General features: G+C 33.6%; 5 protein-coding genes, 1 non-coding gene and 1 pseudogene across 11 annotated transcripts in view; 3 read left to right on the top strand and 4 right to left on the bottom strand.

Moving 5' to 3' along the window:
• Positions 1-13,160: 13,160 nt before the first annotated feature.
• LOC105198900 lies at positions 13,161-24,760 on the bottom strand (annotated as a pseudogene).
• Positions 24,761-35,830: 11,070 nt separating this feature from the next.
• LOC105198884 (serine proteinase stubble) lies at positions 35,831-61,399 on the bottom strand. Of its 2 annotated transcripts, none has more exons than XM_011165730.3 (11): positions 60,811-61,399; positions 53,869-53,977; positions 48,710-49,032; positions 46,355-47,828; positions 44,566-44,706; positions 44,087-44,233; positions 43,017-43,093; positions 42,107-42,207; positions 40,911-41,182; positions 39,738-39,892; positions 35,831-38,471 (listed from the first exon to the last, which is right to left on the bottom strand). In XM_011165730.3, the coding sequence occupies exons 2-11, from the start codon at positions 53,975-53,977 to the stop codon at positions 38,307-38,309; spliced, it is 2,964 nt and encodes a 987-aa protein (XP_011164032.1). In that variant the 5' UTR covers positions 60,811-61,399; the 3' UTR covers positions 35,831-38,306. The 2 variants fall into 2 exon arrangements, with proteins under 2 accessions (XP_011164032.1, XP_025994684.1); XM_026138899.2 differs by having other exon boundaries at positions 44,566-44,703.
• A 123-nt stretch (positions 61,400-61,522) lies between these two features.
• LOC105198883 lies at positions 61,523-68,079 on the top strand. 3 transcript variants are annotated; one of them, XM_039453320.1, is made up of 4 exons: positions 64,137-64,529; positions 66,195-66,356; positions 66,599-66,820; positions 67,433-68,079. In XM_039453320.1, exons 3-4 carry the CDS (start codon positions 66,630-66,632, stop codon positions 67,674-67,676), a joined length of 435 nt encoding a protein of 144 aa, XP_039309254.1. In that variant the 5' UTR covers positions 64,137-64,529; positions 66,195-66,356; positions 66,599-66,629; the 3' UTR covers positions 67,677-68,079. The 3 variants fall into 3 exon arrangements, with proteins under 3 accessions (XP_039309253.1, XP_039309254.1, XP_039309252.1); XM_039453319.1 differs by lacking the exon at positions 64,137-64,529 and adding an exon at positions 61,523-61,619 and having other exon boundaries at positions 66,195-66,820; XM_039453318.1 differs by having other exon boundaries at positions 66,195-66,820.
• Positions 68,080-68,337: 258 nt separating this feature from the next.
• LOC105198914 lies at positions 68,338-79,215 on the bottom strand. Of its 2 annotated transcripts, XR_005575508.1 has the most exons (3): positions 79,139-79,215; positions 74,259-75,698; positions 68,338-74,180 (listed from the first exon to the last, which is right to left on the bottom strand). It is a non-coding gene; the product is annotated as an uncharacterized LOC105198914 (transcript). The 2 variants fall into 2 exon arrangements; XR_005575507.1 differs by having other exon boundaries at positions 68,338-75,698.
• A 2,060-nt stretch (positions 79,216-81,275) lies between these two features.
• LOC113004712 (peritrophin-1-like) lies at positions 81,276-82,704 on the bottom strand. The gene is made up of 2 exons (XM_026138903.2): positions 82,614-82,704; positions 81,276-81,905 (listed from the first exon to the last, which is right to left on the bottom strand). Exons 1-2 carry the CDS (start codon positions 82,618-82,620, stop codon positions 81,433-81,435), a joined length of 480 nt encoding a protein of 159 aa, XP_025994688.1. The 5' UTR covers positions 82,621-82,704; the 3' UTR covers positions 81,276-81,432.
• Positions 82,705-90,133: 7,429 nt separating this feature from the next.
• LOC105198880 (F-box/LRR-repeat protein 20) lies at positions 90,134-119,858 on the top strand. Of its 2 annotated transcripts, XM_011165726.3 has the most exons (9): positions 90,134-90,321; positions 109,731-109,985; positions 110,358-110,425; positions 111,096-111,225; positions 111,355-111,816; positions 112,806-112,997; positions 113,077-113,178; positions 113,301-113,516; positions 113,937-119,858. In XM_011165726.3, exons 1-9 carry the CDS (start codon positions 90,292-90,294, stop codon positions 114,042-114,044), a joined length of 1,563 nt encoding a protein of 520 aa, XP_011164028.1. In that variant the 5' UTR covers positions 90,134-90,291; the 3' UTR covers positions 114,045-119,858. The 2 variants fall into 2 exon arrangements, with proteins under 2 accessions (XP_011164028.1, XP_011164029.1); XM_011165727.3 differs by lacking the exon at positions 109,731-109,985.
• Positions 119,859-124,898: 5,040 nt separating this feature from the next.
• The window catches only part of LOC105198898 (trypsin-1), a 3,676-nt gene continuing 2,572 nt past the window's right edge, over positions 124,899-126,002 (top strand). The window contains exons 1-3 of the mRNA XM_026136829.2: positions 124,899-125,052; positions 125,277-125,350; positions 125,599-125,693. Of these exons, the coding sequence (XP_025992614.1) occupies positions 125,004-125,052; positions 125,277-125,350; positions 125,599-125,693 (218 nt within the window). The 5' untranslated portion in view covers positions 124,899-125,003. The remainder of the gene's footprint in view (positions 125,053-125,276; positions 125,351-125,598; positions 125,694-126,002) is intronic.

The raw sequence follows: 126,002 nt of genomic DNA, 5'->3' as shown, positions 1-126,002 counted from the left end.
ACTATCGAATTATCGAGCGATTCTCTCCGGCTGATGTAGACGATTCTTTTCCCTACGTAACATGACGCATGCTGCAAGATCGAGCACACAAGCATTGACCGTGATCGTGACTTTCGGTAAGTGGGTTAAGGCCCGTGGCTCTGTATAAATGTATTTTATAGAACCGAAAAGAAACGTAGAAAGTAACACGACGTTACGTTTATTATCGCTGAAAATCGATGCCCCGATCACACCATATACACGTGCACCATACACGGACAACAATAGCAATGAAACGGGGTACACGCGCCACGCATTGTATTACCTTCGTCTTTATGGTAATTTACATGATAACGAGATATTGCCGATGCCAGTTTGAAGCACTAATGGTTTCGAAGTCTCTATTGTCCTGTACATTATTATACCTCCGTTAACGTGCAGCTATTATGCGCTGATTAACACCATCAAGTTATAGCGGACATTTAGTGGAGTATACGCAAATTTATTTTATAATCTAATCTGCCTCTCAAAGTCATATATGCCCACGATATCCAGTGAGTATTTCAGTAAATAAGATATCGTACGTCCAGTGGTGGACGTACGAAAAAGTCGCACTTGCGAGACATGTTATTTTCCAATTACAAGTAACAGACCATGCCATATAATAAACGCCATATAATTTTAACAAGACACCCTCGCTCTTCTAGCTGCTCGTGTGTCCAAGTTAATTCGCGCTTTACGCGCGGACTCGAATGACAAGTTTCTCGGCAGCGCGCGGATCGTCCTGAGAGAAGCCTCGAAAGCGCGCTAGTCTCTCCCGCGGCTATCAGCGAAATATCCGGAAAGACTACATACACCGCCGACATAAATCCCAATTAAACTCGCCTCATACGCGCCGGTCAGAGACACCTGTAACCGATCCGACCAGATTCAAGCTACGATATCGACTACGAGCGCGACGGGAGGTGGTATTCTCTTGGCGGTAGAGCTACGTCGCGCGCACAACACCTCGCAACGCCATAAATTTCCGGCGATCGTTACAGCGTCTAATCCCAGGGAAAGATTCGAAACATTTGGGTCGCGACGCCATGACCAGAGAGGGGAAACAATCGATGGTCATGACCCAGGACACGGCTGGAAAACTGGGTCAGGATTGCATCGTGCCCTTTCACATGACGCGAGCGTTCGTTTTTCTTCGCGCAGATGCTCGCGGTGGCTTCTCTCATAAACGGGCAAAAAATTTCGCTCTCCCCATCTCTCTCTCGTTACATGTCACTATCTTTGTAATTTACAATTCTTCTCGTCTCTTTTATATCTCCTTTTCCCCCTGTGAAAGAGTCGAAAAGAGAGAATGTATCTTCCCACATTATTCTTGTTTATCATTCACCATTTAGTAACTGCTTTTTATCGGCAATCCATACAGCACAGCATAGCAAACACATTGCTGCAATGTTTCGGCAATATTGCAGCAACGATTAAGTATCCGCATTAAAAGTATTGATACGTAATGTTGCAGCAACGTTAATACAATATTACGTATGTTACTGCAATATTGCAGCAATTTTTCGCAATGTCTTTGCAACGCTGTATGGGAATGTTTACATCTCTATTTATCAATGAAACGTTTACAATGAAAAGTAAAAGTTTTAAAACCTATTTTAAAAATTTGTATTTATTAGAAAAATGAATATTAAAGACTTCGTAGAGTGCTCTAAGAACTAGAAATTTTGAAAAAAATAGTAATTTTCATAATAGTATTTTTCAAAAATAAAAATTTAGGTATAACATAAGATGAACTTGTGATTGTTATTATTTAAAGATTACTCGCTGAGGGACACTGCCAAAGGTAGATTAGTCAATCTTCAATATCACAAAAATATCAATCTTCGAAGGAAATATCTGACATAGTGTGCCGTTCTTAAAATTCATTATTGTTTTGACAAATCACGGTTTTGTTTCTTTATTTGAAAAGAGACGTCTGGTTGCCTAGGAACGTCGAACGTCATTCCGACGCGTAGCAGGTCGTCAAATTTCTCGTCAAATTTCCGCGACGTCATCGAGAGTCCCAGCAAGGTCAGACCGTGACCCTGCGCTACGGCTACGCCAGGTCGCGCTGATCCTGAAGAAAATCCGTTGATCGATCACACGCCACACGACGTCGTAGCGCCGACGCATTTCGCGCTCCCTGGCGCTCGCTATCTCGTTGGTTCCATCGGCAGTACTACGACCAGAAGTAACCGTCCGTTCCCGCAACCTTCGCTATTTTTATACGACGGATTGGTCATCCGTGATCACGCTAGTCGCCTACACGCGACTCAAAAATCACCGTTAGACCGATCGAAAATTTACTTTTTTTTTTTTTTACCAGACTATAAAGTAATGAGATTTTAATCTGTTTTTGGTAAAGGTACGAATTTTAGAATACCTACATTTTCGTTCATCTACACATGTAATATTGTGCCTCTTATTTCTTGGGTATTTAGAATTTACAATTAGAACTAGATAATATTTTATAGATTCTTCCTTGTTTGTGATTGTATTTTTTTGTGTTAATGTGGTAATTTAATTTAATTTAATTTTTAATAATTGTTAAATGCAATAATTTTTTTCGTTTTTGCGAACAGTTAGCTTCCCAGCAAACAAAGACGTATTTCAATGACTTAAAAATTACAATTTATTTTAATTTATCTGAATTCACGCTTTAGAGTTTCGGAGTATTTCAAATGGATTAAAATACGAAATGCACTATTCATCATTTGGAATATGGATTTATGTTTCCATTATGTTATTTTAGGAATTCAAATAAATTGAAATTTGAAATGATCTATTCATTATTTGGAATTCGGATAAATTCATATCTTTGTTATATTATTGTTCGATTCAAATGGATTGAAATACGAAATGAGCTGTTCATTGTGTTGAATTAGAATGTATTTATATTATGTTTGGACTCAAATGGATTCGACAAATCTGAAGCGTAAATTCGAACATGTCAAAATGAATTTATTTCTATCCATTCAATTCATTTTTGTTTGCTAGGTTTTTATACGCGATAAGAAGCATTTATACCTACAGTAAACGCATGTAAAGATCACTATAGGTGCTACGTACGGTAATGGTTGCGTTTCTTGGAAATTTCCTGGAATTTTTTCTCAAAATATGCAGGTCATTCTGATCTCGAATCAGAATTGAACCGCGACGTACCTTTTTTTAGTTTGACGAGAAATTGAGTGCGGTGCGACGAGCAATGATAAGGTACAAACTTGTGATTACTCGGTGTCGAGGAAACATATACATTATATTTTCAAGTAAATAACATGATGATTGCGCGATTAGCGGAGTTCCTCTTAATTTGCGATTTGTTGCGAGTCCTTGAAGAAAACTCATGACATCGCACTTTACTGTTACACTTCAGCTCCCAGTTTTATTCCGCGCAGTTAATTTTTGTTTTTGCGATATAATTTAGATTATTTTTCCCTCGAGTTTCTGTCTCGCGATACCCGTGTTACTCACGAGTTATAATTAACGCTGACCTACCGTCAACAGTAAAGTGCAGATTTTTTTCTATGCGTTTTACATTTTAAAAATACGTGAAGCTTGATACTAACAAAGTTATATTCATAAAAGCAGTATTATACATACGTTATGTTGTAATGCACTCATATGTTAAAAATTACAACATTTTTACAATTAAACGATTAAAATGGACAAAGCGGTCAACATTACGAACAATAAAAGAAATTGATATATCTCCTGCGCTAAACTTTATTGTTGTCGCAAAGTAAGGAAGATTGGAGATTAAGAAATCTGCGAGGTTTTCTCGTTGACATGTTTGAGTTAGCTATCCAAACACATTTCTAATGCCGCGAATGAATATCGTCGTGCATCCCAATCATCAAGATGCTTTCGCGTCGCTATCAATCGGCGAATCGGCAACCTTGAATACAACTTTCACGTACGTCTTCACGGTAAAACCCGCTGCATGAGGGACGCGCGCGAGAGAGGCGAGATCCCCGCGAATGCAAGTCCTCGCGTCTCAGACTTACCCGCTGTCCCGATTAGGGGGAATAAAACCTCTCGACTTACGACTGTGCGGCGTTATTATTCTTCGTTGATTTGCATCGACGACGCGACGCGACTATCGGCGACGCGACTATCGGGTGAAGGTCGACGTGACGGTTTGCCGACGGGTACACGCGGCATAGAGGTACCCGCGGTTTCGTGACTGCATAAGGAAAAGGCGGAGGTAGCTGGCTTTCTCCAAAGCCACTTAACCCGATCCAGTAACATCCATCCACCGGGCCCGTCACGCCTGTGACATTTTCAGTAGTTTAGCATGTAATAATCGGCTGTAATAATCGGGGAGTATCGCGCGTTCGCCCTCGTGCGATTACTTTCCGATCACCGAGTGATAATTCGTTGATGGTTACTACAGAGAGATCAGATTGCTCGAAATATTTTTCTTTGGCATTTTTTTTGTAAGAATTGAATAACTGTATAAAAATGATGTTTTGAGGGATATTTGTACAATGTATAAAGAGTAGGAGAATATTATATTTTTTGTTACTGATAAATACTTGTATAGACATATGATATTATAGCTCAATTATACATTGTTTCTTTTATTTTGCAATGACGACTTCCAGTAGTGTGATAGTGTGATATTGCGTCATCAGGTCAATTACGACAACAAAATATATCGAATAAAAGTTAACCAAATGGCAGCTGTTATTAACAAAAAACTCAAACTGAAAATTGAGATTTTTATTACTAACAACTGCAATTTTATTATTTTTTATTAATTTTTACTTTGTAATAATTTACTTGATGGCGACAAGCCTCCTGAAGAAATTTTATCCAAGATTTATAATCGAACTATCGAGAGTCGAAATATTATTGCAAAATGATGGTTTTGAAAAAATTGAATATACTTTTATATATTTATATAAACATTTGTTAATATAACAATTTTTCCATCTTTTTATACATTATTTAAATATTCCTCAAAATTTCACTTTTGTACATTTATTCAGTTTATAAAAAATTGTGAAAGATTTCTGAGCAATCTTATCTTTTAGACAAGACCACTTCAGTGAGACTCTATGTTGCGCTAAATTGTTTTACCTCGTTAATTTTTGATAAGTTTTGATGCATAAGGGTTGAGCAGTAACTTTTTGAAAAGTTAAAATTTAAATAATAAAATTAAAAAGTTAATTTTTTACTTCAACTAGTTATTTTTAAGACATATGAACTTTAACTTATTAACTTTTTTTTTAAATTAACAATTTATCTATTTGAAAAATAGAAAAAAAATTCAAAGAAATAAATATATTTTTATATAAAAAACAATATTTCTTTATTATTTTATTATTAATTTTATTATTTCTTATATTATTTATTATTTTATATAAATTTAATTTACAAATAAAATATTAAGTTTAGTTGATAATTCATTGTAATTGTTTTATTATTTAGAGCAATCTAATAAAAGATATGACATTTTAATTTAATGTAAATAATGCTTTTCAAAATTAATTTTTAATTTAACTTAAGTTAATTTAACGTTAATTAAATTTTTAATTGAGTTAGTTTTTTGTTCATGCAACTTTTAACATGACTAAATTAATTTTATGAGCTATTCATTTAAATTTAATTTAAAGTTAAAGAAGATTTATTTACTCATCTCTGATGCAATATTAATATTAATATATGCATTAGCACATTAGCAGCAGCATAATATAAACGTAACAGGAAGTGCCTCTGATTTATTTATTACGGTATTTTCGAACAAATTTCACCGGCAAATTGTAGTAATATTGAAAAGTATAGCCTACGTTATATTAACGAGCGCTAACATTTTTCTGCACATTAGAAGACTCTAAGTATCTAATTTGTACATAATTATAACTTTAAACTATCTTTTATCGCAAATTTGAAAGATGATACGTTAACGAAACGCGTAAAAAGCTTCTTCAGCAAAATTAAAAGTAACGAAGTTACGATAAAGTAAAAATAAGTTCGAAGAGCTTTATTGCGAGAAGTTTAGTGGCACTTGGAGATGATTCTCATTTTCTAAAGTAAGTTTGTTAATGTCAATTTTATTATTATTCATATTGACCTAATTTTAGATATTTATTTTTTAATTTTTTAATACCAATATTGAGTGGTTTATTTTGATTTAAATTTATTCAGCAATTTAGATAATTGACTAGATTAGATGTATCTAGTGATATCACTTGCGCATTAGTTAATTCGGTAATTATAATAATTTGCTTATTTTTCGTGCAGAACCGATAATTATGAATACGTGCTTAGCCGGAAGTGATAAGTAGATGGAATGAAGGCAGCATTCCGGAAGCTCCGATCTAAAAGAAACCGTGAGAGAGCGTGAAGAGAAAAGTAATAAGTGTAGATCGATAGATGCGGAACACTCATCATCGCGAGTAAAAAAATTGTATATCAAAGAAAACTTAGCAATATTTAGAAATTTACATTTTCTTTGCGCTCGAGTGTAAAACGTATAACGGATATAAAAAAAAATCCAATGAAATCAATTGACGTGTCCATCAAGACTCGAGTAATATGAATCACTAGATTCCATTACAACATTGTGCCAGGAAAAAGTTGTTCACATAAATCGCTTTCGAGCGCAAACATTATTTTAACAAGCTTATTTTGCGGTGCGCCCGAGTCACAGCGTGCCAATGAAATCACGAGAAAAGAGAAGAGAGAGAGTCACATTCCGAAAGAATTGTACTGCCGCATAAATCGCTTGCAACGACTGTGCCGTGTTTACCCCATTAAATATAATTTAAAAACCGCGATTCTCTCTTCTCCTTTCTAGGCCGGTTCATACTTTGATCGGGGAATACAAAGTGTAGTTTATTTTCCCTGTGTAAACTTATGAATAATAAAATGAAAGTTGCTTTTCTTTTAGAATTACAAAGTTTTCTGGTTATTACATTTTGCTTTAGTCAAAGGTTTTAATTAAAACTGTGACAATTACACAGAATAAAATGTTTCTCGAACATTAGAATGAAGGTAATTGTTTTCTGTAATTTTTTGAGCGCTGAATATAATTTTATTTGCCAAATTATACTTCACGACATAATTTTGAGTGTGGTCAAAAGATTTAAAAAAGCTCTATTTTAGTGTATTTTGGCATATTATAATTACAATACGTGACGTATTGGAAAAGTTTTATTGCAATCAAAGTTAAATATGTTAAGACTATTATGCATTAGAAAGAACTTATTATTGTACCGATGAATATTCATGATTAATCTGTCGAAGTTATAATTGATAGAGGCCACCTTGACATAGGATCTATCAAATACTACTAAATATTCAAACAGAATATTCAAGGATTTTACCAGACCATTAAATACTAATCTGATGTGAAAAATTAATTTAATGAAATTGTATGAAAAATGTATGTGAATTATTTAAAATTTTTTAGCATTTTCCATATTGATTCTGCCATTTTAAATTTATCAACTTTGATATCAGATTAGTATTCAGATTTGAAATTTTAAAGGAAATATTTTTATTTTTGCTACTATGTTGTGTGTGTCCTTTTTTAGGGATTTTTTTTTAATTTACGAGGTTATCGTTTTTATATACATATTTTTTTTGAATAGTTATTGTTTATTAAACAACAAACATTTAAATTAATAAATGCAAATATCACATTGATTAAACAAGTAGAGAAAATATAAAAAATATTTTTGTTGACAATTTTTTTGTTTGTCATGAAAGAGATATTAATTAACACGCTCAAAAGGTTTTTTTTACCTGATATTTATAAATAAAATGCGAGCTTTTTATTTAGAGAAACGCACATGTAAAGCACAATCATAAATTTATTTCAAACTCATTACTATGATAAATATAGTGAGAGAAGTAACATAGAAAGAACCTTTTTACCTAGCCTGGAAATAATAATGGAGCCTTTCTCTCTCTTTCTCTCTTCTGTTTGAGTTGAATAAAATAACAAACTTTTCAATCTCGATTCTCATTAATGCTGTTCTTTCGCTTTGTTGTTTTATGTCTATCGTATATAGCGGTATACACAGAATGTACTAGAAATACTTCACCATTCTACAAATTCTGACAATCTTTCCTTACAGCATAATTTCATAAATTAAAATTTCATTCTATTTGAAAGAGCAAGCTTTTTTACCAATTTGCAATTACAATTTAACTTTCTAGGACATCTTTCTATGATCATTCTGCATGCTACGGAAAGACGGATGCATTTGAATAATGTCACGTACTTCCGTTTGCAATCACGAAAAGATTTTTCAGCGTATGTTTTATTCACTAAAGCATTATTCGAATACATTCTACGGCATTTTAATTCTCTTCTAAAATATAATAATAAATATATTAATAAATGTATATTATCTGAAATAATTTTCATTTAAAAAAAAAGTGATGTAAAAAGGAAAAAGCAAAGGAATCTTTTTATACTTTGTGTACCTTTATTTTTAGCTGTAAAAAATTAAATGCTTTGTTTTTTAGCTATGTGAAATTTTTCTTATTTTGTGCCGTATATTTGCCGTACGTATATTGTACATTCCCGTGAACAAATTCCATGAAAGAAGGAATTCAAATTTACTCTACTACATTTAATCTGGAATCAGTTTCATAAGTACAACTATACGGGCACTAGCGGTACACGAAGCACAATAACAGCAATAACAATCGATAATTGTCGAGTACACATCGCAATAATTAATCACGCTTACTGAATATATCCCCGACAAAGCAACGATATAGCGAATAGATGTTCCGAGATAAGTCCATCGAATTTTAACTGTATTTGAGAGATATTTCACGGCTGATCGACTGATATCTTTTCACACGAGAAGGGAAGCCGATCCTGCCCAACACGAGCTTGATCTTTAACGTACCGTTAGCATCAGGAAAATTTATGGCCGCCAAGGATGTTAACTCCGTGCAATGCATGCATTTAGCATTCTAATATCCGGCGTGAGAAATACTACGATAAAGGCGTTAATAGAATCTGCGTTATGTCGCAAGAAATTCTCGTTTCCTGTGTAGGCGTATTTATTTGTAGCTCGATCTCATTTATTTCCATTTATAACGTCCATAACGTTTTAATATGTATAAAATGTACACGTGAATTTAATGGGTTTTGATTACAATTGTATACAAATTGAAATGTATACACTGAAAAATATTATTTATTTCGAATTTAAAAAATTCGTTGTTAGCAGATTTTATAGAAAAACACGAATATATGCAATATGGGTTTTTATTTCTATAGTTCAGATCATGTTTTTTATTAATAAAGTGTAATATTTAATTTTCGAGAAATGAAGGGGCTTTAAAAGCTGTTGGCGACATTGTTTTATTGAAATTTGCTTCTTGAAAGTTTCTTTTGAAAGTCTATTGAAATGACTATTATATTTTATTTCACAATTATTTTTTTATATTTATATTAAATAAGAAATTACATATTTTTGTTTATATATAATTTAATCTTTAAAAAATTTGATCTTAAATCTTAAATTACAATAAAACATTTTTATTTCAATATTATAATAGTTCTAATTCTTGTTTTGAAGGTTTTTTTAGCCAATATTTTTTTTCTTAATTTATGAAAAGTATTATTGAATAATGAGAACATTTTTTTTCTTGAAAATTATACAAAATTTCTTTATATAAGCAAAGTATATTTGTTTAATATTATATATTCTTATTTCATTGTTTAAATTTAGTAGGTTTATTATTAAACCCCAAAATAAGTTCGAGTTTCTATAAATTCTTATTTCGAAACAGGTCTTGACACTCTTCATACTTCTTTTTTTTCAAAAATGGTCTTTCTCTATTTTTTAAAATACTTTTTTTGGAACTCAAACTTGTATTTTTCTTTTAAAACTTTTTCTGAAAGTATCATATCTGTAGAGTAGTCAGAAATTTTTATCGAAATAATAAAAGTTAAAAAAGTTGATTTTTTTTAAGTAAAAAAAATGGTTTTTCAAATATTTTCCCGATTATTTTAAATATGTTACAAGTAAAATCGTTACCAAAACCGCTGTATTTCTATGTTTCACAATGTTTAGAATATGTTCAATTTTTTGGAAAAACCTGTGAATATGACAACCGATTAAATGCGCTGGAATGATTTTGCCCCCGATGTAAGAATTTTAAGAATTAACATTTCGAAAATGAAGATATTTTCAAAACAGAGAATGTCCTTTCTTTCTGTGTACAAATTTAATTTATTCTGATTGTAAATTTTAATTTTGGATTTTTTAAATGTTTTGATTAACAAGTTTTAAGATATACGTGTTTTAACGATTCGCTAACGAAACGTATTGTTTAGACATCTGAATAGGAAAGTGAACTAAACGTATCTCTCGAATTTTCGTAATATAAATTTTAACAATGTCAAAATGTGCGCGTCAAACACTTTCTCGCAGTGTCGTATTGCAATTCCACGTAGTTAGGAGTTTATCGAGTGCCGCTCATTAAAGCGGCGAACTCAATTTTCTAAAATTCCGCCCTTCGTCTGTCCTCGTTGGGCGCTGGCACTCAGCCACCAGAGCAAGGTGGGCGGCTGGGACACGTGGGCGATGTTCGAAATCACGAACTCCCTCGGTGTGCAAATATCAAACGCCCACACCATTGTTCTCTTTGCCATGCATCACAGGGATGCACCGGTGATGACGCAAGAGAGAAGTATAATGGATGCGGTATATACGGCAGCGAGAGGAGAGAGAAAGAGAGAAAAAAAGGGGGATGGTAGACGCAACATAATCGACACAAGTAGGTACACTAGTTTTAGCGGATGCGAACGATTGCATTTTAATTCGCGTCTGATAAGTACAAAGGCGGATGCGGCGGCGAGCGGCGAGAGATGAAAGGCGGATAGGTGTGAGAACCTGCCGCACCATAATCCGATCGATACCGAATATTTACATGTGTAACGGAAACGCGTTATTCCGATTGCATTACTTTGCGCTATGAAATTTATCGATGTTTCAGTTAAGATAGAAACATCTCTCGCGCTATAATACGAACTCGAGACGATATGATGTACTTTTCGAGTAATTGCAAACATGTAAAATTGCGTTAAATCGACACATCGATCGTGTGAGGTGTTTCTGTATAATTAAGGCGTTCCGACAAACATCGTTGATAAACACGATGCAAAATATCTCTTCACAAATCTCCCATTTTGAAATACGTGCGTGATTAAATATACGCACAGGCGCACGTATGTCGTTGCGTACATGTTTATGTATAAAATAATAATAATTAATAATAATAAATAATAATAAATAATAAATATTTAATAATAAAAAAGAATAATAATAAATAATATATAAATAATAAATAACAATAATTAATATACAATTTTTTGTATAGAATAATCTATCCATTTACTTATAGATTTTTTTTATAAATTATATTAAGTAATATAATTTCGGTATATGTGTATTTTGCGGTACTGCGCATTTGTTTAGAGTGCATTTGTTTTCCTGATTTTTTCTTATCCGATTCGATAAAATTTATCTAACAATTTACCTCAAATTTAAACTTTAAATTAAAATGTATGTAACGAGTTGCTTGATGGCTCACAAAACGAGTTATTGAGATTAATGAGCACGTTTTTTACTATTTATTTCACCGTCAATTTATTTTTACTTCAAGCTATGCTCAAGTAATTACGAAGTGAAGTACTCGTAGCAGAAAGAAAGAGAAAGAGACAGAATTTATAAAGTTGGTCGCATTTCCCTTCGTTTCTTTCCAAGATCGGGATTGGGATTTTAACTATGGCCGTCTGAATAAGAATATTTCACGTCTATGTTTATACTACACATTTATATTTTAAAGTGTAGTATGAATATAGACGTGGAATATCCTTATTAAAGCGGTTATAGTTAAAATCTCAATAACTGGATATTTATGAGCTTCGAAGAATGCACTGAAATTCCCATTGGAATTTGTTGGGAATTGCTATGTAAATTCATAACGAGGGGAACTGCATGTGATTGACATCAGCATAGAATATTAAATCACAGCAACACTTGCAACTCGATTATATCGCTGGTATAGATAATGAATCTTTTGAAAAATTGATAAATTGTACATATGTACATATAGTACATACTGATTATTCGCTTTATCCAAATATTTATATTTATTTTAAAATAATTTTTAATAGAATTTTATATAATCTGAGAAATTTAGACTCGATTCTTTCCAGTTCAACGACTATGAAATATTTTGTTTATTTTGCAATCGCTCGACTATATTTATATTTGAAATATTATTGCATACGGGCAATCTCACCTAAATATCACAATTTTTGTGTAAAAATGTTTAGAGAGCTAACGAAGAGTTTGATACTCTAATTATTTATTGATAAGTAAAAGTTGGAAAATTTATTTAAAAAATTTGAATTTTTATATATTATATTTATTTGACAATATTCACGTTTTTGTTTTAAGTATTTGTTGACAATATCGTAGAATGTTTGTTGTATGATATTGACGTAGAAATTTTTGCGCACACTGTGATTCAAAAGCTTATTTTATATTTTTCTTTTTTTTGTAAATGCTTGTTTAAAAATATGTAAATTTTAAATCACAGCATCATAATTAATTGCTTTAAATAGCAGATAGGAGGGTATAAAATATTACACTATAAATATTTTTAAACGTCGAATAACAATTCTGTTCCAAGTTGAATTAAATTGCCTAGAAATTGTTTTTTTATTAAATTTCTTGAATTAAATATATTATAGTATTTTTAATTGACATTATTTTAATTTATTTGAATTCGAAATTAAAAGTTATTTTCCAAGTAACTGAGTTATAATGGATATTCAATAAATGTAGTTAAATTGCATATTTTTTTTATATTATTAAATTAATAACTTATCTAACTTTTCTTTTGTAGAGCTATTAATTAATGCAATCACATGCATTTTTATATGCATTTATTAAATCAGCTTTGAGTAAATTGAACACATTAGAAAGACATAATTAACACATGTTTGTTAGAGGAAAAAAATTTAAGAAATTAATGCTGAACAGATTTTATAAATATTAAAAAGAATAATTTACTCAAAAAAATTTTTACATTAATAAATAACGTCGTCTTCTGAAAATATTTTAAATTAATTCTAAATAAAAGAATCTGTGTTGATCAAAATTTTGGTTTTTTTTTTTTATCACAAGGCCCGGTGTGCTGATCACTGGTATTCACCGTGTTTCCGATATCGCAAATCGATATCGCCTTTTGTCTCTTTACAGTATCGTAACACATCAGATTTGTCCGGGAAATTGCGCGTAACTCGCGGCTTCACACGAATATCAAATCAGTGGCTCCACATGCCGCCCGAGTTTGCAACACGCGCACATTCTCTGCGAATCTCCGCGCTGGGATCTCTTAGATTTTTTCCACTAAATTGCACTTGGCTCACAGCTCCGGCAGATGGTGCCATCAGTCTGCTTTGTGATCGTTACAAACGTCCACAGGAGTCGGCGCGAAGCAAAAGCGCGAATTTCAAACATACTCTTTCGCCGATATGCTTAGAACTGCAAGATTTGATTGATCCACTCGCGAAATTCCAAGATGCGCGTGTAAACTCTAGGCTGATTGGGCGTAGCTCAACCGAATCCCCAGCTGATGATTCCAACAAGGATCTATCGCTTATCTCGCATTCTTTGAATTACCATCGGACCGCCGCTGTCACCCTGAAGATGGTAGAAAGTGGCATGTTACTGCTAGAAACTTTCGTTAGAAACGAGTGATGATGAATTTTGGGTAACTGTAATGTTTAAAGGACGTCTGAAAGTTATCTAATAGACGTTTCAGTTTTCTAGAGAACTTTTAAAATATTTTTACTATAATATAGCACGTGCTTATAAAATAGCAAACAATACGTTTACTCAGACGTAATTATTGAAAAATAATTTACAAAACAGTAATCCCCAACCAGAAGAATATAATTTTAAAATATTAAAATGCTTTGTTTCTGTTTTTTAAATAATTAAAAATGTTTTAGTTTTAAATTGTTTAAATTTAAAACACTAAAATGTTTAGAACTGAAATCTTTAACAACTTTAAACATTTTAGTATTTTAAACATAAATCTATCGTTAATTTAAACCAAAACATTTTTAAGTATTTAAAAAACAGATATAAAAATAAAATATTTAATATATTGGCTTTGTGTTATTGCGGGACTTCCAGAATACTTTTTTCAGTTTTTATTTATTTTGACAAATTTATTAATTTTAAATACAGTTTTTATTTTATTTTTGAAGAGTTTCTAGTACATAAATAAGTGTAAAAGATAGATAACTGTAAATTTTTATGTACACAGTTGCTATAAGCAAAATTTGTAGAAAAATTGCATTTTCCACTTACCTATTTTCGATATTAATACTAATAATAATATCAATATTAATACGGTATTTTAAGCACTCTTATTTTGAACATTGTCACATATTTTTTAAGTTCTGTCAGATTTTTTGCTATATTATTCTTTTTATTATAAATTAATTTTTGGAAAATATAAAAACATTAATATTTTTTTATTATAAATTGAGAATAAATATCTCTTATATGTTTCTTTTCTCTATATACCGATTTTCATCATTTGAAGATAAAAAGTTTTAAATTAATGAATCGCCATATTGTGTTGGCCATTTTGAATTTTAAAATTTTGTCTCCTAATTTATAATTAGTGATCTGAGAAAGCCCTGGGTACAAATAAAAAAAAAAAATTATTGATACAAAAGTTTGTTACACAAATGGTTAAACATTTGTTTTTTTTTTTAATAAATACTTATTTAATTTGCTAGTCATTTCGAAAAATTTGTGAGACGACTTATACAATGAGATTTTCTTGGTCTGTATAAAATTGCGAATAAGAAATGAGAACCCACCTTGCAAGAATCATATCCGCCCTTTCTCCAACCGGCACAAATAAATATATGTGAAATTGCCTCGCTATAACCCGCGCTTTTATACATAGCTTCACATACAGTATTATTGATAATCGGTACTACAACCTCTTGTAACACAGTTGGTAATGGTCCTTCTGCAAAGATACGTAAAAGTATTCTTTTAAACACCTGGGCGAAAAGAAACAGTAATTTATCTCTCTGACGGTTTAATACAAATATTTTATTTAACTCTTTTAGTACGAAACAGCGCAATGAAGAAACACTGTGTAATCGGAATAAAAATAGTAGTATTTCTTACTATGAGCTCATATATGTGCCCACAGGCCAAAATAAATTTCTTTCTCTGATCATATATAATGTGCACCAACAGGTCGAAATAAACTTCTTTTCTTGAGCGCACATATGCGCCGACTGTATTAAAAAAAAGTAGTCTACAATTTTAATACTGATTAATGTGTACACGAGAGAAGAGTTGGAAAATATTTCGGAAACAGTTTAAAATTATAAAAAATTGTAAAATGTGTATTCGATTAATTTGAGGGGCTAACTCTTTTGAAAGAGTTCGGGATAAAGAGTAGTTCCTCGAAATGATGGAACACGGACTTCGTGGTTTTTCTATTTTTAAATAAAAATAATTTTTTTTGCCTTCTTTTAATATTAGAAGAAGATAGAAATTAAGTTAAACCGATTTTATGTATAACATTGATATAATCGAACCTCCACAGTAAAAAATAAGATGCTAATTTAACACTTTCGTATGCCCTAGAAAGTTTACTCTGAATTTTAAGTTAAAATAACTTTTATTTTAAATAATATTATAACTTGAAATAAGAGTTATTTTAATTTTTGGGTTATTTTAACTTAAAATTTAGAGTGGACTTACTGGGACATTTTATTTTTTACTGTGTAAGTTAAATATACAAATATTTGAACTGAATGAATTTAATTTGAAGAATGTAATCAAGAGTTGAAAACTTTTTTCTCAGTACAGATACAGATCTAAAAATAATTATGGATTATAAAAATAATTATATTACACGCTACAATATAATAATTTTTTTGCAACATTACCATCATTGTTGAGCATTCCATCAATTATCTTAATGGTCTAACATGTAATTACTTTCAGAGATTCTTGCTAAATTTGTAACGAAATCATTCTTTTCGTATATCAGACATTAAATAGACGAGTTAATTATAAGTTGTATTGTTAATTAATTTTAATTAATTAGATGGTGCATTTTTTAATACCTTCAGAAAGTTGACCCTAGCCCATAACGTAGACGGTACTCCCAACGTAGGTTTCATCATCATCAGGCAAGCAGATAGACAAGATGTTCGGTTGAAAGGGCAAAAGAGGCTCGTAGAATTGCAAGAAAGCAAGATTGTATTCGAAGGTACTTTTGTCGAATTTCAGATGGGTTGCTACAATCTGTACTCGTGTCTCTTGATATTTGTACGGTTCATCTTCATTCGACAAATCATGTTCGCCAATCCTTAGCAATAGGTCTCTTGCTGGCATACTGCAAGATATTAGAATTGAAGTATTAAACATTAATTTGCCGATGAATTTCATTTAGAAACAAAATACTGTTGGTAATCTTTTATTGCAGCTCAAATAATAATATATTGATAAAAACGTGCACATACAGCAATGAAGTTTTTCAGAGATATCTTAGAAATATTTCAACTAAACGCATTTCATGAAGATGCGAAATATGTCTGCAAGATTTCTGAGATGTCTTTGGGATAATAAAATGTCCACGATTTTTCTTACACTTTGCAGAAAAATTTCTGAAAAAATCTCTTTGAAATATCGAAAACTTGTTGAATGGCTCTACTTAAAAATTTAAAAATTTACCGTATTTCAGATTTTAGAAAGATTTCTGTTACATTTTATATGATTTTTTGCAGAATCCTTTCAGAAGTAGTGCACATGAAACGTGAAAGGTTTTGAAACCTTTCTGAAAACTTTACGCAAAAATCGGTGTTATAGAGATTAAAATTTTCAGCGTTAAAAAATTATAAAAAGAATTCTAGAAAAAATATTGGAATGTGACAATGGCAATACAAATTAGTAAAATTTTGGAGAAAATTTTGGAACTCGGATTCTTCTGAAAGCTAATGTAAAGCTTCTTGTGATACTCTATTTTAGGATGGCAATCCGTGTTAGCATTGCTCTTGGTTGCGTTTCTCTAATATTCTAGATGAAAAAAATACTTATACAAGCGGATCGAGACAATCCCTTTTCATCGCGCGAAGATATCGTAAGCCCGTTCGTGTTGTCGCGCGAAGACTTCGAGCTGCAAGGCGTATTACGAATACCGCAAATGATTGAGATGATTGTGTGGGTTGGAGAGCACTTGATATTATGAGTATATCGCCGCCATGATAAACACTTACTCTTTGACACAGTGCGCCGCGGTAATAGCCCAATTCTCATTCAATAATGCCGCGCCGCATTTGTGTAGGTACGTCTGCGATTTCCAATGCTGTAACGAGATCTGCAAAAAATCCATTACGTTGAAGATATCATTTGCTATACGACGCCTATTTATAGGACGTAATAAAATGACTGTTGTTTTCGACGTGAAAGATTCATCACTACGTCGTCTTCACTATTACGTCTTCATGTATAAAGTTATTAATTGTTTCAGACGATGGATCGAATGACGGTGAATTAAGATTTTATGAGATCTTATAAAAGTCAAATTTTACTGTAATTCTTTTTAAATTAATTTTTTGAAATTATGAAATTACCTTTAAGTAATTATCAGATTAAAAAAAAATATATACAGGCTGTTCATTAATGATGTATACACCTTTTACCATAAGAGGGGTGACTTCCAACTGCACTCTATATGTATAAATTACAAGGAGTGCAGTCGGTAAGTCATAGTTAAGGCGCGCTCTTTGGTAAAAGGTGTATACAACTATTATTGAACACCCTGTATATATATGTATATATAAATATATATATATTTTTTTATTTATTTATTTATACATAATGTGTAAAGGTTTTCAAAAAAACTGGAATCGATGTGATTTTAACGTTTATGATAAACTGTGGAAGTAAAACAGTGTCGTGGCCAAGATTTATTATATCTGTATAAATAAAAATTCTTAAAAATATAACGAAATAATGCCAATACGAGCCGATACTGGATGTTTATGTTTATACATGCCTGATAATTTTATTAATACAATCTCCAACTTACTGCATGGCGAATATTTTGTCGCTTTTTAAAACACGATGCATATTACATGAAAGCAAAATTTGCAGTGTAACGCATTAAATTGGCAAACAATTTAATAAAGATTCTTTTGGCTTCCCAAGTTCAAAAAACTGTGAAAAATTTATTGTGAAAAATAACACCTCAGCCAGGATACGAATCTGGGATCACCCGACTTTTCGGCGCAGGTGTCTTAGTCAACTCGATCACTGAGGCATTATTTCATTATATTTCTGATTTCATTATATTTTGGAAGAATTAATTCCGAGCCTAATATCCTTTAAATTTATTAAAATTCTTAAAATAATTGTTTCGATGTTCACCTGCCAAGGCCACTTTCCAAAGAAACTTCGGGCACCGCCGATGATTTTCGGCTCCGGGAACAATCTCCGTCCGCACACTGTTGAGAAGAACACATTGTTGAGTTAAATCACATCACGGTCCCAATTGGACGGTCATGTTGGAGCACGGACGCGCTGCATTTGTTCGACTGGATGAACCGGTATCGTTGCGCGGATACGTCGCTCACATAATTCTTTTGTCTGCCCGTAGACGGAATTAGAATTTTTATATCGAAGATATTGTATTTGCAACACTCGCTGCGCATCACATCGATTACGGGAAATTACTGACATTAAAACTTACGACTATACCATCATTATTTAAATTAAGTTATATTATTGATCGTGTAACCTTAGATGATGGCAAGTAGGATAATGGTATACAAAATGGTCGAGTAATCATTAATCCATAAATCATAGTGTTCACCATATTGTAAATAATCGCACGCGATGTGATTATAACTATTTACATAAAACGTGAGCAGTAAAAATATATGATAGCATTAAAAATCGATTTATTTGAAGTATAACGATAAAAAATGCGTAGAAAACTGCGGAACTGTTTCAGTAACTACAAATTGCATAAATTTATATCTGAAAATTACATCAATATATTTCACATGAAAATAAAAAAGTATTATCGCATAAATTTTTTTCTGTACTCAGAATTGTCTTTTACATGTAAACAGTTACGTACAATTTCTGTATTAGAATTAATACAGACGTTTATCTTATCAAACGCGAAGTTTAAGATTACTACGAGGAGAAAATGAAAGCGTCGCTGTGTGATTAGAAGTTGGATCATCTTCAGGAATTAACTGGGGCAAAATTGAACGGAATAATGTGAATTCCGACAGTGACCCGAATCCAGTTCCGCATTTCACCCGTTATTTTGTTTTTAGTTCCGAGACTAGTTCTAGTCGAGTAACGATTCATTCCGGTCATCCAGTCTGGGAACGATCTAATTTTTTTTATTCATGCACCCGCTCATGCACGTGAATCGCTTATCGTAATATTATACTATAATTCGTTCAGTATTTAGTATCAACCTTGTTTGTAGTCCGACATATTGAGGGTCTCCGGTATCGGTACCGGCAGTTCCATGTCGATCGTAACGCCGGGGATCGTTGACAGCAGTGTAGTCATCGTTGGTTTCTTCGTAGTGTCGGGGACGACAGTGCTTTCCGTTATCGGTTTGACTGAAAATTTGAAGTAATAAGAAATTGGTTAACCAAGCAAGAAATAAAGAGAGAGAGAAAAAAAAAGTGTGTATGCGTATGTAAAATGCCTTTTTCTATGTAAAATTGATGTAAAATTAAAATTGCCGTGTTTATAAGCTTCTAAAGAAGGAAATTCTGAAATAAAGTATAGCAACGCTAAAACTGAGTGAGAAAGTTCCAGTTGATTTCTTGTTATTATGACTTGTTAGAAGATATTCCTTCCAAGTTGTTGCATGATTACGTTTACTGACTCTTGAAAGTTCTTTAATCGCAAGCGAACTCGCAAACCGCGAAGTGCTCGTAAAGGCCACAATTAATTTGCCTTACCAGGAGTCATAGGCTGTATGGTGAATTCCTCAACCGGTTCGGTCGTCGACTCTTGAGCTTGTGGTAACTTTTCGATAGTAGGTGATTGAATCATTATCCAACCATCTGGAGTCGTTATCGGCGACTAATCAGTTTTCGCTGTTAAGCGAACAACCGTAATAAATACAAAACCCAATTGTATTTTAATTAATTCGCAAAGTAAAAAGTTAAGATTTTTTTTGCCTAGGAAAAATAGATAATATAGCTTATCATAACATAACTTGTTGAAAAAATAAGATAATTTCAAAATTAGGTTTATCCAACAGAATATTTCTATGCGTATACCGAAAAAAAAACAAAATTTTTTATCAAATTTGTGGACCTACGTTTTTTAGAAGATGTTAACTATGGGCAGATATAATATGTTATTTCGAGACTGTGCAAACCGATTTGATTGTTCATTTTGGGGTGGTCGAGGAAAGGGTCAATTCCGTTTTTTTTCTTTCGCGAGGTAGCGAAACGAATCATAGTTATTAGAAGATAATTCGAAATTTTGCGCGCGCGCAACGAGATGAATAGAGATACATAAGGGACAGATGCTGTAATTGCGTCGACCGAAAGCCCGAAATGGCTGGTTTGTGAACCGTTACGACATTCTATCTCGATGATGTATCCAAGCGTCGTTATTGGACTGTATAATCAACATAGTATAGAAACGTAGATTAAATTTTGTAGGGTCCGAGAAGTGATTTTGGCTCCACCATGAGCTCGGCTCGTTCGAGTGGAATAAAGTAATTTGCTTGTTGAATAAACGCAAAACGCGGGACGGACCTTACCTACTTATGTAGCTCGGCGTAACTCACTTTTGCGTTGCATGTAACAGACATGCAATTATTTCTGTTAAAGAAGTATAACGTCTTCTTAAAGTTGGCACACGTGACTATACTTAGACGAAACAATTGGGCCGAATTGTTAATTTTATCAAAATCTTATTAAATCTGAGCTTATGCTTTGGAAAATGGATAATATTCTTTTTAAATTAAACATGATTGTATTAGAATATTTGAAAACAGAAAAATATAAATTCTAAAGAAATATTAGAAAACACAAAGAAGAAATTTAATACATATGAAGAGCAAAAATTTATTTCAGATAATTTCGTATTTAAAGAGATTTTACAATTTGTGAAATAAATCTGGATTTTTTTAAAGTCTTATGATACTTAAAAATTGTTTATTTAATTCTTTTTACATTGTAATAAATTTTTGTAGAGTATTAACGTCTCTTTATACCTGGCAGTCACGGATTTTATATATGCTCCCTTCGTTAGCATCGATCGATTCTTCGAGGTATTATCAAAAACGTGATTAGCACTCTGATTCGTTAGGTGTCTGTATGCAAACCAGTGAAATAAAAAAAAAAAAAAAAAAACGAACGTTCATTGTGTAACGCGACGCCCTTGCCGTCGGTAGGAAATCATGATGGCGAGCCACGTTGCATAGGACGCAGCATGCATCAAAACGTTGGGAATAGCGAAATCTCGTTGATGAATTGCTGAATTTTTTGCTTTCATCTCTCATTTCAGATATTATCTTTTAACATTTTCTTTTTAATGTGTGAGAACTAACGATAGTAATTAACATGTTTCGAGTTTAATGTTGCAATTAAATTAATATTGTAATTAAATGTTATAATATTAGTAAAGAAAACTATATTGTTTGTCTGCATTTAAAATTGGTTTATAATATTCTGATATAAAAAATAGGAAAAAAGAAAATTAATGATTTTATTCACCTGACAAAGTAGCCGTTGACGTTGACGAAGACGTTTTGTTAGATGCCTTCGTAGAAACTTTATCGGAGTTGGAGCTCAACGTCACTAATTCTGACGAATAGGTAGTCATCGGAATATCCTCGAGGGTGTGATTAACATTTTGACCCTTGGTAGGAGATGTTTGGGTAGAGGTGCTCTTGTTCCTAACGGTAAACGTGGATATTGAACTCGAAATACTTATGGTGACATCCATAATGCTGGATGTGTTGGCAGAAAGCTTTGTCAAGGATGTTGGTTTTTTAATTCCAATCGTTAAACCGCTAGTTGATGACAACGGTTTTGTTCTTTCCATAGTCGTAGTGCTCATGTATTCTGGTTTAGCCGTTTCCGTTATCGTGCTAGTGATTTTAGTGGGTTTCAATTTCGTCGTAGTTGATGACAATGGTTTAGACATGATCAATCTCTTATTGTTGTTTTAGCCGTTGTCAATTTAACGGCGGTTGTCGTGATTGCCGATGATTTTGTTGTCGTTTTAGAGATCGTCTTCGGTGTCGTCGTTTTTGTGATAGACACTGTGTGACCTGGATTCTTCGTCGTAATGGTGGTACTCTTACTGCTTCCACTCGTAGTTGCTGTCGTCGCAGTCGGTCTAAAGAGGCTAAAGTACTCTCCGTTATTTGATCGACACTTACACTGGAAGATTCGACGTTGCTGAACGATCCGGATGTTGAGTGAGATTTTGTCACTACTGGCAGAGTGTCAAAGCTGGAATTCGTGAGAGGCTTTGAAGGAGTTGGCGGTCTCTTTGTCAATGTAGTAGGTTTCTTTGTGGTCACTGGTCGTGCTCACGGTTCGTAGTCACGGTGATGCTAGATGATGCTAGTCTTAGTGCTAGGTTTCTTCGAGGTCGTCTGAGTCAGCGGTTTGACCGATGTCGTATTTCTTGGCGGGAATCTGATTGAAGCACTATTTTTTGCGTAGTAGTCGCAGAAACATTCTTTGTCGTAGCTGTGGTAGTTTCTTGCTGAAGAATTGGCCTGTAAGTAATCGAAGAGGATAGTTTCTGGGAGATGTGCAGGACTGTTGGTCTCTGCGCTGCTGTCGAGGAGACAATAGGTGTCTTCGTAGAAACTTTCAAAAATGCTGTCGTTAGTTTCGTTACATTTGCGGTGCTAGGGTAGATCGTAGTCGTAGGGTAGATAACAAAATGGATGATTTTGTAGGTTGTCTCATTGTACTTGATGCTATACTTGATGGTATATTTACGGTGCTGCTTTGTTTCTTCAGCAACGTGGCCTGCGTGCTAGGTCCGGCAGCGGTTTGGGACGTCGAGAGGCGAATAGTCTGCGTAGTCATTTCTATCGTCGTTGGCTTCTTTGTCTCGAGCTTTGTCGTGTCTGTCATCGTACTTGCTGAAGTATGCGTGCTCTGCATATTTAAGACTGCAGACGTCGTCTATAAAATTATAATTATTATATATTAATTATTAATCTAGACACATTGCAATTTGGTATGTTAATTTTCTAAACACAACAGTCTGAGTAATAGACTCAATTTTATATCTAATTAATTTATTAAACGAGCATACTTGATCTGAGATGCTTGGAAGGACCAAGCGTGTTCTCGGTATAAACATGGACAACCTATGAACGATATTTCTCTCGAGTATACACTCTGTTGCATATCATGCCAAAGAAAGTAACAGATCACTTAGCATAGTAAACGCGAAGCTGTCGAATACATAGCGCTATATAGCCCGAGTTTTGACAAGACTAAAAAATGTTCTTAATATCAGCGACGTTTATTGATTTGAAATTGAGACAATGAACTTTTAACATAATATTACATAAAATATTTTTCACCAGCTAATAATTGGATTCATTAACAAATCGCTATTAACATGTATCTGAATGTATCATAACTTAATGTAACATTTAAACGAACTAATACAAAAGTTTATTATAATAAACGTGTTCGTAGAATCAATAAACTCATTCATCTAATACGTATTAAAATTTAATAGAAGTGATTAAATATCATGCAATTCCCGTAAGACGACGTAACGGCAATTTAATTAGTGAATTACAATCATTAAACATTATCTGTTACAATGAAATTCTCCGAACTGCACCGATGTTATCTCTGGAAGAAAATTATTGATACTCTTCCCGCAAATAGAAGAGCAATTCAAAGTACTTACTTCCTGGTTGAAATTGAGAAACAGAGATCGAGCTGGCGATAACAACGGTATAGATCAATACATTGCCGATGATAACGGATGCCCAAGCCTGTTTTCGCCGGTCGCACATCTGAAATACAGACGAAAACCGGAAGAAATTAAATTTGCTCTTTAGAAAGGCTAAAGTTTTTTTTATTTGAGCTTTTTATTATCGCGTCTCTGCTTCGTGCTACCACTTATTACTTTCACAAAGTAGCAAGTGTAAGATTCGCCGATTTTAATGTCTTTAAAAAATTATTTTTTTTCTTACAATAATCACTTAATTATAAATTATCATTATATATACGTGGTTTACAGGGGTGTGTTCAGAATGAACGTTTGGATGCGCCCAGATGTCGTGTTACTATATCTTTGTTGTTTACCAAATGTTAAACAAGGATAGAATGATGTCTGGGTGCACCTAGACGTTCATTCTGAACGCAGTTCAGTAGTTTGAGAGTTGAGGAACTGCCGCTGCAGTTTCCTAGATCCCTATTTAGGGCTAAGGGGGCCTCTTTCACCAATCTTCGTTTAGTTAATCAACCGGATTGAAACTGATCAGTGATATTTGTAATTTCGAATGAACTAACCGCTCGGTTTGCTTTAACAAAGATTGGTGAAAGAGGCCCTAAGCCATGACGCATTACCATTTTTTCGAAAATTCCTAAAATGATGCAACACCTTTTATCAAAGGGAGACCTCAAGCAATGGAAGATCCGATTATCTAATCAAACTTAATCAGCAATGCTAAGTGCTCTAGTAATGGAAAATCTATCTAATCTATCTATCTAATCTTCTAATCAGACTTACAAAGAAATATTTCCAAGTGTGAATTTTTTATTTCAATGAAACTTTGTATACATATAGATTATATGTTTATAATAATATTTTAAATATGTATAATATTATTTTAAAACACAAAATCAACATTTCTTAATATTAGTTTAATATTTCTTGCTTACTGGGATAAATATTCCAAGAAAAATAATATTGCTTGGCATATTATATGAGCGAAATCTGAAGGAGCACTTAATGACTATTTTGTCAAAATAAACACATTGACACGAAGAATACTGAATTTTTTTTCTGGTGAATCTTCATGAATTATGCATGAAGCTGCATAAAATCGAGACAGACATTAGTTTACACGTATACGTGCTCAGCTATGTATGAATGAAATTCAGCTAAAACGAGCTAACATACCGCTATCCTGAAGAACATGCGGCTAATTTCGACAACGGATTTGCAATATGTCTCGCTCGTCGATACACAGCCGTATATACTACCGGATTGATTATTCGCGCAATAAACCATTTTTATCAAACCGAATAATATTAGTATGTACTGAATAATATTAATATGTACTGAAATGCAGTCACCGTATTCCGTTGTTCATACGTTTTCTTGGCTTAAGCTTGGCTTAAACAAGTGTAGTTTGCGTGTTTCTCTACTTTTATCTCTTTTTTATTTTATTTTGTATTAAAGATTTATTTATATTATAAAATTAACGTAGCCAATTTCTTTTTAAAATGTATTATCAAAATTTTTAGTTTTAGTTTTCATAAAATTTAATTTGTTAGAGGAAGTACAGAAGTAAATATTTGTGTATCTAAAGCAGAAAAAAAGCAAGTGATTTAATCCGTTCCATCAATATCGTTATATATTATATCGTTATATATTTGATTATTGTTATTATTTGTTTCTTTTATAAGTTTGTTGATCGATTCGTAATCGTGTTTTTATTTCTGTAAAAATTGAAATTATTAACAGTTTTTTTTTTTTTTAGCCAGAATATACTAAATGTTGCAAAATGTCATAAAAGTGTTACGAGAATGATATATTCTTCGTTCAGGAGGAATTAAATGTCGTCAACCTATTAATAGTTATTGACCAATAATCATCCGACCGCAGAAAAAGCGTTAATCGCGCCGGTGCCAACTCCGAGGATCAAGGACGAGCGACCGCAAAGGAAATCATCTGTTCGGCTAAGCCGAACCACCCACCATGACTAGCAAACCTGCGGCACCGCCAGTCGTGCGATCAAATCAATTTAATTATCCTGAATTTTCCGCGAAGGTGCGTTGCCCTCTGAGAAAAAACGACAACACCATCGACCGTTGTAATCTCAACGAAGGTCACTCGCGCAAAAAATGACTTTTCTTCATATCTCGGAACCTTGTAACAGAGTCGTAAGCATACCTTCATTGACACCGCTCGATGGACCATGACTGCTTTTGCTTTTGCTGCAACGTTGCTATAAAATTCCTTTAACTTATCAGGTAGCGCGATGATGCATCGTCTCCTTTTGATGATGTTATTGTTGAATTAGATTCTCTGCGCGCTCCACGAGATCTACTTGTTGATATTAGCCAAATCCAGATCTCGTAGCCTCGATCGTGAATTCTCGATAAAGAACTGCGACCACGTGGTCGAAACCTGTCGAATGATGTCTTCTGCACCCGTGTGAAGCTGGCACCCCAAAGTAAAAAAAAAATATATTTTTTTTAGAGTGCCGGCTTCTTTTCTAATAGTTCTATAGTGCTTGATCATTTTTAGAAATAGTTCCAGCGATTAAACCCCAAAAAAATAAATTTACAAAATGGGGTGCCAACTTCACGTTGGCACCCTATTTTCAAAAAAATTATAATTTTTTTAAAGTTCCCAGTAGTTTTTGAATAGTTCTATAGTTCCCTATACTTTTTTTCAATAGTTTTGTTTTATTTTCAAAATTATGGAATTTTGAAAATTCACAACTCGGCCCGTACAAAGTACGTAAAACTTTTGTAATTTTTACTTTACAGAAAAAAGTTATTTAACTTTTTTTGAGCACTCAGGGAGTGCTATTCAGCACACCGAAAAAAAAACCGGAACTCCAAATTTTTTATTTTTTGGTACTTTGAAATTTTTTTTTAAATTGTGTTTTTTTGAAAAAACACAATTTGTTAAATAAAAAATTGATTCAATAAAAAAATTTATTTTAATTGAAGAAGTAATAACGTTAAAGTATATGTGATAACTTTACATTACACTGAGATAGAATTTTATTATTATTTGCTACTAAAAATTTTAACTTAGATTTCAAATTTTTGTTTTTGAGTTCTATTTAGCCCTGCCTGAGTGTTTTTAAAACGTCAAATAACTTTTTTCTATCAAGTAAAAATTACAAAAGTTTTATACTTAGTAAGACCCGCCACGAAAAATTTCAAAGTACCAAAAAATCAAAAATTCGGTGTTCCGATTTTTTTCTTCGGTGTGCTGAATAGCACTCCCTGAGTGCTCAAAAAAAGTTAAATAACTTTTTTCTGTAAAGTAAAAATTACAAAAGTTTTACGTACTTTGTAGAGGCCGAGTTGTGAATTTTCAAAGTTCCATAATTTTGAAAATAAAACAGAACTATTGAAAAAAAGTATAGGGAACTATAGAACTATTCAAAAACTACTGAGAACTCTAAAAAATTTATAATTTTTTTGAAAATGGGGTGCCAACGTGAAGTTGGTACCCCATTTTTAAAACTTGTTTTTTTGGGGTTTAATCGCTGGAACTATTTCTAAAAATTATCAATCACTATAGAACTATTAGAAAAGAAGCCGGCACTCTAAAAACATATGTTTTTTTCTACTTTGAGGTGCCAGCTTCACACGGGTAATAAGCTTCTAACGTGGCATCTCTCTCTCTCTCTCGACGGGTGAAATTGTTTTTCAGAGAGTCCGCAACGATCGTTATGCATTTCTCTTCATTGTATTCCTCACTGCCTCCGTGACTTATTCGCTATTTGTACATACAGGTGTCCTCTGCTTACACGATAAAGTTATATTCGGAGACTTGAGTTATAAATCGAATTGATAAACTAAGTCAAATCAATTTAATCTTATAAGAAAATTATTTTATCAAATTTATAATTTATTTTGCATAATTATCATTAATCGAATTTATGATAACATCATATAATCTAGTTTCGTATTTTTTTTGCGCACGCAATAAATTAAATTGAATATACCATGTATAATAAAATGATTAAATTTATCAAATAAATCAAATTCATAATTGATTTTGCATAATTGTTATTAAAACCATCTTTATGGTATCTAACATATTATGTGATTTAGTTTTGTATTTTTTTTTGTACACGCAACAAATTAAATAAAAATATACAATGTATAATAAAGTTATTAAACCTAGCAAAATATAAAATTTTATACACATCAGACAAAAGTTATGTTTAAATTGATGAAATCGACGATGTCGTTATTAGCCTTTTTAAAAGTAAATAAATTATTTGTTTGCATTATTTATTTAATTTAAACAAACAGTTATTTAATTTAAAGAAAGTGTTAACAAAAATGTAGAAGATATTTTAGCTCTTTTGGTTTTAAAATATCTTTTATTTAAAAAAAAAATTGTGTTGCACAATTAAACTGTTCCTTTAATTCTAATAAAAGGAGCAATCAAAAAACTTCTTTGAGTCAGAGAAACTTTTCTTCAACCGTATAGCAGTGCACGAATTTTTTTGAGTTAAACAAATATTTTTTTACTCAAAGAAACCTTTCTCTGGATGTATGTAGAAGAATTAACTTTTGAAATATTAATTATTTTCAACGCAGTTTTAATTTTTAAATCTTATGTTTGTGTGTTACAGAATCACCGTAGCTTCGTGGCCGAATAACTCCGGTCGTTGCGCATCGGGTCGGTGAGTCGAAAAACAATTCTTATTTTCTTATTAAATATCCTGCGCAGGACAAAAAAAGAACACTGAAAAAAAAGTTTGGTAATAGTTGTTAAATGTTGGGAAATAAATTTAAATAATATATATTTGATTAATATTGTATAATAAAAAATAATTTTACTTTTCGTTTAATTGGTATTATACTCAACATTTGGTAGCTTTCACAAACTCTTTTCTTCAGTGGACTCAAACAATTTTTCGAAGGGGAAACCGAGTACCCAATCGCGCGCGATCGGTCCCTGGGAGTGCCGTGTAAAGTACACTGAAAATAAAGTTTGGTAATAAGTACCAAATGTATAGTGAAACAGTATTAATTAACTATTTGTTTAATGTAACCAAAAGTAATTTTACTTTTTTAAATATTTAGTAAAGTTATACCAGATTTGGTGATACTTACTAAACATTTAGGAAAATAAAATTATTATTTTTGGACATAATGACAAAATATTTAATTGATAATATTTCACTATACATTTGGTAGTTATTACCAGATTTTTTTCCGTGTATCATCGCGCGATCGTAACCGTATTTTCGCGAGTGAGGAGTTAGTGCAATCTTGTCGATGCTTTGAGAAGAAGAGGATGAGCCCTGCGAGGCAACCTTCAAGAGGTGAGTTCAAATATACACAACATATACACAATGAAAAAGAAGTCAGGTAATAACTGCCAAATGTATAGTGAAATAGTATTAATTAAATGTTTTGTCAATATAATCAAAAATAATTTTATTTTTCTAAATGTTTCGTAAGTATTACCAAATCTGGTATAAGTTTATTAAATATTTAGAAAAGAAAAATTATTTTTGGTTACAATGACCAAATATTTATTTGATAATATTTCACATTTGATAGTCATTGCCAGTCTTTTTTTCATTGCAGGATTTATAACATATCTAGCTTATCTAACCGATGGATATCGTATGTTACAGATGTTCTTCGAGGTAGAAGGCGACGAGAAGAGGACATCACCCATCGTCGCCGACTTATAATAAAATAAACGAACCGCAGTCGGTTCGTCGCGTCGCGCGTTTTTTTCCGGGAGTGCCGTTTAAGTATTGGACTAATGAATTTTTAATAACTCCCATTTGATAGAATCCTAATTCGAGGGCCGGGAATCGCACCCCCGCTGCTTGGCAGTGAATATTCTTACTGGGGCGTTGCGTATGGTGGGCGTGCGCGCCGCACCGCGACGTTCCATGCCGAAGTGCCCGTGCACGAGGTAATTCCGAGTCGCTTGTACGACATGTTCGTCTGCATGTTGCGCGGTTGTCTGGATGTGTGAGTTTACACGCTCTGTCTCCGGTGATCGGTTCGGTCCTAAGCGGTTAGAGTTCGGATCAGTTTCCTTGGGTTCGCGCGTTTCTCTTGTTCTCGTCCACCATCCTAAGGCTTTCTTAGATCTTTGATGCCCTTTTTGGATTCTTTGGATCTGGGGTTCGAGCTGGGTGAATCACGTTTAATCTGACTTGGTCAGAACCTGGCCTTGTAGGTTAAGCTTGTGACGAGAGGCTGGCTCTCATTTCCTGATTCGTCTAAATGCTAAACGTCGGCAATGAGTACCTTCTTTTCTCGTCCTGCCCGAGTGTCTTGTCGACGCCGCTTGGATATAAGATCCAGTGGGACTGATTAAGATGATCCGTTGGCTGGGCCTATGAACGAGTCAATTTTAGACGTGATTTTTGTGAGACAACAGACGTAGGAATTCAATAGCATTGATTTCGTTTTCTCCCGCGAGGGGCTTACCCTTGTTCGGGGGCGGGTACGCGTGCGTTCTACGTGCCGACTCGGGGTGCTGAATCCACGGGAATCCTTCTGAATGGGAACTCATATCATGGGTTTTATAAACCCGAAGTGCCGCAGTATCGCGCGAAAAACTTTATAAATAATAAGTCCACGCGCGCAAATTTAGTATTATTCGCGAGTGTTCCGCGTGTGCAACGAGAGGAAGAGGACAACCTAAATGACACTGAGAGGAGGAGGAGGCCTGGGAGAGGCATCAGGCCCCAGCGGAGCAACCTTGGGGTAAATATAATTTTTTATTTATATAAATTTAATAATCTTTTTCCCTTTTATTTGATCTTATGGCAATAAATTTAAAAAAAAGTTACTTAAAAAAAAATTTATATAAAATTTTATACACACTCAGAGAAAAGTTTAAATTGGTGAAATCGTTTCTTTCACTTGATTTTATTAAGTTGAAGTGAAATTACCTTTGAAGAAAATAAAAATTTATTTGATTTCAAGAAATGACGTTATCAATCTTTGTTAAAGTAAATATATTATTTGTCTAAATTGTTTATTTAATTTAATTTAATTTAAATAACTAATTGTTTAATTCAAAGAATGTACTGATAGAAATGTAAAAAATAATTTGTTTTTGGCGCACAACACTTAGCACGGCTCTTAAGCTCGTCCTTCCTTTATTGAATTGTTATTCATGGGAACTTTGCATTTGTTTTTAATTTTCAAAAATAATTTATTTCTGGTTTTAAAAATGTGTTTCTTTTATTTAAAAAAAAATTTGTGTTACACAACCAAACAATTGTTTTAATTCTACTAAAAGGAACAATCAAAAAATTTCTTCGAGTTAAAGAAATTTTTCTTTAACTGTACAGCAATGCATAAATTTCTTTGAATCAAACAAATATTTTTTGACTCAAAGAATTGGGTGTACCTTCCTCCGAGTGTATAAGAATTAACTTTTGAAATATTAATTATGAGCGCAGTTTTAATTTTTAAATCTTGTTTGTGTGTTACAGTAATCACCGCAGCTTCGTGGCTGAATAACTCCGCTCGTTGCGTATCGGGTCGGTGAGTGAGAAATCAATTTTCTTATTATACTTTGATACTTTATAAATGTCCTGCGCAGGATCAAATTAAAATGTACAACTGAAAGAAATAGTTTTGATAACAATTTTGATAAAATTTTAATAAAAAATTCCTGGAAAATATTCTGGAATTTGCAGGGAATATATTTATAAATTTTGAGTTAACACTCTGACTATATTTCTCTAAGTATCCGCGAAAGCCGCCCTTCGCAATAAATTAAAAAAAGTTACTTAAAGATTTATAATTGATTTTGCATAATTGTCATTAATTGAATTTATATTATATCATGTAATCTAGCATTGCAATTTTTTTGTAAACGCAACAAATTAAATTAAATATACAATATATAAACTTTGAAAATTCATAACTCGGCCCCTACAAAGTACGTAAAACTTTTGTAATTTTTACTTTACAGAAAAAAGTTATTTAACTTTTTTTGAGCACTTAGGGAGTGCTATTCAGCACACTCAAGAAAAAAACCGGAACTCCGAATTTTTTATTTTTTGGTACTTTGAAATTTTTCGTGGCGGATCTTACTAAGTATAAAACTTTTGTAATTTTTACTTGATAGAAAAAAAGTTATTTAACGTTTTAAAAACACTCAGGCAGGGCTAAATAGAACTAAAAAAAAATTTGAAATCTAAGTTAAAATTTTTAGTAGCAAATAATAATAAAATTCTATCTCAGTGTAATGTTAAGTTATCACATATACTTTAACGTTATTACTTCTTCAATTAAAATAAATTTTTTTATTGAATCAATTTTTTATTTAACAAATTGTGTTTTTAAAAAAAAAACACAATTTCAAAAAAAAATTTTAAAGTACCAAAAAATAAAAAATTTGGAGTTCCGGTTTTTTTTTGGGTGTGCTGAATAGCACTCCTTGAGTGCTCAAAAAAAGTTAAATAACTTTTTTCTGTCAAATGAAAATTACAAAAGTTTTACGTACTCAGTAGGGTCCGTCACGAAAAATTTTAAAGTACCAAAAAATAAAAAATTCCGAGTTACGGTTTTTTTTTCGGTGTGCTGAATAGCACTCCCTGAGTGCTCAAAAAAAGTTAAATAACTTTTTTCTGTAAAGTAAAAATTACAAAAGTTTTACGTACTTTGTAGGGGCCGAGTTGTGAATTTTCAAAGTTCCATAATTTTGAAAATAAAACGGAACTATTGAAAAAAAATATAGGGAACTATAGAACTATTCAAAAACTACTGGGAACTCTAAAAAAATTATAATTTTTTTGAAAATGGGGTGCCAACGTGAAGTTGGCATTTTTAAAATTTGTTTTTTTCGGGGTTTAATCGCTGGAACTATTTCTAAAAATTATCAATCACTATAGAACTATTAGAAAAGAAGCCGGCACTCTAAAAAAAATATGTTTTTTTTTTACTTTGGGATGCCAGCTTCACACGGGTGTCTTCTGCGCCCGGCGCCTCCTCGTCTTATCTGTGTGATTTTGCATCCTTCGTAAGCTTTAGAGAACCTCCTTTGACCAACCTCGGGGTCAAATCATCTATTCGGCAGACATGAGGTATCATACGTCGCAACGGTCAAATTCGCGACAGAGTTTCGAGAATGGGAAACGGAGGATACCTCTCGGAGTACACTTGGAGTAATAGCCGTCGCGCCGGTTCGATTTACTCGCCACGGCTGGCACTTATGGAACTGATTTTGCTCGGTTCGCGACTTCTGGATCAACCAATTCCCCGATCCAGGTGCTCGTTTGCTGGGTTCACCCCTCCTGCACAAAGAATTAGCAGGCCACGACGATACGCATCGGCCGAGCGCGCGTGCATTCTCGTGAAAAAGAGAAAGAGGAAGAAAGAGAAAAGTTAAGACCTTCCCCCACAGGTAGGAGATGAAGCCGTAGGTACAAACGACGGCAAACTGAACTGCGGGATAGCCACGGATGGTAAGCCGGCGCTTTTAGTGCCGATGGGGACTCTAGCGTTCGGACATCTCTCGAGGTGAGGTAGTGGCAATGACCGTTCTCTCTCGCGTTTTTCTTCGTCTCCCTCGCACGCGCAGAACGTCCTGATCTGCTCCTCTTTCTGCTCGACTCTTCTTCATTCTACCTGTTGCAGTTCCTTCTTCTGCCAGCATTACCCCCACCACATTACCCCCACCACATCGCGCCACTACCTTCACTACTTGAACATCATCATTGTAGTTAGCTTCTTCATCTGCTCATATGTTGTTTCCTCACCCTTGGCTGCTTCTCCTGTCTTCTCTTATCAATCTCGTTGTGATTGTTACCTGCTGTTTGCAGGTAGACGGCGAATGATCACTCATATTTTGTCGATGGTCTCCTTTATTTTTTTTCTATTTCCCTTTATTTTGTCTTCTTAATTACGCTTTTTGGATTTGTGATGTTTATTAGCATATAGTGATGTTTTTCTACACTCAGAAAAGTGTTTTGTTGTCGCAACAAAATTCGTTTGTCAATATACGACTAATTTTATTTTATTGAGAATACTAAACAATTTTATTAACTGGAATTTTGCTGTAACCAAATATTTGGTTTGGCCAACATAATTTATTTCTGTAATATATGTATATATAATCATAGATAAATTTCATGAATAGAAATAAAGCTTCAAAATTTGTTTATCTAAAATAAATTGCCTGAATAATTTTATTTTGGAACATTATTGCGTTACTTCGTGCTATGACATTTATCGATGTCTTTAATTAAGATAGAAACATCTCCCGTGCGATAATACGAACGCGAGACGACGTGATATACTTTTCGAGTAATCGTAAACATGTAAAATTGCATTAAATCGACAAAACGATCGATTAAAATGTTTCTGTATAATTAAGGCGCTCCGATCATTAAAAAGCACGTTGCAAAATATTTTTTTCACAAATCCCATTTTGAAACAGAAAGAAAGAAAGAGAATGAGACAGAATTTATAAAGTTGGTCGCATTTCCCTTCGTTTCTTCCCATGATCGGGATTAGGATTTTAACTACGGCTGCCTCAGTAAGAATATTTTACGTCTATGTTCATACTACACACTTATATTTGAGAGTGTAATATGTTTTTCAGTTTTTAATTATTTTGACCAATTTCTTAACTTTAAGTACAGTTTTTATTTTATTTTTGGAAAGTTGCTAGTACGTAAATAAGTGTAAAAAATGGATAACTAAATTTTTATTTGCTTAATTGTTATAAACAAAATTTATAAAAAAATTGCATTTTTCATTAAACTATTTTCAATATTACTACTAACAATAATATTAAATTATTATCAATATTAATGTGGCAATTTAGGCACTCTTATTCTAAACATTCTAAAATATTTTTAAAATTTTTTCAGATTTCTTGCCATGTTCTTTTTATTATAACTTAATTTTTGAAAAATATGAAAAAATTAATATTTTTTACTATGAATCCAAATAAATAACTCTTATATCTCTCTTACATCTTTTATGTTTTATATTTCTCTTTTCTCCATGTACTGATATTCATCATTTGAAAATAAAAGAGTTTTGAAATTTACAATTAAAATTGTTAACAAAACCGCTGTATTTCTGTTTTACAATGTTTAAAATATGTTCAATTTTGGGGAAAACCTGTGAATATAGCAACCGATTAAATGCGCTGAAATCATTTTGTGTAACCATTAAGAATTAACATTTCGAAAATGAAGATATTCTCAAAACAAGAGTGTTTTTTTTCTGTGTACAAATTTAATTCACCCTGATGGTAAATTCTAATTTTGAAATTCTTAAATCTTTTGATTAAAAAATTTTAAAATATACGTGTTTTATAACGATCCGCTAACGAAAGGTATTGTTTATACATCTGAATAGGAAAGTGAACTAAACGTATCTCTCGAATTTTCGTAATATACATTATAACAATGTCAAACTTTGCGCGTCAAACACTTTCCCGCGGCGTCGTATTGCGTTTCCACGTAGTTAGGAGTTTATCGAGTGCCACTTATTAAAGCAGCGAACTCAATTTTGTAAAATACTACCCTTCGTCTGTTCTCGTTGGGCGCTGGCACTCAGTCATCAGAGGAAAGTGGGTGGCTGGGATGTGGGCGATGTTCGAAATCACGAACTCCCTCGGTGTGCAAATATCAAAGGATCACATCACTGTTCGCTTTGTCATACATCGCAGGGATGCACCAACAATGACGTAAAAGAGAAGTATAATGGATGCGGTGTACACGGCAGCGAAGGAAGAGAAAAAGAGAGACAAAAAGGGGGATGGTAGGCGCAACATAATCGACACAAGTCGGCACACTGGTTTTGTGGATGCGAACAATCGCTTTTTAATGCTCGTCTGATAAGTACAAAGGCGGACGTGGCGGCGAGAGATGAAAAAGGCGGATAGATGTGAGAATCTGCCGCGCCACAATCCGATCGATACCGAATATTTACATGTATAACGGAAACGCGTTATTCCGATTGCATTACTTTGCGCTGTGACATTTATCGACGCCTTCAATTAAGGTAGAAACATCTCCCGCGCGATAATGCGAACGACATGATGTACTTTTCGGGTAATCGCGAACATAAAAATATTGCATTAAATCGACATGTCGATTGTGTGAGGTGTTTCTGTATAATTAAGGCGTTCCGACAAACATCATTAAAAAGCACGATGCAAAATATTTCTTCACAAATCCCATTCTGAAATACGTGCGCGGTTAAATACACGCATATGCGCACGTATGTCGCTGTGTACATATTTATATATAAAATAGTCTATGCATTTATAGATATAGATTTTTTTTATAAATTAAATTAAATAATATTGGTACATGTGTATCTCGTGGTAGTAGTGCATTTGTTTTCCCGATTTTTCTGGTTTGATTGGATTAAAATTTAACAATTTACGTCAAGTATAATCTTTAAATCAAAATGTATATAACAAATCGCTTGATGGCTCACAAAACGAGCAATTAAGATTAATGAGCACGTTTTTTACCATTTATCTCAGCGCACCGTCAATTCATTTTCACTTGAGACTATTCTCAAGTAACTACGAAGTGAAGTGCTCGTCACAGAAAGGAAGAGAAAGAGACAGAATTTATGAAGTTGGTCGCATTTCCCTTCATTTCTTCCCAAGATCAATCGGGATAACAGAATATTCATGAGCTTCGAAGAATGCACTGAAATTCCTATTGGAATTCGTTGGGAATTGCTATGTAAATTCATAACGAGGAAACTGCATGTGATTGACATCAGCGTAGAAAATTAAATCACAATAACAGTTGCAACTCGATTATATCGCAGATATTGATAATGAATCTTTTGAACAATTGATAAATGATACGTACATATAGTGCATACTGATTATTCGCTTTATCTAAATATTTATATTTATTTTAAAATAATTTTGAATAGAATTTTACATAATCTGAGAAATTTGGACTCGATTTTTTTCTAGTTCAACGACTTTGAAATATTCTGTTTATTCTGCGCACGCCCAACTATTTATATTTGAAATTTAAATATTATTGCATACGGGCGAACTCACCTAAATATCACAACTTTTGTGTAAAAATGTTTAGAAAGCTAACGAAGAGTTTGATACTCTAATTATTTATCGATAAGTAAAAGTTGGAAAATTCATTTAAAAAATTACAATTTTTATAAATTATATTTATTTGACAGTGTTTTTTTTCAAGTATTTGTTGACAATATTGTAGAAGACAATATTGTAGTTTGTTGTTCGATATTGACACAGAAAATTTTTGCGCACACTGTGATTCAAAAGCTTATTCTATATATATATTTTTTTATTTCTCTTGTAAATGTTTGTTTAAAAATATGTAAATTCTGAATCATAGTAGTATCACGATTAATTGCTTTAAATAAGAAGGTATACAGAATATTACATTATAAATATTTTTAAATGTCGAATAACAATTTCGTTCCAAGTTGAATTAAATTGTCTATAAATTATTTTTTTATTAAATATCTTGAATTAAATATATTACAGTATTTTTAATTTACATTATTAAATTTATTTGAATTCGAAGTTAAATGTTATTTTCCAAATAACTAAGTTATAATGGATATTCAATAAATGTATTTAAATTGCATATTTTTTGTATTATTAAACTAATAACTTTTCTTTGTAGAGCTATTAATTAATGCAATCATATGCACTTTTATATGTATTCATTATATCGGCTTTGAGCAAATTGAACACATTAGAAAGTAATAATTAACACATGTTTGGTAGAAGAAGAAAACTTAAGAAATTAGTACTGAACAGCTTTCATAGATATTTAAAAGAATAATTTACTTTTAAAAGTAACGCCGTGTCCTGAAAATATTTTTAATGGATTCTAGGTAAAAGAATCTATGTTTATCGAAAATTTCGATTTTTTTTTTGTTTTTTTTGTTGTTTAAGGTCCGGTGTGCTTATCACTGGTATTCACCGTGTTTCCGATATCAGAAATCGATACCGCTTTTTGTCCTTTTACTACATTGTAACACATCGGATTTGCCCGGGAAATTGCGCGTACGTCGCGGCTTCACACACGAATATCAAATCAGTGGCTCCACATGTCTTCCGAGTTCGCAACACGCGCACAGATCTCTGTGAATCCCCGCTGGGATTTCTTAAGATTCTTTTCCACTAAATTGCACTTGGCTCACAGCTCCGGCAGATGGTGCCGTCCGTCCGCTTGGCGATTGTTACAAACGTCCATAGGAGTCGGCGCGATGCAAAAGCGCGAATTTCAAACATTCCCTTTCGCCAATATGCTCAGAACTGTAAGATCTGATTGATCCAATCGCGAAATTCCGAGATGCGCGTGTAAACTCCAGGCTGATTGGGCGCAGCACAACCGATTCCCCAGCTAATGATCCCAGCAAGGACCCATCGCTTATCTCGCGCTCTTTGAATTACCATCGGGCCGCCGCTGTCACCCTGAAATTGATAGAAAGTGGTATGTTAGAATGTATTAATGCTACAAATAACAACTCGATAGAAACGAGAAATAATGAATTGTAAGTAATTGTAATATTCAAAGGCATTTGTTATCTAAAATACGTTTCAGACGACTTTTAAAATATTTTTGCTATAATATAACATAAGATTATAAAATAGCAAATAACACATTTATTCATTTGTAATTACTTTATTGAAAAATAATTTACATAACAGTAATCCCCAACAAGAAGTATTTGATTTTAAAATATTAAAATGTTTTATTTCTGTTTCCGTTTTTTAAATAATTAAAAATGTTTTAGTTTTAAATGCTGTTTAAATTTAGAACACTAAAATATTTAGAACTAAAGTCTTTAACAGCTTTAAACATTTTAGTATTTTAAATTTAAATCCATTGTTAATTTAAAACTAAAAAATTTTCAAGTATTTATAAAACAAAGATAAAAATAAAATGTTCAATATATTAACTTTTTGTGATATGGTGAGATTTCCGGAATCTTTTTTTTCAGTTTTTAAGTATTTTGACGAATTTTTTAACTTTAAGTACAGTTTTCGTTTTATTTTCGTAGAGTTTCCAGTACATAAATAAGTGTAAAAAATAGGTAACTGTAAATTTTTATTTGCATAATTACTATAAACAAAATTTATGGAAAAATTGCATTTTCCATTAAATTAATTTTTAATATTAATATTAATAACAATATTAAACTATTATCAATATTAATACGGCATTTAGACATTCTTATTTTAAATACTCTAAAATATTTTTTTAATTTTATTCAGATTTTTTGCTATGTTGTTTTTTTTATTATAAAATAATTTTTGAAAAATATGAAAAAACTAATATTTTTTATTATAAATCCAAATAAATAACTTTTATATCTCTCTTATATTTCTTATCTCTTATATCTCTTTTCTCTTCATGTACTGATTGTCATCATTTGAAAATAAAAAAGTTTTGAATTAATGAATCGTTGGCAATTTTGTTGGCTATTATGTTGGCAATTTTAAATTTTGAAATTTTGCCTCTTGATTTATAATAAGTGATCTGAGAAACCTCACGGTACAAAATTAAATAAAAAATTTTTTTAATACTAAAAATTTATGATACAAAGGGTTAAACAGTTCTTTTTTGAGTGAATACTTTAATTTAATCACTAGTCATCTCGAAAAATTTAAGAGAGGACATAAACAATGATTTTCTTGATCTGTATAAAATTGCAAATAAGAGAAATGAAAACTCACCTCACAAGAATCGAATCCGCCGTTTCTCCAACCGGCACAAATAAATATATGTGGAATATGCTCGTTGTAACCTGCGTTTCTATACATTGCTTCACATACGGTATTATTGATAACTGGTACTGCAACCTCTTGTAACACAGTTGGTAGTGGTCCCTCTGCAAAAATACATAAAAGTATTCTTTTAAACATCTGGGCGACAAGAGACAGTAGTTTATCTCTGACGGTTTAATAAAAATATTTTATTTAACTCTTTCAGTACGAAACAGCGCAATGAAGAAACATTGTGTAATTGGAATAAAAGTAGTAGTATTTCTTACTATGAGCTCATATATGCACCCACAAGCCAAAATAAATTTCTTTCTCTGATCATATATAATGTGCACCAACAGGCCGAAATAAACTTCTTTTCTTGAGCGCACATATACGCCAACAGTATTAAAAAAAAATAGTCTACAATTTTAATACTGATTAATGTGAGAGAAGAGTTGAAGAAAAAGAGAGAAGAGTTGAAGAAAAATTTAGCTACATTGGGAAAAAAAATTGTTAACTTGAGACTAAATTTTTTAATATACATGGTGTTTATAAAATCTGTTCTTATACTTTGAAAACTGTTTAAAATTATGACACATTGCGAAATATGTATTTGATTAATTTGAGGGGCTAACTTTTTTAAAGGAGTTGGGAGGAAAGAGTAATCCCTCGAAAATCGAATACGGATTTCGAGGTTTTTCATAATTTTTATTTTTTATCTTTCTTCAATTTTTAATGTTAGAAAAAGACAGAACTTAAGTTTAACCGATTTTAACATTGATGTAAACGAGCCTAGTTAAATATATAAATATTTGAGTTGAAAGAATTTAATTAATTTACAAAATGTAATCCAGTTGAACTTTTTTCTGTGCAGATATAGATTTAAAAATAATTATGGATAATAAAAATAAATTAAATTAGCTGCTAAAATGTGAAAATTTTTTTACAACATTACCATCTTCATAAATTACTTTAATGGTATAACGTATAATTACTTTCAGAAGTATCTAGTTAAAATTTTAGCGAAACTGTTCTTTCCGTATATCAAACATTGAATAAATGAGTCGTGAGAACATTGAATAAAATACAAAGTCGTATTGTTGATTAATTTTAATTAATTATGATGTTGCATTTTTTTAATACCGTCGTAAAGTCGACCCCAGCCAGTAACGTAGGCAGTACGACCAACGTAGGTTTCATCATCATCGGGCAGGCAGATAGGCAAGACGTTCGGTTGGAAGGGCACAAGGGGCTCGTAGAATCGCAAAAGAGCAAGATCGTATTCGAATGTACGCGCATCGAATTGCTGATGGCTTGCCACAATCTGTACTCGTCTCTCCTGATATCCGTACGGTTCGTCTTCATTCGACAAATCATGTTCGCCAATCCTTAGCAATAGGTCGCTTGGTGGCACGCTGGAAAATACATGAATTAAAGTATTATTTTGCCGAGAAATTCCATCCGGAAACAAAACGCTGTTGGTAATCTTTTATTGCAGCTTAAATAATAATATATTGAGAAAAATATACACATACAGTAGTGAAGTTTTTCAGAGATATCTCAAAAATATTTCAACTAAAAACATTTTAAAGATGCGAAATATATCTGCAAGATTTTTGAGATGTTTTTGGGATGACAAAATGTCCATGATACTTGCACTTAAAATTTTGCAGATAAAGTACTGGAAGATTACTAAAAAAGAATCTCTTTGAAATATTACTGAATGTTTGAAATCTTTTTGAAGTACTATTAATCGGATTAAAAAATCACAATAAATTTTTATAAAACATAATTACATTTTTATAATACGTTTTTATTTATTGTTTGCAATTTGATTGTAAATGTGATTTTTTCTGAAATATTTAATAAAAAGAATGCATGATATATATATATTGTTTGCGTCATTTTCTCATACTCTGACTACATATACGAAATGTGAAAGATTTTGAAATATTTCTGAAAACTTAGCGCAACAATCGATGCTACAGGGATTAAAAATTTTAGCGTTAAAAGATTAAAAAGAATTCTAGAAAAGAGGTTAGAGTGTGATGATGAAAATGGTAAAATTCAGGGGAAAATCTCGAAGCTCTACTTTAGGATGACAATCCACATGTTAGCCTTGGTCGCGCTTCTCGAATATGTTAGATGAGAAAATATTTATTCAAGCGGAGACAATCTCTTTTCATCGGGCGAGGATATCATAAGCGCGTGCGTGTTGTCGCGAGAAGGCTTCACTCTGCAAGGCACTCTGTTTAAAGAACACCACGAATGATTGAGATGATTGTGTGAGTGAGAGAGAACTTGATTATGATTATATCGAAGCCATGGTAAACACTTACTTTTCGACACAGTGCGCCGCGGTAATAGCCCAGTTCTCGTTCAATAATGCGGCGCCGCATTTGTGTAGATATGTCTGCGATTTCCATTGACGTAATGAGATCTGCAAGGAAATCCGCCACGTTGAGGAAATCAGTCGCCATGCGACGCGATCGATCTACGCATTATCTCTAGTACGTAATAAAATGTTTTCGACGTGAAAGATTTATCATTGTGATTACGTCTTTCTGCATATATACGAGTATAATTATCAATTGTTTCAGACGATGGATCAAATGACGGTGATTTAAGATTTATGAAGAGGTTTCAAAAAAGCCAGATTTTATTGTAATTCTTTTTAAATTAATTTCTTAAAATTACGCGATTGATTACCTTCAAGTAATTATCAAATTTATTTAAATATAATGTATGAAGTTTTCCGAAAAACTGGGTAATATATTAACGTTTACAACAAAGTATGTAGATAAAACAGTAGCAAAACGTCAGAATTTACTATATGTGTAATTAGAAATTCTTAGAAATATAACGAAGAATTGCCAATACGAGCTGACAATGGTTATGTATATATAACAATTTTATTACCAAAATCTCCAACTCACTGCACGCCGAATATTTTGTCAGTCTTTAATACACAATCAATTACAAATCTGCAATATAACACATTAAATTGACAAACAAAAGATCCTCTCACTTTTTTCCAAGCCCAGAAGAAACTATTAAAAAAATTTATTGTGAAAAGTAACCTCAGCCAGAGAACAAACTTGGGATATTCTGACTTTTTGGGGCAGGTGTCTTAACCAACTAGATCACCGAGGCATCGTATTGACATTGTTTCGTCATACTTTTGATTTAATTCTTCCGAGCATAAATTCTTTAAATTTATTGAAATTGAATAATTGTTTCGATGCTCACCTGCCAAGGCCACTTTCCAAAGGAACTCCGATCACCGCCGACGATTTTCGGCTCCGGGAACAATCTCCGTCCGCACACTGCAAGAATAAACATTGTCGAGTTAAGTCGCATCAATCCCAATTGGTCGGTCATGTTGGAGAACGGACGCGCTGCGTTTGTTCGACTGGATGAACCGGTACCGTTGCGCGGATGCGTCGCTCACATAATTCTTTTGTTTGCCCGTAGGCGGAATTAGAATTTTTGTATCGAAGATATTGTCTGCGTACTTGCGACACTCGCCGCGCATCGCATTGATTACGGGAAATTACTGACGTTAAAACTTACGACTATACTATCATTATTTAAATTAAGTTGTATTGTTGATCATGCAACCTTAGACGATGGCAAGTTGGATAATGATATACAAAATGGTCGAGTAATCATTAATCCATAAATCATAGTGTTAACCATATTGTAAATAATCGCACGCGATGTGATTATAACTATTTACATAAAACGTGAGCAGTAAAAAATATGCGATAGTATTAAAAATCGACTTATTTGAAGTATAATGATAAAAATTACGTAGAAAATTGCGGAACTGTCTCAATAACTACAAATTGCATAAATTTATATCTGAAAAGTATGATATTAATATACATATTTTGTAAGAAAATAAAAAATAGTAAATTATTTTCTGTGCTCAGAATTGCCTTTTACATGTGAAACAGTTACGTACAATTTCTGCATTAGAATTAATAGACACGTATGCCTTATCAAACGAGAAGTTTAATATTACCACGAGAAGAAGATGAAAGCGTCGCTATGCCATTAGAAGTTGGATCATCTTCAGGAATTAACTGGGACAAAATCGAACGGAATAACGTGAATTCCGACAGTGACCCGAATCCAGTTCCGCATTTCACCCGTCATTTTGTTTTTAGTCCCGAGACTAGTTCTAGTCGAGTAACGATTCGTTCCGGTCATCCAGTCTGGGAACGATCTAATTTTTTTTATTCATGCACCCGCTCGTGCATGTGAAGCGCTCGTCGTAATATTACACCGTAATCTGTTCAGCATTTAGTATCAACCTTGTTTGTAGTCCGACATATTGAGGGTCTCCATCGGTACCGGAAGTTCCATGTCGATCGTAACGCCGGGGATCGTTGACAGCAGTGTAGTCATCGTTGGTTTCTTCGTAGTGTCGGGGACGACAGTGCTTTCCGTTATCGGTTTAACTGAAAATTTGAAGTAATAGGAGATTGGTTAACCAAGCAAGAAATAAAGAGAGAGAGAAAAAAAAGAGTGTGTGTGTGTGTATGCAAAATGCAATTTTCTATATAAAATTGATGTAAAATTAAGATTGCCTGCTGAAGTAGAGTATTGCAATGCTAAAACTGACTGAGAAAGTTCCAGTTGATTTCTTGTTATTATGACTTGTTAGAAGATATTCCTTCCAAGTTGTCGCTCGTTTGCATGATTACGTTTGCCGACTCTTGAAAGTTCTTGGATCGCGAGCAAACTCGCAAACCGCGGAGTACTCGTAAAGGCCACAATTAATTTGCCTTACCAGAAGTCAAAGACTGTATGGTGAATTCCTCAACCGGTTCGGTCGTCGACTCTTGAGTCTGCGGTAATTTTTCGGTAGTAGGTGACTGAATCATTATCCAACCATCTGGAGTCGTTATCGGCGACCAATCAGTTCCCGCTGCTAAGCGAACAATCGTAATGAATATAAAATCCAATTGTATTTTAATTAATCGCATATTTGTATATTAAAGAGTTAAGATTCTTTTCAGACTCTTTTTTCTTGGGAAAATAGATAACTTATCGCAACAGATATAACTTGCTGAGAAAATAAATTAATTTTAAAATTAAGTAAACGTTTATCCAACAGAATATTCCTATGCGTATACCGAAAAAAAGCAAACAAATTTTTTCATCAAGTTCGTGAACCTGCGTTTCTCAGAAGATGTTAGCTTCGAGCAGATATACTACGTTAATTCGAGGCTGCGCGAACCGGTTTGATTCTCCAATTTGGGGTGGTCGAGAAAAGAGTGAGTTCCATTTTTTTCTCTCGCGAGGTAGCGAAGCGAATCATAGTTATTAGAAGATAATTTGAAGTTTTGCCTCCGTAACAAGACGGATAGAGAAACGTAAGGGACGGACGCTGTAATTGTGTCGGCGGAAAGCCCGGGATAGCCGGTTTGTAAACCGTTACGACATTCTATCCCGATGATGTATTCAATCGCCGCGCTTTTGGACGGCATGATTCACATATAATAGAAACGTGGATTAAATTTTTAGGGTTCGACGAACGAACTTGGTTTCACTATGAGCACTGCTCGTTTGGGTAGAATAAAGTAATTCGCTTGTCGAATAAACCCAAATGCGGAACGGATTACCTACTTATGTAGTTCGATGTAACTCACTTTTGCGCTGCATGTAATTGGCATGCAATTATTTTACTTAAAGAGGTATAATGTCTTTTTGAACTTGGCATGCGTGACCATATTTAATCGAAACAATTGTGCCGAATTGTTAATCTTATCAAAGTCTTATTAAACTGAGCTTATGCTTTGAAAAATGGATACTATTCTTTTTAAATTAAATGTAATTATATTAATATATTTGAAAACGGAAAAATATAAACTCTAAAGAAATATTACGAAAGGTAAAAAAGAATTACTTATGAAGAAAAGTTTATTTCAGATAATTTCGTATTTAAAGTGAGATTTTACAATTTATGAAATAATCTGGATTTCTTTAAAGTTTCATAGTACCTAAAAACTGTTTATTTAGTTTTTATCACACTGTAATAAATTTTTGCGAGGTATTAACGTCTCTCTATTCTTGGCAGTCGCGGAGTTTATATATGCTCCCTTCGTTAGCATCGATCGATCCTTCGAGGAATTATCGAAAACGTGATTAGCACCCTGATTCGTTCTGTGTCTGTATGCAAACCAGTGAAATGGAAAAAAAAACGAATGTTCATTGTGTAACGCGACGCCCTTGTCGTCAGTAGGAAATCATGATAGCGAGCCACGTTGCATAGAACGCAGTATGCATCAAAACACTGGGAATAGCGAAATCCCGTTGACGAATTGTTGAATTTGTTGCTTTCGTCTCTCATTTCAGATTGATATTATCTTTCAAGATTTTCTTTTTAATGTGTGAGAACTAACGATACTAATTAACATGTTTCGAGTTTAAATGTTGCAATTAAATTAATATTGTAATTACATGTTATAATATTAGTAAAGAAAACTATATTGATCGTCCAGATTGACCATTTAAAATTGGTTTATAATATTCTGATATAAAAGATAGGAAAAAAGAAGTTTGATAATTTTATTTACCTGACGAAGTACTCGTTGACGTTGACGTAGACGTTTCGTTGGATGCCTTCGTAGAAACTTCATCGGAGTTGGAGCTCCACGTCACTAATCCTGGCGAATAGGTAGTCAACGGGATCTCCTCGAGGGTGTGATTAACATTTTGACCCTTGGTAGGAGATACTTGGGTCGAGGTGCTCTCGTTCCTAACGGTAAACGTGGATATCGAACTCGAAATGCTTGTGGTGACCTCCACGATGCTGGATGTGTTTGCGGGAAGCTTGGTCAAGGGTGTTGGTTTCGTTGTGCTGGGTCTTGGTTTCGTAATGCCAACTGTTGAACCGATAGTTGATGACAACGGTCTTGTTTTTTCCGTAGTCGTCGTAGTGCTCGTGTATCCTGGTTTGGTCGTTTTCGTTGTCGTGCTAGTGACCTTAGTGGGTTTCAATTTTGTCGTAGTCGATGATAATGGTTTAGGCGTGGTTAATCTGCTTATTGTTGTTTTAGCCGTTGTGGGTTTAACAGTGGTTGTCGTGATCGTCGATGATTTCGTTGTCGTCTTGGAGGTCGTCTTCGGTGTCGTCGTTTTTGTGATAGACACTTTCTGATCTGGGCTCTTCGTCGTAACGGTGGTCCTCTGACTGCTTGCGTTTGTAATTGCTGTCGTTGCAGTCGTTGGTCTAATCCCAGTGGAGGCTAAAGTACTTTCCGTTACTTTGTCGACACTTACACTGGAAGATCCGATGCTGCTGAACGATCCGGATGTTGAGTGAGGAGGCTTTGTCGTCACTGGCAGAGTAGTGCCAAAGCTGGAATTCGTGAGAGGCTTTGAAGGAGATGACGGTCTCTTTGTCAATGTAGTAGGTTTCTTTGTGGTCACCACTGGTCGTTTCGTAGTCACGATGGTGCTAGATGATGCTGGTCTTTTAGTGCTAGGTTTCTTCGAGGTCGTCTGAGTCAGCGGTTTGACCGATGTCGTATTTCTTGGCGGGAATCTAGTCGAAGGCACTATTTTCTGCGTAGTAGTCGCGAGAACGTTCTTTGTCGGAACTGTGGTAGTTTCGGACTGAAGAATCGGCCTGTGAGTAATCGAAGAGGATGGTTTCTGGGAGGTGTGCACCGTTGGTCTCTGCGCTGTTGTCGAGGAAACAACAGGTGTCTTCGTAGTCTCTTTCAAAAATGCTGTCGTCAGTTTTGATACATTCGCCGTGCTAGGTTTTAGGGTGGATATCAAAGTGGATGGTTTTGTAGGTTGTCTCGTTGTACTTGATGATATAGTTGATGGAATATTTACAGTGCTGCTAGGTTTCTTCAGCAACGTGGCCTGCGTGCTAGGTCCGGCAGCGTTTTGCACGGTTTGGAACGTCGAGAGGCGAGTAGTTTGCGTAGTCATTTCTATCGTCGTAATCGTTGGCTTTTTTGTCACGAGCTTCGTCGTGTCTCTCATCGTACTTGCTGAAGTCTGCGTGCTCTGCGTATTTAAGACTGCAGATGTCGTCTAAAAAATTATAATTATTTTAATTATTAATGTAGACGCATTGCAATTCTGTACGTTAAATCTTTTAAAAGCGACAGTCTCATTAATACAATTGATTTTATATCTAATTAATTTATTAAGTAAAAAAATACTTTGTTTTTAGCAGTTTTCAATAAAAGAAATAAAAATTGGATGCCTCGTATGTATTGTGTAGCAAATATTTTAGGTAAAGAGAAAATACATTTTAAAAAAGATTATTACTTATATAAGTTTTGAATAAAAGATTAAAGTTTTTTGAACTGGGAATTGGCTTAATATGTCAATAGAGTATTCATAATAATTTTAAAAATTGCTGTGTTTGTATAAGTTAAATTTTACACTACCAAATATTAAGCACTGTACAACTTTCTTTCTTTAATCCATATATCAATTTTGAGATCACGCGAGCTGCTGTGTGTTTATCTTGATGATCTCACTTACAGAGAAAGTTATTATAACATAACTGAATGAGCTGAGAAAATATCACGTCTCATTCTTTCTCGCGCATCGTAATCCAAACTACTTTACTCTTCTCTCTTCACTCTTACCATTACTCACTGTCGTCTAAAAACACTTATTCCTTTTCTTAAAACTAAAATTTACGATATAACATAAAATTACAATCAATCATATATCTATTTTAACTCAAAGAGAACGCGAATCATTTATTATCAGTTCTCATCTGTCTTATCGTACATTGTAAGTTCGCTGCGGATGATTTGACAGAGTAGTTATTTGCAAAAGACTTCGATTCCATCGAACCGTCTCTAGGAACTTCGAGCTGTCATACCGCTCATTTCTACTGACACATGGCGAACTTGGTAATCCGGCTCGCGCTGCTTTATTAACGATCGTCTACTTGCCGTGATTTGCGAAGCCTCGACTGGTTTCTTTTCATCGGCCGGCTTAGTCCTCGTGAAGTACTCCGGTATGCTGCTGCTCCCGATGGGCCTGTGGGTCGTGATGAACGGCCTTGGTGGCGGCGGGCCGTCGTCGATGCTGTTGTCCTGCGGGAAGATGTCCGGCTCGTCGTCAATCTTGCAACAACTACCGAAGTAAAAGCGATCGATGCAGGTGCCAAGATGCGTGCCATTAGCCTTCGCGCAGGTAAACGCGAACATGCACACACCGGTCTCACCGCTCCTGCGCGACACGCAGGGCAAGTGTCTGATGTTTCTTCCCGTGTCTGCAAAAACGAAGGAACGGCCATCATTACATTTATCTATGACAAGTTGATTTCCGACCGATTCTTTTAAATGTTTTCTTTCTCAACACATTGCTTTAAAAAAATTGTTTATAACATTGTTTGACAAACGAAATCGGCATTTACAATGATTCTTGACTTTCGTGCTCGGAATCATATGAATATCTTCTTACGCGGCACTCTCATCTAATTCCTCGTATAACAGATAATTCGCCGGAACTTGCCGTCGCGAATTACTTTACGCCGATATGTGATTCTCTCAGGCGATAGACAGGAGGATTCTTCCGTTCGAGAGATTATCTCACACATTAATACGAAAGTAAAGACTCCTTTACCGCGGGGAGAAAAACTCTCGTGAAATAAAACGTTACGAAATGATGCCTCAAGGAATTCCCGCTTCCCCCTCGCCCCATAATCGTCAACGGCGGTTAGATAAATGCTTCCGTGTTCTCTGGTCTCCTCCGAAGTGAGGATATATCAACCTTCACCCGGTGTCTATAACTGTTCATTCACTATATACGTTCCACATTCCCGCCCGTAACACTTCGCTCTGGTATCGTCAACGTATCTGCTTATAATTCTCTCTTAATGATCTTGCCGAGCGTTCAACTGCGATCCCCGCCACGAATGATGCAGCGAGCCGCGGGACGTATAATTGCGAAACTGAATCGCGAAAAGGAAATACATTGAAAAGATGACGGACAGCTTTGGTGAGACAGGCGTCAATATTATCAGGCGGATGTGTCAAGTGATAACTGTGATATCTAATTATTAATACAGAAGTTACTAGCTTGTTGATAATATTTATTGAGCTCGTTGCAAGTTCACTATCATCTGTGTTGAATGTATTGGATTATAAAACAGTTGTTGCTTCTGGTAAAAAGATCGAAGATCATATTGATAGGATAACAGGAATCTTTTCTGGGTCTTTATCGCATATTGTGTGTCGACAGAACGGAAAGTGGATACACAAACAGATGTCATGTTAAACTTAAAAAGTCGGGAATATCAGAGGCGTATAACGGAATGAACAGAAGTCTGCTTTGACAATGATTCATACGGTCGTGCGATACAGTTAGCCACGAAAGAGCAGCGCACGTTAGAGGAAGGTAAAGAAGCGTGCTCTCCGTTTCTAAATAACACGTGAACTTTCGTAAACGGATAATATTGTGTCACGAGACCGTAGAGAATATACATAAGAGACAACTACAACGCGCATTGCGTCAATGACATCATTTAATTTAATTAATTTCTCATAAAGTAAGAGATAATAGTGTCAAGTTCATCAGCGCGAGCAAGGGTCAAAGAAAGAAAATGTCACAGCGCGCAACTCGCGTGCGGCGAACGCCCTCTTTGACCGTTAAAAATTCTGACGGGGTCATGGATCTCGTTGGCAACGGTCTCCGGCTTGAATTCTTTCGCAATTGCGATTTTATATCAACGATCGATTGTAAAACCCTAATGCGTATACGGCGCATGCCGTATTATATCGGAGAACGAATTGATGTCAGGCGAGGCGAAGCATCTCGGTACCGTTAAGTTTCAATGTATGAGCTAGTTGCCCGACCCAAAAGTGGGTCACAGTCATAGCCTAATGTAACAGCCCGTTTCCCTCTAAGACACCTTACAATCTCCCTCTCTCGCTTCGTCTCCAATTTTTTTCTCTCTTTCTCTCTCTCTCTTTCTCTTCTTCTCTTTCTCTCTTTTTCTCTCTGAGGTCTTTGGCACAACGAAAATACATTCCGTGTGCATTCCAGGGTGCTCCGGCTTGGTATGATTAAACGAGCATACTTGACCCGAGATGCTTGGATGGACCAAGCGTGTTCTCGGTATAAACATGGAAAACCTGTGAACGGTATTCTCCTGGTATACACTCTGTGTATACCGTGCCAAAGAAAGTGACAGATCACTTAGCATGGTGAACGCGAGGCTGTACGTAGTCGAATACATAGCGCTATACGTATAGCCTGAGTTTAGACAAGACTCTGGAAGAAAGAGATAAAGTGATAACAAAAACAAAATTCATGATGTCTATCACGGGATTTAGTCCCATTGAGACATGTATTTTATTTTAATAGGCAAAATGCTTAATGCGCAAATTAATCAGTGGTAACAAGGTTGACATTTACGTACAACCAAATGGATCGTAGTTTCCATACGCCAAACTGGCACGAATACATCGTTAAAGCGTGATGGTTTTTCCGCGACTGTTTACTTTCTTTTTCCAGCTCGTCGGGTCGATGGACGTTTCGTGGCTAGTGAAAATCAACCGTAAAATTGTTTGCGGTCCCAGCGTTCGCGCTACCGGGTCAGTCGGTCAGATTCGCTCGCCCAAAAAGTCCCGCACAGCCCGGTCATCCTTCCTTAGAAAATGTGTGCTGACGGAAGTGACGAGTTAGTTAGTCATCGGCATGAAAGAAAGTTGGCGACGCCTTTATGTAGCTGGCAGAATTTCAAGCGGTGTCACGCCATATGGGAGTGCGTAAGCGTGTGTGCGTGCATGCGTGCGTGCGTGCACGCCCACGCAATCGTGCGCGAAGAATTTCACTCGCGGCATAGCTCATTGTAGGAAAGTGCTTTATCTGATCATGTCAAACGTCGCTCGGATGCGGAAGTCTCGTGTGTGATCGCTGGAAGAATACAGTTTTCGAAAGCGATCCATACCTTATTAACATACAGCGATTGCGCTATCGCTGCTATAGAAATGACATCGCAAAATTAGGTTTATATAAGAAGAGTAAGTTAATGTATTTTTTTAACTTAATTAAGTTAAAGTTAATGAATTATAAAATTAATTTAATTACGTTAAGAGTTACGTGAATAAAAAACTTAAGAAAGTGTTACGTTAAAATTAAATTAACTTTTAGTTTAATTAAACTACAAGTTAATTTTGTAAAGAATTTTACATATTTAGTTCGAAATTTTTTAAATTACTTAAAATAATTATAACATGGATTATTAAACAAATTTAATATTTTATTTGTAAATTACGTTTATATAAAATAATAAAAAAATGAATATATTTTTTAAATAACTTTTTCCTTTACGTTCATAAATTTTTAATTTAGAAAAAATTTAATAAATTGAAGTTGTTTTAAAAATAATTAAGTTCGGTTAAAAGTTATTAAAAGTTATAACTTTTTAACTAGTTACTACCTTAATAAGAGAAGTTCGAATAAAATTCGTGTTACATGCATGTGTGTGTGTTTTAAGAAAACAATAAAGTGCAAAAGATAATGATCGGTCATTTTGCGAATCCCTGCTGTTTGATGGCAACGATCACGCGAAAATCGACGGAATCGGGGGTTGACGGGCATGGAAAAATCACTGTAAGTCACGCGGCTCGATGACCGTGGTTGACCCACTTCTACAGAAAACTGACCAGTCCGCCCACGTTCCGTTCGAACACGAATTCAAGGTAGGTTCAATGCCGCTGCACGGCGGAGACAGGCCAAGCGCTTACGCACACGCGTAGACCTCGCTGTGCCGGTTACTGGTATTTGTGTACCGATCCGTTACTCAGCTGACACACGAGGAAAATGCAACGAGCGTGAAAGAGCCAGCGGGACGAGCAGAGATATGTCACCGGTTTGCAGAAATCGACTTAAAATTTCCGTCTCAACTAGATCGTTGTTTTAATTTAAAATTGGGCACGTTGCAATGCTGATTTTAGAAAAATTGCGAGAAATATTGATGGAAAATAATTTACCTAGATTATCAAAAATTTCCAAGCACAAGTGTAAGAAATATTATTTTTATATTAAAATCGATAAATATCGCTGTTTTCAATGTGAGAGATTTTCATTTAAAAAAGTGACGTAAGTAAAGACACATTAACGTCACGTAAATTTGTATCTTAAAATACCATCGGTGTCTTAAAATACCGACGGCATGCAATGAGAAAATGTTGTTCGTAATATCAACGGACGTTCATTGACTTGAAATTGATACAATGAACTTTTAACCTAGTATTACATAAAATATTTTTTACTGGCTAATAATTAATTGGATTCATTAATATAACAGGTCACTATTTATTAATATATTGTACTTGAATGTATCGTAACTTAATGCAACATTTAAATGAACTAATGGAAAAGTTTATTCTTTTAATAAATATGCTGATAGAATTAATAACTCATTCATCTGATGTGTATTGAAATTTTGTAGAAATGATTAAATACATTTAACGTATCAACACATTATTTCATTAGTTAATAAAATGTGTACATTAGCTCAATAATCGAATTCGTTGTATGTATTAAAAAAAGATATTTTAATAACAAAAATTTGCCATTGCAACGAATAAAAAGTATAACTAAAAGTATGCACATATTCATTGTCACAATTTTAATTCTAATAATAGTTTAATTATTCAAATTATAAAACCCAAATTACGACAATAAAATTTATTGTTGAACTAATTTTAATGAATTTTTCATTGATATAATGAAACTTTGATTGCATCTTTATACAGTTTTGATTAAGAACAGTAACTTTAAGCAGGATCTCAATATTTTCGTTTGCAATCAACGGCCATAAGAAACATAATTTTGAATGAACGCGGCGAACTTTAGTCGGTTAATTCGGCTACGTTCGCGATTATATCTAATTAAAGCTACTCATAATCGGAGGTCGATACGCCGGAGCGGAGGTACCACGTAATTTCCGTAAGACGTAACGGCAATTTAATCAGTGAATTACGATCATTAAACATCGTGTATTACAGAGAAACTCTCCGAACTGCACCGATGCTATCTCTGAAAGAAAACTATTGATACTCTTCCCGCGAATAATAGAGCGATCCAAAGTACTTACTTCCTGGTTGAAATTGAGGAACATAGATCGGGCTGGCGATAACAACGGTATGGATCAACACATTGCCGATGATAACGGCGGTCCAGGCCTGTTTCCGCCGGTCGCACATCTGAAACACAGACGAAAACCGGAAGAAATTAGATTCGCTCTTTAGAAAGGCTAATGTTTCTCTTGTTTAAGCTCCTTACTGTCGCTACTAGCGTCTTTGTTTCGTGCTACCGGTTGTTACTTTCACGAAGTAGCAAGAAAAATGAGGTTCCGCAAAAAGTTCTTAATTACAAAATTTTTTCTCGTATTTAAAATTTACGACGATTTTACAACGTAAATATTATTAGGCATCGAAATCCAGTCTCAGTCTGTACTTGACACTCATCTATCATATATCTGCGTTGTTCATATGAACGGTCTAGTTTAACCTAGTATTGTTTAAAATTCAACGTTTTAGTCTATACTTTATCTTATGAATGTAATTAAGATAGTTTTATCGCGCAAGTTTTAGCTAAAAGTTAGTCTCTCCATGTAATAAATCAACGATAACAAGAGTAGCAGTAAACGATTTTATTACCGAGTGTATTTATGTAAATTATTATTGTAAAAAAAAAAATGAAAAAAACATTCTAAGCATACTGAAAATATTATACGAGACAAAGCATCGTTTATATCGCTCGTGGTTATAAAAATTTCGCGTGGACTGTACAACGTCGCATTGCTATTGGCAATAATCTTGAATATTACACATAATAATACGTAAATATATTTATGAACTTTTCAAAGAATATTTTGAAATGATTAATAAACATCGGGAATAAACGAGCTCGATATTCTAATGGAATATTTGGAAAGCAAAAAGTGTTAAAAGACGTGTGAAAGTACTCGCAACTCGCCCTCGCATACGTCTCGTGCTACTGAAAGTTCCAATCTTTATAAAACTTATAATTAATATTTGCTTAATTACTTCCCGTTTTCTTTGTTTTAGGTGATTCGTATTATATTTATCTATAGTCTTTGTGCAAATTTGTAAATACCGTTTTCGCGTTATAATTGAAAACGCATACCGTCTCTACATGCCTACCTAGATAACACAAAATCTAAAATCGAGTCATAAGATGTCTAGAAGATGTCTTTAAGATTATTTTTGGAAATGTGTCTTAAAGACATTTTTTTTAGATTTCTTAAGAACGTCTTATAATCCGATTTTAGACTTGTATTGTTTGGATAGCATAGAGAATATATATTTAAAGTATTAACTTAAATGCAATTATCTTTTGAATATGCCTGGTTATCTCTTCTAAATATTATGCGTATGTATAGATAATATCATTATTTTTAAACAGTAAAAGTTTCAGACATATCTTGAGAAAGTCATTTCGCGATAAAACTATTAAAAATTTGTCTGCAATTTAGACAATGCCGATCATAACATTCGCGACGCGACGATAAATCTGGAAATATTTTTATGCTGAATGGGGTTGGGGCGAAAAATTGACTTTCAGTCTAAACGCAATTACACGATGTAATTGCATTTGATTACAGTGAGACGTCTGTGTACTCATAATTACGTCTTTAACATCCATTCTTAGCGGCGCGACTCTCAAACGACTCGCTTTTATTCGCTGGATGCTGTCCGAGCCACTTTCGACCGGCGTGTCACTTACATCTGTTATAATTACGGCGATAATTTCGGCGCGAATTAATACCCTCGATGTCAGAGTGATATTAAGACTCTTGATAAATTGTCGTTTCGTTACACCGAGGAGTGCAGCTCGTTTATCTTTCACAGAAAGCAGAACAAACAAACAGAAACACGTTCAAATGCAGGTGCATATCGCAGGCACCAAGCCAAGTGTAAAATGCTTCCATGATGCAGAACTAAACACGAACGTTATGTAATTAATTGTGATTAATTGATGATTAAATACGATTTCCTTTGTAACGGCACATTCACATTCTGTTACTATCACCGGAGTTGTAAAAACTGTTAACGAATAAATGATAAGGCGGAACCAATTGCGCATCGTGCGTGAAATTATATCTGGATTTAATTAGTTCAGGATTTGTGTTCTTGTTTATTCATTATAAACATGTTTGAAATGTGAGCGGGTATTTATGTATCCACCAAATGCTTTTTCGAAAGCTGATCGACGAATAAATTGCACACAGAAAATTATTTCATGGAGCACGTATAATCATCGCATTGTTCGATCGTGGAAAATCCTGACAGAAAAAGATATTCAGAAGAAATATACAATCGATTTTCAACTGAACGATGAAGTTTAATTTCGAGTGCATGTGGCAGTGTCGTCTTTTACACAATTTGGGTTTGACGAGAGATGCTGGCTCGGTCAACGACCGGGTTGTGAAAAACATTCGCTTCGCGAATACATTCAGCGAGTGTGTCGGCAAGAATGAGGAAGAGATTGAAAAAGAAGTCCTTCCAATTCGTCGGGAAAAGTATTCTTCAGCTGATCCGTTTCTAGATCACGACATCGAGATTTCGTTTTCGATCTCTAAATCTCGATTCCTAAGATTTCGTATCTTTCTCTTCTTGGCTTTCAAGGTATTAATCATTCAGTCATCGGCGATGTGGTTAGGTATTCGATAAGCATAGCCGTGCAATCGGCAAGAACCGGGTTACAGTTATTCGGAGGCAGGAATTTGGATGTAACGTTATACTTCGCCGAGCGCGAATCACGTAACAGTGAGCGGCGATCATCTGTCGATGAAGAAGTCAATCTCTGTGTATGCTCCTTACTTTGGAATCGATTTGACCGCGTCATTTACAGCCGATCATTAAAACAAGTAATTATAAATTTAGCAATCGTAACTTGTTAAAAATGTCACTGTTTTTCATATGTAATTTGATTAAGTTATATATTTTTCAATTTTTAAGAAAGCTTCTATATTGTTTTTTGGGAAAGAATTTTGACACGTATTTTTATACTTATAATATTTTATTTATTACAATTCAATACTGTATATAACTTAATAATATAAATAATTGTATAGTATAATATATTATTTATTTATTTATATTTAAATGTTGATAGAAGCTAAAATTCTTTTAGAAGGAATTTTGACACGTATTTTTATTTTTATTACATATTCATATAATTTAATACTGTATGTAGCCTAATAATATAATTTTATAGAATGTGATATTCTTATTGTGACGAGAAGTTACAAAATAGTTTTATTATAGAAAACGATTGCATGACGGACATATCGGGCATTTTAATGAGTGTATATCCAACTAGAAATCGCAAAAGGGAGTTAACAAATTTCTTGCCAGTTTTTTCCGCGATATCTGGATAGTAATTGGAAGGGAAATCAGACCGTACTTCTAATCTAGTGGTTCTTAGGGCGTACCTAATTTTACTCCGAAAACAATCTGCTAAACCGCCCAGGATATCGAGTAAAGACATTCCAGATCAGTTCCCGTCCAACCATTGACCAGATTTCCAGTCTAGAGACAATCATGGAAAACTATCTCGAAGATAAGGAAAACTATTTAGAGCCTTGTGGAAAGTCTGGCCAATATTACTAGTTAGTGAATGCCATGACGATTTTTGGATAGATACTGTTCAGACATCGAACACGCCAGATTTCTAGTTGGGTAGAATCACTAGCCTATCGCCAGCAGATTATGGAATAAATGTGATGATTTCTTCCAGTGTACAACTCACTGCGTCTTAAGGAAATGATAAAAACCGTTACAGTTATTTAACGGCAGGAATTCGGCTGAATAAAATAGCAAGCGAGTCAAAATGTGAGCTGCGTTGGCTTATCGATGGTCAGGTTACCGGTCCTGTCATTCGATTTCTAAAACGATCGGCAACGGTTATATCTTGTGAACAGCGCATTTCTAATTAGTAGAAATGCATTCTTTCTTAGCTCAAAGTCCGACTACACGACACCCGTGCTAATTGACTACAACGAAGCATACTTAATCCGGCAAAATGCTAGGCGAGTTTCAATTGATTCGTCGAATATGCTTGATTGTTAAATGCGTGGACTCTCTCCTGCTATGTTAAATAACTTGAATACTATTACGCCTCGTGGAAAGCCACAATATGTATGTAATCAGATTTTACATAATGAGGGGTTATTTTCCATATCGCGAAACGGTTAAATTAATTGAGCCTGTTTTAGAAAATAGACTATATTAATTTAATCCTTTCGCGGTACGCAACAGCGCAATGAAGAAACACTATATGTTGCTGAAATAAAAATAGCAGTGCCTTTTACTCTGAGTGCATATGCGTCCAGACTAAGTTGAACTTCTTTCTCTGAGCGCACCTTTGCACTAACAGTACTCAAAAGGTTAATGACTTTTGTGACTTTACACCTTAGTAGCAACATTAATAATATAATGTAAAATAATATTGTCATTTATCCCTTTGGTCTCTATTCTTACATTTTTACTTTTACAGCCTTTGAAACACACCTTGTCGCATATGAGTATTCTTTACTGCCATTAGCGCATTAATTACACTTTTCGCTATTTATGGAATTGATGCTCTCTTTCGCGCGAGGAAAAAAAATTGCATATTCGTCGACGGAGTTTCTTAATTGGCAGACGAAAGCGACGGAGAACGCACGTGCGTATCGTGCGTGGCGTATACGCGCGCAGAAAAAGCTTTTGTCGTAACGTAGCACTCGCTCACGCGGTAACGGTACCTGCCACTTTCATTTGTACTCACGTATCTAATGCGAGGCGCATGTGGGTTGGCGCCGAGATATACTATGTGCAAATAAAACCGTACAGCCTCAGACACAATGAACAGCACTGGCAACAGGAACAGGGAATAGCACGGGCAATAGATTTCAACATATGGAAAATTGTATGTTAATGCATAATAAAAAATATGGGAATGTGGAACAGCCAAAGTAGGAATAAATTTCCGACGCGTTGGATTTCTACTCTCTACTTGTCTGCGTCTGACCAATCACAGTGATTCGATTTTATACGAGTTTATATGAGATTATATTTTCTTATTCTCTTTTCTTGTGTTTTTCATTGTGCTTAAGCTTAAGCTTAAGTCTCAATTCTATGCGCTGCGAGCTGATCCGCATTAAGTGATTTCTTCTCAACGTATAATGTATTTACGAGCGTATCGGATGTGGTAGTACACGCAAAACCAGAAAGTTCAAACGACGGCGACGCCGTCGTATCCTTTACCCATCACCCGTAAAAATTGTTCCAGAACATCACGAATTCATTTGACTGTGCTTACAAGCCTACTTCCGAATGTTAATCGAGATTCAACATGGCAGCAATTAAAAATATTTTTATTTTATATTTACTCTAATCTTTCTAAATTGCTTTTATATTGGGGTTTAAAAAACGAATTTATATTGATAGAGACATTCCGATATGTTATATATATCCAGTAAACGTAAAATCATCTCATCATTAATGCTTGTCTAAAAGACGTCTTTAAGATATGTTTTAGATGCAAGACGTTTAAAAGATATTTTTAAAATATCATTTAGCCACGCATGTTGTCTGGGATATTATCGCAGTGATATTGAATGAAATGTAACGTTTTCAAATATGTTGTATTTAACGTCATAATAAAACATCAATATGAATAAACTTTAATCATGTCTTGAAGATGATATTTTTCAAACGTTTTAACAATATTTCGAAAATATTAATATTTTAAATGTGTATAATATTAATTTAAAACATAAAATCAATGCTTCTAAATATTATTTTAATATTTCTTGCTTACTGGGATAAATGTTCTGAGAAAAATAATAATGCACGTTATGAGAGCGATAATTCATATCATTCTGAAGGAGCATTTAATGACTATTTTGTCAAAATAAACGAATTGACTCGAGGAATACCGGAATTTTCTCAGGTGAACCTTCATGAATTATGCATGAAGCTGCGTAAAATCGAGGCAGACATTAGTTTACACGTATACGTGCTCAGCCACGTACGAATGAAATTCAGCTGAAACGAGCTAATATACCGCTATCCTGAAGAACATGCGGCTAACTTCGACAACGGATTTGCAATATGTCCCGCTCGTCGATACATGCCGCAGCCGTATACACATGTAAACCACCGATTGATTATTCGTGCAATAAACCGTGTTCATCAGGCGGATAATATTGGTATGTACTGAAGTGAAGCCACAGTTGTTCATACGTTTTCTTGGCTCAAGCTTGGCTTAACCAAGTGTGGTTTGCGCATCTCTCTACTTCCGTCTTTCTTTTATTTTATTTTGTATTAAAAAAGATTTACTTATAAAATCAACATAGCCGATTTATCTTTAAAATGTATTATCGAAAATTTTAGTTTTCATAAAGTTCAACTTGTTACAGTAAGTATAGGAGTAAATATTTGTGTATCTAAACAGAAAAGCACATAGTTTAATATGTTCCGTAAATATCGTTTATATTATATTTGATTATTGTAATCAATTGTTTCGTTTATAAGTTCGTTGATCAGTTTGGATCGTGTTTTCATTTTTAAAAAAATTGAGGATATTAACAGCTTTCTTAGCCAGAATATATTAAATGTTGCGAAATGTCATAAAAGTGTCATGAGAATGATATATTCTTCGTTCGGGAGGAATTAAACGTTGTTGACCTATCAATAGTTATTGACCAATAATCATTCGACCGCAGAAAAAAACATTAATCGCGTCGGTGCCAACTTCGAGGATCAAGGACAAGCGACCGCAGAGGAAATCACCTGTTCGGCCAAGTTCAGTATCCACCGTGACTAGCAATCCTGCGGCAGCGCAGGAACCGCCAGTCGTGCGATCAAATCAATTTAATTATCCTGAATTATCCGCGAAGGTGCGTTGCCCTCTGAGAAAAAACGACAACACCGTCGACCGTTGTAATCTCAACGAAGGTCACTCGCGCAAGAAAATATGACTCTTCTTCATATCTCGGGACCTTGAGACAGAGCCGTAAGCATACCTTGACTGACACCGCTCGATGGACCACGGCTGCTGTTGCCCTTCTGTTTTTGCTGCAACTTTGCTACAAAATTCCTTCAAGTTGTCAGATAGCACGGCGATACATCATCTTCCCTTGATGATGTTATCGTTGAATTAGATTCTCTGCGCTGTCCACGAGATCCACCTGTTGATGTTAGTCAAATCCAGATCTCGTAGCCTCGATCGTGAATTCCCGATGAACAGCTGCGGCCACGTGGTCGAAGCCTGTCGAGTGGTGTCTCCTGCGCCCGGCGCCTCCTCGTCTCATCTGTGTGACCTTGCAACCTCCGCAAGCTTTGGAGAACGCCCTTCGACCGACCTCGGGGCACCCACTCGGTAGACACGAGGTATCATACGTCGCGACGGTCAAATTCGCGATAGAGTTTCGAGAATGGGAAACGGAGGATACCTCTCGGAGTATACTCGGAGTGGCAGCCGCCGGTTCGACCTGCTCGACACGGCTGGCACCTATCGAACTGGTTTTGCTCGGTTCACGACTTCTGGATCAACCGATCCCCCGATCCAGGTGCTCGCTTGCGGGGCTCACTCCCCCTGCACGAAGAATCGGCAGGCCACGACGACACGCATCGGCCGAGCGCGCGCGCGTCCTCGTGAGAAAGAGAAAGAGGAAGAAAGAGAGAAGTTAAGACCTCCCCCCACAGGTAGGAGGTAAAGCCGTAGGTACAAACGACGGCAAACTAAACTGCGGGACAGCCACGGATGGTAGACCGTGTCGGGGCCGGCGCTTTTCGTGCCGACGGGGACTCTAGCGTTCGGGCATCTCTCGAGGTGAGGTGGTGGCAATGACCGTTCTCTCCCGCGTTCTTCTTCGTCTCCCTCGCGCGCGCGGAACGTCCCGACCTGATCCTCCTTCTCCTCGACCCCTCTTCCTTCTACCTGTTGCAGTTCCCTCTTCTACCGCCAGTATTACCACCACCACACCACACCATCACCATCAAGACTTGAACATCATCTCTGTAGTTAGCTTCCTCTCCTGCTCGTGTGTTGTTCCCTCACCCTTGGCTGCTTCTCTCGTCTTCCCCACTACGACCTCGTTGTCGCTGTTCGCAGGTCGACGGCGAATGATCGCTTGTACTTCGTCGATGGTGTCTACTTTATGTCAGTTTATGTTTATTCTCTATTTTTTTTTTTTACTTTTCCTTCTTGATTACATTCTTTGGATTTGTGATGTTTATTAGCAGATAGTGACGTTTTCCTATGATTGCGTTTTGATCAAGAATCATAGTTGATAAAGACGAAGGCAAGGCTGGTGATCTTTTCATTAATTGCTATTTTAGTAATGCGGTAATTGAAAAAACAATATGATTGTGAAAATAAATCTGACTTGAGGCTACCTAGACTTGAAACTATATTTCAAAATCTAGACATAGGAATTTTAATACAATAATTTTTATGTTTTAATAATTGGAAGAAATTGTATTTACAATTTGTCGAGATTTGACTGAAATCATTCAAATTCATGTAAATAACAAGGTCTAGGATAAAGTTTTGAAGTACACTCTTTGTTAGCTATTTCAGATGACGTCCTTCCAGTGACAAAAGGTCTATCTCCTTTGATCCAAAGAAATATAAATCTAATTTAGGGTAGATAAAGAAAAATTTTTCTGAGTTTCTCGGAATATAAAGATATTATCAAACATCTTAATAAAGTTGATAAATATACGGCGACAGTGCTCTTTAAAATAAAACTTATCTTAGAGGTAGAACAGAATGCATATTGGCCTATAAGTTCAAATTTGAAAGAGCACTTAATTTTAAGCAGAACATAGATAAGAACAGATATTCATAATCTCAAATAGATTCTGTATGTCACGCTAATTAAAGATATGACTCAGAATAGATAAAATGCAAGGATGAGCTTTCAGAACGAGATCGTGCGGAAGTCTATCGCTGTCAATCACGGCAGCTTATTTCTTAGCAGAACTTTGGTACACACAATGTCATGCGGAAAAGAATTATTCCAATATGTCGTCATAGACTTCTTCACTAAGGTAGATGGCATCTGGTAGATCCGTGGAAGTCATGTTAGAATTGAAGAAAAATCTGTAATTCCTTCACAGAGAATCATAATTTTCTTATCAAGTGCTTTCTGTTTGACCAAACTTAGTTATTTCAATTTCTTTCAAATGACATTAAGTTTACTAAAATCATTAAAAATGAAAATATTTTTCAACTCTTTGCATTTTTGTTGTAAGTTGCGTTTTATTTCTTAAATTCTTGTAGAATTCATAATTTGCATCACTTTTGTGTTTCTTTCATCTTTTGAGTTTATTCTTTTCGCTCATTTTTTGTTTTAATGATGTATGTTAGCTATGGGAGAGGGAGAGAGAGAGAGAGAGAGAGAGAGAGACCTTAAAAAATATTTAAAATAATGGAAAAAGGACTTTATTTAGATATAATATTTATTTAAATTATTGTTATAAATATTTATATATTACAGAAGTGAGTACTAAATACAAATTAAATATCAATTTTTTAAAGTAATTCAAATGTCACTTTACATTGAATGTATTTTTAAATGTTTTGTTAATTTTCTTAAATAACAAGTGACAATTTAATTTATTAAATAAATAAGCACTATGATTGTTACGGTCTACTTCTCTGTGATTTACCTGCATCAGGTAAGTTTTTACCTGCAGGATCGTTCACAGTGAGTGTTCAGCATTGTCACGTTCGGTTATTATCGTTCCTAAAAATTTAAAAAAAGAATTAACTAAATTGAACTTGTGAAATAAAAAGACCACGATAAGATATATGAGAGTGTTAATAATGTTAATAACAATAATTTATTTTAATAAAATAATGGCAAGAATTATTAATAATGAATTGAATTGCGTCAAATATATTATTGATATTCTGTGTATTTAAAAAAAAATAAAACAGCAGTATTATAATTTATCGCGTTGACTTTGCATAATCGTAGATACTTTTATAATATAACTTTCACAGAAAAAAATTTTTTTATATATATTTACGTTTCAAATATTTTAAATATACACATAAATAAATATACATACATAATTAGATGAATTATATGAATACATACATACTTACATATAAATAAATAAATATATATATATATAAAAAATTTTTTCTTGGATTTATATATACACAGTAAAAAATAAAATGTAAAAAAGGTCCACTTTGAATTTTATGTTAAAATAATTCAAAAATTAAGTTAAAATAACTTAAAATAAGAGTTTTTTTAACTTAACTTTTGAGTTATTTTAACATCAAATTTAGAGTGGACCTTTTTTACATTTTATTTTTTTTACTGTGTATACATATAAAATTCTATTTTACATATCTAATTCTGCATCGTTCATCAATTCTTAGATTTCTTGGTTCTCATCAACAATGTTTTCTATCAGCAAAGAGTAAGGCGATTGGTGGGGTTAAATCTCGAAGATTGGTTGCGTGTTGTAGTCGAGGGGATGCGTCGCGAAGGGTGCTTTCATAGGTATATATACTCTCGTCGGCCGCGCAGCGGCCGATCTAAACTACTGAAACGTTCAACGACACATCTAGAAAATACACTAGAGTGTCGCGAGGGTGAAAAAAGAATAAGGTGTCAGTGAATTGACTTACAATTAGATTTCCTTTACATGTGATATTCGTTTTGAATCCTGCTCGATTTGATCGATTATACGAATCGCTACGAAGATTCTTTAGTAATCGGTAAGTCCTGATCAATAATTATTAGCTGTATGCAAAAGTTTTTATCTTTTTTTGAAATTTGTAATTGTTTATTATATAATACAGTGACTGTAAATCAATCTGAAAAATATTTTCCTTTATTTTAAAAATTTTTGCTATTTTTTGGGCAACTGTCGGATTCTTTTGCGAAAGAAAGATGTCAGTTTGGCAGCAATGAATTCATCGAGCTATTTTTGTATTTTTGTCACATCATGAAAGCTGTCCTGCTAAGGATTGCTGCATCGATCAGAATACATGATCATCTAAAGGTGTTAAATCAGGTGAATACGTCGCGTGCGGAAAATTTGTCAACTGAAATTAGTAATAGTTTGTTGAGTAGTCTGAGCAACGTGTGGTCTAACGTTGTCGTGCAACAATGACTTTTTAAATCCCTTGTCCAGTAAATGTTTTATTGATTTCTCCTCTTTCCTCCTTAATTTTATCAAACAAATCACTCAATCGATGACTGTAATGTTCAACATGAATCGTTTCACCCGGTTGAAGGAATTCTTAATAAATTAAATATTGTTGATGTAAAACTATAATATCACACTGATGAAGACTCTGTAGAGTCGAAACGTATGTGATTTGAGTAATAAATGTAAAATATTACATTATAACAACATCCAAATTTTTGCTCGTCTTACTAGTCTCTTTTTGTTGTATTATTTAATAAATTACCTTTCACCAAATATACAGAAGAATCTTTTTTCTGTTATAAATATTTGGTTTTGTCACTTTGATGTAAAAGATTTTCCGAGGTCCTTTGACGAATGTCTGTATTTAGGATTATCATGCATAATTCACTTTTTATCGCCACAGCTTATCCATAATTAGTCTTAAAATTACACTGCATATTTTTATGCAATAATGCACTGTAATAAAAAGTATGTGTCACACGGTGTTGCCCTATTATAAGTCTATTAAAAATTGGGAACGTATTAATCGAAAAATAAAACTTGCTCCTTCGATCTATAACAAATATAAATTTTACACATTTCTTTGTACATATATTGTACATATTAAACTGGTTAACGTAGCTGGACAACCGGTCAATCTTGTTAATGACATACAAGTATTTCGTGGCAAATAGCGCCGTGAGTAGAAATGCATTTTATCGTGTGTAATCAGTTCACATGCGTGCGACGAACGAACGTGTCATCACGGCACAAAAGAACGCGCCTGAAAATCGAATTCTGTGATTCATTCGATAGCTTCGTTATTACCGTAATCGGCCGTAGTACTCTCTATCTCGTATAATCGTACGCATTAGAATGCGGCGTAATGAATTTTACATATTCAGCGAAATTGTGCTGCTTCACGACTCCTCTTGTCATTTCGCGTTTCATTCGTGGCAGGTTTATCTCTTAACGAATTTATTCCGACAGTTTGCGCCTGTTTGTCGTTATTCGAGTAAATTCCATAAGTAAATTAAAATTAATATCGTACCTTGTTTCTTGCCGTTCTCAGACTATATAATTCCATTTTGTTCTGACGATTTACAATTAAAATGGTAACAGAGCAATTCGAGTTCAAAGCGAAAGGAATTTAGTAAATGAGAGAAAAAACCGATGTTGTATTGTTTTTTAGATTTTATTTTTTGCATAAAAGATGTAAAATATATATAGTGTAACGAACACTTTGCAGGACATTCTTAAGGAACAATGCGTTTCTTAACATTCCTCGTTGAATTCTTCGACTGACAAAGCTGACGGTACGCATCAATTTTGCACGTTAGTTGTCGAGGAACACCATCACGTTTTTCTTACAAATCAACCGTGTCGAAACGAACCCGCAAGGAAGTCTGCGGTATGTTTGATCATCATCAGTTTTTACAACTTTCGGAAACACGTCACGCGTTAAAAAACATTCGATCATACTCCTTTGATGTGCGTCACGCGAGGCAAAAAATTTCTCAGTGGTGAGAAAAGAGGAAAATGATTTGTCGTAAATTAATAATCGCACATGTAAATTTCGAAACCATGTCATTCTTTTACAAAACGTTCATCTTTCTACAAAATGTTTCTACAAGCTTCGCCGTATCATTGCAGCAATCGAGACTACTACTTTAAATTGTTCGAAATGCGGACACGAATGAATCTGGACCGTTTCTTATGTTGCTTGCTCATTGTCACCGTTATCGAAATGACGATTGCCTGTGCTGAACTGGAACCGGCTAGATTGGCCAGATCGGACGAGACTATTGATTCAGACATCTCGCTACAGAAATTTGTTGATTGCCTTAGAAATCGTTATATATACACAAAACCGAGGTAAATACATCTGTGAGCGTTGATGCCTATTTTTAGTGACATAAATCAGTGGATAATAAGATTGCTTCAAATGTAATTAATAAATTAGTGCCCAGTAAGAAGTAAAATCATTAGCGTCATTACTATTAAAATGATATTCAATAGTATACAATGTTTTCAAATATATCATATCGATGTATATCAATATAAACAGAGTTTGATCATGACTTGCAAATAATGTTTTTAAAACGTTTCAACGTTTCAAAAAAATCTTATATTAAATAATCTTTTTGAAATAATTATAGAATATTATTTTAAAACGTTTAAAAAGTACTTATAAAATATACGCATATTAATATAGTTATTTCACAAATGTCTCATATTAAAGCAAGGTTGACGAGAAAGGAGTAACAGAGAATTATTGTAGTGATTACGAGAAAAAGATAAAAGAACACATAAGTATGCAAAATACTAGTGATTTCAATAAATATTTATAATTATGCACAAAAATTTTTCTTAGAATATAAAAGAAGAATAAGTGCCTTAAATCTGTATATAAATATGAAAAAACAGAATTAATTATATTAAAAATTAAGAAAATTAAAAATATTGACAAATATACGCAATTGATAGGCATGGCAAACGAAGTGATGCTATGCCAATGATGGAGCTGAACGCCACCTGGGAGACCTTAAAGATGATTCAGGATGCGCAGCGGCAAAACGAACAGCGAAGGCAAGAGAACATCAGGCAGAACAAAGAGCAAATCCTGCTTCGCGACTTTCCGAGCTCGGACGCAGATGAGTATACCTCATACGATGCTACACGATCCGGTTCTCTTCCGGACGTAATCGACAAATATTATAACGATGTATAATAAATAATCTCCTTATATCGTCCTTTTCCTTCTCCTAATAGTGAGATTAATTTCTTCTCGACACTGAAATAAATTACTAAAGTTTTCTCTCGTCCTAACGCATTTACGAATAATCGTAGTGCTTGTTATATAAGTTTCGCTTTTTTCTCTGTGTTGATAACTTTTTGAATATCTCATCGATCAATAGATAGAGATGAGAGTATGTTTGAAAATGACAAAGAAGGCGCTAGGATGATAGAGAAGCAACTTTTTGTCCAGGTAATGTTTAAATTGTAAATAAATACCTGGGGCTCGAGTTATATCGAATTATAAAAATTTTAAGATATAAATCGAAGTAGCATATTTATGATTCTATTTAATCTTGTACAAATAAATTTAACTTGGGCATTCTTTTAACGATAAACTTCAAATGCGTAATAAAGCTAAAGTGGACTTGAACATTTACTTTAACAAATATACAATTTGATTTATATATAAACAAAAAGTAATTGAGAATTATAACTTATTAATTTATTATAACATAGTAATATTAATTAAAAAGTGAACAATATTAATTAAAAAGTGAAATGCTAAACAAATTGCTTTCAGCAATTAGCAAGTTAATAATATTATAATAATATAACGTAACGTTCTATTAAATTATAACATTTAATTATTCTGTAAATAAATAATTATTGACAAACACTTTATTTTTTACAATAAACTGAATTATCTCTTAAAATTGAATTAACACTTATGTAATAATAAGATATTAGCCAAATTATAAGAAAAGCAAAAAATTTATAAGTAACAAGAATTCATAATATAAAATTGATGAATAATTTGCAAACTTTGGATAATTAAATAAAAATTGAAATAAAGCTTTGACTCAAGAAAAGCTTTGATTCAAATAACTGTTTTGTATCATGTTTTTTAGTAAGATGCCAGTGATTTATTGCTGATTATCAATTTTTACTGAAAGTGAAGTGCAATTTTCATTGCAAAGATGTATCGCGCAAACATCATTCTTCTTTTGTTTACAAATTTCCTGGACAGAATCGATACATAAAGGTTCAGGACAGGACAGAACCTAGACCACGTCGTTGTCGAAAAATAGAACTTCTTGCAATCATCGTTTGGAAGTGGCACTGCATAATCATAATTCTTCTCTGGCCAAGTACTGATGCAGGCACATAGATTGAGATATATCGTGTTCGTTACTGTTTCAATCAGAGTTTTTATCAAATCGTTGTCATCGTTCTATCATCGTTGTGAAAACGCTATCTTTACTATACTAGCGTATCCCACAAACGGCATCTCTTTTCTGTTTACAAACTTTATGAATAGAATCGAAGTAGAGAGGCTCGGGACATGATTGGACCCACGGTATGCCGTTGCTGCACAAACAGAACTTCTTGCAGTCGTCGTTTGGAAGTAGAACTGCATAATCTGGATCTTCTTCTGGACAGGTACCTATACAAGTAGATGGATCGAGATTGTCATATGTTGCGTGTTTGTTGCTGTTTTTATTGGTCAGAGAGTTCAATGAATTGTCGTTGTCAATTATTTTAGTGAACTCAAAAGTATCATCTTGACTGAATAAGCGTACTCCGCAGACCGCATCTCTTTTCTGTTTGCAAACTTTTTGAACAGAATCGAAGTAGAGAGGTTCGGGACATGGTTGAACCCACGGTATGCCGTTGCTGCACAAACAAAACTTCTTGCAGTCGTCGTTTGGAAGTAGAACTGCATATTCTGGGTCTTCCTCTGGACAAGTACCTATACAAGTAGCTGGATCGAGATTGTCGTATGCTGCGCGTTTATTGTTATTTTTATTCGTCACAGAGCTCAATGAATTGTCGTTTTCAATTGCTTCAGTAAATTTAAAAGCATCATCTTGACTGAATGAGCGTACTCCACAGACGGCATCTCTTTTCTGTTTGCAAACTTTTTGAACAGAATCGAAGTAGAGAGGTTCGGGACATGGTTGAACCCACGGTATGCCATTGCTGCACAAACAAAACTTCTTACAGTCGTCGTTTGGAAGTAGAACTGCATATTCTGGGTCTTCCTCTGGACAAGTACCTATACAAGTAGCTGGATCGAGATTGTCGTATGCCACGCGTTTATTGTTATTTTTATTCGTCACAGAGCTCAATGAATTGTCGTTTTCAATTGCTTTGGTAAACTCAAAAGTATCATCTTGACTGAATGAGCGTACTCCACAGACGGCATCTCTTTTCTGTTTGCAAATTTTTTGAACAGAATCGAAATAGAGAGGCTCAGGACATGGTTGAACCCACGGTATGCCGTTGCTGCACAAACAAAACTTCTTACAGTCATCGTTTGGAAGTAGAACTGCATATTCTGGGTCTTCCTCTGGACAGGTACCTATACAAGTAGCTGGATCGAGATTGTCGTATGCTGCGCGTTTATTGTTATTTTTATTCGTCACAGAGCTCAATGAATTGTCGTTTTCAATTGCTTCAGTAAATTTAAAAGTATCATCTTGACTGAATGAGCGTACTCCACAGACGGCATCTCTTTTCTGTTTGCAAACTTTTTGAACAGAATCGAAGTAGAGAGGTTCGGGACATGGTTGAACCCACGGTATGCCATTGCTGCACAAACAGAACTTCTTGCAATCATCGTTTGGAAGTAGTACTGCATATTCTGGATCTTCTTCTGGACAGGTACCTATACAAGTAGATGGGTCGAGATTGTCGTATGCTGTGCGTTTATTGCTGTTTTCATTTGTCAGAGATTTCAATGAATTTTTGTTGTCAGTTACTTTAGTAAACGTGAAAGTATCATCTTGACGGAATGAGCGTACTCCACAGACGGCATCTCTTTTCTGTTTGCAAATTTTTTGAACAGAATCGAAATAGAGAGGCTCGGGACATGGTTGAACCCACGGTATGCCGTTGCTGCACAAACAAAACTTCTTACAGTCGTCGTTTGGAAGTAGAACTGCATATTCTGGGTCTTCCTCTGGACAGGTACCTATACAAGTAGCTGGATCGAGATTGTCGTATGCTGCGCGTTTATTGTTATTTTTATTCGTCACAGAGCTTAATGAATTGTCGTTTTCAATTGCTTTAGTAAACTCAAAAATATCATCTTGACTGAATGAGCGTACTCCACAGACGGCATCTCTTTTCTGTTTGCAAACTTTTTGAACAGAATCGAAGTAGAGAGGTTCGGGACATGGTTGAACCCACGGTATGCCATTGCTGCACAAACAGAACTTCTTGCAATCATCGTTTGGAAGTAGTACTGCATATTCTGGATCTTCTTCTGGACAGGTACCTATACAAGTAGATGGGTCGAGATTGTCGTATGCTGTGCGTTTATTGCTGTTTCCATTTGTCAGAGATTTCAATGAATTTTTGTTGTCGGTTACTTTAGTAAACGTGAAAGTATCATCTTGACGGAATGAGCGTACTCCACAGACGGCATCTCTTTTCTGTTTGCAAATTTTTTGAACAGAATCGAAATAGAGAGGCTCGGGACATGGTTGAACCCACGGTATGCCGTTGCTGCACAAACAAAACTTCTTACAGTCGTCGTTTGGAAGTAGAACTGCATATTCTGGGTCTTCCTCTGGACAAGTACCTATACAAGTAGCTGGATCGAGATTGTCGTATGCTGCGCGTTTATTGTTATTTTTATTCGTCACAGAGCTCAATGAATTGTCGTTTTCAATTGCTTTAGTAAACTCAAAAATATCATCTTGACTGAATGAGCGTACTCCACAGACGGCATCTCTTTTCTGTTTGCAAACTTTTTGAACAGAATCGAAGTAGAGAGGTTCGGGACATGGTTGAACCCACGGTATGCCATTGCTGCACAAACAGAACTTCTTGCAGTCATCGTTTGGAAGTAGTACTGCATATTCTGGATCTTCTTCTGGACAGGTACCTATACAAGTAGATGGATCGAGATTGTCGTATGCTGTGCGTTTATTGCTGTTTTCATTTGTCAGAGATTTCAATGAATTTTTGTTGTTAGTTACTTTAGTAAACGTGAAAGTATCATCTTGACGGAATGAGCGTACTCCACAGACGGCATCTCTTTTCTGTTTGCAAACTTTTTGAACAGAATCGAAGTAGAGAGGTTCGGGACATGGTTGAACCCACGGTATGCCGTTGCTGCACAAACAAAACTTCTTGCAGTCGTCGTTTGGAAGTAGAACTGCATATTCTGGGTCTTCCTCTGGACAGGTACCTATACAAGTAGCTGGATCGAGATTATCGTATGCTGCGCGTTTATTGTTATTTTTATTCGTCACAAAGCTCAATGAATTGTCGTTTTCAATTGCTTTAGTAAACTCAAAAGTATCATCTTGACTGAATGAGCGTACTCCACAGACGGCATCTCTTTTCTGTTTGCAAATTTTTTGAACAGAATCGAAATAGAGAGGCTCGGGACATGGTTGAACCCACGGTATGCCGTTGCTGCACAAACAAAACTTCTTACAGTCGTCGTTTGGAAGTAGAACTGCATATTTGGGATCTTCTTCGGGACAGGTGCCAATACAGGTAGATGGATCTAGATTTTGAATCTCGATTTTATCAATACTTCTAAGGTCGTTTTTTATGCGTGCTGTATTGCAAATATAATTCTCTGGGAAATCACAGACTTTCAAAATAGGATTGAAAACGAGGTTTGGAGAATGGCATTTTTTAAGAGTACTGATGCCATTCGCGCAGATGTAATACAGATTACAGTCAGTTTCATGAGGAATTTTAGTGATTCCTGATGTTGTATCACATTTATTTGATGTTGGCAGATTAGGTACGTTCGTAGATCCAGCGTTGCAGACAACGTTCTCTGGAAAATCGCAAACTCGAAGTTTAGGATTGAAATGTAAGTTTCTGGGACATGTCTTCAATACTTTTTTGCCGTCATTACATTTATAGTAGGACCTGCAATCGTTTTCGTGAGGTATTTCGCTATTCTCATTGAAACAATTATCTGAATCAGAAGTTGTGGATGATCGTTTTGTGGGAACTGTTGGCGCAAGATTAGCGCATTTGGCTTCGGTTGGCTCGTTACAAATTTGACGAATATAATCATAATGTAGACCATCCAAACAATCTCGAAGAATCTGTTTTCCATCAATACATTCGTAATACTGAGTACATTCGCACTCGTGAGGGAGCATTACTTTCTCTACGGATCCTGCTGGAGGGCAAATGCCTAGACTGATTGTCGGCATTGGTATAGTTAGATCACATTCCTTTTCCGGATAATCGCATATCTGTAGACTCTGGTTGAAGTGAAGTCCTTCTATGCATGATTTCAGGACTTTCTTACCCTTAGTGCATAAATAATACTCGGTGCAACTAAAATTGTGTTGATACGCTCTGCCATCCGGAGAGCATTTATTATCGTAGTCGTCAATTAAGATGTCGTGGGTCATTCTAAAATCATATGGAAGTGGTCGGATGCATTTCACTTTGCTTGTCAAATCGCATTTTTCTTTTGTGTCATCAAAGTACATACCGCTTGGACACTTCCGTAATACTTTGTTGCCCTCTACACACTCGTAATATTGATTGCATAGACATGGATGAGCAAGCTGTGCTCTCTCGGTTGATCCCTTGGGAGGACATGTTTTACGAGGCTTATCGCTATTAGTTTTCGTATTTGATGTTGTTGTGTATACTGTTCTAGGCGTTGTTGAAGTTATATGAGCCGCACATTTGACTTCATTCGGATCGTTGCAAATTTGCCAAACATAATCAAAATGTAGACCATTTGGACAAGATCGAAGAACTTTTTCTCCACCAACGCATTCGTAATACTGTGTGCAATGACATTCGTGAGGTAAAAATACTTTTTCAATGGAATCTGAAGTGGGACAAAAATCTAGATAAATTATCGGCAGAGATCTGTTTAGATCACAACTCTTGTGTGGATAATCACATGTCTGAATAGACATGTTAAAATGAAGTCCCTCTGTACAGTGCTTCAATATTATCTCACCATTGGAACATAAATAATAAGCAGAACAATCGGTCTTATGCTGAAATCCTCTGCCTTCTGGAGCGCATGTAATATTGTAGTCATCAATACGAATGTCGAAAGTTGGAATATCGAAGGATGGAATCGGCCGAATACACTTTACTATTGAGGGCCAATCGCAAACTTCTCTCACGTAATCAAAATGCTTGCCGATTGGACATTTTTTTAATACTTTTTCACCGTTTATGCAATCATAATATGTATTGCATAGACATGGGTGAGCAATCCGCGCTTTCTCCGTTGAACCTTTTGGAGGACAGTTTTTACGAGGTTTGCTAGGATCTGGTGTTGGTGTTGGGATTTCTGTTGTTGTTGTTGTAGTCGTTGGTGTTGTTGTCGGTTTTTCCGTAGTCGTTGAAATTGTGACTTCTGTTGTAGTTGTTGGTGTTGTTGTTGTTGTTGTTGTTGTTGTTGGTGGTGGTGGTGTTGGTGGTGTTTTTGTAGTCGTTGTTGAGGTTGTAGGTATTGGTGATGGAGTACTTCTACCATTGCAATCTACAATTTCCTTGTTATCACATTGACCAATCTCTGGATTAAATAATAAATCGCCTGGGCATTTTATCGGATATTTACCTTGTACGCCGTCAGTACACCAATAATAGTAATCGCACATGGTCTGATGAGGAATCTTGTAACGTCTGCCGTTTGGTATGCAAACCCAATTAGTTGGATCTACCGATTTTGTCGGCGTTGGAGAAAATGGTGGTGAAGTCATTGGTGGATTTAATCTCGTTGTAATTATTGAGTGGATAGTTGATGGTACGACAACCGTACTCGATGGAACGATATCATTGCAGTTTACATTTTCCGGAAAGTCGCATACACGGAGAACTGAGTTGAATAATAAATCACGGTCGCATTTCTGTGGAATGGGGTCTACCATACCGTTCAAACACACATAGTAATGATCACACGTAGTCTTGTGTGGAAGCAAGTGTATTATGCCATCGGACTCACAAGAATCCAATGACGGATTCGGCGTTGGAGAAAATGGTGGTGAAGTCAATGGTGGATTCAATCTCGTCGTAATTATTGAGTGGATAGTTGATGGTACAACAACCGTACTCGATGGAAAAATATCATTGCAGTTTACATTTTCCGGAAAGTCGCATACACGGAGAACTGAGTTGAATAATAAACCACGGTCGCATTTCTGAGGAATGGGGTCTACCATACCGTTCAAACACACATAGTAATGATCGCACGTCTTGTGTGGAAGCAAGTGTATTATGCCATCGGACTCACAAGAATCCAATGACGGAGTTGTAGGTGTCGGAGTACTGGATGACGGAGTCGTCGGCGTTGGAGTAGTCGTTGACGGAGTCGTCGGCGTTGGAGTAGTCGTTGACGGAGTCGTCGGCGTTGGAGTAGTCGTTGACGGAGTCGTCGGCGTTGGAGTAGTCGTTGACGGAGTCGTCGGCGTTGGAGTAGTCGTGGACGGAGTCGTCGGCGTTGGAGTAGTCGTTGACGGAGTCGTCGGCGTTGGAGTAGTCGTGGACGGAGTCGTCGGTGTTGGAGTAGTCGTTGACGGAGTCGTCGGCGTTGGAGTAGTCGTTGACGGAGTCGTCGGCGTTGGAGTAGTCGTTGACGGAGTCGTCGGCGTTGGAGTAGTCGTTGACGGAGTCGTCGGCGTTGGAGTAGTCGTTGACGGAGTCGTCGGCGTTGGAGTAGTCGTTGACGGAATCGTCGGCGTTGGAGTACTCGATAGCGTAGTCATTGTCGGGGTCGATGACGATAATTCACATCCTGCATTCCACGGCCAATCACATACTTGAAGTTTAGCATTGAAGTGTAATCTGTTGCCTTTAGTATCCATTAAAGGGCATTGTAATGGATCCCCTTTCTCTCCCAATTGACAATTGTAGAATTTCGTGCAGTCACTTTCGTGAGGTATAAAAACTGTTTTGTTTTGTGGGTTATCTTTGGGACATTTTGTCCAGTCAGCAACTGGTGATTCGTTGAGAGCAACAACACTCAACGTGGCCACGTATAAAATGGCCACTAAATATATCCCTAAAATTAAAAATGATGTAATGTTAGTTAATTATAAAATTAATCTTGATAATTAAATAATAATATATAGATTCACGACTGCGATTTGTATAGAACAAATTAAGTAGAATATGGTCCAAGACGGTCATAGTAAGCTCTTGGTGCTGAAATAATATTTCATGTTTCAATTTATATGTTTGAATGCGAACTATGCGTCGTTACTTTCGGTTTTAAACACAGCTCTTAAAAATGAAATATAATTAAATTTAAAATTAATTTACCCATGTTAACTTGCATTTTTAAATTTTCTTTGAAGAAAACGAAAAAATTGTTGCAAAAAATATTATTTCGATCAGAGTTTAAATGTGGATCTTTTATCCATCCGGGAAGAGTGTCTTAACTAATTCGACCATCGAGGCATTTGGTAATATTTTTTACAACAAGTAATAAGAAAAAAACGTCTTATAAGGCTGACGTGTAAAGTCATAATATGATCTAGATTCACGACCTCGACTTGTATGCAACAAATTAAATAGAAGATGTTTAGTACGTAGTTTGATATGAATAATTGAAACAAATAAAATATTTTTTCAGCACCAAGATCTTGCTATGACTGTCTTGGCTCATCTTTTATTTAATTTGTTAAATGAATAATATTTTATTCTTTAAATTTATGAACATTTTGCATTTAATTTAATAAACGAACAAATTTACGAAGTAACTACATTATTATTTAAGTTTAAGAAACGCTTGCGATTTTCTTGTTCCTGCGTAAAAACATCATTAGAATTACATTAAAAAATTTATAACTTTATCACGTTTTTAGTTTGTAAATATCAGATTTTTTTATCTTTTTGTTATTTAGCCTATTAATATAATGCTCATGTTTAAAATGAATACTGTCTTCCTATGTTTTGTTAAAGTTAATATTATCCCATTATGTTTTCAGTTTATGACGAATTATATAGAGATGTTACGAACTGCAGATATTATGACTATTCGTTTATTAGGAGAAGAATTTCAATAATTATTTATAGAATTATGTAGTAGTTTGCCGTTATAGTGGTATTACTATGCCAACACACAATGAATAACATTTAATATATTAAGGCATTTTTACTTTCGAGCATTTCTATACTTTTTTCAAGGCACATTTTAACATTTATTGTAATTATACATATTTACTCATTCCTTTTAAACTTGAGCGTATTATCATACGAATGTATGTACACTCGTGTGGGTGAGTGTCTTTTGTTACTTAAATTTTTTTTCAGCTATACACATTTCGACTTATGCAAAATTAAACAATAACATCGAATTTTGCCAATGTAGACCCTTATACGTACAAATGTCCCAACAAGCTTAATATGACTTGTTTTTCCAGTTTTCATATTGAAGTAGTTATAAACAGGGATAGGAAGTAATTCGTCACTTGTAACGCAGTTACAAATTAGAGTTACTTTTTCTTGGTAACTTAACTTTGTTATTTTTTTTCTATCTATAACTATAACTTAACTTATTGTTAGTTACAATTTTTTTGAGTAACTAATACTTAATATATGTATATAGTTATATTATATATTTTAAAATTATTTATCAATTTAAGTTGCATTTGGAAACATCACCCGTATTATTTTATCTTTGTTTAACATTCGGTTAAATTGAACAACAAGAATAAAATGAGGGCACTTTGATGATATTCTAAATGCAGTCTAATGTGATTGATTAGATCTAAAGGTAAGAACGAATCATACTATTTAACCGCATTGTTAGTGAGCAAGTGTAAATGAACGAAAATGTTCAGCGTCGGTGATTCTATAGTAACATCACACAGAGGGAATTTTTATGATACAATTGAATATCAAATTCTTTTAAAAATAAATACAAACTTTACTAAAATTTCAAAATTGTATTAATTCTCTGTAGTATTACTACAGATCCTTATACATATATACATTTATACATACAGATATATAAATATATAACAAATTATAATTTTCGAATTGAATTAACTGGACAAGTTGTATAAAAAGCATTCATATTCAAATTAGTTTTAATTTAATTATCTAATTATTTAAGTAAAATGCTGTTAAGAAATAATAAAAATAGATAATAAAAATAGATAAATATAGACGTCTATACAGTGTATTCATTAACGGTTGTGTACATCTTTTACTATAAGAATGCGCCTTAATCATGACTTACCGACTACACTCCATGTAATTTATATGAAGTCCGTAAGTTACCTTTTATGGTAAAAGGTGTATACAACCATTAATGAACACCCTGTATAGTAGTTATGAGGTCAAATATAAGGACCGATTAAAACGATAACTTTATGATAAAATTAGATAAAATTTTAATAAAGTTAGAAGCATTTCTTATCGGTTTTTTTAAGTAGAGGAATCTCACTGAAAATTAAGTATAAAAAAGTTTAAAAAAATTTTTTTTTAATTAAAAATTATAATTTATAATATTATAATAATAAATTGTAATATTTAAAAATTAAATCAGAAACGTAATTATAATATGACATATTTTTTCTCTTTTTTATGTTTTGTAAATTTTGTAGTTTCTAATTTAAACATTTTATAAAAAAATAAAGTTTCCTACCAGAAATTTGATACCATTACGAAAAATTATTGTATTAATTTTTTGTAAAAAGAATATTTTAAAGCTTGAAAAGCCTATTTAAAACAATTTTTTTATTAATTTTGTTTTTCTAATAATATTTCAACAAGTTACATCGCTTTAAAGTAATAAATATTAAAAGAATATTAATTTTTAATTTTATGCATTTATGAATGAAATATCATAGAGACGAAACCTAAAAGACTGATTTTTAAAGTTCTTTCCTTTTTCTTTAAAATGCATTTTTGGAAATTTTTCTACACTTTTCTTTCATCAAGATGCTTAACTTTTCGTGAGATGCTAGAAAATTGCAAGTGTATCAAACTTATGAACGGTAGTATATAAAAAGATAAAAATCTGTTGTAACACAGTCTAAGTCTTTTTAAAATATATGAAATTTATAACTTGTGTCAATTTTTAAAAGAGGAAAAAATATATGTATATATAATAAATATGATATATTTAACATAAATATGTAAATAATAAATATAAAATATAATAAATGTTACATATAAATATATAAATATTAGAAAAAATTATATAATTCATATACATATATATACTTATTTGAAATATATGATTGTTGTGCAACTACTTTTATAACGATAAAAATATTTTCAATTGGCATACATATCTATGTTATTATTTAATGCTTTTTTTGTTGGCATCTGCACATAATTAAACACAATTATTTGCACTGCACAAAATTCTCTGTTTCTTCACGTTCCCAAATGATTGCCCTACACATTCTTCACTCAACAATCCAACATATCCATATTGCTATCGCTTTATCTCACTTTATCCGAGTTCCGTCAATCGCGAACACTCACCTTTCATCATGAAGAACTCATTCGCTAAAATTGGAGACCAATATCTATTTCTTCACTTATTAAATTGCTAACTGACGAATTCGTTATAACGAAATGATTTTTATACAAGCGCACGGGACTTATCATTTAATACGCGCTTATCATATCTAATATTTGACAAAACCCTTCTCTTAAAAGTTAAGCATTTTTAAGCAAGTGCAAAAATATATTCATATTTTATTAAATATAGGGTGTCAATTAATAAACGCATTTTGCAAATGCATGTGAGTGAATTAAAAGACAGATTTTATTTTAACTCTTAGTATTATATTAATTTTTTAGAATTTTATACGTAAGGATTTTTTAGATTTTTGATTACGAATCGGAAATTAAAATTTTTAAATTAAAAATGGTAAATCCAATATGGCAAACCAATAATTCATAAATTTAGTCGTTATAAAAATCAGTATATTGGATTTATTGCAGTTGCAGATTAAAAATCAGAAGACAGAATTTTTTAATTTAACATGCTGATTCAATATGGCGAATTAATAATTAAAAAAAATTTAATTCAATAATTTAAAAAACACAAACAAAAATACAAAATGAAAAACTTTAGAAATACAAAAGAAGAAAATAGAAATTCACCACTCGTAGTTACTTTTGGACTCTATTACTAAAAGCGAGGACCGATAATTAGAAAAATTTATGCAATAAATATCATTTGTTTGTAACTATTGTTCACGGAGAAAACGATTTCTTTGAACTTAAATTTATTTGAAACGGTCCAAATAAACTAATGCTTGAATCAATAAGTGCGACTAATAAAAGTCTTATTTTCGTTAAACAATAGGTTTGTTTGAATAAAAATTATTTTATTTAAACACTTATTGTTTAACTCAAATAAGACTATTATTAGTCGTACTCACTTATTCAAGCATTGGTTTGTTTGGACTGCTTCAAGTAAATTTAAGTCCAAAGAAATCGTTTTGTCTGTGTGGTTTTAAAAAGATTCTTACATTTTACAGTCAAAAACTTTGCAAAACAAGTTGAAGAAAAATACAACTATTTTTTTTATTTTTTGATCGTAAAAAACTGATATTTAACGTTCCAAGTTTCAAGAAGTTTATCAAAATAATTAAAAACTGATCAAAAAAAGGTGAAGTACTATGTGCTGCGTTTTGACGTAAAGAGTTAACTCTAGTTTCCCATACATAAATATGACGTACCCTAAGCGTATTTTTTACATTGCTATAACGTTTTTATAATATAATTTAATTATAATATAATTTAAAGTCTAGGATTGAGATTAAAAAAAAATTAATTATCCAAAGTACTCACTTTTTGCGAATTTTTGTGACATTTTTAAAAAATTGCAATTACTTGAGAATGAACTATTTTTTATTTTATCTTGTTTATCGTTTTTATCAGACTCTGAGATATCAATTTCATATATTATCAGCTAAAAAATGTGCTTTCTGTTCAAAGATATAGCGTGTCAAAGTTATGAGGCCAAAAACTCAGGTTGGATGATCAAAAATAAGGAGAGCTACGATTAAGAGTACTTGACTATCACGATGCAAATAAGAGTACAATAATCTTGAAATAATAGAAATATAGTTTATAATACAAATGATTAATTTGCTAATTAAACTATTTTTAAAGAAAATATTGAAATAATACTAATAAACCAAGCGTATTAGCAATTTAATTAACATACAACTTGCGGTCTTAGTTTTATCAAATTAAAATTTGTTAAGACAATTTTATTTTAATAAGATTTTAATTTGGGGTTCAAATGCAAAGAATTATATAAAGATTGGAAAGTTGAGATAAATTATATCTCTTTATATTTATCAAGCAAAAATCATGAAATGTGGGACACACTATTATCAAGAAAAAAGATTAATTAAAAATTCTGATATAATAAAACGATGCTTAGATTACTTTTATTATTTTTACTATAATCAAAGGAGATGTACAGATAAGTATCGATATTCTGTTATCAGTTGATATAGGATTTATCAATTTGGCAATCTGTATAAATAATTTTCTGCTTAGTACTTAATATATAAATAAATTATATAAATTTCAATTTATTTTATTGGAATCTTTTTATTATAATACATTTATTAAAATTAAAGTTGTTCTCAATAAAAACCTATGAGAGATGAGTGTTTGCTCAAATCGTCGGTTACTTCTTTCATCTCTACACGAATAATTGATAAAAATATGGAAAGTCCATAAAACGTGTTTATTTCTTATTTCTACTTTAATTCTCGTCTGCTAAGTTTTGCGCTATATCCTTTGCTTGTCTACTGTCGGCACTTGGCTTTTCTCGGCCAGTTACAAACGGATGCCGTTTCGTCGTAATGCAACCCTATCGGGCAGTTCTGAAGGAAAGGAGTGCCGTTACTGCATTTGCAAAATTTGGTGCAGTCACCACTGAACGGTAGCTGTATCGTTCCATACGCAGGATCCGAAATTGGACATGTACCAATGCAGCCGGACGTATCAAGGGGTTGAGTGTTCGGTATGAGATCGCATCCTGCGGGCGGCCAATCGCATTGCTGAGTAAGTCTATTGAAGTGCAGACCATGGGGACATGCCTTAGTCACATTCTTGCCGTCTTGACATTCATAATACAGAGTACAGTCTGTCCGGTAAGGCAACCTGACGGTGCCTGACGACGGACACTCCTCCTTCACAGGTGTTTTCCTCGGAATTTTACACGCAGATTCCCCGATGGCAACAATCGTCAATGCAGCGACGATTATCACATAATATTCTGTAAATATAAATTTATAAATTATAAAATGCATTCTCAATGGCCAAAAAAGAATTAGATTCTGTAATACTTATAAAAGAAGAATAGTTTTGCTGAAGTTTAACTGGATACTAAAAATTTAACTGAGTACAGATCTGAAAATAATTTTAATCATAAAATGGTTTTTTGCAACATTGCTCATCATGCTTGAACATTCGTCATAATTATTTTGTTGTTGATGTTTTAACAAAGTTATTTTCAGATTTATACCAAGCTAAATTTTTAGATATTTTAGCAATACCGTTCTTTTCATGTATATCTTCGTCTTTCTAAATGACAAAAGTGGCTTTAATTCCGCTGCACAACAAGAAATAACTTTTATCGGCTTTTATGGTTGAGAACGTAGCCGTTCGTGATGGTGTAAGATTTATTCTCGCCAATACGCATTAAATAAACAGTGATGATAAAAGACTATCTCTTATCCGGAAATTTAACCTACTTAGACTTAATGGTTAAATCTTGTCCAAGTTCAAAGCGGATTTTCGCGTATAATATTCACTTAAAAGAAAGCTAGAAAACAAACTCAATCGTGTACGATCTAGGGTCACCTTAATATTTGAAGTGATTTGTTAAATTAGCACACTGACGTTAAGGAACTAAATCGTTATTTATCACGTTATTTATCCCGTTATGTCAAAGGTCGTACAGAATTTTCGTACAGAAACTCACCTCTCATTGTGGTTTATTAATTTGGTACATCAAAAGGTAACCCACATTCGACAGTTAAAAATACAATAACACTGGCGGTTGAAACAGACGTATCGATTTTTATATCAATCATCTTATCGTCTGATAATGATCTTGCGCGAAGTATTTTGTCCTAAAAGTATATCTAGTTGCGCGAGTAAGAAATCAGAATATTATTCTAGGGTTAACGTTAATTTACTTTAATAATACTGAATATTAATTTATAAAATAATTTTAGCAAAATTACCGGAATCGACCAGCAAAATTGTGTAATTACCAAGGAATAGATAATGCAATCAATAATTTTTAGATAATGCAATCAAATATATGTATAGTATAATACATATACTTCCATACATTTACATCGTGTTATCATTTAGAGCTTTGAAATGTTTTCAGATAATGTTCAGGATGGCATAATTCGTCTTTCTTATTGTTAACGTAAAATCTCAATGACATAATTTTCGATAAAAATAAGAAATTAAATCATCAAGCGGGCGACTTTAAGGAATCTTTTAAGAAGAAACCCACCTACAAATATATTTACATTTGCGGGATTGCAGAAATCATTCAATCTTAATTTACATCAAAATATGTTTTATATACGAATAATAATAATACAAATTTTTGTAACAAAAATAGGAGATAGAAAAAGCAATTAATATTAACACATGTGAAATAAATAAATAATAAGTAATTAATAAACCACTTATATATTGCAATAAAACTGCGGTTTTATTTAAAACGATCATCCTTTATAAAACTTGATAAAATGTTTTGTTTTTCTATTTCTAGATATGAAATTTTACGTATATACATATATTATATCTCTTTTAAATTGTGCAGAAATATTATGTCCGCTTATTTTTAATTTGATCACTGTCTGTGTGCTCTTGAATACTGAATTAATTAAAAAATTGATTGAAATTATGAATATACTACTAAAAGTTGAAAAAGAAATAAATTCATAAAAACGATAAAAGTTATGTGTCATGCGCGTTTTGTTTTGTATATAGAAGCTAAATAAATGTCAAATATATTTTTAAAATATGTTTAATTAATGTACATGTTATGTTTCCTATTTCCGTTACTTTATTAATGCCGACAATTGAAACAGATATCAAACGGCGTGATGTCACTGATAACGACAATATTGCATGGACTATATACGTCTAAATTTTTGTGAGCGCACAAGGTTCTTCGATTAGACGATACAGAAGCGAAATTGTCACTATAGATCGGGTCATAAATCTTTATGACATGTTAAAGATTATTACGAAGTGATAGAATATGAAGTGACGTTATATCTTTCCTAAAGTAAAGAGATTGCAGTTTACGTGTTAAAAACACCACGTATTAAATATAGTTTTGCATAAATAAAAATAAAGCTTGCGTATCTAATTTGTTACAGTTTGCTTGAAATTCTTCTTTTTTTTTTTATAAATACGCAGATTTTTACTAGTTCTCTATTGATAAATTTTCAGCGTTACAACGACGGTCATCGATAAGCCTTTTATTACACAAATGTACATATATTCAGTGCATGATAAAAAAATTATACATGTTAATGGTATGATACCATTGTAAATCAAATTTGATGAAAAGAACGGTTTTACTAAAGTAAAGGAAAATCACCAATACTGCATCATAGTCTAATAAAGAGGTGCCGCTTTCCTAAAGCGGCACCTCTTTATTTTTTGAAAATTAAACATTGCACTGTATTAATATTGATAAAAACTTAATCCATTTAAATAATTAAAGAAATAAAAACCCATAGTTTATACATTCATAGCTTTTGTCTATATAAAATCTGTTAAAAACGAATTGTTAAAAAGTAAAAATAAAATTTATATGAATTTTTTTTTGCAAACAATTTAGTAATAGTAAATATATTATCAAGGTGGGACAAGTTATTAATAAAAGCAGCCATAAAATTACAGTTACATGTTTCTTAAAAACTAGCTAGTTACAAGTTACAAGTTATCGAGTTTGAAAAGTAATTCGTTACATTTACAGTTCCTGAAAAAGTAATGAATAATTACTTTTCTGTTAACTTTTTGTAATATTTTAATGCATTGCTATTTTAAATATAAGACTTCTATTGCAAACTGCTATTATTTGTCTTCATTTTAACGTTAAAATAACGTCAAACATTATATTTGATGTTCAAAATGATTAAATAAAATTTAATTATTATACGTATTTTAATTTTAAATATGAGCACACAAAATATATGAATATTACTTAAATAATGTGATTGTTTAAAGCCAGTAATAATTCCTAAAGTGATGTAATATCATAGAATCTTTATTTTATAAGTACATGTTTGTTTCGTTATATATTAATTTTTTTAAAGCTTATTATTAACAAAAAAAGATTGAAAAATATTAATAAAAATTTTTATTATTAAATATAACATTTGAAAACCATTTGTTTATTAAAAATAAAAATTATTAATGCACAAAATAAAATATATGTTTATATGGAAAAAATTAAAAGAAAAATATAGTAAAACAAAGTAAAGTAAAAATAAATTTCAAAAACTGAAAACTAATAATAAACTTTTATTAATACTTTAATCAATACATTGAATTGCATAGAGAGTTATATATGTAATCAAATTGTCTGGGAATCAAATTAATCCAAGGAATAAAAGAACACTATATTATCTGCTAGAAGACACTTTTTAATTTGTGTTTGTTTTTAAAATTTTCATTTTCAACTTTTTAAGAGAAATTTCAGACATATTGTCTAAAAATAAAGTAATGTGTCAGTATTAGTGACTTTTCTTTAACTAAAAATTTAGATACTGGAAACAACTTTTTTGTTATATTATCATAATAATTACGTAAGATGCTTGATTGCTAGAATATTAAAATTTTTTGCCACATTGCTCATTTTAATTGAGTTTTATGTAATTATTTTGATAACGTGATATGTCACAAATATCTTTTTTTTTTTTAATTAATCTTGAGCTAATATTTCGATAATGTCACACTGACCTTTTATTAAATTCTACAATGTGGAACAAAAGTAAGTATCCAATTTGATGAATTGCCTACAACTTTTAAATAAACAATAATTAAGATTTTTCCATATTTTATTTTTATTTAAACTTTTAATTTTTGTTACATTATTTAATTGAAAATGATATCGAACAAATGATCCCCTCTAACGTTTATAGAAAATTATACTGTCTTATGATAGTGTTTAACAACTAAAAATTCAAGAATTATAATTTTTCGTAGACCATTGTATTTACAAATAATGACTGTTTGGTGTGACACCTTTGCTGCAAAAGTTTGTATTTTTTCGAAAACATGGGTGATGTTGCGATAACTAGCTGATGCTATCTGAGAATGCTTACCGATGTCTTAATGTCTAAATTATAAAAACATTGGAAGAGGATGTGTGATTCTAACAAGATGGTGTCTCATATTAAATAGTACATGAGACAATTAAAAATTTGAGTGATACGTTTCCTGGGAATGTTTAATTTCTCATTTTGGCGATTCCGCATGAAATCTTAATTATCTACTCCTGATACTTTTGTGGGGCTTCTTTTTCGTTTATTTAAAAGTCATAGACACTACAAATTGGATATTTCTGCTTTATTTTGTATAATTAAAAAATTGAGTAAAAAATATATCAATATCACGGCTTATCAATCATATTTCAAAATTTTTAGATAAAACATATGAATAAATAAGATTTAGCGGAATTTTTCTTTCCATCTAGTGCCATTGGTTTAAATTCTAAAATTAACTTGACAGTTACAGATAATATTTTTTTTCTGGAAGAATTTTTAAAGATTGCTTTAAAATATGTTTAAGGAATTATAGTTCTATTTAACATTTTATTAGTAGTAGTTTAAAATTATATTTGCTGAAAAATTTTTATAATCAAAGAGAAAGTGATATTGTGTTTCTTTTCTATTTACATTTTGTACAATAATTTTGTAATCAATACTTTAAAAATGTGCATTAAATATTTAAATATTAGAGAATTTAAAATATTTGTAGTGTAATTTATCTTTTTAAATATATTATTCAATTGATTGTAATACCAAAATTATGAATTAAGTATTTATTATTTAGGATATTATTTATAAAAATGTGACGGTACTGCATAATAAATAGAAGAGAAAAAGGAATGATAATGTTAACTCTTCTATTAAAATAGATTTAAAAAATTGGTTTTATTTAAAAAATACAGTACACTATTTTGTTCTAAAATTATATATATTTAGTCAAACTAAAGAGCAATAATAAAATAAAAATTAAAATATTGCAGAACATGTACAAATGTAGGAGAGACGAGGGTTAGTGTCCACAAAGCGGGTTGGCATATTGGATTGTTATTGTTAATCTTTGATTTTATTTGCATATTATGAGTTCTATTTTTTAAATTTATTTTACTTTTATGTGAAGATCATTTTGTAAAGTTTTTTTTTTAACAAAGAAAGCTACCGTAAAAATGGTCTTTTACATTCCTAACAATTTAAAAAATTTATAAAAACAAAAAAGAACATATTGGGAACTATTGAACCAACAACGAAGCAATTTCGAAAATTTACTGCCGTCAAATATCAACTATTAAGGCCAATTTCACAAACTTTGGTTAATTTAATCGGCTGATTTTTCTATCGGAATTGACCAATTGCATTTGTCATTAAGTAAAATTGACCATAAATAACCAATCACGGTTGACACTTAAACGGTCAATTACGTTAACCGGAGGTTGTGAAACTAAGAACAAGAGTTCAAGAATATTTTCGGATATAAAAAAGGAAAATGATTCTGTCATATTTAAGCATAACACGAACAATTTTAACTTTAATTGAAACGATGTCCAGATTTTAGATAACGAATTGGACTATAGGATGAGACTCATTTCTGAGATAGTCCACATTATCAATAAAAACTGGCTTAATCAAATAAAGCGATATTGTCGGATTTTTTGTTGGCTGCATATATATCTTTCAATATTTGATTTATCACGTACTTAAAAAATTCTCCGAAATTTTTATAGACCATTCTCTTCACTTATATTGTACTTTCACCTCTCTTTTCTACATCCTCCATCACCACTGATTTTTCGATTATCGTTTCCCAATTCTTTCTATATTCATCATTTGTAAGATTACTATGGATGAGCATGTTATCACTGCCTTGTTACTTACTCTTGATCTAAGAAACCTATTTTGCAATTTTAACATTGTTATAACATCGTTACTTAAGTTTTTTGTACTGTCATGTAGTATATAGCTGTGCAACAATATCATAACAACATTATTAACGTTACAGAATAGAGTATATACTTTTGTTTAATTTTACATATCTTATCTTGTTAGTTTTATACATGTTTAATTTTTCAGTTCTTTTATACCTTGTACGATACTTTTATTGATTGTTGTGTCATTATCGTGAGATTTCTTTGTATGCTTAAAATCCCTTGAATATTTATTTATATTGTAACAATCATGCAAGTAATATTTTTTTAAGACAATTATTTCGCGAAATATATTGATTACGATTGGCAATAATGCATAATTTAGAAAAATCATTAAATGCGAAATATTATGACACAGCTGTGTTAAGGCATAAAAAATTAATCAATTACAATCGATTAAAAATCAAACAGAAAACAGGAAATTGTAAACAGACAAATATAAACACAGGATAAATATAAAATGTCAGCAAGAAGCAAATAAGTCCAAATATTTTTTATGTTTCTCTTTTATATGAATTTTCAAAATATTAATGAAAGCCTAAAACTTCGTTCTGGTATACGTCCGGAGAAAAATTACCATATTTATACAAAGAATATCATGAAAAGATATTTCTAGTGAACACCGAGCAACAATTACATTAGTTCTATGTTAAAATTTTGCATTCAACAATGCGAAATATAATATAACAATATAAAGGCGAAATCTCAACATAGATACACTATACCTGATGTTTAGTATTGACTGAGATAAATTTTATATTTTGAAGACTGCGATTTTTGTTTACAGCAATATACAAAATTTTTTAAATAATAGTAAAAGAATTATTGCTTTATATTTAAAAAATATTTTCTTGATTTTATCATCATTAATGTTACAGAAAAGGATAAATGTAAAATATTATAGTATATAAATACACAATACAAAATTCTGGTCAGAACTAAAGAAATATGTACAAATTAATCGTTTTTATTTTATTACAATTTTAAATGGGTCTTCAAAATATTATTGAAAGCCTACAATTTTGTTCTTGTACTTATTATATCCGGAGAATAATTACCATCATTTACACTAACAACGAATGGTTTGAACGTGAGAAGTTATCCTGAAAGTATAATTTTTTGTACTCGTTTGGTTTTTGCAGGAAACCTTTTAATTTTTTTCTCCTAAAACTATATAATTATTGAAACATGCAATTGAAATTTTTATTTTATATTCTACAGAATTGAATTAACATGCGATATATTTTATTTATATAATTATTATTTTATTAATCGCACAAAATGCCAATTATATTTTTTATTCTGAAAACAACGTATCTCTAGATATTTTTTTCAAGCGTTTAAACGATAACGTGCGTTTTACTATCGTATTATACGCAATTAATCGACGATGGTAAAATGCCTATCCGATCGATCATCATCGATTACCTTACGCAATCCTCTCATTGCGCAGTTCACGTAGTGATATCATTCGTTATAATACGGAACAAAAGTTATTTTTTTTCCATTATCGCATCGTTCAATTTTACACGTCCGTCTGTCTGCGGTTTATTGCGCGAAGAACATTTTCGTAGGCGCCCAGACAGCGTTAATCAGCTTCATTATCGCAATGCTCGTTCGGAGATCATTGAGACCTCGCGTGAGGGCCTACGGCTCCTCTTCGCCATTCCCGGCCCCTCGTCCGTAAATTAAATATTTCGGTCGAGTCATAATTGAATCCAGGTCAACGGGTCTATTTCCCGACCGCGTTCTCTCTACCCGAGAGTGCGAATCAAAGCGAACCTAGCAACACGCGCTGATCTTAACTTGGCGCGCGCGCGCCCGCGCGCGCTCGTTCGCTTATTTGGGACGAGGTGCGCTTGGTAACAGCGCATTTAAATCCTGCGTCGATAACAGCGCTACCTGTAAACAGCACCGACCGCATGTGCACATGCTCGCGGTGTGTAGGCGCGCGCGCGCGCGCGCGCACACGCTCTGTTATCTCTCTCGTTTACGGAGCACGACCGCGAGTCGCGCGCGCCTCTGCGCGCCTCTCTCACGTCGTTGCACACAAAGTGCACGTCGCCGTCGTCGTCGTCGCGGCTGTCGTCGTCGTCGTCGTCGTCGTCGTCGTCCTACTCCCTCAAAAATAACGATCCAATGGGAAGCGTGTAAACAATGGCTGCGGGCGCGTCGATTGGCCGCACTGTCGTCAAGTTGACCCGGACGGCCAATCGGCGCGCCGGGCGCCGCGGCGCCGACGGAAAGCGGCGGCGCACGTCCAGTACCCCTCCGTCCCTCCGTGCGATTGCACGTCGAGCATTCAGTAGACTCGGCCATTTCTCTCGCGAAGCGTAGCGACTCGCTCAGCCGCGCGACGGTTTTTTTTTTCGCGACTGCACCGTGCGGGTACTCCCGGAAGTTTTGCAAAATAACGCGACGCAAAAGGATGATACACTCCGGGCGCACCAGGCTCGAGGTAAGTCAACGCCGATCCACGTCGCAATGCCGCGGGCATCCGTAAACTCGGCCCCGCGGAAACGCGCGTCGAAGTGCTGCCACACACAGAGTCCGGGGGGGTCGTGCGTGTTCAATGTTGTCATTGCCGAGGCGAACAGCTGATTCGCTCCCCTGGCCTCCGCGAAGCGCGGCAGCCACCACGGGCATCCTCGTCGCTCGTCTGCCGTTTCGCGTCTCCGTCGTGAGACCAAGACGACGATTACGACCTACGACAAGGACGACGACAGTGGAGGAGGCGTCATGCGCCAGGGCATTCTCTCGTTATTGTGCCTGGCTGCCTGGCGGCTGGATGGCAACACGCTGTCATTCGCGGACTTTTTTCATGCGTATTACGTATATATTCTCATCGACCAGCTGAAGCGACCGTGCAAAGCACGGGCCTAGTTAGAGCTCAAGTCAACCACTCCAGCCAGCCAGCCAGCCAGCCAGCCAGCTCCGTTCTTTGTCCTGTCTTTCCTCTTTCCTTCCGTCCTTCCTTCCTTTCTTTCTTTCTATCTTTCTTCATTTCTCTCTTTTTCGCACTCCGCCTCTCTCCTCTCCTCTCTCTTCCCTCCCCCCCTCCCTCTCTCTTTCTCTCTTTCGCTCTCCCTGTTTCTCTCTCTTTCGTTCTCGCGGTCGCCAGCGGTGGCTACGTCGCCAGCGGTGCGTTCTCGTTGTTAAATGCACGCCTCCCCCTCCCCCCGCGCCCTGGCTACTATCCTCTTCTTTGTTCTTTGCTCCGGCGGCGTCCGAGTAGCGACGACGACGACGACGACGACGACGACGACGACGACGATGACAATGACAACGACGACGACGCGCAAAAATCCGCGTTCTCTGGCGCGCGGGAGCGAACCCCGACGACGACGACGACGACGACGACGACGACGATGATGACGGAAATGACGACAAAGACAACGACGACGACGTTCGAGCGCGCGAACGGAATGTCAATGAGCTCGTTGTTGCTTGCGACGCTGCGAATCTCGTTAGGACAGACAGACAAGAGATGCTCCGGGACAAGTTGCTCCGCTTCGCGCGCGCGTTTCTCGGACGTCGCTCCTTTGGCGCCGCGACGACGACGATGTCGTCGTCGCGACGTTAGGCGCGGAGACACGCGCGCCTATCGCGTAAACAAGCGAACGGGCGCGCGCGCGCGCGCGCGCTCGTGGCCGTGCCTACGAGCGTGATAAAGAGAAGCTGTGAATGAACCGCGTTTCCGTAGCATTACACCTCGCTGTTTTCCAACAGGGATCGAATGAGCCCATGGCTGTGCGTCCTTTTGTGTATGTGTGCGTTTGCGGGAATGCATATTCCTTTATTCAATTCGCTTCAACATTCTTTCTTGTCGTATTACCCTGAAGTTACGAGGCGTTTCTGCGATTAAAAATTGCGCCTGCTGCGTTAATACGCCGCGAATGGTATAATGGATTTTTTTTTTTTTTATTGCGGACTCTTCTCTATCTTGCTGTTTGGATTAGATAATTCGGACACGCTGATAACGCGTTACTGGGGACTTTATTGGGCTGGATATTCAAATAACACGGATATTCGTGCAATTTATTACCACTATCTTTTATGAAATTTTATGTAATTGCCACCAGGGCTCGATATTTACATGTACAATATAAATAATCTACATTACGTGTGTACTATTTAAATTGTGTTTTGTGTCATCTATGTAAACAATCAATGGATTATATTATAGAAGATTCAGATGTCATTATCACAAATATTATTATATAAATATTATTATCACAAATATTGAAAATTATATTCAGTTTTTTAACTTATTATTATTCATTTTTATTACATCGAAACTAAAGTCGGATAGTTTTATATTTTATAACTTGATTACTTTTTCCTGCATTATATTATTCAATTTTTTTTGTATTATTCAACTCCGAAAAAACGATTGGATTATATAAACAAGACATATGATACGATTGAGTGCGTTTTGTTGAAACCCAGCAGAATTCTTGGTTATTATAACGGGATTCGAAATTTTATAATTAGAACGTTTAATAGACTTTATTATAATCCAGTAATTCCTACAAGATTTCTGATTCGCCCGTTTTTAAACAAACGTGCTGGCTGAATCTACCAGATTACTAATCAATGCAACAAGACTCTTTTATCTATTGTCTACATGAAAGAAACAGTTTGTGTAAACATAACATAAACAATACGTAAATAATCCATGTAGACGTAATCTTGAAATTTATCTTGATTGCCACATGCTTTATCACGACATGTCGGATTGAAATTTAATTTCTCAGAAGTAGAAAGTTTATCAGTGGTCTAGAAATAATTTACATTTTACTTAAATGTCCATTTCTCTTCAAAAGAACAATAGTGGTAACTGAAATTGTTACGATTGTTGTACGTGTGCATGATTAACACATTCATTACTCGTAACTATTATACAAAAAACAAAAAAAAACTACAACATACGCACGCGCTAATACAATAGGTGGTATTTTTTGCCGAAGAGACGCCTCTGACAAATCCTCCTTCATTGTTTCTCACCTCTATTTGCAGCCTTCGACCAAAGACGCGCATCGCGCGTCGCGCGACGCCTCGACACGTCGGACGCGACGCCGTATTATTGCAGTCTCGGCAAATACAATCCATTTCTGCGACTGCTATTTTTATTACTTCATTCATGAGTTGTAAATTGCGGAAAGTTATTGGCATGCACAAGCGGGTCTGTTGCGGCCACATGTCGAACATCACGAACTGCCGCGCGCGCGCTTCAACGCGCGCAAAAAGCGTATAAATAATTAAAATATGAAAATGTTCAAGCGCGGAGTTTTGCATTCCGGTCTTTAGATCGTCGCGCACACGCGTTAGATCACGCGATTAGATTTTCAATTAAATCCACCTGAATCGATGATAGTCGGATTTCTTTTTCTCGCGAGTCGACGCGTCGTATCTCCTTGTCCCGTTTCCCGCCTTCTGTTTTCTCTCGCAGCAGCGCTGTTTCTTTCTTCGCCGCCGTCAGTTTTCTTCACGTTTTCAACGCTTGATATGACTCTTTTTAACTGCATCCTGCCGCGCTTTTAGTACACAAAACAAAAACTCGTACGTGTTCAGACTTTGTGAGAGAAAGAGGAAAGGATCAAATTTGCAGGAAATTGTACAGAGCGCCAGCTAAAAGGAACAGATCCATACAGAGTAGTGCCCTACAATTGGCAGAAAGTGGACATATGTAACATTATTCCTTGTGAGTCAGAGAATTTTCCTTGAGCAAAAAGATCGTGGGAGGTCATTATTTTTTGTAACTCATTCACTTCATATGTATACATACGTACATGTTGTTTAATAAGCTCGTCGATAGTAAATCTCGAATTAATTCTTAAATACTACTGTAATGCTACTTGAATTTTCATTAGAGCACTAATTTAAGTTGCATTCCGGTCTTTAGGTTATCGCGCACACGCGTTAGATCACGCGATTAGATTTTCTATTAAATCCAGAGTATAGTTTTTGTGTTAAAAACATTTTTATAGTCCAAAATAATATTTAAAATTTATTAATATTAAAAGAATGTTATATTAATTATACTAATATCTTGAAATCTATGAAATACCAATATTCAAAAATCTGTAAAAAAATATATAGATACAAAAAGTGTATTAATTTGAAAAAAAATATGGCATACCAGGAATTTTGAGTCAAAAACTTAATTTCATTAATCTCATGATGTCGTTCATTTATTATAATAAGGATATTATTTAAGAATTGTCATTTCTGAGTTGTCTGCAAAAAAAGAATTCTGATGAAAATTTAAAGATGTATGTGTCACATCTTAAAGTATTATCAAAAATTCAAACATTTTATAGATTTTATTACGTTTGCGTATTATTACGTTTGAGTGTTTCTGTAAAATTTAAGCATATTTTTTAATTGGATTAAAGGTTATTTAATTTTTTGTTTGTTCTTGATTCTTATATATAAAATCATGTTTTATTAATATTAACACTTATTTACAAATTTGATAAAAAAAGCAGAATTACGACCTAAATAAAAAAGTTTTTACATATTAATAGAACTAACAAATATGCAAAGATTTATTTAGTCTTACTTGTTTAAAAGTTATTAAAATAGGATTGTAACAAAATAGGATTATTGTTGCTGCAAAAACCATTATTAATCAAATTTTTTGTTGTTTTCTTCTTTGTAGCTGGTTTCAGGCTGAAATTCGGACATTTACGATCAAAATTTTGCGTCATTGATTAGAAAGAAAAAAAAAGAATAAATTTAAAGTCTTCAGTTTTTAAATTTTGATAACTTTTAGCTCTTATTGTATATATAGAAACATTCTTAATAAAGGAGTTAATGATACTTTTAATCATTTATAATCAGTAGACTTAGTCGTTACATCAACGTTGTATTTAAAAATTATAAAATTTAATGATTTAAAGTATTCAAACTGGAAAACTTTGTTTTTTTGAGTTGTATCAAATAAATGACATAGTTTTGTTTTGTTATTGTAGCAAACGAATGATATATTTTCGTTTTTGAAAATTATAAGGATGTTTCGACTATACAATCTCAACAAAAAGTAACTTTTGTTATTGAGAACATAACGATTTTTGATATTTTAACATGTATTTATATTCTACAAGAATTACTGTTGGTTTTAACTGCGTAGAATTAAACGAATAAAATGTTTTTAACAAGTTGATAAGATTTTACATACTGTTTGTATATGTTCTTAATTTCGCCGTTAAAAATATCAGACATGATTGTACTATTAGACAGCTATCTTGCGACGTTTCAATGCTTACTTATTCTTGGAACTATGCAACAAATTAGTTTTTAATTAATATCTTTATTACAATTTTTTAAAATTATTTTTTACCGATTAGCTTGATATTTTTTTTCAGTTTTTGTAAAAAGTAAAGACCTTTCTGCGCAGGCTAAATTGTCTCACGTCGGTTATTAATTCTATAAAGTTTGCGTCTGTAAACCTTATATACTCTTTTCCATATGCGACTCCACATAGTTTTTTCTTAACATTAATTGTTGTACAACCGATGAAAACTTAGTACAGTTGAAACGTATTGTCTACGTAGATATAATTTCTTACAAATTTCCTTTAATTGATACGACTTATTATTTGCGACCATTACTTCTCCTTATATATTTTTTCAGTTTTTTATGAATCTCTATAAGAAACCATAGTAATAATTACTAATAATTACAATAATTTTCAAAGAAGCTTGTAAACTGTTTTGAAAGCCTATGTATATTTTTATATGCATTTATATCTCCATTTGTTTCTCACAAATGTAAATTGCAAAATTAGAAATTAGAAATTAGAGTATAAATTTTAATCTCATTTGGCTTGCCTTTGACTTTTGTTATTATTTTTATTTCTGTGTTTGCACATATCGATCTTGAAATTCAATGTTTTATTTACGTATTTATAGATAGGATTCCTAAAACCAAATCTAAAACTTATTTTCTAAATAAACTTCATTATCATCATTTTCATTTATAGCCAACTTTAATTCGCAAAAACACATCCTCAATTTCGGGAACGATTATATTCAGAAACATCATCCGAGAACCCCGATGTATAAGTTTATCTTTTAAAAGAATTACAAATTGTATGTAAAATCAAGAAACATTATTTTAACACTAAGATCTTGCGGTGACAGCATATTGGTCTTTTTCGAAAAGTATTTTTAAATACTACTTTTAAAAGTATCTTTATAAAATATCTCTATCATACCCAAATTGCGACCTTGATTCTATTAGAACATTATCATTTTATCTTTATTATCACCGAATGTCAAACAAGGATAAGATGATACGTGGAGGCAATCGGGTAATGTTTCTGAACGCAGTCTAGGGCTTCTTGGCCTCGTGAAGCGAATCTCACTCGGGGAATCGCGCTGCGCTCGTTTTCCGCTTTTTTTTTCGCCGCGTCTTTTCTTGCGGATATCCGCTTGGACGTACGGTCCGTCGTTCACCGATGATCACGTCGTCGGATATATCCGAACACTGCAAGCTGCATCGTTCGCAATTCTCCGCAATCTAATTTCCTAGCAACACACGCGTTCGCGATTCCGCGAAGAGGAGGATGCACGCGCGCGCGCGAGCGAGTGCGAGCGCATCGACGCGTGTCGTCCGTCACGAACGATCCTCTCTCGGCCGTCGACACGCCGATGCGTCCTGAGATTTCGCGGTATCGAGACCTCAGCGTCTCCGCTTTGGAAAACTGAACAAATACAATATGTAATAGACATATTGTATTTCGTTATCGACGGTCTGTATTAGTGCGCCTCGGTGGTTCCAACTGTTCACATAAAAATGACACGTTTCTTACTATCTCCTCTTATTCGAAAGGCTTCTCTGCATCGTGATTCTGATCAAAATAAGTATCTGAAGTCCCGCGAAACACTTCTAGCGTGAAATACACTAAAAAAAAGTTTTTTGTGTTCAGGCAGAAAAAAATTAATATCAAATCAACAGTTCAATTTTTCATAATAAGCAAGAATATAAAATCGTGTTGGAAGAATTTATAATCTTAAACAGACACAATTTGCTTACATGGAGAAAATTTTTCTCTTCATGTAAACAATAAATTATATCTGTTTACGATTATAAATTCTTCTAAGATTTTCTTGCGTATATATGAAACAATAAATTGTTGATTTTATACTAAATATTTTTCTGTGCAAGAGTAAATATATTTATTTTAACATCACTTTCTTGATTGAAGAAAATATTTTTTAAGTTAAAATAATTATTTTATACCATATAGTTAACATTTATTTAAATCAAGGAAACAATATTAAAATAAATTGCGTGTTTACTTGGACAGAAAAGACTTTTTTTCAATGTAATTCATTTGAAACTTTCTCAATTTTCTCATGTTTACAAATCACAATTGACTATTGTAGAAGAATCGGGATAGATGCCAATTGTCTCGAGAAGTATCTAGAGATATTCATTATTCGTAATGTTTTTATCACGGTTTATTATTAGCCAACAGATTCTATAGATGTCTGAGTACTTTCTAAGATAAACCTGCCTAGGCACCTCGTCGACGCGCTTCCGTGACGGGCGATGCGATTTTTCGCGAGGGCAAGAAGCCGTAACGGCATATCAACGATACGATGCAACGGGCGATGGAGGTCGGTACAGCGAGTGGGCTGTACGTACGTTTCGTTACGGATCTATTATCTACCCGAGAACTGTAAACATGCGTCTTTAATGCGTCTTTTCTTCTCTTCCTCCATTGCCAATCTTGATCGATCTCATGGGATCGCAGAATTTTCATTTGATTTTATTTAACGTCCTGCAGAAAAAGAGAAAGAATGCGTGGGCGTGTCTGTTTTGTAAACATGCAAATTAGATAATGGTGTAGTGTTATATCTTATTAGTGGATAATTTAGGTTGTGATTCTTAATTGTGATTTATTTTTAGGTTATGTTTTATTTATTTATTGCTGTATCTAACATCATATAAATAAATTGCGAGAAATTTGAATTATTAATCAAGGATGTGGGCGTTTGCGCGGAAATAATCTAATGTGTACGGTGTAAATTATGCTTGACGTGTCATTTATGTAAATAATAATCTGTGGAGCATCGAGGATTCAAATTTTATCAGAAATAGTAGAAATTATATTCCGTTTTTTAATTTTTTATATAATATATTTTTATTTTATCAACGTTAAAGTCATATACAGATACTTATTGATGCAATCTTAAAATCCATTCGATTATTTTTTATCAGGTTTGAAAAGACCTGGGTTTTTTTAAAAAGATTAGCTTAGTGAGGATTTTATTTTTTATAATTTATTAATGATTAACAAAATTTGCCATTTAATTGATAATTCTATTATAAATTAATTTCAATTTTATATACGAGGCATTCCATTCCAAATCGACCATTTTTTTATTAAGGTTTTGACAAAAAATAATTCCATCATGCATGAGGTCTTAAAATGTTAGTTACGTATAAATTAATTTATTTTGTAAATTTGCTCGCAAAAATAAAAAAAATAAATTTTTAATTAGAATTAATATTTAAACGATAAAAATTAAAACAAAAATAAAGAAAACGATTTTTTTAATACTTTAAAAAATCGGAAAAAATTATTTCATTAGGTGGATTTTTGTAGGCGCAGTTTTTAAATGAGTCCAGCCCAACTCTTTTTTTTTCTGTAATGTCTAATTTAACAGTTAGTTATTAATTTAATAATAATTGATATTGCGTATATTATTTACACGAAAGAGATTCGTGTAAACATAACATTATTAATATGTATTAAATAATCGACATAATCTGGAAAACAGTACAATTTTGATATTAATATGTTTACGATATCTGATGGGTATACATGTATGTGTATGTATATATGAAATAAAACATAAAGTAATATATATTTAAATAAATTCGAAAGTTTTTTTTCATAACAGAGTAATTCGAATCGATTAAAAAATACAATAGCGAAATCTTAAATATCTCCGAGGCGTTTTTTGCTCAAAGACAACTATTTCATCCGGTGCGCTATTCCTTTCGATATCCTAACTTTTCACGCGAAATAGTTTGCATAGTTTCATTGCACTTGGAATTTCGTAACAAAATCCTGCAACAAGAAATGGGACCGTTCGAATATCTGAAAAAGCGTGATACATTTTCCGATCGATGCAATTAAATATCGCCGCGTTTTTTTTTTTTTTTTTTTTTTTTTGAAACCGTATTAGATCTCCCGATTTCGATGATCTATGGGCAGGCGACATTGAATGGCGACATAGCGTATTACGAAGATATTGCTCGAACGGGATTTCGAGAAAATCGTGTGGTGAGAATGGTCGCGGCAGATAAACACGTAAACAGAAATTGCAGAACGCGCGCGACACATTCGAAACGCGCACGCGGAATGACGTCGCACTGCATCATGCTCCGACGCATGCAATAAAGTTTACCGAAAGCTGAACGTGCTGAAATCTTCGACGAATTACTGGCGAGAAAGTAGTAGATCTCGGAGAAAAAAAAAACGGTCGCTCTATAGTTATTGAACTTACCTCATGACGCTATAAAAATGATAAAAATAATGTGACAACAGCGTGAGTAAGTAATAAATGTCTAAGAAGTGTTAAATCAATATTGCAATAAAATTTATCGAAATTCAATAATACTTAACACACTGCGTAATTTCTTTTTTTAGAACACGTTTAACGATTTCAATTTATAATTTAAAGTTACGCTTAAAATTCTAATTCATAATTAAACGAAATATAAATAGAATTCTACAGATACGAAGCGTTGTTTTCCATTTTTTTTATTTTTTATTTTTATTATTATCGAGTCCGACAGCGATTTCTTTTATTGCAACGTCCTTGTTTCTTTTTTTTCTCCGGTTGCGAAGCGGAGATTCTTGACGACCGCATTGATCTTTCGCGCTCGCGACCGTGATACCGCTCGTGGTTCTCCCTGATAGAGATAAGGAATAATAGAAGGCAATCGTATCGGGACCGACGGCGGCGTCGCGCGGGGCTCCTCGTCTTCCCCTCGACGTCGCCGTCACGTCGCGTCGCGTCGCGTCGCGTCGCTCGCGATTTGCGCACTTTGTTTACAGGCGCGCGATCCCCCGCGCGCCCCTGTTTGTCTTCCGCGTTTAAAGCACACGTCCGCGGCGCATATGTTGTGTTGCACAGCGGCACGGCGGCTGTGTGTATTTAAGGCGAATGCCGAATCGATGACCGCTTATTTTGCCGCTTTTGAGTTCGCCCGTACGGAATCCTGCGCACACGAAATCGGAGAAATAGCAGCACGAACCTAAAGAACGGAATGACTCTTCGCGTTTAGCGTAGTTAGTTAACTTTCCGGAGTTGATGGGTCTATCTATTAGTGCTGTCTACCGTCGTTTATAAATCTTAAAATATTGTTACTCAAAAGTCTGATTTAATCAAATTTTATATATATATATATATATAAATGTATATAAATTTACGCAAGTAGTATGGATTTAGAAAATATCATTTGCTGCTAGTAAATGGTTTCAAAAAGTAAAATTATTTCTTAGATACTTCTAAGCGATTTTCAACTTTTTTTGTTATCTGTTCAAAATATTATAAATGTTTTATATACAAGTTTTTTATATAGAAAAAGTTAAATCTTAGCGCTGCTAAATCGATGAGGAAAACAATTTATGAATAATAATGCATGTAATGTGTATATATGCAAATGTTATTACTTTATTATACTTACAATAAAGATGTAGCAGTGCCATCTTTTCTTACATTAAAATTTTTTTTTTATTTAATCAATAAATTTTAACCTTTCCAACATAATTTTTTATTTAATTACATATATATTTTTTTTTTCTCGAATTATTGTCCAATTATCTTTAAAAGATAAAATCCAAATGATATGTACTTTTGTATTCCCATTGAAAAGTCTTTCTAATCCAATTCAAGTGGTATATTTTAATGAAATATAAAATTTAATCATAATTAGACGAAACGAAATACAAAGTAAAAAAATTAATTGAAATAAAAAAATTTTGATGTAAGAAAATATGACGCTGCTAGATATCTTTAATTGTAAGTACCATAAAGTAATAACATTCACACATATAAAGGGCAGTCAAATGAAAACGAGACAGACTGTATAACACTGTGTTATATACTGTGTTATACAGTCTGTCTCGTTTTTATTTGACTGCCTCTTATACGTACATATACTTAGGTTTTTTTGTATAATAATTTTTAATGTACGTACCACTTAAGTTTTATATTATCACTTTATTTGATTAAAAATGAAGTATGTAATACGTTATATAATTAAATATGTGATATAATTGTTTTTTCTTAGAGGATACATAACTTGGCCTTCTTTTTACCTTTTTGATTAAAGATAATTTTGTACTGTACAAGTTATGTCATTATGATTCCTTGAAATCAATTTGTATTTGCTAGTGGATATAAATTACACAGGTCTTACACAGATTTAGCGTCAGTAACTATGTTTTATATATATATATATCGATATTAGCTTGGGAGAATTAAAAATTATTGTTTGTGATTTTATAAAACGATACACTTAATGAAACGCGAAATGTATGTTCGTAATGAATTCTTAAATCGATAAACAATAAGACTATTAATTCGTTCTCATTGGGATTTGCAGACGTGATTTAATCTTCAGCAGGAAAATTTGCGGTGCGATACGCCGACCCATGTGTGTCTTAACTTGTTTACACCGTTGCAGGCACAAAGACTGTCTAATCTCGAGTACAAGCGATCAGCAAAAAGTTTATCAAAAGTATCTAAGTTACCTTTTCTGATACAGATATTACATATTTATAGATAATTTTAGATCTGACACGAATTGTCGTATGGTCATTAAACCGATCGCGATAAATCGAGTAGATATTTTTTCCATCAATACGAAACGACACGTTTATTTAAAATAAAATTTATTTAAAATAAAATTGGCTCTGCTGCGGAAATCACAGTTATTTCGGATTTCCGAAGATACTAAATTTGTTTAAAGGAAAACTGAGAGAAAATAATAACGTTTGAACTACAATACGATTATAAAATAGAGATTGGACCTTTGACCGGTTATTTTGGTTATTTTGCGCTCGCCGCGCACCGAGAATCATTCCTGATTATACGAGTCATAATTATTCACGAGGCTGCACTTGTAGTTTATCGTTTAAGGCTGAAACGCAGTAGCATATCTTCGTCGCATCGATGGCCATCGCCTCGCCAGGCCGCCTTCGTTATCCTGTGTAATTTTATGCAGCGCTTGCATACTTCATGCGATAAGGCATGGAAGTTTGAAGAGCTTGCCCTCGCGTCTGCTCGCGATCTGTGCACACGGCCATTATTGATAAAAGCGCTTCCAGGCTTTATTTCAAGGACTCACACAATGACGAAATAGACGTATATCCCAATTTCGCGGCCGAAGTAAAATAAACCCCTCGCGCGCGTTACCTCGCACGCAAAATCCGCGAGCGAATTGATCATTTCTAGCTCAAGGCGGGCACGTACCAAGTAAACTTCGCGTCTGCAAGATTTGTCTATTAAACGCCCGTTTAACGCTGTCTGCAGATACCCGAGATTCTTTTTGCATGCGTAGATCGTGATTTATTGATCGGGCATTGCTGAATGTAGAGATTCATTGGAAAATTTAACGATTTAAATTCATAAAAGAATAAATTGACATCGAGGCTGAGAATCATGAAAATTTATAATCAAACGTAAACAGTTGAAGTTATTCGATAAATTTTCTAATGTCGTTTATAATCACACCTGCATGATAACCTTGTTTGGAATGTCACATCGTAAAACTACATATAAATTAAGCAACTTTTTGTTTAATTTTTTTTTTATGTTATAGGTATCGTCATCATTGGCATAATAATTTTGTTATTAAGTTTACAAGAATATGTTGCAAAAGTATCCTTATCCAGACGGCAGGAATCTCGCTGTATTAAAAAAACATTTTATTATTAATTATAATTTTGCAATTGGTTGAGCCACTAAATTTTGAAGAAATTGTAAATACAAATTGTAATAAAATATATTAGTATATTCCAAATTTACACTATTCCAAATTCTTTATTTTTTGATACGTATTTATGTAAGACAAAGGGGGATAAGATAACGAATTGTTAATTCTTTGGTGTATGTTCATAAGGAGGAATGACATAATTGTAATTAATATTTTTATTTTTTTAAATCACAATGTTGTATGGCTAAAAACATAGGCAATAATGTATTAATACTTTTTATATTGTAATATTTATATTGAATAAATAAATAGACATACTGTGTATAAGGTGATGAATGTCGTACACCAGTAAAGTAATTTGTACATTATTTTTTTTTTTTTATCTTAATATTCTAACTCTATATAATTTTAATAATTTTATTTTTGCAAATTACGTAAATATTTTTCATTCCATTTATATTTTTCTTCAATTACAATGTAATATGAAATTAATATAAGTATATTATAATAAATCTCTTTTATTAATAAGAAGTACATTTTTAACTTTACTCGACTATTTGTCATCTTATCGACATATTAAAAATTATCTTGCATATGGAAGCAAGATGACGGAATTGACATTAAAAAAATCTAAATTTCAAAAAATTCTAATTTATTTAACAGCTTTTTTGCAGATGATAAACCAGGTTTTAGTAAATCTAAAAGAAAATATGTTATTATTTTTACATTATCAGAAATTAGAAAAAATCGACAAACCTTATCAGCGTTACTTAAAGATAACCGTTGCTATCTTATCCCTCTTTGCCCTATCATCTTTTTTGGTGGAGGAAACTGAAGATACAAATTTTCATTTCACACAATTGGCATTAAATAAATAAACGTTTATAAAAGTAGAAATTGGCAATTATAATTTCATAACCTGCATTACAATTCTGTAACTTTTTTCTCATGGCTATAAAACTGAGAAATTTTTTCATTGTATATAGATCGCTTTTATACATGTATCTCACAGACGTAAGCAAATTCATTGATTTATTTTTAATGTCGACAAAGTACAGTTAAAACAACTGACTGCATTAAAAAGATCTGCAAAAAGTTATCTTTTGCAGTTATCGAGAGTGAAGAAATAGTTTCTTTGTTTTTATCTCGCGCGTGGTACGATTGTACTCCAGCGATTGTACTCCAGCTATATTTTGATCCCCGCTCTATCTTGAATAGTTTGCAAGACATAGAATATAATTGTCTTAAGTCATCTTTCATCTTGAATTGCGTTATCCGACATGAATTTTAGACTACGGATAAAATAAGTTGATTCTTATAGATTTCTTGTCGCGAAAAACAAATCCGCTAATGAAATTATGAAATTGGGCTTAAAAGTGCTGACAATGGCATTTCTTAATATCTTTGAACTAAAATAGCTTAACAATGTGACGTCATAGAACAATTCTGTAAACAAATTCGTTTTCTATGTCAAAAAATTCACATGGAGAGAATTTTCTCTTGGACTTTATTTTTAAAATTACATAGTAATCATGGGAGAATATGGAAGAATTTTTATTATTAATAAAATTTGGTAAAATTGTAAAATTTTAATAAAATCAAACTAAACTATTTTATTGTATATAATGGGTTGGTAAAACTAAAATTAAAGTAAAATCTGCGAACGTTATATTGTCCTACGATTTTGAAAGAGTAAATTGCAACAAAATTCCGTGTATAAAAGTCATCTATTGTATTGGCTGCTTTATGCGAAAAGTTGTAGTTATAAATAAAACAAAAGCTTAAATTTATAGGTAAATAACCTTTTGAAATAACGATTCGCTCATGTAATTTGAATAATTACATAACGGCTTCTGGAGTCGTTGATTATAAATTCAAGATAAAAATGTCTTATATAAGGAGTCCAATAAAGCCGTTATTTGTGTCCGTTGTCGATTTCCATTAAACAACTTTTTTGTATTATATTATTGTTAGGAATGTCAAAAATAATCGTTAAATTCAAAAATAATCGTCAAAGAAAAAACCTCGAAGCAATAATTAATTAATTATTAGAATATACCACTATGATACTTAAGCTATTTTATGACTAATAAGTAAACTAATAAGGTATTTTCGTTCATTATATTGCTCTGTCATCATGTTTACATTAATGTCATTTTAGATTATACTCCTGTTGTCCAAGGTGAAGGTGAATACAGTTCATGATCAAAAAAATTATTTTTTATTATTTTTGTCTTACCTATTCATTCAGGTAACGATCCTTAGATATAATTATTTAATGCTACAATAAAAGATCTTTAGGAATATTATTGCGAATGTTATTCATATTTTTAATACAATTTTTGAAAGTATCGGAAACAATGGATTTTTGAAATTAATTCCAGAGTTTATTAAAAATGTCATTAATATGTATAGACACAGATAGTATAAAATAATTTTTTTACCTATTTTTATCTTTATTTTGGTACGTATATAGCCGAGTATAGTCTAAAATGATATTAATATAATAGCAGTATAATAAACGAAAACCGGTACCATAGTGGTATATCCAAACTAATAATTATTGTTTAACGATCGAGTTTTTTTTATGATGATTACTTTTGACATTCCTAATGATTATTCAATACAAAAAAAATGTTTAATGAAAATTAACATGGAGCACAAAAAACTTATTGACCTTTCTTCTGTTGTCAAAACATTGTTTAAACAAAGAAGAAGAATTAATAAGACTGTTTTCGTGCTCCCTGCGATTTCCATTAAACAATTTTTTAAAAGAATGTATAAAAAGTTTGATTTGAATAAAAATTAATAGAATCTATGAAAAAAATGTATATATTGTAAATATTGCATTGCATTATTTTTCACGACATTTGTAAAAAAATTCAAAATTTTGTGCACCGTTCTCAAAAGATTATTTACTTACAAATTGGAATTTCCTTTTTTAAATGTAAATATGTAACTTTTTATTGGCACAAAGCACCCATCACAATAGATAATCACATAGATTCTTATATGTTATCTTTTATTGTAGAAAATGAATCGTAAAATTGCTCTATCACGTCATACTTTTAGTTACTTTATCAAAAAACGCCATTTTGACTTTGAAATTTATTTTTCTTAGAATCGTGACGCGATAGAGCAATTTCTTTAGCGGATTCATTTTCAATGACAAATGGTTTATGAGAATTACCTTGTTTGATTTGTGATCTAAAAAAGGTTTAAATTTATCGGATAGAGCTAACGGTAATTTTACTATTGATATTATAGTCGAATACAATCTCATTAATTTTCTTTTCTCGGTTTCTCTATAAGCGTATCAAGACCTTATTTCATTTCTATATCTGAAATCACTGTCATATAACCCTACATTATATATACAAGGTGTCCCGAAATTCATGATCAAAAATTATTTATTTGTAGATTTTTATTTTTAATTTTAATATGTAATCTTTGAGATATAATTAAAAGCTTAAAGCTGGCCAATCACAAACTATGTTTAGACAGTTGCATGTCCGTGAGTCGTATTAGTGACCACATGGCAAGCAACTGTCTAAACGTAATCTGTGATTGACCAACTTTGAGCCATCTTATATCTCAAAAATTATTGCTTAAAATAAATAATCTATAAATAATTGTTTTATTTAATTTTTCGAGAACTTCCTTGCGATGCTTTGAGTCGCGAATTTCAGGACTCCTTGTATATAGTGTGCATATATGATATTTAATACGAAATCATGAAAACATACGTACAAGCAACTCATTATACTATTTGTCGTTACAATGTATTCGTTACGCGTGGAGATACATATGCGCTGCATGCATATATGGACACATGCACATAGACATGCACAGTTGTTCCATTTTCCGAGATGAAACAACGCTAAGTCGTAAAAAAGAAAGGAAATATTCGGGATTTACTTGAAAGCAACTTGCGCTTGAAAATGTTTCGTGGACCCGCGCGCGTTGTTCTATTCTGCATACGCTATCGTTCTTCACCGCTTGTTTTCACTTCTATTAACTTCTTGATAATCAAGCATTTTACGAGCGAGCTTTCCTCATTGAAAATGTAACGAGATGCGGAGCCGAGAAAGTCGCTGGAAAAATATCACTCCGGTCGTCGTAACATTAATGAGACTCGTCCCCCAGTCACATGATAACTTTTCGATGAGAATTGAGTGGATATTTATACAGAAAGCGTTTCACGCTAATTAATAAAGGATATGAGATCGCGATACATTCAGTGTGGTCTGTGGCATAAAGAATATCATCTAAAAAATGTATACATATGTTTACCAGAAATTCAATGACAATATATACGGATAAATGCATAATGCTATTTAGAATACATGTAAATTTTTTATGTATATAAATTTAATAATTTTTGCGCAACACAGACTTTGCGCTACACAGAGAAAATATTTATTATTGCTGAGGAAAGCGTTGTTTGCTCAATTTTTTCTTCTCGTAAGTAACAATTACTTTTAACAATATTTTTTTGATAATAGTGTTAAAATATATTTATCACAAATTTTAGAAAAGTTCATTATCATATACTTAAGAAAAAAAGAAAAGAATTTCTATTGTTTTGAAGAATATTATAAAATGAATAATATCGAAGAGAAGTCAGAATAATAAGCAAATTAAATTTTTGTTTTAACTCAATATTCTTGATTGAATTAATAAATTAGGATTCAGAATGTATTTTGAATGAATTTGATGCTTGTGATGAACTTATGATAGATTTGGAATAAGTAATATTTATTTCATTTAAATATATATTTTTCTATGTACACAGAAGTTTATTTCATGTAAATATTATTTCTCTCAAGTAAATGATAAGTGCATTTTAAGATTATTGCTAAGAAAATATTTTTTGTAATGATAATCATTACTTAAAAGAAGAAAACTAAAAATTTTGATTTAAATAATCGTTTTTCTTAGCAAGGATTGACAATTGTCTGTGTGTATTAATCGTAGAACGATACACTGTGTTCGTATTCAGATCTGCCAAGTAGATTGGCCAACCTTTACAATTATAGAAATGCCAATCTTTGGAAAAAAAAATGTCTGGGTATGCCATACCCAGTGTCGTTCTAAGTTTAACGATGTATGAATGCATGTGTATGACTACGACTGGAAGTCACTCGCTTCTACCGAATATAACGGCGTTTACTTGCGAATTAACAGTTGTCACTTTCCAATCCGAATAACGTCAGAATAATGCAATCATTTGAATTCCGACTTTGCATACGCTATTGTTCACACCGGGATCGACGATGAATCATTAATTGGTGATTAGTTCATGGCGAAAGGAAATCGTATATCTGGAACACGGCGAGGTCGTAGCTGTCTCCACGATTTAGCAAGTGTAAGAATTACTTGAGATTGTGATAATGTGACTATTGTAATTAATAATCATTTTATTATTAGTGTTTTTAAAATTAATAAGAGAATGATTCGGCATATTGAGGAGATTCTTCAGGTCTTTCACATGTAAGAACTTAATCAAATTTTCAGAATAAGTTTATGATTAATATATATGGCATTCTTGAATTTTTCAAATGTTTGTACAGTGTTCTTTACATAATTTTCTAGCGTTGAATTTTGTGAAAAGGAGAGTTCGAAGTAATTTAATCGCAAACAAAATATATGAATTTTAAAAAACTTTACATAAGAAAGAAGAAAATTAAAGAATACTTTTTGAATTAAAAAAAAAAGAAGTTTCAGTGAAATAAAATATTTTTACGAATTATTTATCATTAAATATACTTGTCTTACTGTTAGTGAAATGGCAATGTCACTTGTTAGATTTATGTATTACAGACGATTTAAATATTATACATACTACAATGCCTTATTTTAATCATTCTAAGCAATTTTTTTTAAATTTGCTTTACATCAATATTTATCAATATTACAAAAAAGTATTTTTAAATAATAAATCATCGTTTTGTCTACTTAAATTTTGTTTATTATTTTTGAAGAATGCCAAAAGTCCTTTATTAAAAGATATATGTATGAATAAAAGCAGTCACGTGACTCCCCTCAATTTTTTTTTAATTGGAGAATCTCCTTAAATCAAAATGATACAGTAAACAACAAATTGGAAATTGAGAATCTCAGGGCAACAACGATACAAGACTATGATTGACGAGAGGTCCAAATAGGACTTTACGGATAATCGTACACGGACCGACTTCGGAGTTACGGACCTGACTCGTTCTTGCGTGAAATCTTCCGTTTTAGAGCGTATAGAAAGGGGGGAGGGGAAAGCTCGCGTTGTTTGAAGGTCGCGATTCCGTTTGTCGCGTTTACGCGATCACCGGCACGTCGCGAAGTCAGCGTGTCAGCGCGCCGGAGATGACACGTATTGGGATTAGGGTTGCCAAATCTAAAAGTCCAAGTTACCGGTTATTTCCTGTTTTGTAGTAAAATTTAACTACAGAAATAGTAATTATAAAATTAAAATAAATGTAAAATTTAATAAGAAGTTACTTACAACATTGTTTTCCAAACAGTTTTAAAAACAAAATTTGGTTGAATTAAATAATAAACTATTAATATTTAATATAAAATACATTTTATTGTTGAATCCAAAATCAAATCATATTTCACACATAGCGCCACAAGAATCGGTGGACGGTGTAACGGCCAAATGATACTGTTTCTCGCGGCGCCCGACTGTGTAATAGACGCTTGAAATGAGGCATTGAAATTCAAAGTGTGCATAAATATTCTTAATGTAAATTTCATTTAATTAATTGGGTGTACTTAAAAACCGGAGATATATATACATATGACGTCCGGTTTGACTTGTCAACCGGACAAGACTCCTGAAAACCTGATAGTCCGGGTCAAAACCGGACGGTTGGCAACCCTAATTGGGATATGTTTTTTTAGAAAAAAGTAAGTCTCCAACAGTTAGGAGTGGGAGGAGGGGGCCAAGGGGTCGGACAAGGGGTACTGGCGATCGAGGAGACGGAAAAAGGAGGCGGCGGTACCGGTGGACAATGGTGGAAGCAGCAGCATCCATCCTATCATCACCATTATCACCAACATCATCATCATCAACAACATTATCATCATCAGGGCGGTTATTACACGCAAACGCATACTCACAACCCTGTCACTACCATGAAGCAATCCTACATGCAGGTTAGTCAATCTAGAGAACTTTGTCCGGGCATGCCAATACTAAAGCTTTTACCATACGCGGCTCCTCTCGCGCCTCTCCGATGTCCCGCTATGAAAAGCGCACGTCTAACGCTGCGTCCCGTGTTTATCTCTATCTCTCCCGCCCCCGTCTCTTCCCTCATATCTTTATCCGTTCCCAACGTGTGTGTACATACAACGGAGACGAATTGTTTGACTTCTCTTTCTCTCTCTCTTTCTTTCTCTCTCTCTCTCTCTCTCTCTCTCTCTCTCTCTTTGTGAACGTATTCATGTTGCTCCGCTAGCGATAACGCGAGCGCGGCCTGGCTCACGTCATGCTCAGGTCATATTTAATCACCTGTCTTTCCGTTGCAGCTAACATGGGTGTTTCACGATGACGAGGCGCAGATTAACAAGAAACTGCCAAAAGAATTACTACTCAGGTACGGCATACGTTTGCCTACAGCGTATAGATACGCTTCGCATCTCTGCCGGCTTAACACGGTTGAAAGCGAGTTGTCCCCGTCGCGACGAGAGACGATAAAACTTATCGGTTTTGTCGATTGAAGGAGAGATGGAAATTCGGGACATTCCTGTTGTACTCTTCGATAGTAGATACTGAAATAAATCTAATCTCTGGTGTTTATTTTCGCTATATTTGTATTTGAAATACACAATCGTGTATTTGCCCTTTTAAACCTTTTATGGATAGTGATATATCCATATATCACATTTCTCTATTCAGTTTTTTTTTTATAACTTTTCGGCGAATTTTAAGAAATTTAACTTAATGTTTGTCCGCCATACTGGATTCGCCATCTAAAATTTTCACATTTCGATTTTGGATTCGAAATCAGCGACCTCAAAACTTTCTCGAGTATCAAGTTTCGTTGAAGTTGGGATCTGATAGAAAAATGTATGCCGCAAAGGATTGAAACTTTTTACGTGCGAGACTACGTAAAATTGGTATGCAAGACGTAAGCGTTACGTTTCATCACGCCTCGCGAAAAACTAGAGTCCACACTGTCCTCCCACCGTTCGCAAGGTGTTAAGCAATCGCGAAACGCGATAACGCGCGAGTATTCGCTCTAACGAATTTCTAACGATTGACAGAATTTTTTCGTACCTCGATGTCGTATCGCTATGCCGCTGTGCCCAAGTAAGCAAGGCCTGGAACGTGTTGGCGCTCGATGGGTCCAATTGGCAGAGGATCGATCTCTTCGATTTTCAACGAGACGTGGAGGTAAATAGAGAAAGAGATTGTCCTAGCAGATCCTTCAAATACAAGTCACGCACTTGGAGGGGGTGGGAAAAAAAGGATAAAGATGGACTCGCGATTAACTCGCCGGGTGGGGTGGACGTTTGTGTGTAGGGACCAGTAATAGAAAATATCTCGAGGCGTTGCGGCGGATTCCTCAGGCAGCTCTCGCTCAAGGGATGCCAGAGCATCGGCAACAACTCGATGCGCACCTTAGCCCAGTCGTGTCCTAATATCGAGGAGCTCAATTTGAGTCAGTGCAAGAGGATCTCGGACGCGACATGCGCAGCCCTCAGCAGTCATTGCCCCAAGCTCCAGCGGCTGAACCTGGATTCCTGTCCCGAGATAACGGACATGTCCCTGAAGGATCTCGCGGCTGGCTGCCCGCTGCTCACTCACATCAATCTGTCATGGTGCGAACTGCTCACCGACAACGGGGTCGACGCGCTCGCCAAGGGCTGCCCGGAGCTCCGCAGCTTCCTGAGCAAGGGTTGCCGTCAGCTGACAGATAAGGCCGTGATGTGTTTAGCGCGCTACTGTCCTAATCTCGAAGCGATCAATCTACACGAATGCAGGGTACTTATCTCATTGACTCCGCAAATCCGCGTGTTACGCAAAGAGGAACAATTGCGTCTCGCGCCTCAGACGTTGCGATCGTCGCGCGCGACGCATTTGTCATCCGACGAGATATCACCGCTATGTTTCTCAAAGAGATAAGACTCGTCCGTATCACTGAAGTAAAATTGGCATTCCTATTTTTTTCATACCGAGCAAGTTGAGAAAGAAACTGTTTGCGCATAATAATATTTGCAATTTGATTCAATGGCACGTGTGCAGAAACGTTGAAGACTTTCACCTCTCGATAGAAAGTGAGATATATTAAGGCGAAGAAGAAAACCTCGCAATAATATAAAAAAATTGTTTGAAAAATCATTTGTTCATATTTTGTCGGCAATTATTTTCAAGCAATAGACAAAAAAATTATTTGCTCAAAGTACAGGCATTCTTTTGCTTACGACGGGATTGTTTCGTTCCGAGACTTTGGTCATAAATCAAATTGATCGTAAGTCAAATAACATTTATATTTGTTATAAATAAAACATTATGCAAAATAATTATTTTATTACTAAAAACAATTATAAATTTCTATTAAGAAAATAACAAAAAAATTTTTCAAAGATTATAATTTTTATTATAATATTTGTTATTTAAAATTAATATTTGATTTAAGCACATATTAACTTCAACAAAGAGCGATTAAAAAATAAAACTATTTTTTCTTCAAAATGTAATTCTAATATTTAATATTAAAAAAGCAATATTTAATTTCAATCACTGATTAACGAATGTCTAATCAGCTTTGTTATAACTTACTAATTAATTTTTAATCAATAACATATTAGTCAAAAGTTTAAAATTCACAAGTCGTATGTAGAGGAATACCTATATATTTAATTTTCAAAATTTTGTAAATATTTATCACGGAAGCTATTTCTACGACTTAAAGAATGGCCGAATGGTTGCGTTAGTAAGCAAAAATTATTTTGGAATTTCTCTTGTTGCAGAACATAACGGACGACGGAGTCAGGGAACTTAGCGAACGGTGTCCACGGCTGCATTACGTTTGCCTGTCAAATTGCCCCAATTTAACGGATGCGACGTTGATTAGCCTGGCACAACACTGTCCACTCCTCAATGTACTCGAGTGCGTCGCGTGCACCCATTTCACGGATACGGGTTTTCAGGCCCTCGCGAGAGTGAGTTAATAGGCGAACCGTTTGAATCGTATAAATACACAGCCGAGCCGCGAAACTCTATTCGACTTTCGACTTTCAGAACTGCAAACTGCTCGAGAAGATGGATCTGGAAGAGTGCCTTTTAATCACCGACGCCACCCTCACTCACCTGGCGATGGGCTGTCCGAGATTGGAGAAATTAGTGAGTAACGATTTAATATTGCGCCATTCGCGTTAGGCAATAATACCTAAAGCATTTGATATCGATGCATTTTGCCTGAATCGCGCGTCTTTTACCAAGCGTTTTATAATTTCCGAATATAGAGTCTGTCACATTGTGAGTTGATCACCGACGAAGGCCTCCGACAAATCGCGCTGTCGCCATGCGCGGCAGAACACTTAGCCGTCTTAGAGCTGGACAACTGCCCGAATATCTCGGACAATGGTCTGAACCATCTGATGCAAGCCTGTCACAATCTCGAGCGTATCGAACTTTACGACTGCCTACACATTACCAGAGAGGGCATACGTAAACTCAGAGTATTGTCCCGTTTTTACTGTATTCTCTGACATTCGTGCGTTATGCGGAAAAAGGGATCCGGTCGCGGAGCATTGTATTTAGTGCGCACACTGAGCGTGCGTATCACGCAACCGTATTACGAACTATAGATCGCGCATTCCGCAAAAAGTGCGATCCCGCGTAATTACGATTCTCCGTCCGGCGGTTGGGTATAATTACTGCTTTTTCCGCTTAACAATGAATCATATACGTAAAGAACTCGCGACTGCGGCTCACATTATCATAGATCACTACAATATACTATAGCTTCAAGAGAATCGTCCTTTATTCGTTCGTTTTGACGCAATAAGCCGCAGTCGTATACTGTTAGAGAGAGAATTTGTTGTTTTTAATTTATAAAAGAATAATGATTATTAAAGTTGTCATTTGTGCTATTTTAGGCCCATCTACCGAACTTAAAGGTGCACGCGTATTTCGCACCGCCGACTCCACCACCCAGCGCGGGAGCCTCGCGACAACGATACTGTCGGTGCTGCGTCATTCTGTGATTTTGCCTTCAACTCCTAACTCCGAAGTAAAAATCGTCCGATACCCACGAGATTATAGTGGACCTTTATCGGTGGCCGCTATCTGCGGCGATTATGGGACCTCTCTCTCTCTCTTTCTCTCTCGTGGTTACCGGAGAAACGTTCTGGTTGTCCATCACACATTGATAAGTGAGAACGAGACTCGTTGTCAATTGCAAATCGTTAAATCGATTCAAGCTCCATACGCAACGAGTGAAGTACGTCACCATCATCAACACAGCCACTGATGCTACTACTGCAATTACCACTATGATCGCTGCTGCTGCTATTACTACTATTACTACTACTATTACTGCTGTTACTACTACACTTATTATTATTATTATTATTATTTCTATTTTTACTCCGTTATCTCGATAGTCGAAGTGCATCGTCACTATTTCGGTTTATATTTGCGTGCGGGAAGTTAGTCTGCAAAGGAAAGAAATTCTCAGGTTTTTCTCCTTAGCGATTTTATCATTTTTTATGATCTTCATTTAGCGTTCGCCCACGGAGAGAAATGATACGTGCGCGTATTTTTGAGCTGCTCGCGATACATACGACGGCGCGACATATTCGAAAGCGAGCGAGCTTACTTGACTAGCGTTTGGACGCGTATTTTCCCAGCGCTACGCGAGCAAGTTATCGATTTACGTTGCTCGATAAACACGAGATACTTATTTTAAGATACGCGTAAATGTCTTATAAATATCTTAATGAGCACCCACGCGCGCGTACTACCAGTGTCGAACGTGGAAGAAGACGGTAGTTTTAGGGGGCAACGGAATCAAGTGTAATAATGCGTGCAATTGTATCCAGAAGTCGAATTTCACACACACATCTCGATGTGTAATCGTGTAGCAGTTTCTCAACGAACACTGCCTATAATGCTATTGATAAACGAGAAAAAAGAAGAAAAAAAGATAAAAAAAACAAATACGGTATAGCAATCGCGAATCGAATCTCGTCGTAATATTTAGGATATTACTATCGTTTATCGTATAATGTAGACATACGCACCGACCGAAATACGGCTCGGTGAAAGTGTTTCTTCTCGGTGTCTGTTTAAAAGTATTAACGGATCGCGCGTACCGTGATTACCGAGCGACACCTACGAATTTCTTTCCTTTCATAAAAAAGAAGAAAAAAGAAAAAAAATAGGAAGAGAGAGAGACAAAGAAGAACACGTGTCGCGCGAAATTTTTCGCATTAAGGGCGCACAACTTTCAACTTTTAACGACGGAAATTTCAACGTATTGTGATCGTGGACACACATACATTCGAGACAGAGTGAGAACGGGAGGAGGATCACTCGAGTATCGTCCTTGAAGACTCGTACGACTCTACCGCCGCTGGCGCGGCTTATGCAGCGGTGGCGCGTGAGAGAGAGCTGCATTTTACATCGATTCGCGGGCAGACGGTATTTAACGCCTGTGTATCGTATACCTCGAGTATCCGTGTAAAACGTAAACACCACTTCTTCTCGACAACCCGGACATCTATTCTATTATTTCTTTTCTCTGTTTTATTACCTTGTTTTTTTGTTTTTTTGTAACTTGTCATGGACTAGGAGAGCACAGACTGACAAACGAATCAAAGCGTTAATGTGTTAAACCGATTAACTTCGTACCGGCGGCGAACAGCGCTGGTGTTTTTACTTTTTAAGCCTAGGTTTAAAAGAAAAAATAAATAAATAAAACAAAGCGGAATGGCGGCAGTATCATGAAGCCACGGACATATCGCGAAGAGAGCGTGGGATTGGCGGATCTTCGCACGCGATCTTTGCTAACCGATCTCGGATGCTCCGTGACTACAGTGACGATGTGCCCGATGGTGAGAAACAAATAGAAAAAAAAAAAAACATTTAATCTCTGACCCAGTGCTTGTATAAAACTCCGATTGTAAAAGATCGGTGCCATCTCTCAATTGGAACATGGTATCGTTCGATGAAGTAGCCGATTTGTCGCGGGATTTTTGCAGGCCGCGTTGAACGGCCACGAAAGAAGAAACGAACAAGTTCCACAACAAGACAAGTGAAATATCGAACGTGGTTTCCCGAGGCCGGGGAAACGGACCACGAGCAACCTCTATATACATGTGGATTACGATTTTCCATTTGATTGTACGCGAAGAAACTTCTTGGCGTAGTTTCTCCGAGAGAGAGTTCTCTTGCGACGGAACTCCATGGCGGATTTGGGTTTCGAATCGATATAATTTATTTTGAATATAAAAGACACTATACAGAAAACATACATACACGCGCGCGCGCGCGCGCACGCGTCACACGTACAGACACATGCATACATTGGCTATATTTTTAGAAGCGTACCCTTGCCAGATTTTTACTAAAAAAGTCACGGACGCATTTTGAACGCGTTAATGACTGGTCGTAGACCAACGCGTGAAATTTTTAAAAGCGGTCCAGTTTCGAAGTGCAATATCCGTCAGACGCGAAATGCGCCTCGTTTTCCTTCCTCTTGACTTTCATTCGTGAATCATAAATTCGGTTAATATCGCGACACAACGTGTCGTCGCGTTAAGCAAAAAAAAAGGGGGGGGGGGAAGAAAGAAACACGAAGTATCGATTGTTAATCCTTTGGTAGCGTGTAAGAGACGTACCGCGTATATATTAAAGTATATAGCGTGTAACAGAAAAAATAACGGATGCGGACAACTAGATATATGATACAACAGTAAATAAATATATAGATAAGATATGTTTTATACGCTGCATGTCATCCCTAGTGGAATAACGTGATCATTGTAAACGTGTCGTTCGAAGTCAGGTTAATAATTATTAAGCAATGTACGATTATACGCGCGCATGACGTAACTGCGATGATGCAGGACACACACGCCACACACACACACACACACAGACATACACACATACATAAACACACACAGACGCACACACAACACGCGCGCTATCCGCAAGGCTTTCCGATCTCTCGTGAATCTTGGTGCGAGCATTTACGTTTTTTGTACTCCTCCAAGCGAAATTGTCTCCTGCGTTGTAGCTATTGTATCCATGAGAATTCGATCGCACGAATTCTCCGAGAAGAGATGGATGGGACTCTTTCGCATCGAATTAATTTTTTGGTTATATTAGAAGAAAGTATTTGGCAAGGATGGGAAGTATTTTTTTATAATGATTTAATAATGACGTTATATGTACAATTTCTCGTAATGATAACAAATTATCTGTCAAAAGTGATTATTCTAACTTTAATATTACTTTTATCATGAAAAATTGTAACGTTATTATCAATTGGTCATTATGAAAAAATGAAAGTAACAGTGACTTATTACTTGTAACTCTTTCCATCCTTGGTATTTGTAACTAATTGAACCTTAAAATAATTGTGCTTAGGAGTTCTATTTTTATATAGTTATTACTGCTATAATATTAGTACATAGAGAGACTGAAGGAATTAAATTCTAAAGTTAGATTCCAAAACGGCTTCAGAGGAAAATTTTATTCGAAATGTATAGTACAAAAATATAATGCCAATGTAACGTATACTGTATTATATCAAGTAAAATTTTTCTTAAAGAAGATGTTTTGAAACGTGGCTCAAGAGAAAATTCTCTCTGTGTGATAATGATGTGTTACACTAGATGAAAAAGTTGTATAACCAATTTAAAGTTGGCGTAGGAAATAATTATAATTTATAATCATTTTCTGCCAACTGTATTTAGATTATTATAGTATCTGTTTTTTATCAGTATAACACATTGTATATTATTATTACTAATCATTATTATTTTTATTATTATTACTATTATTACTAATTGTATTATTATTATTACTAATATTATAGCAGTACCTTGATAGGCACATTGCAAATATTGCCTAATAATGGCATTATAAATTGATGAAAATTGTGCAATAATTGCACTAAGATGATACGCCATGACGCAGTAATTTTGTCGAAATAAAATTTCTAAATATTTGTAAAAAATTAGACAAATCTAGGTATAGTTTACAATTTGATTTTAAAAACTATTTGATTTCTTTAAAGAGTTACCGTGTTTAATACGTAATATTCCATGCTGCAACATTTCTACGTTATAATTTAGAAATTATTATGCACTTTTGTAAACATGTATATGGTTTAATTATATTTCTAAATGTTTTATACATAATACATCCAAAATAGTTCTTTTTTTAGTTATTAAACATTTTCTTTCTAAATTTAATTTTACAAATACACGTTAAGAGAATTCGCCATATGATCATAGTTTTGCTGAATACTATTTTGAAATTAATTGCGCAAACAGTTATCAATATTTTATAAAAGATCGGTATTTTTACATCTTATTCGTGTAAATGTACCTACATAATTACAAATTATCATTTTTATTTAAAATTTCATTATATTATTAAATAAATGTTGTCCTATCGGGGATAATAACTATAAAAAAATGGCGCTGCTAATAATTTTATTTTAACATTCAATTATAGCGACAAATACAAATTAAATATTTTTCTCTCAGAGATGAGATTTATTTTTCGAATGAGCGAAGAGCGGAAGCGTTTCGTCTAGATGGTTCAGCGGTCGACCGCCGCCGCCCGATGCGTGAGCTAAACTCAAAATATAAAGTCAATCGCAGTGCCTGAAATGTTACGAAGCTAATCCGTGTAGTCGTGTAGTCGAGCGCGAGCTCTCCCGCGCACGACAGATTGTAACGTTAACGTAGAACAATGTTTGGCTGAACCAAAGTGTAGCGCCGCATTCGGGCGTCAGGTAGCCGGCAGGACAAGAGCCGTAACGCGCGACGATTTATTTCCAGTTGGAGGAGATTCACGGAGACAACTATTACATTAGTCGTCGTAAACCGCCGTCAACCGGGATCATCGTCGTTAATCGCGTTGCGTTAGCCCGCGAGAGATGTAAAGCCTTGTCGGATAAAACCCTTTGACTTGGACGTGCGAGATTCGCCCGGACTATCTTCAGATTCTGCGATATCTGTCCGAATTTTCGCGAACGGGAAAACGAGAAGTACCGTTCACACTTTCGATGATCGCCACTTACAGTTTAATCAATTGTAATAATCCGCAGTTGTCACCGTTGAATCGTGTTGTAACGGTGTTAATTAAGCAGATAAGAGATCGAAGCGTTGATGCCGCTGAATGATCGTGCAAGTGTTTGGCTGTGCAAGAGAGAAAGCTGACTAGGTCTGAATAGGAAGGCTGTGAATAGGCTGAGAAGAGGGTGGGAGGGAAGAAAGAAGCGAGCGAGAAAGAGAGAGAATGCGAGTGAGAGTAAAGAATGAAAGGGCGAGAGGGTGCGTGTGAAAAAGAGAGAAAGAGCGCAAGAGAAACAAAGATATTAATCGAAGTCAGCGAAAGTATCCCGGTATCCGCTGCGTATATCGACGGATTGACGCGGTCAGTCTCGCAATAGTTGTGACACACCGAGGACGATTCGAAAGCCGGGTCGGCTCGGACCGCGTTATCAATCATGTTTATTTTAAGAAATAAACGAAAACTTCAAAAAACGTTTCTCACGTACAACACAACAACAGCAACAACAACAACAGCATTCATGGTCTACACGTGTCGGCCTACACGTGCCTCCCGACAACCTCGACAATCTCGGCTCTCGAGAGGACGTCGTCGAAAAAGAAGAAAAAGGAAAAAAAAATGAAAATAAAAAGATACGGTGAAACAGATTCGCGTACGAATACTGTAGCTAATTATATTGACACTTCGCTGCTTCGAGAAGCTGCAGTCTACCATGTATATATTTTCATTAATGTATGTATAATAAAATATATTCGAGACAAAAACTTGTTGACCTGTTATTCCGAGCGCGTTTCGCATTCCCGTTACGAACAACGAAGAGAATTTACCCGTGAGAATTGTATTTATGGGGGGAGGGGGAGCAGCTCGCAGAATCTGAGAAATGACGGTGCTTGCTATTGTCGTTGACCAAGGTTGAAAACTCGGCGGCTATGACGTTATCGCGGAATTATTTTCCGCATCCTTGAAAGGAGAACGGAATCTACACTTCCTCGAAAATTACGAAGGAGCGGAAATGAATTCCGCCCTGAATTCAGAATCGAATGATACGATGATTATGCTGTTCGACTCATGTTGTCGATATACATATATGAAATTTCGTTGTTGATATAAAAGAACTTAAGAAATATAATATATAACGTAATTGTAAATTTAATTAATTTCTTATTATTATCTATAGGCACAGAAATACAACGGGTCCCACTGAACTCAATTAACGACCCAGTTGACACAATTTGTAACTGTCATATAATTGGGAATAATATTTAAAATAAACATAACAAATATTTTGTGATATTTTATATCATAATTACTTGTATTTACTGCTTCTTTTTAAATATAAATATAAATATAATATAATATATAATGATAAATTTAAATGTGCAAATGCTACATATTTGCGTTATAAGTATGTAAGAGGGTTCAGTTTTACAGAATTTAATCATTGGAACTTTAAACAAAGAAGTGTTTACTTATGTGAATATACTATCAACATTCTAAAAAGAGACAAAATTATAGTTATTTAATTTCAACATGGTAACAACTTTTATGTTCCCAAGGAGACCTAACAAATCGAATAGACGTCGATTAAACGTCGATGGCATCTTAATAAACACCTGATAGATATCTATCATGAATATTTAATAATGTAATCATGACTATATACCCGTGAGCACCAAAACTTTTCAGAAAAATCTTGGAAATATTTGAATTGAAAAGTGCAACATTTCATAAAATAATTACGAAATATGTCACATTTCTAAGACAGCTATGGAATAGTAACATACCCGTGATTCTTGTACTTGAAATCTATATACCGATAAGTATAAAGTACAAGAAATATTGTAGGAGAAAAGAAAGATAAATAAAATTTAAATATTAATAAAATTCACGTATATTTAATTTTTTTGATATTACCAATTTAATTTAAACGGCTGATGAGGACAAAGGTCGAAATGTTCTGTTAATAGTGTTTTAAACTAATTCAATAAATTGTTTTATTTCCAGATCTTATGCATTTAGTTCGTTTTATTTGGTCTAAAGATTGCGCATTTGCTTATTACTTTGTAAATACGAGCGATTTTATTATTATTATAACATTGTTAATTCTTATTTACTTAAAAAATTGAAACACCGCCATTTTTAAGTGCTCAAATATTTACGGGCGTTTACATTCAACATTCAACAGCATTGATCTCCATCCAAATTAGCAAGTGACACTTAAGAATACTCAATTTTAGAATAATACTTAAAGGATTTCGAGATAGTACAGATTAATAAAGAATTAAAAAAGAATTCAAGCTTGTGTTATTCAAGCTTGTGTATCAATTCAAAGTACATTTTGAGATGCAAAAACAATTCTTTTTCTAAAAAGAGTTCTTTTGGGCTTACAAAAATGAATTCTAAATTGATGATAGTTTAAATTCTTTTTGAACTCTCTGTTCGGGTTATACTCATCTATTGAGTGTTATACCCAAATGTTGAAAGTGCATTATAATAAAGATGATCATAGACAAAAATCAATAAAGACGAACTGCACGACTCTTGTATATGATAACATCAAGTAAAGACCACAATCCTCAATCACGAATCATCTGACGAAAGTCAGACTTAAGCATATCATTTTTGACAAAATTATTAATCGCAAAGTGAGCTTTTGAAATAATTTTTTTCTTAATTAATGTAAAAGTTATTGTGAAATTCCTATAATGTATTCTTATAATCTAATGTAATATTGTTTAACAAATCTAAGAAGAAAATTATTTATCCTGATTGAAAATAGAGAAAATCAGATAAATGAGATTATAATAACATTTCATATGTCTTCAATCTAGACGTATGTAAGTTGTTTGCGAACAAACAATTAATTAGAGCGGTAACTTTAATCAATAAATTACTTCCGCAAAGATAAAAAACAATATCGCTTATTGAGTTTCTAACAATTCTTAGACTTCTTGGTTAATAAACTTATTAATTCTGTGTTTCATGGAATGATAAACTATTAAATGTGTAAAAGTGTAATGATGCTATTATTATCGATAAAAGAACTGTGATATTTCTTTCGATAATAATTTAATCGTATAAAAGAGTCGTAAAAAAATCACGAGAAAGATTAAGAGATATGGGGAAATCCAAATCCGCGCGTCATCAAGAGATACGGCAGCGTCTCGCGCGCCATTTCACGCGAAATGAAGTTTGCACGAAACGACAAGTCTCTGTGGTGTATCCACTTTTAACGATATGTATTTATATATTTAGCTAATATCATTTCATATTTGATACATTGATAGTGTTGTGTTTTTGTTATCTAAATTGGCTAAATTTATAAATTGCTTATAAATTTAGCGATTATTATTAGTTATTTTATAATTAATAACGGTTGCAGCTAAAAACAAAAGTTTCAAAATTAAAATGTTTATAAAAAATTACATTATACAATATAACTACTATTTTGTTTAGTAAAATGTATCAATTTTAGATAAGAAAATTAATGATTACAAAAGAATAGTTTCTGAACTGATATATTATTAAGAACCAAAAGAAAAAAGTCAATCTCATGAAAAACACGGAATTATTAGATAGAAGAATATATCATATTTCAATGTTTCAAAAAATATAACGAAAAAACAAGAAATTTTAAAATATGATATATTTTGGAAACCATATGCATAGCGACAATAATATAAATATAAATACAAATATGATGCCATGATAAAGGTATATTTCGTTTTTAATATTAGTCTCGTGTCATCCCTCTTAACAAACGGTTCGTTTGTTATGAGACCATTAGTATTAAATGCTTTAATTACAATTAAATTTTATATCTATTAGTTACATCTGAGTGCAGGTATATATTTGCTTTGTTTTCCTTTAATTATAGTTTTTTTTTAATAAATAGGCCGTTGTAATATTTAGCTCTAGATGACTTAATTATAAAGCTTAATATATTGTAGAAACCTATTAATGACAATTTACTCCACATTTAGAGAAATAGAACACCATATTTTTTTTACATTTGAAAATAACAAAGACCTTTTTAATCTTTATTGGAAAAATGGATTGTATATATATTTGACTATAGCACGTAAAAAGATTGTTGATAACTTGATACAATAATTATGTAAACGTCTTGATCATGATTACAAAACTCATGTATATTCATGACATTTGTTATATTATTAATCAGATATGATAATTTGTATTTTAATTGTTGAATATATTAACGTAGATGCTGAGGAACGATGAGTAAATCCGAAATGTTCATCTTGAATTATATCATTTATTTTTGTAATTGTATAATATGTAACTATATATCAAATATGTCCATTATAATTATTTTATTTTATATATTTTTATTTTAATATATATATATAATTATGTATATTTTATATATAATTATATGTATACAATACAATATATAATGCCTATATATATATATATATATATATGTATAAATGTCTAGTTCCATTATATTTATCATCCTTTAGGATTATTTTATAATTTAATTTGGAAATTGAAGAAATTATAAAACTTTAGCATTACATTCAAGATGTGTAATAAACTATTTTTCTTGCTATCTGAATTCATCTTGAAGAAGTATAATTAATTCCCGAAAATTAATTAAATTGTAATTTTTATTACTATTCTATTACTCACCAACAACAGAAGATAGAACAAAATTTCATAGTTTCTTTTAACGAGATTTATTGATTACAAACTGATCAGAATGTAATTGTTTAATTATAAAATAGAAACAAAAAAATATGGCAATAGTTATAACCAACAAGTATTAGTTAATGATTCCACATTTTAATTATTTTATTTACTTAAATTTATAAATTTACTTTTCAAAGATGATGATTTAGGAAAACCAGTAAGTACGATTAGATGACCGTTTGCAAATCATACTTCTTACAGCATGTTCCAAAAAGATTAATCAATTAATGTGTTATTTGTATATTTATAAAAACAATTTGGCAGTTATAGTCGTGACGATGCAATGATGGTCACAGCTTTTTTAAACAATTCTCTACTAAATAAAATTGTTTTCAAGTTTAATCTCCACGGAATATAAGACGATTTCTACAATACTTTATCCGTACTAGAATAAAATTGTGTTATAAGAATACCGTTTTTATTTGAGGGATATGTGTTTATTTTTATATATAATAAATATAATTCATATATAATAATTATATGTTTTGATGATACGTAATTTGATGTTACATAATGTTTATTTTAAATTATACAAATATGCTAAAGCTTTGTATCAATATAATTGTAATAACCATATTGTCAAAGATATCTAAAACATAAAAACCAATAATTTATTATATTTACAGTTACAAATGCGATATTATGATTGATTTGATATTTTATATATATATATATATATATATATATATATATATATATGTGTGTGTGTGTATGTATGTATGTATGTATAATAGTTATTTCAGAAAATACCGGATATAATTGTTACATAATATTGATGTAAAGTATATTTACGTATATATTACATAGCAGGTATATCTGTGTTTGTTACGATTATTTAAATTAGTTTTAATATTTTCAATGAATAAAGATAATGAAATTAATATTAATAACCTGAAGAAATGAAATTGATATATACATGAAAATGCGAACCGAATTACAGAAACATTTTGAATAAGATTCTAGTGACGCAATATCTTATGTTTATTAACAGAATTGATTTTTTGTATTCTGTATCAGTAAATGTCAGATATATTACTTCATAATTGATCTATCTAATCTACCTTTCTTAAGAAAACTCATTGATAATTAACTACTTATACGGAAGTAGGGCGATACAATAAGAAACGGGTATATATAAATTCGCTGTGTGTTAAATCGACATTATTTTAAACCAGGCTTTAGTTAGTGATCCCACAATGGCTTTGAAAATTTTGTGTTTTCTCAGTTTTCTGGCATTCTGTCATGGTACGTTTGAATAATGATCTTCTAGAATTAATCATTCATTTAAGTGTATACACATGCACGCACGCTTACACTTCGATGAAACTTCTTTGAAAATTGCTAATTGAGTAAATTCATTATTTTAAAATATCTAAGGAACAAACTTATTCGTTATAATAGAAATTTTTGTCAAGAATACAATATTTCTTTTCATTTTACGCACACATAATGATGACTTATCGTTGCAGCTGGAGTTCTTCCGTTCTTTGATCCTAGGATTGTAAATGGGGAAGATGCTAAATTAGGCGAGATTCCATATCAGGTACGTATTACTGAAATATATATACATATATACGTTATAAACAGATACTTGTGGAGGAAGATTGCCAATACTGTCGTATCACTTTTTTTGGACTATATTTCTTAAACAAGAGATAAAAGTAAAACTTTGGGAACATAAATTTAAACTAAAAAGTATCTTCTAAACATAGAATATATAAATATTTTTTATTATAGTCAAAAGCGTACATGGAAATGTTTTAACAAATATTGGATTTGTGAATTTTACAGGTTTCTCTTCAACAAATAGAATCTTCGTTTCACTTTTGTGGTGGATCAATTCTGAATGGATACTTTGTTATTACGGCAGCTCATTGTGTTGTGAGGTAATTATATTATTATTAATACTTTAATAAATAATTTCTCTCTCTCTCTCTCTCTCTCTCTCTCTCTCTCTCTCTCACTATACATATCTTTCTATTCTATAGAAGAAGCAGGTACATATGTATAATAGCACTCATTTTCATTTTATTGAATATCTTTGTTGATAATCAATATTTTATATTAACACTTGAACGATTTTACATTTCTAAGTTTATATTGTTTAATAGATTTTAAGCTTAAAATAATGAAATATTTATTACTTAGGATGTAATAATTTAAAAAAATTGATGTATTGCATAATTGATTGAAGA

The sequence above is a fragment of the Solenopsis invicta genome, chromosome 9 (genome assembly GCF_016802725.1).
Source record: "Solenopsis invicta isolate M01_SB chromosome 9, UNIL_Sinv_3.0, whole genome shotgun sequence".
In the NCBI taxonomy this organism is placed as follows: Eukaryota; Metazoa; Arthropoda; class Insecta; order Hymenoptera; family Formicidae; genus Solenopsis; species Solenopsis invicta.
Note: the sequence above shows the minus strand (reverse complement) of the source record. Positions and strands in the feature narration are given on the sequence as shown.

Excerpts from the sequence above, each read along its gene's own strand:
- LOC105198883 (XM_039453319.1), top strand. The coding sequence starts at position 66,567 with ATGTTTCTACAAGCTTCGCCGTATCATTGCAGCAATCGAGACTACTAC. Across the intron at positions 66,821-67,432 it reads TATATATACACAAAACCGAG|GCATGGCAAACGAAGTGATG; the intron begins GTAAATACATCT and ends CGCAATTGATAG.
- LOC105198884 (XM_011165730.3), bottom strand. The coding sequence starts at position 53,977 with ATGTGCGACCGGCGGAAACAGGCCTGGACCGCCGTTATCATCGGCAAT. Across the intron at positions 44,707-46,354 it reads GTCAACGAGTACTTCGTCAG|CAGCGGGAACTGATTGGTCG; the intron begins GTAAATAAAATT and ends TTGTTCGCTTAG. Across the intron at positions 44,234-44,565 it reads CATACAGTCTTTGACTTCTG|TTAAACCGATAACGGAAAGC; the intron begins GTAAGGCAAATT and ends TCAAATTTTCAG.
- LOC105198880 (XM_011165726.3), top strand. The coding sequence starts at position 90,292 with ATGATACACTCCGGGCGCACCAGGCTCGAG. Across the intron at positions 112,998-113,076 it reads GTTTTCAGGCCCTCGCGAGA|AACTGCAAACTGCTCGAGAA; the intron begins GTGAGTTAATAG and ends TTCGACTTTCAG. Across the intron at positions 113,179-113,300 it reads GTCCGAGATTGGAGAAATTA|AGTCTGTCACATTGTGAGTT; the intron begins GTGAGTAACGAT and ends TTCCGAATATAG.